The sequence below is a fragment of the Drosophila santomea genome, chromosome 3L, assembly GCF_016746245.2.
Source record: "Drosophila santomea strain STO CAGO 1482 chromosome 3L, Prin_Dsan_1.1, whole genome shotgun sequence".
Lineage (NCBI taxonomy): Eukaryota > Metazoa > Arthropoda > Insecta > Diptera > Drosophilidae > Drosophila > Drosophila santomea.
The window spans coordinates 13599410-13734160 of NC_053018.2; the positions used below are offsets into that span (position 1 = coordinate 13599410).

The window sequence follows — 134751 nt, forward strand, 5'->3', positions numbered from 1 at the left end:
CAAAACTCAAAGTGTTTTTTTAAGCCAAACAAAACGCATGTGAACTCTGCATAATTATGCGCAAAATATACTAAGTACACACACTGGCTATGCGTACATAGAACTGTGTATATATGCCGAATAAATATTTGCCTGTTCAAGAGCGAAATGTATGTTTTTGCTCAAGAATCCTTTGGGTTTCTTTGGGCCATGTATTTAATAATTGCAACCAGCACTTAGGGTAATTTATTTAATTTGGAACAGGAACGTTTAGCAAAGCCATTGACATTCGTTTTAGTTTTGCTAAATGCTATAAGAAACTACAGAAATATCAAATAACGAGCCAAGCACTGAATTTAATTTTTTAAGAATTGTTTTCTACATTTTTGTCGACTGTTTAAATTGCCAAGACAAACCCTGTTAATTTGCATGCCGCTTAGAAGCATTCCTTTGGCCATTATTAGCCCATCTGAGTTTTTTTTGGGACCACTCGTAGCCTTAACCTCATTTTCCACTCTTTTGACAGGTGCAGCCGACTTGGTTTGCTTTTTGTTCCGCTTCCCCATTTTCCCCAGCAAATTGTTCTTTTACTTTCTTACGGGTTTGATGCACTTTCTGCGGGGGGGGGGAAGGCGGTGGGGAAAAGCGAAGGGGCGTGGCGGGGCATAACGAGGAAAACTCGTATGACAAATAGCTTGCGGCTTTATACACAACGTTGAGAAGCTGTCATTGTCTAGATTCATGTTGCTTTTTTCTTTAGCTGCTTTTCCTTTCGTCTTTCCCCTTTCACATGTTGTTTTTCCAATGTTGCCAGCAGCTTTTCTTTGCTACCCCCACCTTCTGTTTTTCTTGTTCCATGTGTGGTTTCCTTCTCTTTTTTTTTCCTGTTTACACTAACTACTTGCTGTTGCTCGGGTTTGTTGTGGTTTGGGTCCTTCGTTTTCCATCCTGCGCCCTTGCGGCTGTTGCATTCATCCACCCTCCTCAAGGACACGCCAGTGCAGCTGGAAAGGATTCGCTCCGAGTGCCATTAAAATGCACCCAGGGCTGTTGATTGGCAAAGGAAAATCTAACATGTGGCTTACCCAAACTTTTACTGGTTTAAGAAATTGAAGAGCGGTTTACCACATTGTTTTAAAGTCCTGACACCTCCAGCATCACACCCAAAACATATGACCAATTCTGTTATCTAGCACACCAATACGGATCTGATTGATAAGACCTTTAAGGAAATGGAAACAAGAGCTTTATATTTATTATTTAATACGAAACATTGTGTCACTTTCACAGCAAATGTTCAATATGTTTTAATACAGCATGTACAGATTAGCTTCGTGTCAAGAAGCTTTGAAAATAATTTCAAATAATGCACCAGTTTTCAGACAGTCTTCACTTGGAAACTTAAAATATGTCAGAAGAAAATTATGCCTCTTGACAAGCAACAAAAACAGTTTCCACATTTTGGTTGGATTGGTTTGGGCTTTGTGATTTGATAGAACCGCCTGTCAATGGCAGGCGAACAAATTACATTAATTTGCAACGAGACCACAAAACAAGTTAGTCAATAGCCGGCCACGCCCCTTCTGCATTCCGCCTCCGAAAGATATGGCAGAAAGAACGAGCTCGAGTATGGAGCATGGAGCATCGAGGATGACGATGACGCATTGCGTATGCATATATCATGTGTATGACAGTGCCGCGTTTAAATAAATTCTGGCGAGCAAGCCAACATTTAAGAAATGCCTACCAAATGCAGCCGGATGCCCACAGAATGTGGAGCCTGTCAGCCAAATATATCCAAGTCAGTGACGACACAGCCAGGCCGGAGTTTTGGGCCAGTTGGCCAGCAAATGACAGCGTTGATGGACAGTTTTGTGCAATTGCATTGCATATGGTTAGGCGATGTGCCAGTGACAGCCACGCCCCCTTTAACCCAGGGGCGGGGACAGGGGCTCATCGCCATCATCAGCATCAGAGTCGCCGGAAACAGAAAAGGGGTGGGGGTCAGTGCGAAATCCGCTTCAAAATGATATGCAAATGCAGCTAACCAACGGGGGAAAAAATCTTGGCTGCAATTAAAAGCTAAATGCACTGGACGATAGCGTCACATTTCAGCGCACGAACCATTAACCCATTTATTTATTTATATATATTTAAGCACACATTTATAAGAACAGCATATGGATATGAAAATACCATATGCTTAATACCATGTGACTAGCATAATTTACGAAATAGTTATTTCTAATATTCATATGTAGAGCGATTAAATTAAAAGAAAATATAATAAATCTTGTAAATAGAATAATTAGATTAGATTACAAGAGAATTTTACAGCAATATGACATTTCAAAGTACAATGCTTCACTATACATTAAGAGTTTCTTAGTCAATAAAAACTCGATGAGTTTTCAATAAACGCACAACTTTCAACGTCTTCAGTGTGGCTCGGAAACTCATGCCACTTTGCTTTATCAGATTGCGGTTCCTGTCCCAGGACACTGAGCAGTAATGGGTTAATTAGCTGCGCTGCAGGAATTGCAGTGGCGAACGCAGAGGCAAAAACCGCGAGATATCAGACCAATTTAGTGTTATTGCAGTCGCATAACTCCAGAGATTGCCCACAGGACTCTGGATGGGAGCTGAAGGAGCAGTAGGAAGGAGCCGAAGGAGGCTGGTGGACCCAGAGCAACGAGCCCAGGACGCAGGACGCAGGACTCAAACAAAAGGCAAATGCGACAACGCCAACTGCACAATTAGCACTCGGAAACAACTCGGCTGGATGGGCAAAGAAGTTGGGGGAAATAATATTGTCGACGCAACGGAAATGTAACTGGGAATTATTTAATTTGCAAACTACAATGCCCAGAGCAATCCTGCGAGCTCCATTCCGCATCTCCCCACACCAACTTCATTGTTTTATGGCTTTGTTTGAGAAGGACGCCTTCTGCACTTCGGATTGCCATTGTCTATGCTACATAATTGTTATGATAACTGCCTCGCTTTACGGCTGCATCTGGGGAGTAACTTAAGTAAATGTCAGTGCTTTTAGTTCCGCACTGCATGTGCACTGCCACTTTGGCCCCGACCAAATGGCCAAAGAGCCAAAAAACAATCCCATCCCGCAATCTCAGACATCTCAAAGGCCGTAAATCGAGACTCTCTACCCACCTGAAGGCATTTATCAGATGCAGACAGCCGCCGTCCAGAAGACAAAAAAAATGGCATTGACTTTGCCGAAAAAGAGCGAAAAGCCACAAAAAAGAATATCGGTGTTCATTCAGGTGAGCTTTTGCTTTGTCTGCCGCCGTCTCGACTTGACATTTTTCAGAAAGCCCCAATGACAAGTTAATGAAAGTCTGGCGCGCTCTGAAACTCAGATCCTTTTAAGGGCCCAAAGTGCAGGAGCCCAAGATCGAGATGAAAATACTCTAAAAAGTGCATATATGTAGGTACATTACACACACCAATAATCCGTAATTAAATGTTATCAGCACATTGTATTTTCCTGTTTTAAAATATATTTTTTCTCATCATTAAAATATTTCTACCCCCATTTGGAGTCCATTCAACTTGGCTTACCTTTTCGAACTGTTCAACTGGCATAATGGGTTTTAGCATCATCATCATCGTCACCGTCATCGTGCTGCCAGCGTCTATTTTGCATAATTTCCCATTCCCGCAGTGGAAAGCAAGGCCAATGGCAATGTCAATGGCAAAATGAAAAGCCATTTACCGAAAAACACAGACATGCTAATTAATGTTAACGGAAATTGTAATTAGAATTGGTTTGTCAAGCTGTGGAAAGAGCGCAGCAGAATGCTTTCGCAGGGGTCTGGCTTAAAAGACTGGCTGGTGGAGACAACGTGGCACTGATATGATTATAACTTTTAGCCACAAATTCAACAAAACTTTGCGACTAAGTCGCCGCAGTCTCAGTCTCAGTCTCAGTCACCCGGTGCCATTCTACATTCTACACACATCCAGACATATGTTGTGGGGGCGGAAAAGTTCTCCGTGCATACGTCGTATAGTTTGTAATTTAGGAGGGCGGCGATGGCGCCGCGTTAAGCACACAAATCATTATGGCGGTGATACCAAAGCCGGTGGTTCACTTTTTAAAACAAGGGACCGCTAACCGAAACAGAAATCCAAAGCAAATGCAAAGGGGCGAAGGGCAGAGACAGCCAAATCCTTTTTAACGCCATAAATTAACTTCATTTCCGTGCCAGACGCAACACGACAGCCGGCAAACGTGTGTGGTGAGTTTTTGAATGGCAGGGGTATTCAAAGTGTGGGAGTGAATGATATGGGGTTCTGTAGAGTCTAGGATTTGGCAAACGAAACACATAAACACGATTAAAACGGATGAAAAACAAGGAAAACTTTCAGTGCTAAGCAGATATATAAGGAATATCGGTTTCCATTTGAAATTTACTCTCCTCAATAGAATAGCTTAGTTTAAACACAGAAGCTGTATCTTTTGCCACATAATGCAATATTCTACAAACATCCCCAATGATTAAACAGCTCAACGCTCAATCTTCAGCGAATTTATGCTAATACCCACTTCTTTCACAGTTGCAATCAATGGACTCGCCCGATGGCAAAATGAATTTTTCCTCTATCGTTTTGCAGCAACACTGCGTATGCGTAATATTTAGAGCGCCAAGCACGTAACTCATACACACAGGCTTAAAAAAGAGACACTGGTGCAAAGATGGAGCAAGTGGGTGAGCTGGGGAAATGGGGGAAATGCTTTCACACATATTTGCATGCTGTAAATGCGGCAATACACGCAAATACTCACACATGCAAAGGCGGGCAGACAGACACGCACACACCCACGCCCACATATTACGCAAATTCCATGCTCAATTTCAGATTTGACCAAACGGCATACCTGAGCAGCCTATTCCGAATACCTAGCCCCGCCCCCTTCCCGTCCCCTCGCCCCTCGCCGCAGAAATCAACTCTGCTTACGTGTCGCAATGATAAGGTGTATTTTGGATGCACAGTAAAAAAATCTCTCTTTGTCCCTTTAAATCTGAAAACTAAATTATCTATAAATAGAAAAAAAAACATTAAAGTATGGTATGTATTATATGCTTATTTTTAAATAGTAAATTATAAACTTTAATTTTGCTCTTAATTTCAAATAAAATCCCAAAAATGAAACCGGTACTTTAATATTTTTTCTAAGTGTACCAAATAAATCGAGCTAAGTGTACCACTGTTCAGAGTGCCGTCGGGTGCCCAAGCTGAGTTGTGTCTCGGGGGCCTAGCCCAAAGTTTCATTTCAAAGCAAATTATACTGATGACAACAACAGGATTCGGCAGCAGCAGGAGCAACATTGGCAATTGAGGACGTGCCAGAAGTTGACAACTCGCCTTGGCAGGGCGGCTGGGCGACACCTATTGGGAATATTTGGCATTTTTCTCGCAGCATACTTTTATGCATCGTTGATGAATTTTGAATGAATCGACTGATGAGGCGAACAGCAGAGATTCGCCTAATGAAATGGGTGTGCAGAGATTGAAAGGAGACGAGACTGGTTTGTCAAGAGAATAAGAACACCAAAAGATTACTCTTTGGCATAGTAATGTGTATATAATATAAACATAATCAAATTAAAAATGGGAGCTTAGATAAGCAAACCCATTAGTTGCGTTCTAAATATGTTTAATCATGTTAAATTCAAAAATATGTACATAGTGTTCAAGTTACATACCTACAATGAGCTAGAGCTCCACTCCAGATCCAGATACACGCACAGCTTGACTGCGGGGATTCAATAAGCCACTGCCGTTCTCAGCTTATCTGCAAACAGATTTCCCAGTTGCGAGTGATTTATGGCAGGCACATTTGAATTACTTCGCCTACTTCTCGGCGCACAGATCTGTGTCTTTGGGTAATTGTGCCTCCGGGCCAAATCATATATCATCGTGTAGTGGTCTTGCATATGCCAGTAGCAGTTTAAACAACTAGGCCTTGGCCTGATTTTGTCATTGACATATTGTACATATAGGCCACGCCTCGTGGCCACTAAGTTTATCCACGGAATGGATCAAGCAGCTCGCTGCCACTTGAGTGTCCCGCACACACATTCAAATCTATCATACTTGTGATAACATCAAGACCGCTGGCGATACATTTTCGATGTTATTCTGTTTGAAGAGGCAGTTGTCGAGATGACGCTAAAGCTAAATCAAATAAGAGAAGAACATTTTTACTAAAAATCGCACTCATATGTTTTCCATCAATCATACGTACTGTTGGCTGGCCAAGATGATAGAACGTCCTTCGTCTAGTGCACTAAAAGTTTTCCATTTTAAAACCAAATAGGTTGGAGTGTATTTAATAAAAACATGCTGCAAAAAATCACAAGCTTCGTTTTTGCATGTACAATTCGAATAATTAAAATAAACGTTTTCAAAGACAACAAACCACTGGGAAAACACTCGATTAAAAGACATCATCAATAAATTGCTTTTGCATTATAAACAATTCCAATATCCCCACGCACAAAAACGAATTGAATACATGCTGGGTGTATGTGTTCGTATGTGAAATGCAAAATTTGTATATATCTACATATATGGCATTATGGGTTAAAAGCTCGGGGCCTGTGGAGTTTAATGGTTTACACATATTGGTATGAAAGTGCTTTGGAGAGCTCTTTACGGCTCGCCGGCGCTCGGCTTTTTATGGGTCTGTCCAAAAGGCGTTGACGACCCCTTTGGACCCGGCCAGTTGGGTAATTCTTTTTGTTTTTGACAACTTTGAGGCTTCAGAGTTCGTTGGACAATGGACACACATGACCTAGCTGGAAACGCTTCTCAAAAATATTTAATCAGAAATTTTAAACAAATTAGCTTGCTAGTTATGTAAAGCAAACTTCTAACTAGTTACTCTGGATGTTTGGGGCTGTTCATTCCCATTGTCTTGCAACACAGCGTAAAGACATGAAGATAAAATAATTATTATATTTCAAAATGTATAACTTTTTAATGTGAGAATATAATTTTTCACCATCAACATGTTTTCTGTTGAATATATCTTGGGCAGTAGTGTCAGCCAAACCAAAGTGAGAGTAGCTACCCTTTGGGGCACTCTTTCGCCCGGAATCGTAAAAAAAGTGTTTACATTTCATTCATAAAATATCAATTACGGACATGTGTGACAGCTAAGCGAATGTGTGTTCGGGTATATGGGTTTGGTAAGTCAAATCGATATCATGCGAATACGTGAGGACATCAGAGTTCATTGCTGGAGCTTCGTCCTCGACTGGGTGACATTTAGGGCCAATATGGTGCACAACACGTTCCCTGATGGAAATTTAACGAGTTGCGCGACAACGGCTCTTGTAATGCATAGCAGCACAGCATAATCAGCTGCCATTTCTGGAGAGCATAAACAGCTCGTTGGGAGGTCGAATGCAAGCAATTGATTAAAATGTAATTCAATATGCTTAAATACATTTAATAAAATTTATAATATCTAGTAATATATATTGCATTAGAATTTCCGCTCTTTGCGGAAAATTGCTCTGAGCTTGTGCGAATAGCGTTGCCTTAATAGCATCGCTTCAACTTCAACTTAATTTAATGCAATATCCTCAAGCGAATAGAAAACCAAAATCAAGACCACGCCCATTCGCTTTAGCCCTGCGGCTTCTCCATTTAAGTAAATGCAGCCCACAGCGTTCGCATAACCAAGTAGCTCGGCAGGCTAGACCGCCCACCACCACCCACTAAACCACCCACTGAACCACCCACTGAACCACCCACTGAGCCACCCTGTTTAACATCCGATGGCCACACCTGCTGTCTGCAGTTTGCAGTTTGCTGGGTGCACTTTGCTGCCTACTTTGGGGCGCCACTCAATTATTTATGTGCCCCTGCAGTGCTGCCTTCCCATATGGGGGCGAACTTTTTCGCCATCTGTACACACACACAAAGATACACACACTCACACAGCAACACCACGAGGGCAACATGGAATGTCTTTAATGTTAATGACTCGAGTGCTGCAGAACTTTTGCAAACGCTTAAGGCGGCTTTGCGGCAAGACGACGATGCCGGAAACTTTCCCATTGTTCGGCTGGGAAATCTCAAATCTCTGGTGACAAGTTTCCGCTGCACACAACTTTTTATAATAGCATGCAGGCACTCATTAAAAACGCATTAGCTGTGCAATGTAAATCATTATTGTGCCATAAGTAGTAGCAGTAATATGCCACTACGTCTACCTTCCCTCGGAGGCCACAGTATCATCTGGCTGCAGCTATGTCATCTCATAATTGGATACATATATATAGCATCGAATATATGCGAGTATGTTCAACAATGTCAGGGGTCAAACGTATCAGTTAGCCTGCTGAATGACCCCCAGGTCGAAACACTCAGACAGATCACAGATGTCCTGTGTCCAGGACATACATTTAAATGGCACATTAGTAAGAGCTACTTAAATGAATATTGTATGAGAAACCTGATCTATGTAAATCATAATTTTCAAGTAAAAGCATTTGCTACGAAAACCTAAAAGTTCTCAGATAAGCAGACAAAATCTCGCCTTTAAAACCAGTTTCCTTTCTCCTTTCTCCGTGCCACTGAGAAATTCCTAGGATTCCATGCTGCGCATTTACAATGCATCAAGAGAAATGGCCATCGAAACCAGCAATTTTTCACAATCTCTTTTTTGCATATCTGCTTAACATGTTAATAACCCCACCTGGGGGGTAATGGCATCCGCATCCGCATCCCAAGGCAAGATGGGGAGACCACCACTCCATTCAGATGGTGGCAATAAATATTTTATAAAGGACAGACTATGGGACACGGCACATCCTCCACAGGTAGCGGGTAGCGAGCGTCGTAAAAAAGGGAACTTTGTAGAAAAGATTGCGCCGATGTGCTGAAAATTCCTTCCTTCCGTCTTGTCAACAACAGCTGAATAGGCCACACAATTGGCTGGCAGATGGCTAAGCGTCTGGCAAGGAACCAACAAAGTGGGCATGTCCTTTTGACCCAAACACCCCGAGCTCTTTTCCTTGTCGAAAAAGGAGCCAAACCCACACGGGCCTTTGGGATTTTCCAGTTTTTTATTCATTAGCATTTCGACGGGTCGGACAATTCGTGAATGGGAAATCCCCACATTAATATTAAATTCAGCTTGGCACTGCAAACGTTTCAAGCTAATTTGTTAGAGTGCGGAAAGTTTAACAAATTTAAATAGTAAGCCCCGGCAAATTAGTTTTAATACGGCCAGCAAACAAATCTAACCCAACGGCCTTAAGACCATTTCCGTTGTTGGCCCAATTTAACATGCATTCTATTTGTTGTTAGCCATTAGTTTTCGGTGTTGAGCCGGGCTTTAGGAATTTGTTTAAACATATTTCGGGCTTTTACTGAAATTTATAGCCTGATGTAAATGAAAATCTGTGCTAAAATGTTTTTAATTGCTTTCCGCTTGGAATAAATCGATAAAATAGTGATTTAATTTATGTGCGTTTAAGCCAATTTAAACTAATTTAGTCTCATTAGATTTGTCGTCTATTCCAAAAAGGAAAATTTGTAAATTGTGCAAATATATTCAACCTCCCATTTATTAAAAAAACAAACCAAAAATGCAATTATTTTAAGGAATGACTATTAAACAATGACTATTAAACTTAGTTGACATAAAATGCATAAAACAAAGTTGTGTAATTGGTTGAAATTTAATAATAACCGCAAACACAAACAACGACACCCCGGCGACCCGTAAAAAATTACCTATTGCCGCTTAGAGTCGCAAATAAGGAACCCCATTAACCATAACGCTTGGGCAATAAAAATAACAAGCCGCATCAAATTTTAAAGTAACGTTCAGTCGGGGAAAAAACCAAACAATATAATTGCGCTTCGGGCAGCGGTTGTCTAAGGCGTTCGCTTTTTATGGTCCATTGTTTGTACATTTGAGGGGAAGTGGGCAAGGCAATTTACTTGGGTCAAAAAGTTGTCGCCTGGGAAATTTGGTCGCAAAGTACGTGGGCAAAGCTCCCTTAGTCATATAGGTAAAGTCACGCGGATATGCTTGGACTTAATTAGTATCAGCTTTGAATTTCTCCTGATATCTTTAGTACATCAAATTGAAATGATTCCTACGCTGGTTGTTATAAATATATGGTATGTAGAGTAGAAAATGTTACAATAAATCCAAAAGCCAACATATAGAAAGCATTTATTCAAGGGTTGTCCTGGGATACGAAACAATTGTCTTAGCAACCACAGAACTTGTTGACTGCCAATCGAAAATCGTATAAACTATTTGCGGATACCAAAGTTTTATAAGCAAACAGGACCAATATGAATATAATATCCACAGTTTGGTGAGTTTTTAGCGAATAATCCCTAAAAATATGCTTACATCATGCTCTTCACAGTTGGTGCAACATTTGGGACAGGGACACCATCGTGAATGTGGGTCCCGATGTCCTGTGCCTGCGGAATGGCAACGCGATCAAGTTCGTCCACATGCAAACGAAGGCAGTTAGTTTTTTCAAGGCGGAAACGGTGTCCACGGGTCTAAGTATCAGTTGCTTTGCTGGCCACAACCGCTTTCCGCTCTTCGCCTTTGCCGAGGTCGTCCTGCGGCCCAATATCTATATATACCGCTATCCGGATATGGCCAAGTTCAGCTCAATTTCCCGTAGGTATACAGGATTAGGATTTTCTTTAATTACATTGTATATTTTCCTTAGCTCACATGGTAAGCTATACCGACATCCGTTTTTCGGAGCTGGATCTTCTGATCGCTGTGGGCGGCTATCCTGACTACTGCCTCTGCGTCTTCAACTACCGCACTGGAGCTTTGGTCCTGGAGCAATCCACCAATGTGCCCACAGTGGAACGCGGCATTGTGATCAGCTTCAACAGCCTGCCCAGCATCATTCAGTTGAACAAACGGGACATGGCCATCATTTGCTACGACATCTGCACCGTTGAAAAGGAGTCCTTCCTGTACAAAGTGGCCGAGGTGGAACTGGGCAAAAAGTTTCTGAGGTCCCTCAATCGATGCCTTTCCTTCGGCGAGGACAACACCCTGTATGCCACCAACGATTATGGCCATCTGCTGTCAGTGGATGTGGCCTGTTTCGCCCTAAGGCCACAATGGCAGCCCATATCCGAACCCGATTCCGAGGGCGATGTGGAAATTATGCCCCGCCCCCACGACCTTACCTATCACAAATCCGGATTCCTCATCTGGAACAGCTCGACCGCATATTATGTGAAGAAAAAGGCGGGTGTCTTCAAGGTAGGCCTCATTATATGCATTTTCCATATTAGAATCACAGGTCCTACTGCGTAATAGATCCATGATCATGATAGATGTGCATATATGTGTATTTACACAATTAGTTTTCCCTTGAACTCTTTAGTAATCACTTACCACTTTCTAACCCAGCTCGAGTGGGAGTATGATGGCCGTTTAAACGAGGTGGTCCGCTTCCTGAGCAACAACAACGGCGAAATCTACGCCGAGCGCCGCCCTGGAAACATTGACCAGGTGGTGGTGGACGCCGATGGGACGGTATCGCTGCAGAACGTGGTGCCCACGGGAAAACCGGTGATTACCTTTCGAGTGGTGCAGGGACTCAAGGACGAGTGCGTTTGCGTGTTGCACGACGAAGGAGTGGCCATGATGGACCTGGCCAAAGGTCACACCCTGTGCGAAGTGGCCGTTCCGGGAGCGACGACCATGTGCAACCATCGCACACTGGCCCTTGTGGTCGTTGGCACTTTGGATGCCAGCATCGTTTTGATCCACTTCGAGCGAGCAGGTTTGCCGCATGTGCTGTGCGATCTTAAGATGGAGACAGCGGCGGTGGTGGGCATAGAATTCAACGACAGCTGGGTGGTGTTCCAGGATCAGATGAAGATGCTGCACGTTGTGCAGGTGGACAACAGGCCGCACAAGTTAACGCATTACTTTGAGATGAATCCGCCGGAATTGGCTCAAGTTTTCATCCACACCTACCTGCTGGCCGACGGACCTCGCCTGATGGTCTTCATCAATCGGGATCATAGCATGAAGCGTCCTGGCTTCGCCACCGAGCTCTGGCTCTACAATTGGGGCAAGGACAAGCGTCTGCATAGGCGAGAGTACATCCTGCCGAAGGAATACGGCTTCTTCTGCGTCCAGCCGCCGGTAGGAAGATGGTCACTGATCGAGATCGTGGCCACTGAGTACAACAACTTGAACTTTGACCAGTTCGCGTTGAACGAGAAGGATGAACTGCAGTGGATCGCCTCCACCAAGTCGGGGCACTTTAGCTATATTCTCGGTGCTGGCATGACCAAGCACTTGGTCACCTGGAGTCTTGGCGGTATCCTGGTTCACTTCAAGCAGCACAAGCGGGCCAAGAAACCGTTTATGATCTGCCGATTTCTCAACCTGGGCATGCAAACGGAGTACATACTGCGGGTGAAGGAGTGCTTCAATTCAAAGTAACTAATATTTTATATTATTATTATTTCATTTATATGATTGATTTGCAGATACCTCATTATCCTGTTGGCCAACAAGAGCATGCGAGTAATGCGGCTGCCTTCCCTAGCGGACTTTGTTCGCGAAAACGTGGCCTTGAAATTGCCCACGGAGGAGGGCATTCCCTGTTTCATAGAGCAGATAACGCACAAGGTGCACATGTTTGTGCCACTGAGTCAGCGGCAGGAGGTCAAGGAGGAGTACACCAGGGCGGATTTGATGAAGCGCGATAAGCTGGTTGCCAGCATCAAGGACTTTGCCGCCAAGGTGACGGCGCTAATCGACTACGACATCTCAAAGACGGGCAAGACGCAGGGCATCTTCAAGAAGTTCTGCTTCCACTATCGCTGGCTGGATGCCCTCACGGAGGAGGCCCATAAGCTGTGTGCCCTGGAACGAGAATCGCTGGAACGGGCCATTGCAGATCAGTCAAGGATTCGCGACTGGATACTGCGCCTGGTCACCCGCGAGGCGGTGAGCATTAACTATCGTGTTCGCTCCATTTTCGCAGATGCCAACTTCGAGAGCTTCTCCGTGCGGAGGAAAGTGGAGATGTCAGAGTTTGATAAGTATCGATTCTACGACCTGGAGGACCACTTACGCGTCTCTCTGGGCTCACTGGAGGAGGAGGAGCAACCTGCTCCGGCTGCTAGCGGTCATGGTCCGCCTCCTGCCATCGAAGATGGTGAGGTGGGTGAGGAGGAGACCGTGGAAGTCGTCAAAGGATTGCGCGAGCTCAAGCCATTTGTGGTGGAGGGAACCAGCATCTACGAGCACATAATGGCACCTGTCTTTCAGTTGCAGGACAAGAACCTGGTGACCTCAAACCAGTTGTTCAACTATAACTGCAAAATCCGTTACTATCTGAACGATCCGCTCAAACAGGAGTTCAACAAACTCTTCCACGAGGCGCAGCAACTCAAGCAGGACACCATCGACAGCGTGGTGAACACCAACTTGGTGCTCACCAAAATCTATGACAATATGAACATTATGCTGCGTCTGCTCAATATGGATCAGTTCAAGCCACCTGAACTCACAGTTCCGTCGCTGGCGCAGGATGAGGTAATCAAGCGGATCATGGAGGTGGACGACTCCGAGGTGAAGGCAGTGAACCGGCGAAAGCCCAAGACCATCGACACTGGCGGCAAGAAGGGCAGACTGCTTCTGTGGAGCAAAGAGTTCTGGTCTCGCGCTCTCATAGTGATGATGGACGGGGTTCTGGAGAAACTGTGGGAGGAGGAGATCAAGAAGGACATACCGGAGCCGGAGTTCATGCAGAAGAAGGAGCCGCACGAGTTTAATCTCGAGGAGCAGAAGATATTCCGGGCCTACGAGGAGGCAGTTCGTCTGCTGGAACTGGACCGCCGTAAATACCTTCGAATCCTGCACGAGAACGAAGAGAAAACGTTGGCTCTCAAGGCTTCCCAGATTCTGAAGCTCAACCAGCGCGTAGCCGAACTGATGATCATGAAACTGAAGTATGACTTTGCCCTCAAACAGGGGCAAATACGCATGCTCACCCTCGAGAAGATCAATTTCGGAAGGGTTCAACTGCGAAAACGCTTCAGCATGTTCCGCAAGGACATCGACAAGTTGAACGACTATATGACGAGGTATGGCAACCTACTCGATTTCTACGACAAGGCTTTTCTCGATGTGAAAACGCGACTGGAGGCTCAACAGACCCGCGATCGAGCCGTCGAACGCCAGTTTCGCAGTCAGTTTTTACCTCTGGTCCCACATGCCACCCACGAGATGACAAAGCTCTTTAAGAAGCGACCCAAGCTTCCTGGCAAGATCTTTAACTCGGTACTCATCTGCATGGAGGCCTCGAACAAGCTGAGCGGAAAGCCCAGCCATCGTACTCCCTTTCCCCTGCCCGACGATGTCCAGGAGTTCCTCAACTATCTCACCGAGTTTGATCAACCAAAACAGTGTCCGCCGCAAGTGGATCCCAAGTCCTGGGACGCCTTCGTCAAGTTGCGTCGCCAGAAGACTGAGAGCGAGCTGCGACTGAAGGGCATTGGCTACCAGCTGCTGGACAGCCAAGCCCTCCTGGGTGTCCTCAACAAGGACCTCACGGCGCTCAAGGAGTCCAAGGTCCTGACTCAGCGTAATTCGGAAGAGAGCATCCAAGCATACGTAAGTGTTGTTGTAATACTAGATTTCAGAAAGTTCTGCACTCAAAACAAATGTGCTGCTCACAAAAACACAATTTTGTTTAATATACGTTAATTATTAAAAATTTGTTCACACTATATAACAACGAAAGCCAAATGTTGGCTTTTATATAGAAAAATATTACTGCATAATTTACAGCTTTTCAAAAATAATATAGTACGGCCCCTTTTAATCTGTTAAGTCTTTTCACATTATAAATAACGCTTCTGCTTAATCTCGCGAATACTTAAAATATTATATTTCTTGAAAAAAAATAAAAAAATTTCCCGCTTCAGCTAGAAAAGATGCGAAACATGACCATCCAGTTAACCCTCACAATGGGTCAAGTTGAGGTCTCGGTAATGGGCAAATTTACAAAGCTCTCCAACACAGTTCTCATGCATGTGGATGACATCAACGATGTGAATCGCCAGATTCAGGTAACGACTTTCAAACAGGGAAGTGATAATGATTTTGTGAATTAATAAATCCAAACAAATGCAGGAAGCTGGAAATAAGAAGATTAAAGCCATGCAAAGAGTGGCAGTATTTAGGCGTCAGGTCATCTTCAAGGAATGGGAACACAAGCTGTACAAGGCCAACATAGCGTACCTGAAATACATGCTGGATGCCATCGAGAAATGCAAAGTTTCCATGGAGTTTCTTAATATCCTTCGCAATTGGGAAAAGGTGAAGACAGAGCGACAGAAGTATATAGCCGGAGCTATCGAACGCGTGATTGAACAAAAGATATTGGTATTCAAGAAAAACATCGAGCGTGTGTAAGATATGTTTTTGAATTTTATAATCAATGAAAACTAAACTTTGGCCCACCGAAGCAACATTCAAATCGATGCGGTGAAAGCACAGACCCTGGAGATAAAGCGCAGCAGCCACGCCATTGATTTTAAAATCGAGCGTATCAAGGTGGACGTCACTTTCCAAAACACATTGCGAGATACGATGATGGAGGACAAGCGGGATCGGGAGCAGCGGGAGCGGTAAGATAGCCTCTTCACGGGAAGCTAAACTGTGTCACCGAACACTGAAATCTAAAATCTAAACACTGAAATCTAAAAGTTCATCGGAATCCGCTTAAGTTGACTTTTAAAAATAGGATGAAATGTATCTAAATAACTTGGGATGAACAATTGTTGTCTGCAGTAAAGAGAACTTTTACCACTATCCACATTTCGGGCTAGCATGTTGAAAGTGTAATGACTAGAATAATGTTTCTCCTTCCTCCGCAGAATGGCGCAGATTAAGGCCCATCGACAGCTCATGGAGAATGTCCGCCGCAACTACGCCCATGTGCTGGAACTGCAGACGATACTGGAGCTACTGCGTCTGCGAACCTACCCCACATTGGGGCCACCTCTGCCCCAGTGTCATCCGCCGGTGCCGGAGCACATCCTCAGTTCGGTGCCCTAGGAGAACTACAGCCGACAGCCAACCAACAGACCAGTCCGTGGGGCTAAGTTTTAGCCACTTGGCGAAATAGCAATTAAATATTTTCATTCCGCCAAATGAAAATTTATTAGTGGTTCTGGGTATCTGGTCAGGGTTCTCCGACTCTAGCTGCCACTTAATTGGGTTTGTTTGAGTCTGGGCAAATTAACAAAACGAGCCATAAAGCCGTGCACTTTGAACTCTGTTTGCTGTTTAGCTCGGTGCTCCCGCAACAAACTCCCATAGACTAACTACTCTTGGGGCTTTAGTTGGGGGAAACCCTTTATCATCGCACTTTACATTTTATTGTTGAGGTTTTAATGGATTACCCTTAGAAATAAGCTTCAAGCTGAAGCCAAGAAAGTTCATTTGTGATTATTACCGCTTATTCTGTTTTAATATCATAACAGCTTTTAAGTCACAATAACAAAAAGTGACTGTCTCTTAATATGATCGTAATCGTAATCGTTACTATTTTGCATATGCTAAAACCCGATTCTTCCGATTTACTCCGAGTAGTGAACCCTTATCAACATGACTTTAAAAATCAGAGAACTGTACTTTTTTACTGAATTATTATTTATTAACTTTGTATTTTTGAACGCTGCTTGTGTAGTGATAACAGTGTTCTAGAAAAACTATTGCCTTTTTTAAGACGAGTTTTCCATACTAAAACTACCGTTTTTAGTAGATGTTATCCAAGTTCTAGAAGAAACTCCATATTCTAAAAGAACTCTTTATGTTGTCCAATCGCATTTGAATTTCTTTAACTCATCTCGGCGTTGAAAATTTCCGGGTGTTTCGTTAATCTTTCTAAATATTAATTTTGCGCAATTACATAATTTCGAATGTAGGGCGCCTTATCAAGCATTTCAAGAAAAAAAACCTTATCACGTGCCACGTGCTGTGCAATGATAGCCGGTGAATAGCAAATGTTGAAAAGCACTTAATAAAGTACAACGTTACTCGTACAGTAAAAGGGTATACCATATTCGTGGAAAAGTATGTAACAGGTAGAAGGAAGCTTTTCCGACCATATGAAGTATATATTTTCTTGATTAGTATGTATAGCCGAGTCGATATGGCTGTTTGAACATGACTGTTTGTCCGTCCGTCCGCCTGTCCGTCTGTCTGTCTGATATTCCGGTAAATAAAGAGTATCTGATGGTCGGGGAACTCTGCTATAGCGTTTTATCTTGTTTTTAAATATATATATATATTTAAACTTCTACAAATTATGTCTGGCATAAATTCGTATACTTTGTTTACAATCAAGTTAGAAATATTTGGTATTTAATGGAAAACAAAATAAAAGTAGATAAACAAAAGGCCTTCAGAACAGCTTAGCTATGCAAACTATTGGAGTGATAAGCAAACGTACGTACATATATTCTAAAAATTGTAGAATTCAATTTTATACAGTGTTAATTCCCTACGTGGGAAATCGGCTCAGCCACATTTCAATATCAATAAACTTATTTCTTGTTGAAATTCAACAATATATTCCTAAATTATATATACAAATCATATATACGGTCAAAGTGCTAGAATACTAGGAATCGAGGATACGGACATAGCTTTGAAACCTGTAAAGATTAACTATTTGGCGGTTGCATGAAGCTGTTATCTTCTGTGACTAAACAAATGTAGGAATTCTTGAGCCAAGCGAACGCTCAGCTGTTAGACGAAGCAATCTCACCCAGCATGCAAAGGAAAAAAAAAACAAAAAAAAATATACACTCAGAAAACTGAAGAACGAATAATTTGAGAACGAACGTTCTTAAAAATGTACTGTGTCGTACTTAAAATTTTTAAGACAACCGTTCTTGGAATAAGTACTAGTTGTCCTCGAATTACACATTTCAAAAGCGATATTATTAATACTAATGGAAAACAAAGGTTTATCTTTTCTCATTTATGTATATTCCTTGATCATTTTATGCGGCCAATTTTAAAAGAATATACACAAAAAATATAAGAAGTTTAAACTAAAATTTATGGGATCGAAAAATCTTCAGCCATTCGACTTCTTACACTTGTTTATATCGATTACATTTCTGTGTTGTTGAAGAAACATATGTTTTTTCGATAATCGATTGCAACACGTCGCTCATTTAGTGTCAAAAAGTTCCTGGAGTAACAAGTACAAAATGAATTAAGTGAAATAATTGAAGAATAATGTGAAAATGGGCACGGTGTGCAGGGTAAGTAGAAATCTTTAAATAAAGTATGTAATATACATACATAACAAGAGAGAACGCTATAGTCGAGTTCCCCGACTATCTGATACCCGTTACTCAGCTAGTGGAAGGGAGAAGGAGAGTCTTAAACACAGTTTTTGGCGGTTTGTAGGTTTGTTGGCGCCCAGGCAGAAAGTTTTTTGGCAAATCGGTAGAAATTTACAAGACTAATACAAAAATGAAAAAATATCAAAACATTTTTCAAAAGTGTGGGCGTAGCAGCTTTGGGCGGTTTGTGGGCGTTATAGTGGGCGTGGCAGAAAGTTTTTTGGCAAATCGATAGAAATTTAGAAGACTAATACAAAAATGAAAAAATATCAAAACATTTTTCAAAAGTGTGGGCGTGGCAGCTTTGGGCGGTTTGTGGGCGTTAGAGTGGGCGTGGCAAAATTTTTTTTGACAAATCGATAGAAATTTACAACACCAATACAAAAATGAAAAAATATCAAAACATTTTTCAAAAGTGTGGGCGTGGCAGTTTTGGGCGGTTTGTGGGCGTTAGAGTGGGCGTGGCAGCATGATTCGACAAACTTGCGCTGCGTCTATGTCCCTGGAGTCTGTATGCTTAATCTCAACTTTCTAGCTTTTGTAGTTCCTGAGATCTCGACGTTCATACGGACAGACAGACGGACAGACGGACGGACAGACGGACAGACGGACAGACGGACAGACGGACGGACAGACGGACATGGCCAAATCGACTCGGCTATTGATCCTGATCAAGAATATATATACTTTATATGGTCGGAAACGCTTCCTTCTGCCTGTTACATACTTTTCAACGAATCTAGTATACCCTTTTACTCTACGAGTAACGGGTATAAAAAGTCGGTGGCCTATGCACGTGTTTGCATGCACGCATATGTATATGCGTATGCATGTATGTGTATAAAACTTTTGTGTTGCCAAATGTTACTTCTAAAAGAAATAAATCTATAAATTAATGTGTAATATTTACAGTTAAAAATTGACTTCTGCGAAATACGCCCAGAGAATGAGCATGCATTGGTTTTTAAATAGGACGACCTGAAGCGCAGTGTTTCCTTTTTACGATAGGAAGATTAAAAACCATCTCAGCAGGCAACAGCTTACCGAAGCACAGTCGGCAATAAATGAAGGTAATGTAACTAATAACAAAATTTCTATTTACTTATTGTTATATTTGTCTTTCTTCGTTTTTATAGATGCCCAGGAATCTATTTGTTATTTTGCTTGACAGCGCGTTTCGTTAAATATGTTTAGCTGTAAGAACTTTAAGAAAAGTGTAACAATTTAATTTTTAAGAAAAAAGTTATGGAAGTTTTTATGTATACATTTACTATATATAAAATAAGAATAACAAAACTTTTAAATTCGTGTAAATAAACAATAAATATGATTCGTTCTTAAAACAAAAGTGTTTGCTCTGAAAATAAAAATACTCATACTTCAGTTTTAAATGTGTACAACTTAAACCGTGAATTTATAATGCACATATTAAAATTTGACGAGTTTGGGTCAAGTATTTTTAATATTTATTTTAAGTATTTCCCATACTTAAAGCAGTACATTTATCGTACTTGGATCCAGAACGTTCGTTCTCAAATTCATAATTTCGGTCTCAAATTATTCGTTCTTGAATTTAAATTTTTGTCCTTGAATAAAAAAAATTCGAGTTTACCGTACTTTCGATGCGGTTCGTTCTTGATTTGATATCGAAAAGCGTTAATTTTTCCCTGAGTGTACTCTTATCACGGGTCAGCTCCGTAGCTCTAAGCGCTCGGCCTTCCCCTTCCTACTGCCGGGCAGTAGATAAGCCGGGCTCAAATTCGGGCGGCTGCGGCGCAAAACGAGGTGTTGTTATGAGTAGTTTGGCAGAGGTTCAATCAGTACTCAAGTCATCGTTCTCTAGTTCAGAGTTCCACAGTAGTTACAAAAAAAACCAAACTAAAATGGCCAAGATCGCACTTGCTCTCTTCCTGTTCGCCCTGTTCGCCGTAAGTTCATGCCCAATGTCCTGGAACGCAGAGGCAGGATTGTCAGGACTGACTACAATGTGGTACTTTGATTTCAGGTGGCTATGTCCGCTCGCGTCGCCCGTGAAGAGCCCGCTGCCGAAGTCGATCCTCTGGAGCAATTCAGAATTGAGATAAACAATGCCATCACCAAAATTAAGAACATGAACGGGGACAAAGTTAAGGTAACTATAAACTACAGCTGTTACTACAGCTTTCACTAAAACATAACAAAATAATTCGAGTTATAAATAATTTATCGGCATTCGTCTGACTTTAAATCGCAAAACTTTGCATCGTAATAGATTCTTAAACGTCAGGACGTGTCTAAAACGTATATTTCTTAAAATATTTACTAATTTACAACTTTTCTATCTGTGCAGGAGATCATTTCGGAGGGTATTGGTCACATTCAGGAAGGCTTGAACAAAGTGACCGAAGTAATCCAGCCGAAACCAACCTCCGCCTAAGACGTTGTTGGCTAGCCATATATCATTACATCGAAAACGACTCTAATAAATGTTTTGACTTCAACTTAAGTTGTTACATTTTAAATGAAGACTAAAACATGAAATTATAACGTTAATTGCTTTTAACACAAGAACATATATTTGGTATTTATTTCAAATGGTTTTTTTAAACCTTCTTTCATTATGTCTCAATTCCACTTGCGGGAACTACTATTTTCTATTCCCAATATAGGTTGAAATAGGGATTTTTAGAGTGGTCTTTTCAAGCCGTTTTTTAAGGCCACTTTAATTTGTTTTCTTACAAAATTCTAGAAAAATTTGCTTAACATTAAAATTATAAATTATACTATATATCTTATAATCATATTAATGGGTCACAAGAAGTGTATATAAAAATAAAGTAATATGATATTTTATTCGATTTCCACATAAGCTATTGACTCTATTTTTACTAATTTTTAATAATTTTACTCATTGCACACTCATTAAGTAAACAGAAATAAAAGTAGAATAAAAGTAACAGGAAGAAGAAAGCTTAAATAACTATTAAATTATTTATTTGACCAGGATCAAAGTCCTACTCCATCGAACACTTTAGAAAACTATCTTGATGTTTTCATTATATTCTGCTATTTGTCTTGTTAAATTTTATTATTATGCCATCACTTTCTGCAAGCTTATAAATGGGTATCTAATAAACTAGGAACACGACTATATCTTTCCCTCTTGTTTAATTACTAGACATTTTGTATGCTAAAAGGTGCTGTAATTGACATCGCTCCTCTGAGGCGAAAATGAACGAAATTCCAAAAATATTGCCGGGATTTGAGTTTCGTGAGAACGAATGGCTTTGAAACGGTGCATGTGTGAAATATTTGTCAGTTATTTTGCACACCTGTCTGAGCAGCAAACTCGAGGGAAGAAGGACGCAATGTCAGGACTTTCGAAGCCATGAAAAATGTATTGCCATTTGTACGGCATCGCATCTCGGGGAATCCCCTCAGATCGTCCAATCTAACTCCATCGCCGCGCACGATTGCATAATGCCGAAGTCGATTTTTGCTCCTTCCTAGGCATTCAGTATCGGGCTTTAAGCCAAATAAATATGGGTTGCACCAACGGAAGTTTGCAAAGGCGGATAATGCCAAATTGTTGCCTACACTCATTTTATAAATCCGTGTGTATCTCTGTGTGTGCGCATATCAACTGACATCTCTTGTCCCATTACTATGGCATTGTTGCGTGAAGTTTATAAATGTTTTCGTTTTTTTCTCTCTAAGGTTGTTTTATTCAAACTCTTCGGGGCTTACTCATCCATAAGAACTTTGATATTTTCGAGTGGAGAAAAGGTGAAAGGATTAAATATATTTTTCGTTTAGAGAAATAGTTAATTTAAACTTATTGCAAATCGCTTAACTCAACATTTATTAGCATTATAATAATAATGATAATCGCTTTGAAAACTTTTCGATTTTAATTAAAAATGTAGTAAATACTGCGACACAATCGCAAAGAAAGTGGTGCGGAATGAGTGGGTGTGCTGCGGAGTTAGAGGAGTGCAACCTAGTTGGAAAACTATCCTCCTCGGCGTTGCAGCAAACAGTTCCCAAAGCAACAATATGGTTGCGATGTCACGCAGTGCGTGCGCCAGTGTGAGTGCATTGTAATGCTAATTTAAATAACGATAAGCTCAGCAACAGCACCAGCTACAACTACAACTACCACTGCAACTGCAACTACCACTGCAACTCCGTCTACAACAGCGACAACAATGGCAACAATAATACGAAAACAATTTGGCATTCTGTGATTTTGTCATCCTTTCACGATTGTTGTTGTTAGTTTTCCACTGCCTTCCATTGGGGAAAAGTCCTTCTACTAGGAGCTTAGTTCAGTGAGTGCATAATTAAATGGCATAAAAAGTGTAATATATTTGTACTCTCAAACTTAAATTTGTTAAATTCTTGATAGATAAATATAAATGGTAGGTATAGAAATTAACTAGTAGATAAATATATAGATGAATAGAAAAAAGTTTGTTATTTTATATAGCATATATCATCTTATATGAGCTTTTAGCATAAACCAGGGTATTAAATCTGCTGCCAGAAAACGCAATTTCCTTGCACTCGTTTTTATTGTTGGGTGTGCAGCATCTGCAGTAAGCCAGACACCACATATATGTACACACATCTGGCCATATTAGCGTGGGAGCGGGAAAAACAAATAATAAAGCCACTTGCGCATAAAGAAGCGAAAACAACGGCGAAGGCAAAAGTTTCGCATGCTGCAGGACGCAGAACGCAGGACGAAGGGGGCAAAATGCAGAGGGGGCGGCATTATCCTTTCTATCACTTGTCACATTTCCGCATAATGGCGTCATTGCTGCCGCTGCCTGTTGCGAACAATGAATACATTTGTAATGTTAATGGAATGCAACGGCAACGGCAACGGCAACTGCAACTGCGAGGAAACCGAAACGAGAACAACGCCAACCATTTTCCGTCGCCCATTGGAGCTGTTGTCGCCCATATTTGTTTGCGTTTATCAGCCAGTTTCTGTGCGCCACAAAAAAATGTTGCAGGGGCATGCGGCTTTTCCAGCCCCGCCCACACGCACTCCGCCCGGGGCTGTGCCTCGTCGGAAAAATGCTGTTCGTGCGGTGTTCAAAGTTGACGGAAGTGCCAGAGTGATAACTTGAACGTATTACATAAGAAAATGAGGCGAATGATTTTACTTTGCATTAAAAAAAAAGTTTGTAGTTTGAATTTAAATAGAAGCTATAATTTGGTGCGTCAATACATTAAATAAAAAAATAAAACATACATCTAACAATCAGGCAAATTTAATTGTTATAAAATCAGGAAACTTATTTATATGAATGCCCAACAAACACTTGTTTCCTAACGATATAGTTTCATATTCAATAAGTTGCTTAGATATTGGTTGTTTTGGTATACATAATTTTCCAGATCAACCTAAACTTATTTTGTATCTGCTTTCTACTTATGTACATACTGCACGCGCTGGCAGCACTATGAGCACTTATTCAATATGCCTAGTGCAGTGCATCCGAGCATAATATAACGAACCATTTTTATTAGAAGTATAAACAGCAAAAAGCAAATGCATACACGCACACAGATGCACTTGCTCTCATGCATGAGACGCACACACACATGTATTCATAGCTGAATAGACGCCAGAGAACTGCAAGAGTGGCATTTTTTGCCACCCTGATCACACTCAACAATTTTGAGTGCGGGTGCCACTCACACCGGTTTTCGTGGGTACATACAAACACCCGGTCAAAATATTCGGGTGTCTGCAAACACCCTGGTGCCTGCGCACCCGAATCAATGCGGCACCCTACGTCGCGGGTACCGATCACACTTGCCACTCATAACGAAGGGTAGAGAAGGCAAACATGCAGAAAAAGGCAAGTGCCTTTTTCTCGGAAACACCCGGGTGTCTGGCAAAACACCCGGGTGTTTTGGTAAACACCCGGGTGTTTTGGTGAACACCCGGGTGTCTGGTAGACATTCGAGTGCCTGTGGTAGGTAACATACGAAAAAGAAAAGTACAGTAAGTACTGAAAAACGAAATATATTACGCCCAAAATCTGTAGATTTATGCATTCTTTTTACAGAAATTTCACCAACACGAAATAGACATTTCTTTTTTATATCTTATATTACTTGCTTTGTTAAAATTTTTAATATTTAATTCCCATATTTAATTTTGTATGTATAATTTTTCTTTTTAAAGTGATAAAAAAAAGCAATAGAAATAGAATTGTCTTAATTAAGTACAAATATTATTTAATAATATATATAATATATATATTATATTATTTAATAATACATAAGTTTGTTTTCTGTTAAGACATTAGATACATCAAAACGCAAAAACATGTGCACGACCTTTTCCTTGGGTATTTCCACTCACCCTAAATTTTTTGGACCGTGTCTCGCTTCCACCCATACAATTTTTATGCATACAGAAAAGTACCTGCGGCCGATCCTTGCTTGCGCGTCACCCACCCTAAACTTCTTTGCACAGCAGACACCCGGGTGTTTTTGTGCAAGTACAAAAAACACCCTGGTGGCAAAACACCCGGGTGTTTGTCATTGCTAAATTTAGGGTGTCTCCAAACACCCGGGTGCGGAGACTCCCGGTGTTTAGCGGGTACACTTAGGGTGCCGGTGGCTTGCTGCAGTTCTCTGATAGACGCACAATGTGGCAGCCACAATAAAGAAATAAAAGGCTCAGCAGCAGCAGCAACAGCAGCAACATAAGCCTCAGCGTCGTCGTTGTCGTAGCGACATCAACAAAAAGCACAAAAGCATTTGCATTGCAAATGCAACATAATGAACAACAACAACATGGCAGCTCACACAAACACACACACATAGTCACGCTGACAGACACATTTGCTTGCCACTTCTGTAGGATGTTGCTCCTTGCATGTTGCCCAGCAGCAACAGGAACGGCAACAGCAACAGCAGCAACAACATCGAAGTATTTGCCATGACAAGTATTTAAGTTCCTCTGCAGCTCCTTGGCAGGACTTTGTATGAATGCATACATACACATAATTTTTTGCATGCATTTCAATGCATTCAAAATACGAGTATAAAAGAAGAGAGAACGCTAAAGTCGATTTCCTCAACTATCTGATCCGTTACTCAGCCCAGAGCTTGCCACTGGTCCCATTAGATCCCGCCAGATCTTGTCAGAGCTCGCCACAGATCCGCACATACCCCAAACCCCGCACCCTAAAGCTTTTTGCCACGCCCACTCTGCATCCCGCTAACTAAACTACATTTTGGAGAAAGTTTTCATTTATTCTTAGTGTCATGCATTGTACATTACATTTTTGTATAATTCAAAACTTATATAACATAACAAAATTTCCTATCCACCTGTGCTCATAAAAGGAAAATGTAATTTTCTGCCATTTTTCGCAAATTTTGATGATCGTACCCCTTATCGAAAATGCCAAAATTTCGAAATTTGAATATCGAAAAAGTATGGATAGACGTAGTTAGCTTATTTGCAGCACAAAACAGTCTTTATTTTAGCTTTTATATTAGCCATTTTTGGCCAAGTTATGGCAAAAAAGCCCACAAACCCCGCACGCCACACCACGCACCCCGCACCAGGCATTCGATCATCATCAAAAATTGCAAAAAATGTAAAAACACAGTTCGATTGGAAATTTAATTACGAACTCAACGAGGTATGACATTCCATATTTGGAGATATATTTTGAATGTTCTGATCAAAATACTGATACTTATAATCACAAAAACAAAGAAAATCGATTTTCGGCTAAAATCCAAAATCATCATCAATTAATTGCAAAAAAAGTGAACAAAATATAATATTTTTTTGAAAACACAGTTTGATTGGAAATTTAATTACGAACTTAACGAGGCATAACATTCCATATTTGGAGATATATTTTATATGTTCTGAATAAAAAAACTGATATATACATATATATATTTATTTATTTGGCATATTTATATATATTTATTTAGGCACCCTGCCTAAGTCTCTGGAATCTGCTTGTTCAATACCTCAATTAAGTATATTTCAGCTATAAATATACTGGGAATATATAGTTTTAATGCTCCAAAACTGCATAACTGATCACTGGGTATGCGATGTGGCTTAGTGCTGAAACGTAAAGCTCCTTTACGATTTCCCACTCAGCGCCAGCCTTGGGCCATTGATTGCCTTTTGTGAAGGAAGGAGAAAACCACAACCTTTTGTCTCATCAAGTGAGTTAGTTGAGTTGGAGTCGCGGCTTACGGAGTGTCCTTTTGCATATTCATGTGTTCCGACAACGAAAATTGACGGCAACAGCTGCCTTAGCGGTAAGACTGCGGAATGCAGATGGCAGATGGTAGATGGTAGATGGCAGACGGCAGACACCCGTGGTGGCCAGGAAGTCCTCGATGACATCCTTGCGAGCACTCGACTGTGGCCGCGTTGATTTGCAGGCAGCCCCACAGCAATCCCGACGGTTCGTTTGCTTTGGCTGCCGTTTTGCATGAATATGCATGAGCAGTTGAGCAGTTACAAGCCATCAAAACATGCAACACACGCGCTGCGAAAAAACGCGGAAAAGCTACTGGAGATATCGTTTTTCAGCTAGGAACATAATCTATACGAAGTGCTGGCAGAAAATCACAAAAACCTCTTTGGCACTTTGGAATCGTAGCCAAGCACTAACATTTATAAAAGTTGGGGCTCAAATTTAATTGTGGCAATATATAAAATTGAGTTTGAAAATGTATTCTTTGATTTTTTTTAAATTTAGAGGTTCAGACGTGCCAGTCATAGCCACTTTTAGATTTCTTATGTTATAAAATTGTATTGTTAAGTGGAGTTCAATTTTTGTAAATATCATAATCTTTTTAAAAATATCATAAATTTGAACATAAAGATAAATCTCTAGTAAAAAGGTCTCTAGTCGAAACTGGCGGTATTCACTGTACACGAATTGCGGCAATATGGCGGATATAGCTTTAAAACTAAAAAGATGCGCCCGTGTTGCCTTCAGCTTGCCATGTGAAATTTAACCGCGTGACTAACGAGTATATCGTTAGAGCCAGATCCCGGCAAGCGGCTTGGCCAATGCCACCAGCAGCACAACGTGGCGTATACTTGATGTCCGCCTCTGTTGTTTGACGTGTTGAGTTTAATTGGAGCACTCCGCGACGATGGCGATGGCGATGACGACGACGATGATGATGATGATGATGATGACGTCGCTGGGTTCGGTTTGGCTGGTGGAAGCGTTGTCGCTTTTGATGTTGCAACCTGCCCCTGCCACGCCCACTCGCAGGCTGCACCGCCTCTCCATTTTCTGTGGCATTAATTCATGCAGTTTCAAAGCTGCCAGCGCAAGCAACACATATTCATTCAGTTGATTCTTTTTTGTTGCACCTCCCTTCGCGCACTCAAAAGGATATACACATTTCAGTGTTAGTTAGCGCCCAGACTATCCTTTTTTTTCATCATTAAAACGCGTGAACTTCATCAGGACGGGGAAGCGGCACTGCAAGTGAGCACTTTATTAAAATCTAAAGTTCATTGCAGAGTTTGATGGGCGTTGGCAGATAAAAGAGCTGATGGAAAAAAGCGGCGTTGGCAAGCACTTAACTTCCCACCTCACTTTAATGCAGATCAAGTTACTGGCAATCTGGAATGGTGATTTGGTGGGTAACAGTTTCGCTTTCCACCAATAGAACATTTTTGTTCAAAGACAGGGCATATTGAAATGTATGTAAATATTTTTGGCAATTGTGTTAGTTTTATAGCAAAAAGCTATTTCTAGTATCACATTTACTTCGGCAACAAAATATCAAGCTTTAAATCTCAATCGAAATTCAGCACAATCGAGAGCTGCATTTATTCTTTTAACATCCCTGATGCGCAAAACTCGTAAAAACCCCATAATACTTTTTCGAGCCATTACATCAAATCGTTTTAGAGTAAAAGCCCAGACGCAAATAATATTCATATTATTATGACAGCAAGGATTTTCATCTGTCTGCACAGAACAAATAAAAATATTGTATTTCAATTGTCAATTGAACTTAGTGCAGCCGACGAGAAAACCCCAGTAAAAATAAACGAAAATGTAATCAAATCATATGAAAAAGCCACGAAAGTTGAGTGCCCACCCCTCTAACGATACAAGATGGCTTCGATGGATGTCATCGGTTGCGTCGACGATTTGCAGTTTGAGGACCCATAAAGAGGAATTCGAAGCATACTTTTTGGGGCTGACGGATTTCCCAACTAAATATCCCCGTCCTATACACTCTGGCTGTTGCCGTTTGTGGCTTTTCAATGGTTATTGATTGTCTGGGTGTCATGTGTGTGTAATCCAAAACGGGCGTTGCCATGTAAGGCGGAACGGAAGCTTTTAAGACATTTGCCCTGGCCACCCCAACAGAGAAAAAAAGCAGGGGCTTGTTGAAAATGACGTTTTAATTCCAAGTAATTAAAAATTTATATGTAGCTTTGTTACTCGCACTTAACAGCCTTTGCTAGAATGAATGAAAGTACTAATACAAGATAATCAAATTACTTTTATTCTAAATATACAAACAAATCACTTTTAATTTTCTCTGTGTATGAATCATTTGAAATGTGAGAGCCTCGTGCTGAGCTCCTTGCCATTTGCATCACACACAACAAGAGGAAGAAAAATAAAAGGTTTTGCTCCTTACAGGCAAAATCAGAGCACATAAAAAAGTAAGACGCGTTTTCAAATATTCCAAACACAAAAGCGGCTTGGCAAATCCTCGAGAGCTAAGCAGCATATCACAAACGGCTCACCAAGAAAGCTTCCTGCAGGACACGGCTCTCCGTCTGACATTGCAATGGGAAAATAGGAAAAGCGGGATAGCAGGATAGCGAGAGGAATGGGAAAAGTGGGAAAATTGGAAAGTGGGAAAGTGGTAACTTGGAAACGTGGAGGGGGGTGGGTGGTGGCCAAACGTTGACAGTTGAACATGCTGGCGCTGAACGAAAACTTTGTCATAACTTTTGCCGAATTAAATTTTGCTAAAAGTCAGCGCAACGATTCATCTTTCTCGCTCATTGTTTCTGGCATTGATTGCACTTTTTGGAGGGGATGTCGGCAGATGCAGCACGGCTTTCACTTCGGCTTAAGTTGCAAAGATGTGCCTTTCTTTTGGGCTGATGCTGCAGAAACTTCGACGAGGACCAACTTATGTGCAGTAGTCGAACTTAAATAGACATCTCACATTGTATTTATGGCACAAAATGTTAGTTAACAATAGCTCCAATTACAGATTCTCTCTTTTGGAAGTCAATACTTTTCGTTCATCCAAAGATCTTTTTAAACGTGCGTATTAGTAGCAGAAGTTTTTAATTTGCTTACAGATTCTTCCCAATTTAAACAGTTATTTCCAAGATGTAAATCAAATTCCCTGTATTAATTAAACTGTTTAACAATTTTAAGTATTTAAGCCTTGATATGTCAGAACCTGCAAACCTTCCTTTATAATTTTCGCACTCAATCCCTTAAAGCTGTCTTGAACCGAAACCAATTAATTGCCCCAAATCTCAAATTGAAGTTAATGCCGTGATTTCTGGTTTGTCATTTAAATGCTGGCTCGAAATCCGATGCGTATCATGCGAGCCCGCATGTCAATCACTGAGATTGAGCGAATCTCCGGCCCCACTCCAAACGTGGATAATACGGGGGAGTTGAAGTTGAAGCTTTGGATCGGTGGTGGGTTTGATGGTGGTTTCTTTGTTGGATGCTAAGCAGCTGCACGTGACTCCCAAAGTGGTTGGCCACACCAACACCCCCACCCACACCCCCATATCCGTATCCGAATCTGTCGCCGCCTCTGTCTGCGTTTTGGTCTTTATCTTTACGGCTCGCATCACACACAATATACGGACAATATACGCCCGGTAACCCACTAGTGTTTGGTCCCTTCAGGTGAAAGTTTAGCACACTTAAAGTTGCCTCATTAGAGCCGAAGTGTTTGTCCACGGATATGGTACACAGAAAGAAATATTGTCAAAGGAACTGATTTAAATACATTTAATGAAGCAGCTCAAATAAAGTTTTTAAATAAAAGGTTTGAGAAAACCATTTCGTTATTTCTTGTAGAGAAATTCAGCTTAAGACACTTTTCTCTGTACATCTTTACATCTTTAGTAGCTGCAATTGCTTTGTGGGTGTGCGTGTCAATCGGTTTTTATGCTCCAAGTGGGTGAGAACACACAATCAAAGGTGTTGAGAATTAGCACAAGTTTAATGAAGTATCCATCCAGGGCCGTATCCTTCGCCTGCGATTATCTGGCATCGGTGGGTTTGGTTTCTGGCGCACTAAGTAGCTGCTAACCCAGCGAGGCACTTTTTCCCTCTTGCCTCCTAAGTAGATAATGCATTTCCTCAGCCAGAGAGGAAACAGCAATGCTGGAGCGACAACCCGCAGGACCAAAGGAACTGAGTCTGCGAAAGCAAAGGAAAGCAAAGGAGTCGCACGCACTCACAGTGACTGGCAGACAAACTCACTTAGGCACTCGGACTCCGCCAGACAATTGGCTGAGCAGGCGACAAAGGGAAAATACAAGGTTGAGATACTCACTCTTAATAAATCACTGAAAATGTGATGGGGCAATGCACAAAAGTTTATAATAAAATGTAATATTTTATATACTATGGTAGTTACGGTCAGCCAGTAAAATTAATTGTCAAAGCTATTTTTCATTTGTGCTTGGATAATTTTATAAGCCATGCTGATTGCCTTTATGTCTAGAAAGCAGAGCATATATGTACATACAACTAATAATTTGCATAGGTAAATCCAAGTAAAACATTTAAAACTTATCCCAATAAACTCATTCTTTCAAAGTCATTCAAGTTCGACCAATTTGTCGCCTGTCGGTATGTACACAGCAAGAACTGCAATACGCTTCGTTGCACAACCCATCCAGCAACAATAACGAAACACTTAATTCGTCGTCGTCTAGCGACGTCATCAGTAACATTCCTCAGCTCACCGACACCTTTCCTGCCCCGCCCCCTTGCCAAATCACCGCCCATTTAGACGCACACATACATACGTATCGTTGGCAACTGCACAGGCACCCGCAAGGTATGCTCTATAAAATTTTACTTAAAATGCCACAGCATTGCCATCACATCGCCGGTGCCACGCCCACACCCTCTCACTGCGAGTTGCTTAGCCGAAAGTTTTGTAACGAAAATTGCTGCAGACAGTTGGGAAAAGAATAAAAGATATGAGTGGGGATGCAATTTCGGAGGGGAATAAATTCGCAGAGAAGTTTATTCCTTTTAGAGTACCATTCGTCACATCCTTAGTAGTAGTAACAATTATCCCAGTGTTCTACAGCAGCCAATTCAGATCCAGCCTTCTTAATTTCTCAAAACTTCAATATATCATAGTTTTACTAAAAGCGAAACCATATCTTTAAGCTTAAGAGCTATAAAATGGCTAAATTGGCGACTCTAGAAGAAGTGGTCTAGTTTCCTTTTCTTTCTTCTCGCAGTTTGTTGCTGCCAGTGCACTTGACTTATAAGCTGCCATATATATTGGCTATGGAGGGGTAGAAGGGGCGGCGACACGCCCACAATACGTTCGCAATTTCACACACATACGTGAGGTAATTTTAAATTGTTTTGGGCAAGTTCCGATGGCACACTCCTTGTGATTTCGGCTCGCCCCGAAAGTATGCAACGATTTTTGTTTCAGCTTTCAGCAAACGAGCACAAACGTTTGTGTTTTTGTTCCCTTTACGCATTGGAGAGCAATGAGCGCAAATTAAGCGCATCTGGCGAAGTTGGAAAAGAGCAAGAAGCTGCAGCAGAAAAGATTCAAAATGGATGCCACTCACACATACACACACCCGCTACAGACACACATAACAGGGTCCTTTGTCGTCCTTTGTCGCCCTCGTAGTCGTCTGCTGTTACATCAGCTTGAAAATTAGTTGCTACTTATATGCTTCACTTAGTTTTTCTTAAGTAGCAGGGATCAACTCATATGTGTAAGTCTGCCAGCAGGTGTATGTCATTCTTGGAGATGAGAGCGTGAGGACCTTCAGAATGTTCCTCCAGGCGAAATGCTGCTATTTGGACATATAGTTCAGCTTTCTCATCTTAAAGACATTATATCCTTATATTTTTGCTATAATCTATATTTTGTTATTTATATATTTCATCAAACTTGATTTATTTTTTTTGTTTTTATTACTTTAAAAATCTTAGAAACGGCACCTTCAGTTGCATTTTTACTGCGATTTTTCACCTCTGGGCGCATCGCTATGAAGGAAATCCCCACTGACTTCTACCCTCTTTTCTCTACCGACTTGGGGATTATTTTCTTTCTCCAGCTGCATTTTGCACCCGAGCATTTTCTACTTAAGAGAGTCTGTCAACGTGATTGCATGTTAGCTCCTTTCTCCTTAAACTCCTGACTGCTGCAGAGGGTGGGGTGGAGGGGGATTTGTGGCTGGAGTTGCACTTAAGTTGCCAGCCAGTGTTGCAGTATCAACTTAAAGAGATTCTTTATAGGGATTTGTGATAAAAGAAGCTGCAGCTAAATAAAAAGACACTTTAATCAGTTTCTCTCTGTATATCAATTATAATTTTGCTTTGTCCTAATTGCTTAATTAAACAGACACATAAGCGAACGTGACGAATGCACTAGAATTTACCTCGACGCACTCGAATTGGAATATTGTTTGTTTGTCGCTCTTTAAGTTCATTAGTTTTGTGGCACGTCACTCGTTATGCTGTTTATTGAATTATGTGCAAAGCACGTAAACAGACAAATAAGTAAATGAATTTCTCCTCGAACCCCCAAGCCCATACACTTTGTCAAAAATGTGCTTTTCTGCTGCGCTATGGTTTATTAAGCATACGCCCCGTATGCCCCGGTTTATATGACGCACAAGCAAGCCTTTTATATGTAATTAAACCGCCGCATATGGAGACCGCTCCTCTTCCCCTTGGCTGCGCTTATTTTCAGTAAGTTTCGCCTTTGTTTTGTCATATTTGCATTATTCCAATTGCAGAATCACTTTGTCCTGTTTGTGTGAGCTTAATAATAGGTGTGCTTGGGTGCGTTTCGGCATCCCCCGAATTATCCTGGGGGCTTTTGACTGTGAGTTTAATCCAATTACATGGAGTTGCCACAACAGTTTTGGGCTGACGTGGGTGTGGTCCACTAATTACATTAGCTAATGAATTGAAATAGAATTAAATATTTATTATTTATTTGCTTAGATTTGCACTTTGTTGCAATTCATTTTCCTCATTGTTGCCTAAGCCGTGTAAATAATTGTTTAATGGCATTTCCCATTTATGGCTTACATTGAAACATTTTCGGTAATATTTATTTTATTTATTAGCCTTCGATTTTTTGGTGTCGGCCATTTTGTGGCCATTTAAATCGGTCTCATTTTGCGGTTGGCCATAGATGGCCGTTTGGTAATCGGCTATCAACTATAGATGTGCCTATATGCCAGTGTGTAAACGGAAATGGTAGCGATGTGTAATCAACAAGCTTTCCCACAAACCCAACGGCCTTAATGAGATTTAATAATGCGACTGAGTTCGAACTTAAATATTTTGTACTAAAATTAATCGGTTGGGCGTTAAACAAACCGCTTACATTATCCACTTTTAATCCTTTTCCTTGCATTACGTTTCATAGTGCTACTTTACATCCTATAAAATCCTCTTAACTAGTTATCAATTGGTAAACTGACTAAATGGCGGCCAGACACGAAACCCTTAGTCTAAACATACTATTTTCATTATTACTTTAACAAACCTAATATAGTTTCAGTTTAAGAATATTTTATACGATTTTAAACAAAACCCACCACTTGTACATTATTCAACGTTTATTGACTATTACTCACTTGTTAACTAATTGCCGGAATTAAAATATTTAAGCATGATACTCATAATACCAACATGCAGTTCTCATTTTCTTATTATTTGCTTATCCAATATGTGAATTGGCCTGAATCACGTTGTCCGCAACCACCGCAGCGTTTAAATTCCCTCCACTACATCGCACCACCCTTGATCACTTTGCAAAACCACACACACAACCGCCCACAGAGTCGACTTAAAGAGCAGAGTGGTTGGGACTGGGACTGGGATTGGGATCCAGGTCAACGGGTTTCGAAAGGGCGGAGAACCTTTCATCATTCAACATTCGCCATGTAATGACTTTGGTCAACAGAACTCATCAACGATATGTCAGCTTACCCTTGAACCGCCCAACCACCCCCCCCCGTCCGTACTCCTCCCTTTCCGCCCAAAATCCCCGGATCCGGGGGTTTTACTTGGGCAACGGGCTGCGGTCGCCGCTGAACGGGCGTACAAAGCACTTAACTCGTTAGCGGTTATCGCTATATTGGTAAGCCAACGGCAGCGCGAACAATAATTAAACAAGAGCAGGTGGCGAGCGACTTACACGACTTGTCAACCAAGATCAGGAGGCCAAAATCCAGGTTAAAGGCGAGCATTTGGTGTTGGCAATTTGCAAATGATTGGTTGATTGATTGATTGACCCGCTCGTTGGCAAGCCACAAATCTTAGTCAGCAATGCTTCGGCCATCGGGAACAGATTGTAGTTTCAATTAAGTGCAATTAATGCGATTAAAAGAAGTCTGCAGTTGGCTGATTAAGTACTAAGCCGACCGGATTCAATGCGAATCTGCCTGGCCAAAGGCTGGCAATTGGCCAGCAAGCTAGCTGGGCAAAAGGAAAAGTATAAATTATAAAAGATATCTGACTGCAATCGAGGCCAAATCATCGCCACCCTTAAGTGCATGTTTCGCAAGGGTAAATGAGTTAGGGGCGGCTGGCCTGCTAATAGACTCCACTTAATGGGATATTAAGCCACGATGCTGTGAGCAACATGAAAAACAACTAGCCAGATTGGGGGAAAAACTTGCCAGCCAATAGCACACATGACTCAACACACAAAATACTTGGCCAAAAAATGCTACAGCCCAGACTTCGAGGCCGGAATCGGAGGGACAAGAGTTAAGGCACCACGGACCACCAAGAGCACCAAGAGCACCAAGAGCACTAAGAGCACCAGCAGGAACAGGACAGAGGATGCGTAGCAGGCATCCCCGGAATAAAAATAACAAATATCCTCAGTTAATTGAAATTCCTTAACTTTCTCAATTAAACTTTCGTGCAATGCTCTCAACTTTTGTTTGGGGCCCGAGACGAGGGCGAGACTTGGCTCAGTCTTTCATTCACTCCCCGAAAAAAGTAAATTTCCCCCCTTTCGTGCAACGTGGCGTATGAGCAATGGCTGCAAAGACGAGCGGCGAACGTTGAACGTAGAACGTTGAACGTTGAACGTGGGCAACCTGTGGGCGTTTTTCGTCGCAACTTTATGAACTTTCCGCTGAAGAAGATAGTGTGCAACTTCTGTAAGACTATTTGAAGTATGTGCAAGTAGCGGCAACAACAATAACTGTCTGCTTAGTGCTGAAAAAAAGTGGATGCAGCAGCAAGAACAACATCAATAAACAAGCTAAGGATGTAGCAACCTGCAACAAACTTTTACTAGAGATGGCAACCTTGAACTCCAGCTGCAAATTATACTAGAATGTGTATATAAGGTTAGGCTATACTGAAATTTAAAAAGTCTAACTGTTATCTGCATTTACTTCTAAAACAAAGTTCATTTTGGGCGCAAATTAAACGATATATTTTTGTAGTTAGTTTGTTAGCTAGTTATGTAGCTTATCTTGTTTGTTTTACAGGAGTATGTACTTCTGATCGATTTAATACTAAATTCAAACTTCTTAAAAGCTGGCTCACGAACCCATCACCATGTACCAGTGGCAAACTCCAGACAAGGTCTTCAGGGTGCTCAGACCCCCTCGTTATTGTTGCTGTTCGCTTTTTCTGTCCCCTTTTTGGGCCTTAGTTTATAAAAAATGCACAAAGCTTGGCCGTGTTAAGAACTCCCCCGCCGCCCCACTCGAATGAGCTCCGGTCGAAAGTGGCTGCCTTACGACGTCTATGGCTCATTCTTATCAACTTTTGGCCGTGCTTATAACTTTTGCCAGGAGGCTGAAGCAGGGAGTCAGCAGGCAGAAGGACTTTGCTAGTTGCACGCGACAGAGGCGAGTCCTGGCAGCCAGAATCCCACCCACCCGGGCAACTTCAGCTAACAACAATAATTGTTAATAATGTTTATGAAAAGTTGCCCCGCATCGCTGGTATCCGCCATCGCTTTCTTCGGCTCCTTGTTGCCACTTTGGCCACAGTTTGGCATATCTTTTGGTTTTGTTCTGCCGACTGCCGCTGGTCGAGAAATTGGCCTGAACGGCGGCCAGGAGTCCGGGCACTTGCTTAAGTTTAATGATATTTGTTTATTTATGGCCAGTTATTGTCAAGTTAGTGCACAAAGCAGATTGCTTCGAGGCCACTTTGCTTGAGCTGCGGCACAAAGGAGCCGGAATTCTATGGGTCATCAAATAAAATGTAGGGGTCTCCTCTTCCCATCGCCGGGCAGAATGCTGTCGGATCAGGGACCATCTATCAACGCACATTGAGGTAGATCAAATGCTCAAGGAACTGACGCACTGCCTCCAGGTTGCTGCCTGCTCAAAGGAAGTGTGTCCTGCACTTCAATTTAAACCGTAAGCCAGCTCTCAGCTCAGCCGGACAAAGTGGCAGTGGACTACCGGATGGGTGGTAGACTTCACCTTTGTCACAGCATTTGACATGACTGCCCCACTCCCACCTCCACTCCGCACTTTCACAGCATCCGCAGCAAATACTTGGGACAATATCTGCCAGCTGACGCGAGTTTCCGCTTTACACTTGAGAAAACGGGGTGCTGCATATAAATAAAGAGAAAAATAAACTATTTCCAAAACAAATATAACATAATAAATAGGGTTACTTACACTTAAGCTACATTTACAATGAAAAACCTGAATTAAAGCGTTTATTAAAGTTCTAAGTAGATGCTCCTTTATCTTAACAATCTTTCTGCTGAAACCCAAATTATAACTTAAAACTACAAACGGAAATTTTAATGCAGCATTCTGCAGAGCATAAAAGAGCCCCGAAAAAGCAGCTATGAAGGATAACTGACGAATGAAAGGGAACGGCAGGACACCCAAAGACTGTTGCTTGAGCTGGGTGCCAAGTGTTCAATATATCAATCAAAGGTGTTGAAAATAAATGAAAAATGTGTCGAAAGTTTATCATTGGCAGAGGGAGGGGGTCGACCAGCGGATTTTCCATTTTCTGCCATTTTCCAAGGGCAACGACGACGACGACGACGACGGGTGTAGAACAAATGGTGCGTAAAAATAAAGTGGCATGGCCAGGGTGGTGGTGTCTCACACAGGACATGGCAACTTTTTCCAAATCGATTAAGCTGCGACAACTTACCTGCTCCAAGGAGCACTCCTCTGGCTTTCCCTCTCTACTACTCTCTCCGCCTGCTCACTGGCTCACCGAATTTGCCTCGTCCTTCGAAAATGCTTAAAGGTTATCGTTTGAAAAGTGAAAAGGAATTTTCTAACTCTGCTCCTTATTTTGCTTCTGCCGACTGACTGGCTTTGGACTTGGTCCAAATGCTCCCACAAGGCCAACCACAAAAACGAGGCCCTGGGAGCGATGCATTCTACCTTATGCAGTCGGCAACTATTTTCGGAGAATCTGTCGAAAATTGTTCACTTTTGCCCACTGGCAATAAGCCCCAGAACACAAATAAGTGGAGGTGGAAAAGGAAAAACCATTTGGCAGTCAAGCCTGGGTCTGAAGTTTGAAAGTAACCAGCAAAGGAATAATATTTGGCCCCTTAAAGCTGAAGCTGGAATGCCCTTTAGAAAAGGGCGAGCTTAGGTCAAGATCTGCATTTTATTAACCGATTTTATTATTGATGTTTGTAAAAGACATCACAAACAAATATCAATTTAATGTGCAACATTTTCCAATTTATTTTTGCGTTCGACAATTTATTGGTTACTATGCAATCCTTTATTCACAAGACACAAAATAAAATAAGATATAAGATATATGTATAAGAAGATATATATATATTTATAAAAAGCCTGCAAAAAGCTATTTTGTGTTTTTAAATTTTATATAAATATATTTTATTAAGTTGGTTTATATAACTATTATTATTTAAGTTTTGTAATAATCGTGTTAAACAATTTGAAAGAAAAACCAGTTTGAACAAAATAAGTTTCTGAAAATGGGAAAAATTTACTTTTTAACTGCTTTTCAATGTTGAAACCTTTTTTCCAAGAGGGAGATTGTATCCAAAATCGTGCACATTCAAAGTTCTAGAACTCTCCATCAAATAGAGGCCACAAAAAAGGCAGGAGCAACATTAAGCAGCGGTAAGTTATTGGCAAAAGTGTAGCACAAATTTCTGCTGACTGCTGCCAGTAGCAGGCCAAAACCCCTCACCCACACTCCCCCACTCACCCCTTTTCGGCACACTTGCTGGCTTAAACGCCCCACTTCACTTAACTTTCTGCCGATGCTGTTTCCCTTTTTCCTGTTGCCGCTCAGTGCTTTTAGCGTAGAAATTCTCCAGTGTTTTGCTTTTGGTCAAGTATGATTGGAATTTTATATGGCCAAAAGGTTCGAAGTTCGAACTTCGAGCTTCGACAAACGACGACGACGATGCCGTCAAAATGGCCAACACGTAAGTATGTTTCATTGAGCCAGAGCAGCGGGTGGTGTTTGACTTTTAGTTTGGTCATTGGGTAGTGAGCTCTTTGGCTCTGCGGCTTTTGCAGAGCAAAGCAAATTGTTACCGACTGCTTTCTGGCATTATTATTAATTTATGTACCGATCAAAATCAATAAACTAGTCACGTTTGTGGCACCCCCAAAACTGGCCAATTCAATCCCATCCCATCGGCGATCGGAAATGAGCAGCTAGCGAAAATATCCATTCGCAATTTGTTGCCGCCGATTAATGAAGACCAAAACGGCGAATGAAGCGAAATCGAGCGAAAGAAATCGGCTAATTTATGTACACTTATCAAAATGGCGCTAATTGAAAATTAGCCTGTTATCGTGCAATTATCAGGATGCGTCCCTTCTGCACATGTGACTCCATTGGCAATTCAGTGGCGTTCTTCTCCTACGCTGCTCATCAGCTCATCAGCTCATCGAGGGGAAATTCAATTTCCATAGCCGATAGATAAGCCAAAGTCGGATGCTGCGCCCTCTGCCATGGGCTTATATATTTTGATTTGTGCGAACAGAGATTTCCGAGCGGCCCCCCAACTGCCTCGCAGATAAACGTGGCTAAATTAAGAGGCACCCTTCTCCAGATCTCGACGCAGTTAATAGACCATGGCCACGTTAAATTTATGGCCAATAAGCGAGGGCTCCAAACTGCGGCTAGAGGCACGGAGCGTGGATTGTTTTCATAATGGTGGGGCGATGATGCTGCAATTGCCCCAACAATGCTGAAAGGACTTAACAGATTGTCGGCGATGATATGGTTTTTAATGGGAAATCGAATGGAGCATAGAGTACTCTGTGCGTTCACTAAGTGGTGTATCATTTATGGAACTTTTATAAATATCTAGCCATTATTCCAGTGCTTGAAACAGAAAAGCAAATTTTAAGAATATTTTATTTATCTTCTACGGTGACTATATTTTCAAACGTTTCTTTTCCATAAGTCTAAGTTTATGTACTTATTTTTTTAAATCATTTAAAAAACATTTTGTTGCAATAAGATTTAATATTTTCTGTCTCAACTTATCACATAATCTTTATAATGGAAATTCTACACCACAAAGATGTGTTATCTGCTCGTGTTTTTCCCACTTTTGAGCACCGAATTCTACATCCTAGATGTTTTAGGATAACCCTGCTAGTTATCCCACCCACCTTCTTATCCATATCGTTATCTGAAAACGTATTCCATAGAATGTGGGTGAATGCGTGTCCGCTCGTGTTTACACGGCCTATTTCACTCCTCTTGGCCAGAATGCCGACAAATTGGACAACTTAAAGAGCTCATCAAATTAACTACATGCATCTGCGGAACTTTTGGCCATTTTCACTTGCTCTACATATTTATTATTATCTTTTTTTTTTGCTATCCGGGTGTTTGTGTGCTTTGTTCCTCTTCTCAATTTCATTTTGTCAGTTTTTGTTGGTCCTTCCTTCTGTGTTATCCTTGCTGACATGACATGAACTGTAGTTTATTTATTATTTCTCTGTGCCTCATTCTTCTTCTGGCTTCTTTTCATTTTATTTATATCCTTGACGCATGCAAACATGTTTGTATGTGTGTTTGCGAATCGGGTCATACACTCACTCACACACACACACACACACACACACACTTATTTGTATGTCCTGTAGTTTATTGTCAATTGTTTGTGGCATTTATTTCGCAATTGTTTTCCTTTATTTTGTCACTTTATTTGCTCTGCCGGTGCCTCTGTGCCAGCTTTTGTTCATTTATTTATTTATTTGATTAGTTTTTATTGCATGACAATTTTTCGTACACATCATACAAACTGCTTCTCTTTCCTTCGCTTCATTTTTTTTTTGTTTTTGCAAATACTCGAATGCAGATATTTCGAACGCCTATTGCAACAAAGAGAAGGAATACCAATTGCAATCCAATTTAAAGATATTATATTTATGCTTGCAAGGCATTTCATTAAAAAGGTAAAACATCATAAGAAGGGTTTCAGTTAAAGTATTTAATACTTGTCCAATGAAAATTTAAAATGATGATAAAATAAAGGAACTACCAAACTTTTTTAAGCCTACTTTATTGGCAGTTCTGGGCATGGGGAATTAGAATTATTACTAAGAGAGCTTATAGAAAACCATTGGTGTTTAAACTACACATCCTTTTGACCCATTTGCTGTGCGAATAATTCATTCATCGTTTGACCATCACTTAACCATTTCAAAGTCAGTTGCCGGCAAGGACTCCATCATATGGTCTGCACAAACACAATAAAGGTCCTTCCGCAAGGATCTCCAACTATTTACCCCATTTGGCTGCAATGGGATTGCATTACTTTGACTGCAGCATGGTGCAGAGGTGGTCAATGTTTGGGGTTCGGGGTTAGGGGTCCACAAGCGGAACTCTGGCTGTCAGGACAGCCATCAGTCCGATGTTATTTGGTCGCCCAGTTGACTCCTCGCCCCAGAGTCGATTGAATTGCCATGCGGCACGTGCAACACGAATGGAGTCCCTGCAATCGTCCTGCGCATACAAAAAGGAGGCCTTCGCCCAGCCCGCTAAAAGCTGATGATGATTGGGAACAGCAAAGGGTGGCCGCTACACTGAGTGAAAAAATCAATACGCTTAAAATTAGGAATATGAAAGCATTGTATATTTGACCGAATTTAAAAAGTGTTTGGTTTTAGTAAAAATTGGTAGTCTACCATTATAATCATTATATCATATATCATAATCATAAATTGGAGAGCATGGGTTTTGTTAAAAACCAAACAATGAAAATACATTACTATAATAATTTTCATTTTAAACCCCTTTAAATTTTTATATGGATATTTTTTTCGGCGTGTAGGAAGCGGCTCTAAAAGGTGGAGATGGTCGCAGCTTCAACGCGTGGCTTCAACTCAATTATCAAACTTTTGGCTGCCAATCCTGGAACTCGCGGCAAGGACCACCTGCCAATGGATCCCGAATCTCCACACTCCACACTCCGGACTCCCACTCCGCACAGACAGACTGAAACAGACGTGTGGGTTCGAAACAAACGGAAATGGATTTTTGATTGAGTGCACAATAATATGTGAAATGCATTTTACAGACCGAAACAAGAGCCATATAGTACACAAAATGAAACAATACAACTCAGTGAGTGGAGTTTAGTCGTGTGTGTTATTTATTATATTTTTGCATGAACAAAAAACAGATTCGCCCACCTCCAAAAATAGAGCATTTTAATTTGGAGCGAAAAGTTGCAATTTATTTGCTAGTCCGTCCATCATGAAAGTCCATTTATTTCATTACAAAGTGCATAGGTTTTCACTCCGCAGGATATTCTTCTGTCTGATGGCTCCTTTTGGCCAACCACTTTATGGCGTATTTTTGGCCAATTTATTGGCCTTATGGCTAACAAAGTGCAAACACAATGACGATGGAAAATTATTGCGTCGTTCATTCGATTGGGGACTATGAAAAAAGTTCTCCCCACTCTGACTTGACTTTTTCTGCATTTATAATTGGAAAATTACAAAGGGCGGATCGTAAAAGGAGTTTTGCTGAGTGGTTAGACATAAAAGCCACAAAACAGTTAAGAATAATTAAGCGATGTCCTTTTAGTGAACATATAAAATATGTAATTTGCCTAAGTGGAAAGATAAAAACGATTGCCCTTAAAACTATGGTAATTGCAGATATTTTAAAACTTGATTTGTTCATATGTCAACTTAAACCTAATTTCGTGAGCTTTAGCAAAAAAAAATGTATTTGCCAAAATGGTTATTTATTCGCCCTGCTTAACCAAGAGTAAATTCATTCCGAGACAGTTGGCCAAGAAGAAATCGTTGCCAATTTCGACCAACCATTTCCCTATGGCCAACTTCTGTAGCCAACTTCTCGGGGCAATCGCCGCAGATCGATGTCTGGCACTGGCTGACTGAATCTCGGTCTAGAGTCTAGACGTCGTCTAATGACAAACGCAAACGCAAACCGCAAGAGATGAAGGACATTGAAGGAAACGTTATGCAAGGCAGTCGGAACCCGGAGCCAAGTCAAATGGAAATGCCGTGACTCCCCGTCTGGCAGCTAGATAAATAAACTGAACTTTAAATGGATGCAGCGACCCATCGATGACTTTCCAATGGTCCTGGCTAATTCCGGCTGAACACACTTGAAACACAAATTGCAAAGAGAAGTTTTACATTTTCACAACAATGTGAGCAATTTAAAAATCGCATCCAATCAAACATATACAAAAGAACAACACAGCATTTATTTCTCAATATGTGTATTGTAAAAAATAATATATTTATCAAAGAACACGTTAAATTGTTATATTTTTCTTTGACATTTTTACTTTTTCCATATCAATTCCATTTGTGGTGTAATATTTGAAATATTTCTTTATACTTTTAACGTGAAAAACAGAACGGATTGTGGGCCGTTTTAATTTATTTATTTTATATTTAATTTTCCAGAATGGACTAATTTCTTCATGAGCGAGTCTAAGACTTATTTTTCTTTGTGTAGAAAAGATGGAGCAGCAGAGAGATATGAGGGCCCTTACAACTTCTGTTGGGCACTGAGGCGAAAGAATATCTCTCGAATCGAAAATCATAAAATGCAAGCAAGATAAACCGAAAAAGTGGCGCATCATCATTATTTATTCGATATTCCCCCTACCCCCCGCCAACTTGACCACCTTCGACAAGAGACTCAATCAATGACGACATCGGCTTTTAAGTTTGTAGGGCCAAGAGATGGCAGAGCCAAATTTGCATAGCTAGAAGAAAAGAGAAAAGTGGAGCCAGACTATTGAGAAATTAATATGCAAATTTCTGCCGGTAGAACTTCGCATTGTTCCCATTCAAGTGAAATTTCTCAAACCAAAAATGTTGCCTTCTCCGCTATAAAATAGAAATGCCAAACCAAATGCGGTTTCAGTATTATTATTAAACACGAAATATGAAGACAACTTGGAGCTTTTGTTGCGGAGGTGCGTTCTGTGCGGAAATAGTGCTATACGTTGTGGGTTAGGTTATAAGCAGTGTGAAAGTAACTTTGTGAAATGAAAATGATGCAAGGGCAGCTCTTGTCTCCAGGAAAACCAAGTGTTAGCTAGAAATTTCTAGGGGGACAGGGTCGTCTTCTTGCCGCTTTCCATAGAATGTGCTTCCAGAACTATCCATGATGTTGGAAGGATGTTCCACGAAGGATATGCGGGTATCCCCTGCTGAGTTTGGCTGGAAAAATCGCCACAAAACCCAGAGGATCTGGGCGAACGGCGCTAAGTTGGCTGCCATAATTGAGGATTAGGCCGGGTGCGCGGATCTCTGGCTAGTCATAAAGCCATAAACGAGACGGGGAAATTCCCGGCGACCCAGATCGCTTAGAAAAACCGAATGAAAAGCCTGTTAACGGTTTTCCGTTTACGACATGCAAACGCGTGACTGGCACCCGCTAATTACCTGGACCATATCTACCTGGGCGAAGGATCTACCTGCCCACAGGATCCTTTAAAAGGATCTTACTCCCACATCGGGGCATCATTCACTCCTGACACTCACAACTAACAACACACCATGGTAGACCAGCTCAAGCATAGCCGCAAATCAGAGAAATCCAGTCGCAAGTCGGGAAAGAGGCACTCCGACAAACCGCACAAGGTCAAGACCCACGATCCGCTCAAGAAACAGAAGAAGCGAGCTCTGAAGAAGCTCCGTCGCAAGTCCACCAACGTGAATTTCCCGTACCAGCTCTTCCTGTACCGCCAGGAACTAAAGCGGGCCAGCGCCGACTTCTCCTATCTACGCCTCTCCAAGGCCAAGATAGTGCTAACCTCCCAGCTGATCGCCAAGAAGATGGGCAGCTGCAATCCCAATTGCAGCGTGGACGAGCTCAAGGAACTCAGCCGCGAGGTGCAGTTCCAGAAGCGCCTCTGCCATCAAGTGGAGCGACTGCAGCAGTTCCGGCAGCTTGGACTCACCGAGATGATTCTCAACGGCAAGAAGACGACGCTGTAACCTGTGGGATTATCAAGGAGCAAGCAGGATTGGGAGGGCTGTTAGGCTGGGATTGGGCATTATTATAAGTTAGTCGGTAGTGTTTAGGCTGTAATATTTTATCAAATAAAATATCACAAGGAAATTGCATAAAATATATTTTTTTTATTTAAACGATGGGGAAATACTTTTCCTAATTGCTTAAAATAAAATGTAATAATAGTAGACTTTTAATAAACTTATTAATTTAAATGAGTTGTCCTTTAGTTTTGCTCCTCTGTGCGATTGTGTGCTCTGGTCAGAATGTAACAAAATCAAACGACAGCCAGGAGATTATCAGAGTGAAGGTCTTGCCGCAGTTCACCTCATCAGATCCCTCAAATGGTTCCTCCAGCTCCTCGACCGCCACACCCACTACCACAACTCCCAATCCAAAAGGCAATCCGACAGCCAAGTCTGCAATAAAAGCGCAGGAAATCGAGGAGGAGGACGATGACTTCCACAACGATCGTCTTCCCGCCTTATCAGAGGATGAGTACAACAACCTGAGTGAGGACGCCAATCCGCTGCACTTCCTCAAGCAACAGCCCCTGGATCTTGAGAATGAGGAGGTGAGCACCAAAGAACTCCTTTAGAAAGCTAAATTTAACCACTGTCAAAAACCTATTTATACCTATAATGGTTGTATGGAAATTTTACTTTTCTACATCGGGTGTAGAAAGCTATATTTCTGAAATTAATTATAAATGCTTGCTTTTATTTTCTTCCGCAGGTGTCACCAAAACCTGAAGAAACAGAGCTGGTATGACGTTAAATTTATAGTTTATTAGTCAAATATTCAAAGTACTAACACACTTTTGCAATGGTTTTAAAAGTAACTGAATCATATATTCCACTTCCTTTTGAATTCCTCACACGTACACATTTTATGATTGTACTCCAGTACTCAAATTAGTTTTCTTGTTTCTATATTCTTAGACCCAGCAGAAGCCAGAATCTCAAACGGAGAGTGAGCCGGATTCGCAAGTGGTGGCTTCCCAATCCGCCGGTTCACCCATCTACATAACTATTCCAATCTATATCAGCACGGGTGGTAAGCTGCCCATTACGTTGACCATTGGAGATCAGGAATTGTCACTAAAAAAGACCAGCGGATCTGGATCCAGCAGGAGAAAGCCCTCCACCAAATCACCAAACTCATTCTTCAATCGCCTGCTGCAGCAGATTGAGCCTCCCAAGAGACGAACCACCAATCGCCATCGCAGCCAGCTCAGGAATCACGTATATGCGGTGAAGGACAACAAGGGAAAGGATGGCATGATTCTCAAGAATTTTCTGTTCAACCCAATGCAATAGACATTTTCAAACAGAGATTATGGCATACAATTTATAGTTAGCAATAAATAAATGACAATAAATAGCTGAGGAATGATGTGTTGATCCTAATTTCTAGACTAGACAGCATTGCTGAGAGGAGCTGAAGTCGAAGGGGTGGACTCCACCACCTTCATTGGTTCCACGGCCAGAGGCTCCTTCTCGGAAACGACAGCAGGGATCTCCACTTCCGGGACCTTCTCCGCGTTCTCACCCTCCGGCTTCTTGTTGTCCTCGATTGTGGTTTCCGTTTCGGGAATGACTGTAGTGGGAGTTTCCTCCTCATCATCGTCATCGCCAATCACCTCCTCAATGGCCTGTTGGATGAAGTGCTCGAACTGCTGGAAGTACTGCAGGGCATTGTTGGCCACCTGGGCGGTGGGCAGATCGGTGGTGACCTTCTTCAGGGCATCCCGAATGAGCACGAGCACGGGCTTTCGTGTTGGACCCGCCTCAGTGGTGGCACCCACCTTCTGACCCTCGTTGGGAGTTTCGGTGGCAACCTCCTCCGCAGTCTCCTCAGTGGTGTCCGCCTCACGACGTCTCCGGATCAGCGAGTCATCGTCGTCGTCGTCCTCTTCGTCATCGTCATCCTCGCTGGTTTCCTCCTCCACCTTTTGAGCCTCGTCCTCCTCCTCATCGTCGTCCTTCTCCTCACTGCTATCGGCACTGGAGTTCACAACCTGAGGATCCTGTTTGGAGACGGCTAACTCCTCAGTAGTTTGGACTTCCGTCTCTGCCAATGGGGCTGCACTAACCGAGCAGGTCAATACGAAAAGAGCGGCTGCAATTGGAAGCAGACAGAAAGATTAGCTAAGAGCCAGAGAAACCTAGCGATTAGCTTAGCTCACCGAGGGCCAGGTAAATGGGTCTAACCATTGTGGTAATCCTTTGCTTCCAGCTGGCTTCGTAGTGGACTTTTGCAGTTTTGCGGTCTTTATGAGCAAATCCAGCACACTGCTTTCGCTTTTTATAGCCCCTCCAAAAATGAAAGTAAATGCGAGCAAACAAGGCGATCCCAAAACGCTCCGCTCTCTGCGAGATCTGAGCCCGGTCTTTGGTCTTTGGGTTTCTGGTCTCTGGAGCGGGCTACCAGAGCGTTGTCCAGTCGCTTTTACTGCACCCAAGACCAAGCTCTCTATCTTGGGTTTCTTTCCTCCCACCTCGGATCCCATCTCATTTGGTTTCTTTCTTTCTTTTCGCTGAGCCTCTTTTGTTTACCCGGTGGCTTACACAAAACCCCAAAGAAACTGAAATCATTTATTAAAATTTTCGGTCTTTCTGCTTTCTGGTGACTTCTTTCATAAATCTGTAAATTTGACGTCTATGGTCTCGGTGCTGCTTCGATCTGTTTGTCTGAGAGATTAACGCCTTTTGGCAACTCAGTCCGTAGTCTTCAGCTGATATGCAAAACTGCTTACAAGATCACTTAGTTCCCCTGTTTTTTTGGGTTTCGGTCAAAGCCCCAATTATGTAATTGGACACGACTTGATCGCCCCCAACTAATGCATCACAGATCGGATCGGTTAACTTTCTAATGCTAATGGGAAATTTAAAAACTTTTCCATGGAACTGCGCATTCAAAATCAAAAAGAAGTGATCACGAGCTGGATGAGTCATCAAAGTGATGGTGGTAATAATAAATGCAATTATGGATGGCTCTATGGCTTGATTAACTGATTATAACGGATACATGATCATTAGAGAGCGGTGGTGATAAGTACAAAATATATTATGGTATAAATTTAAATAGGAAAGATTTATGATCACGAATCGTCACTCTAAGAGAATGTAAGCTGCAAAATATGTATGATCACAGAAGCGCATTTTCAGTTGAGCTCGCTCTAATTAAGATCACAAACGCTGTCCATGGAGGTGATCACTTACGCAGATCAAAGATCAACGGAGATCGGCGGAATAACAGAATGACAACGCTTGATTGGACGTGGATTTCCTGCGAGCGAGTGCAGCTGGCGGCGATCGCGGTCAGAAGAACCTCATAAAATAACAACCAGATCACCGAACCTTTCCAGATTGACCCAATTTCGGAGAACCGGCTCCAGAAGCTGCCGGGCTTGGAAGGCTGGGCGTCGAATGGAGGGCATCGAAGGTGTTAAAAACACACACAACCAGTTCCAGATCCGAGCCATTCTAGATGGCTATCGCTGGAAAGGGTACGACCACAACCACATGAGTTTGCATAAAATTTCACCAAATACAATATACACCAAATAAGTTGGCGTACTTTCGTTCGTTTCGCTCGGACATCGAGATATCGCGAAGTGTAAACAAATCCCGAGCTCTTTTTCAGAGCTGCAATGGGTAGAAAACCGGTAAGCCCCTAAAGAATTCCCCGCCGAGTGGCTAAGACTGGTACTTAAGCACCGCTCGCCAGAAGATGCGATCAGTTGTTGTGGAGTTGAGCAGCTGACCAGATCAACATGAGGCCATACCAAGTAGTTTGCATCGTAGGTAAGTCATCGTACCCATATCGAAGCTGACCAGTTCTGGAACTATGTACCATAATTAACTGGTATCCATCCCAACCCATTTTCCTCTTAGCTGTGGCAGCTCTGCTGCTTTTGGAGGCGACTCCCGCGGATGCGAGGCGGCGCAAGCACAAGGGTTCCGATCACCACTATGAAAAGTCCGATCCCCATAAGACCAAGACGAAGACCAAGTGGTCCAGCTCCACGGATCTGGCCGGAAGCACCCAAGTATCCACCGAAGAGCACGGCTACTATGTGAAGCGCACCTATGCCGCGCCCGGTGAGATTGACGCCGCACAGAAGCGTCTAAGTCCGCCCTATTTGGCCATTCCCATCGCCTGGTTCAGCTGTGAGTCGGGCCAGAAGAACTGCCAGACCTCCAATTCCGCGGCTATCAACAGTGCCGCCCAGTCCTTGAGCGAGGGCTATCTGTGCGACGATGATTGCCACGACCTCTATGAGCCCATCTGCGGCAGGACCTCCTCAGAGGTCGCTGTCTTCTACAACAAGTGCAAGCTGGGTGTGGCCAAGTGCCGATCCCACGGACTTTGGACGGACTTTGCCTACTCCGAGTGCCAAGAGAAGTATCCGCAGGAAACTTCCTATGCCGACAAGAAGTTCCGGGCATCACCTTATTTCCGGGACGCGGCCATCGTGGAGCAATTGAAGCTAGAGGAGGAGAAGCGTAAGCAGGAGGAGGAGCAACACAAACTGGAGAAGGAACAACACAAAATGGAGAAGGAGCAGAAAAAGAAGGAGAAGTCTGAGAAGAAGAAGAACGAGAAGGACAGCAGTGAAAGCAGCGAAGAGAAGGATGACCAAAAGGAGAACAAGCCGAAGGATCCTCTTTCCCTGCTTTCACAGAAACCAGTGGAATCTCCCCAGAAGCCAGTGCCAGTTCCGGTTCAAGTGGCCATCCCAAAACCAGTTTCCGCTTTGGAGCCTGCCAAGACGACCGAGGACATCGCTCTGCCCCCTATGCCACTGAAGGACACTCCCACGCCCAAACCTCTGGAGATCGCGCCCCTTCACCAGCAGACTCAACCCAAGGCCAAGGACAATGATAGGCTGAAGTACCAAGTAGCTTAGATAGAATTGGCGATACAAATCTCACCTAATTATAGTATTTATTTTATTTATTACAACCAATAAAATTCAAAATAATTCTAAACTTTTCTGTTCGAAACACAAAATGGGTTCATTTAATTAGGGTCAATATGTTTTGTAGCTAAAACGTGTCTTGAACTACCGTTTTTGATGGCCTCGTTTAATGGCAGCCCGTCAAGTTCTTTTTGGGCTGCGGATTGGCTTTCTATATTACCATAAAAGGCCTCATAAAACATCTGATTAGCACTTTTAGATATTCTATATGGGATCGAAACGCACCTTAATTTTTCACAAAGTCGGTAACATTGGTGTATCATTACCAAAGTTTGTCTTTTTAGTTGCTAGGACTAACGAGGTCGTTAAACTTAATTATGTGTATTCATGTTAGACTTAAATAGTTTCCAACTTGCGAAGTTACATAAATTTTTGATCCTTTGAGCATTTAATTACTAAAATATGTGCAGTGTTCAGTTGTACTTTCATAGCTATATCTATTGTATAGATTCCTGTAGCACTCAATTATAAATCAGAGTAATTTTAGAAGCAAAACAAAAGGTTTTACACATTTAAAAAAGGGGAACGAATAAAAGTTGTATCTAACAATCGAGGGGAAACTTATTCTAGACAATTCTTTAAGATCTTCAATAGTAACGGGTATAGCAACTCCAACTTTATATCTCTTTTAATCAGATAATGTATCAAACTTTCTTAGAGACAAAATCACCTTTTCGTAATTAAATTGAGAAGAGTTCTGAGGTGATGCAGTTGCATTGAATCAAGTGCATTGACCCCCAAAACAAGTTCTATAAACTGATTGATATCAGAAGCTTGAAAGGGCCATCCACCCATTGCCAGGCACTAAACCTAAAAACTAATTGGGCGTGGGATGGACAATGCAACAGGTTGCTGTTGGGCTGCCTATAAAAGCAGCGGGATTTGTGTCACTTACCACAGAAGTTGAGCAACTGCAATGGGAGCCACAAGTGTCGGAGTTCTAGTCTGGAAGATTCAGCTACTGATCCTGCTGAGTGGAGGTGAGCATATTCTCAAAGATTTGGCACGTGATAATATGTTTTCCTTTCCTAGTTCTGCTCGCCATTCAAGCTGCTCCTGCCGAGGTAACCGAAGGAGTGACCCATCCACCACCTGCGCAGTTGCAAACGGAGTCTCGATCCCGTAAGGACGAGGACCTGGACTTGGAAGAAGACCTGGACGGACGTAATGCCTATATCAACAATCAGTTTGTGCCCAGCGAACCGGCGGAAGTCCTGGAGGATGAGCAGAATACGCCGCTCTACGAGATCCTTCAGAAGCAGATGGAGCAAGTGCTGGCCTCGTCGGCTCCCAATGACCCTGTCTACGAGCAGCACCGCGAGAAGCAGGATCGCCGCGACCAGAAGCCACCACACCAGCCACCGTACTTCTCCGGCGGGGATCGAGATGGTGAACTACAGGACGACTACGAGGACGAGGAGGATCAGACGGATCAGGGCTATCCGGCGGACCCCGAGAAACCGGACGCCGTCTCAGGTGCCCCCGATGACGAGGACCCAGGCTACCAGGCACCTTCATTGAGCTTTCCAAGCAGCACCACTCGCAAGCCGTACAGGCGACGCAGCACAACCACATTTCAGCCACGAACCACCAGGACCAGAACCTCTGCACAGCCCAGAACCACAGCAAGACCACTGAACCAAACCGGCACCACGGAGCAATCATCAACTGTGACCACCACCACTCCTCGGCCCAAGATTAGTTCCGGCACCCATTCCAAGACAACTCCTCAACCGGGCAACAGCACGCCTAGTGACCCGCAGGTTTACCAGCACAAGCGTCGCATCATCTTCAAGACCATCTCAACGGGCTCCCAGTTCGTCAACTCGCCCATCGGAGACCTTATGATCAAGTTCTCCATCGGATTCGCCAAGCCTATCACTCCGGGTGGCGCCACCAGCACTACGAGCCCACCAAGTTCCTCCAGCGAGGCTTTACGTGCTCTCTCCCAAAACTTGATTCGAAACTTTGAACTTCAGAAACTAAGAAGAGCGAACAAAGTTCAAAAATATTAAAGATACATTATGTAAAAAGTACTGTCATTCCAATTCTATTCACTTTTGAGTTTACTAACAAGAATTCATTTGAAGATTGAGACCAGTAGTAGCTAGATTTCGTACGAAGTATATTTTAAGAGCACTTAGTTTTCCAATTTTAGTAAAGTTCAAATATTTTGAATAGTATTATAAATAGTATTGCTATTTCGCAGGCATATTTACAAATTTCAATAGATATTTCAATTGTTTGTGCCATGAGCAAAACATTTGCATAATCGATATGGAGCGAGGTCTGCTAAAATTATTCCAGCGAGAAGCAATCATTGATCACCAAATTGTTGAAAGCAACTTGCGATGACGCCATAAGAAAATACATAACCAAATCAGAAAATTTTGTCCGTCACGTACGAGAATTTTGAGACAATGACAATGTGGATCTCCACATGCATGGTCCGTGTTTAATAAAATTTATACACACAATGGAAGTGAACAGTCGCGGTAACAAAAAATTCATAATCCGTAGAGGAACATGGCTAGCTATCTTAGTGTAAATATAATCTATCTGCCTTGGCTATTCGCTGGCCAATCGTTGCTCTTATCGAGACTCTAATGTCGGTTAGTTCGCTTGGCGATATGTAAGCTTCACAAAAATATATATGGAGGGTATTCACTGGCGTTATGAAATGATAAATGCCTAACAATGGTTTACACCTGCCTACTGGGCCCTATGAACATGGATTGATGCTAAACATGGCTTTTGATCTTCTGAGGCCGCCTTTGAAATGCTGAATGCGCAATCAGCGCACGGGCCAGAATCTCTGGGCCAGCAGGGGAATGGTGACGCCGGTGACGATGCTGGAAATCAGGTTGACACTATGGTTGTCCAGAATGCGCAGTCCGCTCACGTGGCGCACTCCCTTGCCAGGTGTATCCACAATCTTGCCTTCCTCATTGATGCCGGAGAACTGCAGCACACCACCCAGCACAGAGTCCAAGAGGGAACCGAAAAGTCCAGCGATGCCACCAAAGGCGATGATGGGCCACTGTGGTGGGCTAACCAGCAGCATTTTGGCCTCCACAGTGTAGCGTACGGTGACAAAGTAGCAAAAGCCGACGAGCAGACCGCCCAGCAAACTCACCACGACGCCGGGCAGCGAAACCCCACCATTGGTACCGCGCGGCACCCGCCGCCAAGTGATGATAGACACCGGATCACGTTGCGATAGCACAGAACCCAGTTCACTGGACCAGGTGTCGCCGTTGCAGCAGGCAAACGCACTCATCACGGCCACACCCAGCCAGCTGGATCGGTATTCCCGGGCGAAGTCCACCGCCCGCTCTCCACTGCCGCAGTCCAGCAGATAGAGCAGCGCCAGCTGTGCGGCCATGCCTCCGTTGCAGAGCACCTGTATCCAGTTGCGTTGGCCCTCGCCGTCGCGAAAATCGCTCTCAAAGCGGCGTTTCATGTGCGACCGGAACTTGGTGGCCCGCGAGGAGCTGAAAAAGAACACCACCAGGCTGGCGAAGAACGGATGGCTGGCGATGGAGAGGATGAAGGCCACCAGAATGCCCAGCGCAGCTCCAGATCGGTTGACGCTCCTCCGGCGCAGAGCCACCGTCATCAGGGCCAAGGGCGCCATGGTGGAGAAGAGCCAGCGCACTGGCGGAATCACCCGGGACTCTGTTGGATAACCTTTCGGCATTAGTTGACCCCAGGTAACGTTCGCATGGAGATCCGTATCGCTCACCCTCAAAGTCACTGGTCCAGAACTTCGACAGCGCCACATTGCCCAGCCACATGAACAGCGAGAGCGGCACGGAGAGTCCGCAGAAGAGCACCGGCATCCAGTCACGCATCTCGACGGCTCCAGTATACGACTTTCCTGGGCGCTGTTTATCGCCACTTTCTCCGGCGGATTTTGTTTATTTTATTGGGGCAGTGGGGCCGTTGGACAAGTGTTTGAAAATGCCAAATGTGTGTCACAGGTGCCGGAAACCTGGCTATTGGTTCACCAAAGACTCAAACCATCACTTTTTTATTGACGTTAAATTTAAAATATAATTACTGAGAAATTGTGTTTCTGTATTTTAAGTTGTTTATTACTTTTATTCATATTTATTTTATAAATTCTCAGTATTTGAAATATTCTTTAGATAATTTAATGAATTCCAAAAATGCAAATAAAGTTAATGGAATATAATTTAAAATAAACTTATTAATAAATAGATAATTCCCCAAAAAATTTTTTAAATTACAAAAAATAAAATGCAGTGATATATTCACAATTGTTTAATAGCTTTTTGTAAAATACGCCGTACTGCATAGCGGACATGAAATAACTTAACAGAATTGCGATCAAGAATCGCTATCAATTATGATCCGAATATGAATTATACTACGTTTATTGGTATCTTAGGGAGCTAAGAAGGCTATAATGTGTATATGCCCTCCAATCGCCGCACACGCTCATCGATCAGGGCCAACAGTTTGGTGATCTCGTCCAGCCGCGCGGAACAGGAGCACAAATCCGACCCAGACTCGATGGACACGTCCAGTACCTGCGGAAGGTTCGGCTGGTTATGTTCGCTACTGAACGTGTTGGTTAAAAGAAGCGAGGGCTTGGGGTATGCGGCTTGAAGTCCATGCCGTGACTGAGCACCTTCTCCGGCTGAGTCGAGTGTTTACTATCGAGCACCTGAAAGTTCTCCTCCGAGAGCTGATAGGCCAGCGATTGGCGCGGATCAATGCGGATGCTGAGATCATTGGACTTGGAGGTCGCACTGCCTACGCTCTGTTTCGAGGAGACGCCACTGGTTTCGCAACCGGAGGAAGCCAAGGCAGACTTGGCCTCAAACTGTGAAGCATCGTAGGTGTGTAGATTCGACTGCCAGACCAAGAGCTGCAAGTGAAACCGAAATCAAGGAGTAAGACCAACAACAATCACGAAACAGAAACTCACCTGACGATCACTGCCACCGGTGGCAAACTTGTCGCCATCGCGACTGAATGCCACCGCATTGACCGCATCAGTGTGGCCCGTTAAAGTGTAGATGGGCCTGCCCTCCAGCAGGTCCAGGATGCGGATGGTGCGGTCGTCGCTGCCGGAGAGCAGGAAGTGTCCGCTGGGATGGAAGGCCACGTCGTTGACCGGCGCCGAGTGCACCACATACAGCTGCAACAGCTGGCTGCCGGCTACGTCGAAGATCTTGATGCGGTTGCAGCCGAGGGCGACGGCCAACATGTTGCCCCAAGGATGCCAGGCCAGTTGGCGTGGAGCGGCTCGTTCCTCGGTGAAGGTGCGCACGCACTCACCACTGTCCACATCGTAGATCCTCACCGACTTGTCATCGCTGGCGGTGGCCACCAGTTTGCCATTGGGACTGAACTTGGCGCTGCGAACCCAGTTGTTTTGCTGCGCAAACGAGGATACAAACTGCCTCCTGGCAACGCGCCATATCTTCGCCGACTTGTCATCGGAGGCAGTGAGCATTAAGTGACCGGTGGAGTCGAAGTCCACGCTGCGCACCGCCTTGCTGTGGGCCACAAACTCCCCGGAAACGCCGCGTAACTTGGGCTCCCAGATCTTCACGGTGCGGTCGTGTCCGGCGGAGGCCACCAGGTTGCCCTTTGGCGACCAGGCCACTCCGTTCACCGCCGCCGAGTGGGAGGCAAAGCGAATGCAGCGGGCCGCCTGGCTCAGGTTCCACAGGATCACCGTTGAGTCCGTGGACGAGGTGGCGATCTGGTTGCCATCCGGACCAAAACGCAGCTGCGTGATGCCGCCCGAGTGGCCTGTGAAGTGGCGCTCCAGCGCCGGATCGCTGAACAGTCCCTGCATCTCGTTTTTAATTACTATTTCTTTTCTCACGATTTGTGATATGAATTTTCAACAAAAACTGGGTTGCTTTGCCGCTTGAGTTTAAAATGAGAAAATTGCGTCGTCGATGTTTGGATGCGTTATTTGAAAGTATCGGTTATCGGTTTTTAAATCGCGTTGGCCCAGTGTGACTGTATTTCGATTACAGTGATATACCGAATAGCTCGACAAATATACTGAATGACAGCTTCAAAAGCGCCATCTATTATTGATGAATGTATACTGCGTTACAACGTAAGTTTACAGTAAATTTACATTTTATTACACCAACTTTTCAAATGCATTTACACCATTAAAAAAAAAATTTTAAAGAATACTGCGTTTTGAAATATTACAATTTCTGAAAGTGTTTCTAGATTAATTTATCTGGCTTGAGCTATTTCATACATTTTAATAAAATAATAAGTTAATAAGTTTAAACACTTTTAAACGAGAATCTATTCTTGTTTTTATACTAACAAAACATCGGATGATACTAAAATAAAATAGAAAATCCTTATTAGTATCGATTTGTAATTTATGATTTGATTTTCTTACATGCCAGATTTTTTTACTAATCTTGTTTTTATACTAACAAAACTTCTGATGATACAAAAATAAAATAGATAATCCTTATTAGTATCGATTTGTAATTTACGATTTGATTTTCTTACATACCAGGTTTGTCTACTATTATGTAAACAAATCAAAAATCATGTTTATGTGTAAGTTGCCAAGGACCTTTTAGAACAGTGATTTCCGCAACAGGTTGCTGATGGGATCTCGTCACTTCTAGGTGATCCTCGAACACATGTCACCCGTGAGGAGCAGCAGATGTATTAGACCCGGAGTGGTGCTGTCCCTACCTGTGCTGTCATTATCCTTTCTGGTGAGCGTCGAACTCTGGGCTAGTTCATTCAACTTCAACCTGCTGCCGTTCAGCAAACTTCTCTAATGATCCTCCGCTGCATTTTGGCCAAGTTCAATGGCTCCTTTGCTGCTCTTGCTGCTGTTGCTGCTGCTATCTCTATCGCCTAATTATGCGTTGGCCAGCATGTCGAGCGGGCAATGGACCCCGGTGAAGGTCTAAAAACTGACATCAAATTAAACAACGAAATGTGACAGCCACTGTGCAACTGTGCAACTGTGAAAGTGCAACGGCCAAAGGAGCGGACTACAAACGAAACCACCGACCCAATCGAGAACTGCAAACTGCTAACTGCGCTCGAACTTTGAGAAATTAGTGTGACAAGCACACGATTTCCACCTGTAGCATGCTACTCGTAACTCGTAACTGTTCTTTGCCAAAATGCAGTTAGGACCGATACCCATACCCATACCCATACCCATATTGCAACCCCTGGCCATGTTTTTATTCCCGCAGATCGCATAGACAAAAGGTCGTTGTCTTTTGTCCCTTCCCTGAGGGGAGCCACTCCAATTCACTCCACTCCACTCCAATCGAACTCTGGCGAGGGTTCAACAAACTGCTTTTTATCAACAAACTGTTGCACTTTCAAATAAACTAAGCTAATGTGCCAGGGGGGAAAAGTCGCCAGAACCTCAAGTCGAGCCAAAATCCTCGGCCCAATAATGAAGAAGGTGCCGATTTCTTGAGACACTCGAGTGCCAAATGCTCTTCTCAAGATATTTATATTGGCTTATTTTTATTGGTTAAAAAATCATCATTTTACATGTGAAGTATTTAACTTACCTTTAAGAGCTAAATATATGCTCTTCAATCATCAATATGCATATTGCAGTTTCAGCTATCAATACATTATAAATCCGTTCTTATTATTATAAACTTTAAATATTTGTTAGCCTTCTATATAAACAAATAATTTACATGTAACCTGCATATCATCTCAACCAATTCACATTTTTTACTAAACTAGTTAGTAATTTTGCACTTAATAAAAAAACTAACTTTGCCAAATAACACATGTAACCCTTTGGCAGAGTAATAATAAAAGCCGCTCAGCAAAAGTCCTGGATGCGTGGCATGTGGCTTGTGCCACAAACGAGCCGCAGGATCGAACTGTGCCTAAGAACCGGGATCCGAATCGGGATCGGGATCGGGATCGGGAATGGGAATCGGTACTTGGAAAGCAGCCAGACCCCAGAGGCACCAATCAAGCAGCGGACCCTCGTGCCAGGGCTTCTCGAAGCCCTCGCTTTGGCTCGTGTCATCTGTTGAATTATAAAATATGGCAAGGAATTAATTTGGCCAGCCCCTGCTGTCCTGGCCGCCAGAATCTGGCACAGCAGCAGTCGCAGCAGCAGCAGCAGCAGCAGCAGAAGGACCAAAGCGGCAGCAGGATAACGATCCTCGCCGATTCGAATCATCTACCGCTATGCGCAGTGCTCTGTTTTGCTCTGCTCTTATCTGCCGAGCACCTGTCGCCCTGAATCCGAGTATGAACTCAAGCCCAAAACAAGAACGCAAACACAGACTCGAATTCGAATCCCGGTGATCTGGAGAACAAAACGAAAGGTGCGCTTAAATTCTTATAATGACTCGGCTTGCTCGCGTTTTCAACCTGCTGATCCTGTGATCCTCACAACCTCAGATCTCTGGCTCCTCCTCATCCCTGAATGTTGCATCTTTGGCCGCAATTTGTTGGCCATTGTTTGTCTGCCGCCGCCATCGGCGTCTGCCTCAAAATCTGTCTATAATCTGTGTCTTCTTCGGGTCTTCTTCAGAGTCGAAAAAACACCTTGAGATCGATGCGATGTCTCCCGCCCCTCTGTCCCTTTGACTTTGCACCTTTACACTCGAAATCCGTACCCAATTTGGTGTTTAGATTTTGTCGTTTTAATTGCTGGGGCTTTACCCTTTGTTTGTGTATTGAATTAACCATTTTTGTTGTGGCCCTCGTCTTCGCAACCCTTTGCTTAGCCCAGCGGATTGGTCATTGTCTTGCCACCGCCTTCTTGCCAATTAAGCTCTGCGAATAGATTTCACAATTCGCCTTGTCAGCCAGGGGTTGATTTGCATATTTGACTTGGATTTGTCCTCTGCACTCAAATCGAAACAGCTTAAGATTTTCCCGGGGAATTGTCGGTAGGTTGCCGACTAATCTTCCACCTGCAGACTTTAGTCGCTGACACGGCACTCTGTTGGCTTCCGATTTGGCCAGCGAACTTGGCCAGGCTGCAGCAGTATGCGTTCTCTTGGCCACGTCTGATTAGGCACTGGTCAATGAAATCTCTACCTGGGAAAGGGAAATGAGCCATGTCGAGTTCTATGGGTTTTAAGGATTAGTAATGTCCTTTTCGTATCACAATGCATCTTGAATGGTGTTAACCTCACTTACGAGTATGTTTGTGCTAAATTTCTTGCTTGCCTAATTAGGAGTTAATATTATTTATCTGATTTATTTTAGCCAAGTGTATTAATAAGTTTTTGTAGGATCCCGAGCAGCTTTAAGTGTTTGGAAGTAAAAATGGAATTTTCCTTTTCTTCGTGATAGACAGTCTACTAGATGAACACATCCTGCCCCTTCTCCAACTAGAACTAATCGAAATATGACTAGTGTAATGACATTAAAAGGACTTAAAGACCCAATGGATTTTTAATACTCTTACGACAGCATGTGCAGCAGTCACCTGTCCTTGAGAGTCCATTAAAAACGAATAAACCCATTTCCCAACAGGATTTGATTCGTCTAACAATCAATTTGAAGCAGCACACTCAGCCAGGTGACAATGCTCAATCAAACAAAAGTGAAGCAATCATAACTTATCAGTTTCAAAGGGAAAATCGTGGAGGGGACAAAGTCGCAGACGAAACGAAGACGAAGAGCGAGCCGGCGGCCTGTTGAAATTGGGTCACTTTTGGCCTGGCCAACAAGCGAACAAGCCAACGAGCCAAGAAGCCGACAATTCGATCGTTGTAATATCGATCGAGCGTGACAGGTGCAGCGGCGCACTTACGACTGTTGTTGCACCTTCGCTTGTGGATTTTAAGCGACAGCTTGTGGCACAAAAAGGCAATCGGCAGCGACTCCCCTGAGGGCCAAGATTAGATGCAGATCTCTCAGTCGCCCATCTCCGATGTTTTTGCGGTCTGTCCGTCTGGGGGAGAGATTTTTACGACTGTTGCATCTTTTGGCTTCTGCTGATATGTTTCTGCACTGAAAACATAATTAGATTTAACTCCAAAACATATAAATCTACTTTCTGAATAAAATATTCCGGCTTTGATTTAAACTGATATCATTAATATATTTAACTAAATGTTAAAGATATATCACTTCTTGGTATTTCTTTCAGCATTTACCAATTTTAGTGGAACTGATGTTCTATCTGAGATTTTTTTCTGAGTGCTGCCGATTTTGCTGGTGTCGTGTGGCCCATGTCAACTGGTTGCAGGTCGCCGTTGTAATTTGCCTCCTGGCATATGGCTTTTTGCCGCAAACCGGCTTTGAGCACGCGTCTCGTCTGGGCCTGGCTCAATAATTATGCGACAGGTTCCAGGATTCCGCCAGCAGGAGCAGAATGAGCAGCAGGAGGAGCAGAATGAGCAGGAGCGGCAGCAGGTGCTCAATGCCGCTGGAGGGAATCGGGAATCAGCGCCAGGCTGCTTACAACGAAAGGACATAAACATAAATGAGCCGATGTAATGTTGAGCCGATGCTGCTGCCCCTGCTGCTCCTGCTGCCCCTGTTCCTCCTCATGATCCTCCTCCTGCTGCTCCTTTTTCGACTCCTTCCGTCTCCCTCTATCTGTGTATTACAGGTGCCTTTTCGATCGCATCCCCTCCGAATTTTAATTGTGAGCCCGGCTCTCGACTTCACCTGCAACACACAACTGACCTAAGACATCTTTTTTGCCCTTGCTCTTGGCCGGGCTCTTCACCTTTTTTCTCATTCTTCCCTTTTTTTTTTAGCTGCAACTATTATTTTTATTAATAGCCAAAGTCAAAAGTCACCTGCCCGGCACCAAAAGAGGCCTAAAGAACTAGGGGTAGCCGGAAAACGGAACCGCTTGAGATGATGATGCGCGGTGGGAAGGGGACAGGAAAGGAAAGGACACGAATTAGTTGCGGGTCCTACAACTTCTTTAGACCATTCCGACCACTTCTAAGATCAATTTCCTCTTCACAATTTTTCCCCCTCACTCGACGCGATAGCGGGTTTTCCATTCTGCATTGTCTGCGTTGGTTTTGGGGTTGCAGCTTTTCAGTCTTTTGATAGCCACACTTTTTCCATAGCTCTCTCCTTTGTTTCCATGGGGGCTTGCCCGACTGTTGAATAAATTCCAAACGGCATGACAAATTATGTGGGCTCAGGTGTTATGCGGAAAAGGGGTTAATAAACCGAGAGTCAGCGCTGCGGAGAAACTCCAGCATATGGCTGCGACCTATCTGTATCTGTATCTGTGAATGTATCTTATCGAGTGTGCATTTTGAAGTGCAAACTAATACTGTGGGTATGCTTTTTGGAACAGTTTCTTATGCTTCAAAATATTTGATTAAATATATACAAGACATTATGCAAAAGGAATATACCCTCAAATAAAGCCAGTACAATCATTTTGGTACTAGGGATTTACCATTACTGTTTCTTAAATTGAGCTGAGTATCTTCAATTACCATACTTCAATGAAGCCAATATTGCAAAACTAATTCGGTAAAACATCCGACCTTGAGCTCATTAATCCACCTGGCCAAATGCCAATTCAGTAGTATGATGATCAGCTCCAGTTGCATCTACATTCTTTGACTTTTGATCGCCACTTTGTCGGCACTTGGCGTAAAGTCCTTGAACTGCATTTTTCCGCGGCAACAATTGAACTGCATATTTCTCTCTCCCCTGCCAGGTTTTCTTTTCTTATCGTTTTTTTTTTCGTTCAATATTTTGTCAATTTCGATCAATTTGTGGCGTGCCAAAGTCAAAGAAGCCCAAGAACCAGAAGCGGCGATCGAGTTTTGCTGCAGAAAGTGGCCCCAAATGAAATCCTGCGGATGCGGCTCGCTGATTTCGTCGATTTCTGATTGCCAACTGCCGATGAATGGCGATAATGAGGGAAGTCGGTGATTTGTAAACTGCCAAACTTCATTTCGGGCGTTTTAAAGTGCCGCAAAATGCATTCGGACATTTCGATTACCGAAAATTGCGATCAGCAGTCCTCAATGACCATTGCTCCATTGCTCCATTGCTCCATGCCCTCGATCCTCGATCCCCGCACAGCCCCATTTCTCACTTTATTTCGTCAGCAATTAGTTCGAACTTCGAACACTTATTGGCGTTTTCCCCAAGGATCGGGCATGCAAGTGGGGCGGGATGTTGAGGGGGATGTACCTGCTGTAACGCGGCGACTTACAAAGGGCATTCCCCAAATGCCACTTTGGGCACAGATCAAAGATCACCGCGTCACCCGAAACAGGAGCAACTTATTCCCCATCAATTGAGTACGTGCAAGAATTCATCTATAAAATCAGGTTTGCCAACAAGCCCCCGAAAAAATATTTGGAGCGCTTTGGACAATTTGTATCAAAATGTGGTGCTTCAAAGGAGGAGGCTGTGTCCTTGATACCATGGAATTTCTCAGCTGTTCAAGGGGTTGATCGCAATAATGAGATATTTAACCCACCCATTGTAGAAACTTTTCTTAATTAATTTAATCTACAACAAATGTCTACGTATTATAATATATTATATATTTGCTTGAGAATATGGTATAAAGTCTTCACTTCTTATCCCTGCGTATGCATTATCATCAAGATATCCAAGATGTTTCATCCGCCATGATTTCTCCTTCATAAAAGAATCCCTTCAAAAGAAACATGTATTTCGTTTGTTCTCTTTTAGCTTTCAACTTTATTTTCCAAAAATCATATACGTTGCTAATAAATATAATTACAATAATTCATTGGGTATATTACAAAATAAGAGTAAACTAAAAAATTCGCATAGATCGTATAAATAAAAGTGGGTGATGCAAACAGCAAAATAAACTTAAATAAATTAGGAAACTAAATTTAGACAAGTGGTCGCCAAGTGGTAGTTCATTTGTTTGAGGTTGTTCTTTGGTACGTTTAGCTGCCAATTTTGGGTTAAGTTCAAACCAAATCAATAAGGGTTAATGCAATAAATTAGATTAGTCATTAAGCTACGGTTTAACGGCTATAAGAAAAGTCTTGTTTGGAATAACTATGTACACACTTAGGGCAGTATCTTAGCTAAGGGGTTTTAACAATAGTCCTTACGATTAGGTAAATCTTTGCGAAGGCCTAAACAAAACAAACTTTGGCTTCATAGCAACGACTTAGACTTAGGGCCAACTGTGATCTGCTCCTCCTCCTCCATCATCATCATCACCATCATCATCATCATCATCATCTGGTTTTGAGTGTGTGTCTCTCGTCCTGCTTAGCTACTTAATACTGGGATCTCCCGGCTCAGAGATTGCCTAGCCTCGGTCAGCAGCTGCTGCTGCTCACCTCCATCTTCAGGGGCTTGAGCTCCTCCACCGGAGGTGCCTCCTCGTGGCGACTCTCCCGATGCCGGCGCAGATCCACCTTCCGCTGGAAGGACTGATCGCAGAGGTGGCAGCCAAAGGGTTTGTAGCCCGTGTGCTTTCGCATGTGCGTGATCAGGTTGGAGCTCTGGCTGAAGGCCTTCAGGCAGACGGTGCACTTGTGGGGCTTCTCGCCTGGAATCGCAGGGAAATCGATAAACACAATTAGTTAAATGCCGCTTCAAAGTTTATTAATTGTGGCCGCAAGCGACGGCGACGGCAGCTTTACAGCAATTAGACAAATTGAAAGGCGATAGCGATCTGTGTGCTCAAGGGTGGGTGCTCTGTTTGCACTGCCTTCTGGCACATTTGTCCAGGAGCAGCTTTTACTATCCCCAAAGGACTAGCTCTGATTTCAACTTACCGGTGTGTATGTAGGTGTGCTTCTTCATGTCCGACTTCTGGTGGAACCGCTTGCCACAATATTGGCAGGGATATGGCCGCGTATCGCTGTGGATGAGCAGATGTGTGGACAGGGTGGACGAACGCTTGAAGCTCTTGCCACACTGTTTGCACTGAAAGAAACACACACGGACAATGGAAAAAAACATTATTAATACCACATTTAACAAGAGTCACGATTATGGGAACCCAGAATACCCCATGTTTGTACAGCTTGGGCCAAACGCCGAAAGCAGCCAAATAGTCAAAAAATCAGAAAAGAATTTATATATAAATTCGCCGCTTTTGTGTGTCTGAGCCAAATTCGCAGTGGCCACATGAATTAAACTAGATTTGTGCTCAAATATTTGTTAGACGGGTTGACGGATGACGACAAGGGAAAACCCGAAGCCAAACTTGGTTAGCCCACATCCAGGGAATATATATATGTATGTATAATCTAGAACTCTGGCATTTCTCAGTGGCTGAAACAGCTAGGCAAATATTGTTTAGGGGGCTGTCTATCTCGGCCCAATGCTAAATCTCAAGTGAAACACTTTCCAGGGAGCTTTAGCTTTAGCTATACATTGTTGTATATATCGCATTGTATATTTGTGGGCCAAACACAGCTGGTATCCATGGTGGATCGATCGCGGATTGGACGAATCCAGATCCCAGTTCCCAGTTCCAGTGGCTGTAACATCTTCGGTTGTCAGATTAAATGTTTGAACAGTTTGCCAGTTGCAGCAACGTTGCAAGTAACCAAACATTGACATAACACAACTCAAATCGTCGGCCTACGTGGGCGACATTTATTAAACACGAAAACATGAAAACATGGAAAAAACGAAAAGTAAAACAGAAATGGGTGAAATGCTGATGTGAGACAATTTTTTTTTTTTTTTTTTTTTGGTCTCGACGCGTAATTGTAAATTGACACAAGTGTCTGTTTTTCGAACATTTCTTTCTTATTGATTTTAATGTTTTCATATTTTTGTTGAGCCTTGTTTTTGGGATTTTCTATTTGCGCATTGCATTCGAGTGGACCATATCCACTACACTCATTGCCTAGACTCAGACCCAATTAGTTGCTCTATTGTTAAGCTGCGCTCCCGTGTCTGAGCCACAATGTCAATTTGCTTAGCTCCGACAACGAAACGGAAGTTGGCAAAGCTCAAAAGGCAAAAAAATGGAAAAAAAAAGCGCAGGGGAACATAAAATGAGCTAAGGAGAAACCCCAAAGTCTGAGTCAGCCGGGTGGGCCTCCAGTGGAGAACAGATGTAAAGCACGAATTACAGAAAAAATGCGACTTTATAAAACAGCATAAACAGCACAAACAGCTGAGAAACAGTGACTGCGCCTGCGCGAAGGACTCTGGCAACTGTCTTTCTCGGCTTTTTGACCATATGTCCAATATGTCGGTACTGAAGCCCGAAAACCTATCGCATTTCACTGACCCTTTAATGTGTGAAAAAAAATGGAAAAAAATAAAAAATATAAGGACTCGCGGCGGGTGTTGATGGATATAAACGCAATATGACATCGGGGTAGGCATAAGGCACAAGGGTAAGTCGTCTCAAATTCCTGAGGGTCGTGTGCCCCTTTTGCCTCTGCACAATCCAACAATCCAATATCGAAATGACAATTATGATTGTAATTTGTACATAAATCTTCGGGGGGGTCGAAATACTCCCTACGCACTGGCGCTAATCAAAATTATTTGATTAACTAATTGCGTGATTTCGATGGGACTTAATTGAATTTCCATGGAGCTCTATCGGCTTGGCTTGCAGTACCAACTTTATGACAGTATTTGCTGTGCCACTTTTCCAAATTGAAAGTGGTATTGGTGGGGTATTTTGGCTCGGTGACAATTAAAACCTTCGAGGACAAAATATGAAACAATTAACACAAGGGAATTGCCGAGGACACGCAACCTTATGCAATGATACTATTAGAACTTAGTTTGTGTTTGGTTTGGGTTATAGATCGTGGTCCTTCAGGACACGTGATAAGCCCATTAAAGAGGGACGAAGCTCAGAGATTTTCAAGCGATTTGCCCTCGATTTCCTCTTCATACTATATTTCCCCCAGACTACGGCGTTTATCCTGTTTGAGACTGCTTACCTGGAAATTCCTGCCGCTGCGCTTCTCCTCGTTTTCACCTTGGTAAGAGGACGAGGAGGACGAACGACGCGCAACATCTGTGGCCGTCGAGTCAGGATGTTGCTGCTGATGCTGATGCTGATGTTGCTGCGACTGCTGCTGCTGCTGGTGATGCAACTGTTGTTGCTGCTGATGCTGCTGCGGCTGTTGGTGTTGATTACGCATGTAGCCGAACTCGGCGGCTGCCACCAAATTCATTAAAGCCGCTGCCGAACGGTTATCCTGCTGCTGCTCGTCCTTGATGCGATGCTGCTGCTGCTGCTTCTGCTGCTGATGCTGCTGCGGCTGATCGCTCTTCAGCTTCAAGTGCTGGGTGAGCAGCTCCAGGTTGTTGCCCGTCAATCCGGCCATGAATGCGCTGCGATGGGCATACAACTGCTGCTGGGCCACCTCGAACTCGAGATCCTGGACGGCAGTCGAGGCGGGAGCGGACAGCGAGGAGATCGGTGATTGCAGCGAGGATATGGAAGCTGTCCTGCGCTCATACTTGAACTTTCGCACAATGGGGTCCACCTGGTGCTCCTCATCATCGCCCTGCTCCTCCATCTTCAGGCCGTACTGCTCCCGCCTCGCCGATCTCTCGCACATGGAAGCCGGTGACCAGATGATGTTACCCTGCGATCTCTGGCGCTGTTGCTGTGGTGTACTGGAACTCTTCAGATTCACCGCCCTCAGTGGAGGCGGGGTCACGTTCAGGGAGGTCATCGGATGCAGTGGCTCCACTTCGCTGCTGGAGCTGCTCCGGCTGCTGTTGTTGCTGCTGCTGTGATACTGTTCCCGGTTGCAATCATCCGATGTGATGCGTTCCTTGGTGCTCAGATTCAGTGGCATATCCTCATCCTGCTCCTGATAGTCCTGCTTGCTGTTCTCATTGTTATTGTTCAACTGGAGCTCATGCTCCTTCTCGGGCGTCAAGGCAAAGTCACGATCCCGCTGACCCAGGACCACGGAGGCGGGTGATTTGGGTGTCATGGGGGTCAGTGGAGTACCCAGAGCCGTGGCCGAGGACAACAGGAATTGGGGCCACAGCAGGGCACTCGAGTAGAGCAGCGGGTTGTACAGAAAGGGCAGATCTACGGTGGGAAATGCAAATGGAACGGATCAGTTTGATGGCAGGGATGAGGTGACAAAAGTATCCTCAAAATCCTCTTATTGTTAAGAACTTCAGAAAAATTAGGGTACGTTCTTTTCCTTTTGACTAAGTATAACTAGATAGCTCAAACTGAAATAGTAGAATTTTTTCGGATTTTAAGAAACTGAATCTAATCCGCGTGATCCTTTGATCATTTAAATAATTTAAGTCCTTGCTACAGGCTAAACCTTTTCTGATTTCCTGCGCATCCCGATCGGAAACTCACCTCTTCCATTGAGTTTCTGTGCCGCTGCGGAGGCTATCACCGTGTTGAAGGCGGAGGCCCGCTGCATCCACTGCTTGTCCAGAGCTGCTCCATGGCAGCCCAATCCCGCGGGACTCGGCTGCTGGGAGTGCGGCGATGGCGGCGGCGATAGGTGATTCATTTTGATTTTTGGTTCTTTACTGTTTGGAATCTCACTGGGCTGATTTGTCTATGGGATGTTACAGTCTTTTGATGGGATTTAACTCAGCTGTGTTCACTGCACAAATCTCACTTTCTTGGCGTACTGATCTTGGATTCGAACGGATCTTGGTTGGTTGGTTTTAGTTCAGTGCGGGTTTCTTAACTCACTGGAGACGAACACGTCCGTATCGCTCGGTGCTTCGCACCTGACTGAATCTTTGGTCGATGGCTCAGTTCTAAATTGAGCCAACGGTGAAGCGACTTGGCCCGAAAAAAAAAGGTACAAATCGAGCTCTCTTTCTTTTTTCTGTGGGACTCTGCGACTGTGGAACACTGTGGCACTGTGTGAGTGCGGCAGCAAGCCGAATCAAAACGGGCCCTCGGTGTATTGGTGTTGACTCTTTGGTGGTGGCTCTCGAGAGCCCTGCCACTGTATTGGTATTGGTGTTGCTGCTCGTGTTCGTGTTCGTGTTGCCAACTCTGGTTTTTCACCTTTGGCAGCAGTTGGCGGCAGTTGCAGTTGCAGTCCTCCAGTGCAGCGTTCCATGTTGTAAGGGTCAAGACGCACAGTTAGGATACCGAGTTACCCCAACCCCAACCCCCTGCGATCGTGTCCTCTTAGCCCATCTACTACTGGTTTTCCTCAGCTCGCAGTACGCAGCACGCGTTTCCCTACTAATTGGTATGCAGTTAAAGTTTGGCGGGCGTTTGTTATCCTTTTCCGGCTGCCCTGTAACTGTTACAATTGCTCTTGCTCTTTCTGTTGCTGCCACACCAACTGTTGTTGCTCTTGGCTTGGGAATATCGGGATCGGTACTTTGGCCCGGGGAGGGGGAAGTGAGAGGAAGAGCGGGCCAACAATCGGCAGAGGATTTCACTACCGATCGATGGAGGGGGAAGGGGAAAGGACGAGGGCGGGATGGGGCGGGGTAGCATACAAATATTTAGGTGGATGAATCCAAGGATCTAACATCTGTCGTGGCCACTCTGCATGTTCGTAGATAATGTTTGGATTGCCTTTAGATTTGACCAAGATTATAAATGGATTCCTAATTTTTAATGCGATGGAAATTAATTTTTGTATTCATTTTTAAAACGATGTTTCGGGTGAAGTAACTAAGAAACTAATATCTACTATATTTATTTATTTTTTGAGCACTTTTCAATAAGGTAAACTATTTTAAGACACAATCTGAAATTTAATCTTTAAACTGAAAATTGCATCCATAAAAAGTCATAACTTTTTAGAAGATTGACATAATCGTACGTCATAACTAATGCAAAATAATGAATCGCCTTTAATTAAAATGTTCTAGGATTTTTTTTCAATTATTTCAAGATGTTGTTAACCTTACAATACAATAAATGATAACATATTATAGATTGTTATTTAGAACCCTTTTACACAAATCTTGTGATGACGGTTTTTTTTCAATGGCTATCAAAATATAAGTATTTCCCTTTTAAAAACAATTTTAAAACCAAGTTTGCTTTGGTTATGGAACATTTACTTTCCATTTTCAAAAACATTCTTGTTGTGGTGCTCATTCTCAATTTTGAAGCTCGTCATATTTTTGAATGGTATTTAAATGAATTAAAAACACAGGATTCTTTTCTTAGTCAATGGTTTATTTCGCCATTCAGAACCATTACAAAACTGTAAGCAATAAAGTCCCCATCTTGGCGTTGGATCGCAGCTATTAAACCACTCAGATAGGACGAGTGAGCACCTGCCACTTTCTCCCTCTACCGCTCGGTGCACCTTTTTCCGAGCTTATCCTTTATGTGAGCTCGAGGTCCTCCTCCTCAGTTGGTCCTTCGCCACGCTTGGCCACCTCGTCTTGGCCGTCTTGGCCGCCTCAATTCCAGTTTATCTATCTATCCTTGGCGCGGGCCACACCTGCCTAGAAAACGAGCCAAGAAGAAGTGGCGGGCGCACACTTACACTTCCACTTCCACATGCACTTCCACATTCAACGATCCTTTTCCTTGTCAGCAATTTTAATGCCCGTCCCCTAGTTTTTGGCGCAATTTCCTCCTTGGCAGGACATGTGCAGAGTTGAGGCGACACCGAAATTCCATCGCACTCGTGGCCGCCACGGGTGCCGCCGATCTAGCGAAGCGGTACGAGGCACGCGGCCTCAAAGCGGGCCAAAATGGGGGAACTCTGGCTCATACCGCTTCTACCACTTCCACCGCGATGAGGGCTGGCCTGGCCAAGTCAAGTTGGTGGCATCGTTGCGCTTGGCGGCGTTTCCATGCACTCTGTTTATCTGGAGAACTGAGGGCGCGTGCTCATCCCCTGCCGCTTTGTAACGGATTCGCCGTATGCCGCTCACACATCTATCATTGCTTGATATGCGCTACACTTAGAGAAACATTTTTCTTAAATTACAATATGCCTTTGAAAAGAATCCATTACGTTTTAAGTGCAACTAGGGATTGAAAAGGTGTGAATAAACTGAGAAGTTAATTGAGAAACCTACATTTTGTAAACCTATGTGTGGATAATTGTAACTAAAACATTTAATAATTTGAAGGTATTTAGTTTTTAAAGTGGATTATTGTAACTACAACATTAAATAATTTGATGGTATTACGTTTTCTAAGTACCATTAAATGTGAACTAAAGGCAATGCAAAAATCTACTATTTCAAAAATTCAAAGACATTAGTATATGACATTGAAGTAGCAGAGGGGAAAACTCAACTTTTACGTATACGTAATATTGCAAAATTGAAAGTTCGTTTTTGAATAGTTTTAATATTATAACATTTTCAAAAAATATATATTTTCTTGTGTCACGTCTGTTACCAAAACTCTTGAATGAATTTTGGAACACTCTTTAATATTTTTCCTAGTGCAAGGCAATGCATCACAAGTTCGAGAGTCGTAAACAATTTCCATTCTCTGTTTTTCATGTCGGGCGACATTTTATTTACGACACCCTGCGTTTGAGCAAATCCCACACTCTGCCGCTCCTGCCGCTCGAAAAACTCAGAAACTCGGTAACTCGGAAATGCCTTTGCACTTGGCTCGTGGCTCTCGACCCGCCGCTCGCTGATTGGCCAACGGAACGCCGAGAGGGCGGGTAACACCTACACGGAACGGGTTTGCCCTTGTGTGTGTGAGCCAGCTCGTGGCGAGGTGAGTTTCTGCTTCTGGCCAACTTCGGAGCTGTGTGGGCTGTGTGGACCGTTAGATGGAAGTTGGATTGGCTGAATGGAAACCCCATGATGAATGGTCGATTTGGCTTGGTGAATGGTTGTGTAGAGTGCCATAACAACTTTGATCTACGATTGCCGAGCTTATGCGATTAAAAGATTTTTAGTTAGCGTTAGTTCTAACAAATTATACTAAGAATTTATTTTCTCGTCATTAAATCCATAAATCCATCAGAAAAGTGATTTGTGTTTAGAAAAACTTTATTAATTCATTCTGAAAACAATAAACATGATTAATTTCTCTCTTTTAAAAACCCACTTTTAATTGCAGTACTACAACGCATTTTGTCAATATACAATATGTTAGGTATTTTATTCTCTTTATCCATATGGAAAATGCAGTTTTTAAAAGCAAACTATATTAAATGCTTAATGCTGATGAAAAATGTAATGTATTTGCTTTATTTTGTATCTTTGTTCAGTTTAACCCAATGTTTTCCATTCAACTTCCTATACAAAGTTTCAATCTCTAAGTGAGTTTTATAAACACTGATATACTTACAATGAAAATTCTTAACAAATTGAAAATAACTTACTGAGATTCCTTTCTTCCCTGTCCCCCAGTTCGGCGATCTCTACTGATTTATCGCACTATCTGCCGACATCGTTTAAAGCACCAAGAGACCATTTAAGTATTCTCTATTTGTCTCACAGTGGGTGCTGCTGGCCGGCTGGAAAATGCCTTGCAACAAATCAGGCGGAAATCTGTAATAAATTTATTATTATGTAGCCTGGCCATGTGGATTATAATTGTCTTGGCAACAAATGGGGGCCAAAACGATGCTCACAGCGAGGCGACAGTGGCCATGGCCACCGACTTGCCACTGGCTACTGGTTATGAGCACGACCAGGAGAGGACCAGGAGGAGTCCCTGGGCCGCTGTCGCTGTCGCCGGTTCATATCGTGCAGATTGTTGGCAATTATTAAAATGATAATTGCACAAATCTGGCTATCAATTGACGACCATCGAAGACCTTAGACCAGCCGCGAATGCAACGGCCAAAACGAGCGAAAGCCGCGCACAGAAGCTAAAAAACCCCAGTGCCCAGTGCAGACGCATGCGCAGATGCAGTCGGCAGTCGGCAGTCAGCGGGCTCCCATTTCCCAGTTTCTCCCAGTTACCAGCACTCCGCATCCCGAACACCCGCTCCCAATCCTCCAGTTCGCCAGTTGGTTACTCCAGCTCTCTTGGCCTGGCTCCTAGCTCCTGCCTCTTATCATGCGGCGTTGGCGCGCTGTGCAGCTTTTCGCCAGCGTTGACAATTTGGTATTAATTTAAGACAACAGCGGCAACCACAACAGCCACTCGACCAGGCCCAGACAGTTGGCCACTTGGGCCGCAGTTACAGCCACAGCAACAGCCACATCCACATCCACATCCACAGCCACAAAACAAAAGACGGACATTTACATGCTGCCAACGAGGCTAACAATGAAATCTGCGTAGTTCGTTTTGGCCCCCCAAAAGGAGGGGTCGCAATCTGCCAGCTTAGTCAGCCCAAAATGTGGCCAGAGCTGAGCAGTGCATGGAAATAAATTAATAAAAAATATAAAATACATTATTATATTTATAAGAAGAGTATGTAGTTTTAAAAAATATTATCCCCTTCTTCGCAGTTAGATAATATTTGCTTACTACATTTTTAGCTAAAAGAGCATTCGCTTTTTGTGGCAACTTAATAATTAAATTAAAGCATAAATATACTTCAAAATTCTTAAAAATTCTTTTTTAAGGTCCAACAATTTAAAACTTGGCCCCACTGAACCAACAGTGCTGTGCTTTGCTTTGCTTTGCTTAGTTTTCCTTTGTTTTGGCCAACTTAGTCTGCGCACAATTATAAAACAAAATTGATAAAATTATTGCAGTTGACCGTGGTTGTTGTAGTTGGCTCTCTTCTGGCCAAAGGAGCCTCGATGGGCGATTAGCCCAAAGCCAAAAGGTTGCCGTTGCCGTTGCCAGTGCCATTGCGATGGCCCCAACTGACCATTGCGTCGAGTTGGGGGCGAACCCGACCCCCTTTCGCATGATGAAAATCAGCGAGTGCCGCAGGGAAAACCGAACTGGAAACGTATGGTAATGCGGGAGACCTGGTACTGGATGGTAGGTGGCCAAATGAAATTTATTTCAATTTCATATGATATTAATTGCTAATGGGCTTAAGATTGAATTCCAATGGCCTTATTGGTGGCCTTATTTGGTGGCCGAGTGGCGGAGGCCAAACAAATCGGGCCAGCAGCGACTTCTCACTCGCCGACTATGTTGGGGGCTTGTTAGGATTGTGTTTTTGGAACCCCCCTTCGAGGAGCTGGCGCCAGCACAACTATTTTGGGCTACAAATAAGGCACCGACATGGGGTCTCGCCCGCACAAATCTCTGACAGTTGAACGCCGTTTGTCGTTACTCGTTTGTCGTAATTAGCAGCCAAATGGTTAACTTACGTTGCGATACCTTTTCCCTTCTCGTCCTGCTCGGGAACTGCAAGGGGATTGGGCTGTTTTGACCATTTGTGGCCGCACTGTGCGAAAGTTCAGAAGAACTGACTTTCGAAATGCAAGCGGCAACCCACACGCTGACACAATTAAGCCAAACACATGTCGTCCCCGGCGGAGATAAGCCATTTATTAACTTTTCACAAGACCTCCAAATGATGCCATAATCTCCGCTTTCGGTTAGACATATGGGATATCTGCAGCGCCGCGAGATGCAAACAGATAGAACGGAAGGAGAATCGCTTGGCTTCCTGCAGAAGGCGGGATGCCCTCAATGGGAACTTCAGAAGCAGAAATAAAATATAATTCAATGCAGCTAGATAGCACTACAAACCAATTATAAGGTGTAAATGTGCCATATATACCAGTTAGGCAAAGAAACTATTACTGACCTAAAAGTTGACCTGTATCAAAAACTATATCCTAAATAATCGTACCTCGTAAAACCCATTTCAGTAGCTAATAAATCAAGTTAGGTGGCTCAAATTGAATATGGAACATAGATTTCATGGCATTGGTCATCCGACTTGATGAAGCTGTAATGCCCCCAGTAAAGTCGGCAATTTACTGCTGCTAACTGCGGCTACTGTTTCGCTTGGGGACCTCCAACGAGCGCCGCTTGACAAGATCCCAGGCAGCAAACAAACCCAAAGGAGCTGAAGCTCGGCCAACAATTGAACTGCAATAAAACAATTTACCCAAAATAGCGCTCGGCCCAAGAGCAATCTGCTGGTTAAGCTGCCATCAGACTCTCATGGCACTGAGCAAAAGCGGGGCATAGAACTTGTTTTATCAGCTATGATGGAAAAAAGATAAAGTAACTGATGTGTTACAATAGAAATTGCATAGTTTTAGTGAAATTTATACGAATATTTAAGGTAAAGAGAAAAACAAAGTTCTTTATACTTAGAGGTTTAATGCTTGATTTTAATGATGATCATGAAATTATATATTATTTCTTTGTTTTTGATATAGTAATATTGTATTATTTAAGATAAGTCATTAAGATATGTATCTTCTTCTTTATAATAATACTATTTAATTTTCACGTTGTCTATATGCTTTCCTACTTTTCAAATATGTTGCCTTTATTTCCGCAGATGACATCCTCAGTATTAGTTTTATGCTTACTACACAATTGTTTCCAGTGCACGATTGGCGCTGCTGCTGGACTCTGGGCAACATTTATCATTGAAATGTGGCGTGCGGCTTCTACGCAGTCGCAGCAGCAGCCGAGGATGCTTTGCGGCACCAAAACGAGCTCCCGAAACTCTCTTTTGACTTTGGCGGTTGCTTTGCATGCATGCCGTGTGGCAGGGCCGAAAGGGGCGCAACGCGGCGGGGGGCGTGGCAGTTGGCCGATAAACTAGTGGCCGCAGTCAGTCGCGTAAGTCAGGCAGTCGAATGGCTATGGGCGCAGGAAAATCAATTCATTGGCCCTGAACAGATTTCCCTTATCTGCGCCAGCCTCAAGCTCTTTCATCTCTCGACTGGTCGTTCGGTTGGTCGGCTTATTTGCATATGTTTTGGTACTTGAGAGCCTTTGGTACTTGCGTATGTGGCTGCCACAAAGGCCCTCATAATTGCTTGATTTAGCGACCCATTCAAGGCGAAAAGTCGGCGCCAGCCGCATCTCAGTAACCTGGCTTCCTCCAGGCTGTCCCCCGGTGTAAATTGTCGTCCGCGAATGCTACGTGTGGTGCTGGCATTACACTAGCCAAAAATAATGACCAAGAATGGGAAAGCTATGGGAAAACACAATAAAATAGGATTCAATTAAGTAACTTAGACTTTCTGCAGGCACCTCTTTTGCTTGCTGAGATGTACTTAGATACTTAGATACCTACTTATTATAACTATGTATATTTAGTTCTTCATAAACCAATGACACCTTTCCCAAAAATACAAAACAGGTACTTTGAGTTTTTCATGTCATCTAATTCAATATTATGTGTTCTTAAGGACTCCTCTATCCATTTTGTATATCCTTTATTTTTGTACTAATTGAATAGTACAGCTTACTTAACTCGTGTTTTTAATCTCGGTGCAGATTCTTATTGTGCTTTTTTTCGGAGTGGTAGTGGGTGTCTTGTCGCTTAAATTGCCAAGCAATTCATAAGTGTCAACGCGTCTCATATGAACGATGGTAACCAACTTTTGCAAGGGGGAGATGCTGGAGAAGATTTATGAGTTTGCTCGGCTTTCCAAATCGCCTATGTCGCAAATAGAAAAGGCTTAGAAGTTCAAGTCCAGATAATCCTTTAATAGGCGCAAAAAATCAAGTTAAACATCCAATAAAGTAGGTGTTTTTGTTTGAAACAATTGATCAGAAAAGCATCCCTCAGTTTATCTAAGCATTCACACATTAAACTTTATTACTCCAGACTTGTATAGCTTATTTTCGAAGTACAAATCGAAGCACACATCGGGTATCCCTGCAGTAAAGAGGTTTGTTTTTCCAAAACAAAAACCTCCCCGATCTTGTCTTCAAGCTTTTTTTTACTACTTGTCCATCCTGTTGATTTCCAACTGTTCTCGTCTCGGCATAAGATCAAAATATTTGCATAAGCAGCGGCCCGAATTACAGTTTAAGCCAGAAAACTCAACGGCAGAGAGCAGAGGGCCAAAACAGCAGAGGTGAGCAGCGTCATGTGCTCGCTGCAGATACAGATACAAAGATACACAGATACAGATACAAATACACCGAACCTGAGGACTTAAAACCCAACGAAGTCGACGACGACAGCAGGCACGCGCCCCGATCCCGAATCCAAAAGCCGAAAGGCGATTCAGGAACTCAGGTACAAGGTAGGCAGCTCTAAGGGAAGGCAAAAAAAAAGAAAGAAAACCAAAATGAGCAACAGTCAGGGAAAAAACGAAAAAGGACCCAGAAATGTGCAACTGTTGGGCGATCGTCATACGATCGGTCGGGTGAATAACCCGCAGAGGTTCCTTGTGGAGAATCTCGATCTAGTGGAGCTTAGTTTATAATTTTCGACAGGAAAAAGCTGCTGCTGCTTCGGCTGCTTGGGAGATGGAAGATCTTATCGTATCTAATATCTGTGCGCGGGTTCGATCAAATTACAGTTCCGGTCAAGATTGAGCATTTGGTTCCGCTTTTTGTTTCGGGGATGAAGACAATGCAGCAGGGGCAACCGTTAACCTTAAGTTAATGATTTGCCCAATGCCTTTGGTTGCTGGCTGCTGCCTGCGCTTCAAGTGCAGCATATGGCATTTTTACTCCTCTTGCTGCGGCTTCAGCACAACTGACGCAGGATACGCAGGATACCCGGCCTACCTACGATCGGAGTTTCGGATCGGCTCACTTCCTATCCTCCACATGGGCCGCCAATCTGCCCATACATATCCCGCTCCCTTCTCACTCGAATATGTAAAAAGATCAATCAAATATCGTGTATTCCCTCGTCGAGTTCGATTCTCCCTAGGTGGAATTCCACGAGTATCTAGATGCCCACTTGACTTGGGTCTTTTTTAGGCATTTATACCGTGTAATCATAGGGAATGGGGCGCCCAGGGTATCGGTGGAGTATGCTGGTTATAGGAAGGCTATGAGGAGAGTGATAAGGATTTATAACAACTTTGTAATTCGAAAATGTTTGAAACTTTATATAACATGTTTTAAGTTGATTAGCTAGTTGAAGGATATTTCTTCATAGTTCCGTACTTAGATCCTGTTTTCTAGGTCATCTCCTAGTCCTGTGCCCCCACTGCCGAAACTCCTTTACTTTTTTCCGGTTGCTTAGCTGGCACATTTTTTCCCCGACTGCCGCTGCTGTTGTGCACCTGCTTTTTGAGAACAGGACGCGCGTCTTTTGACCGCAATCGTTGCCAGGACTGGCCTGGAAAGCAAAACCAAATAGCGCTCTTACAAGCCAGGTCGCAACAATGTTTAGCCTGACGCGCTTACATCGCAGGGGATCGCACTTACGGCTTTTGAGAACGCGACGAATTATCCTGCAGAGCGTGTGCCAAAAAACCAAAAAAAAAAAACAGAAAAACAAGAAACCGCAGCCCGTTGCTTTACACAAATCGCAAAGCCAAAACGAATCCGAGCCCCACTCGCTTCGTCCTGGGACGAAACCACTTTCGTTTATTTTAATTTGGCTTGCGGTCAAGGGGATTGAGGCTCTAGGGGATTGGGGATGGGCAATCGGGATTGGGGACTGGGGAATTGGCAGCCAGCCTGCTGCAATCTGACAAGAGCCTGCTGCATTTAATAACTGTTTTCGTTTTTGCCGCTGTTTTCCTATGCCCTGCAAAGAGAAGCCACCAGCTAAAACAGAGGGTCTATGCATCGGATCATTTTGAATATCTTTATATTATCCCAATTTATCTTTCATGACTTGTCCTTAAAAAACATTCTTTGAATGTTTAAGAGATCTAAAACGATTTTTAATCTTCAAAATCGTTCATTTTAACTTATTAAACTTATTACTACTGATTTAAAAATCTATAACTGAGATCCTCTAAAAGCTCACACTTGCATTTAAGTCCAAGAGTAATGCGGATAACTTGTGTAGTTCTCGATCAACAACTTTTCATTTAATCAAATACAGGCTATGAACAAAAGGGTACCCATAAGTCAGCTTAAAAGTAGGCGACTCCTGGTGTTTTTTTATATCCCGACTCGTCTGCCCGTGCCTGCAAGTCGGAGCCCCCGAGTGCTCACGACCTGGACGTGGACGTGGTATAGGAGTCTATAGCGATCCCGTTTTGCGGTGCACGTGCCACAATTTGCAGCTTGCCACGAGATGTTCACCGGTCGTTCCAGCTCTTATCTCGCAAAACAACGCGCCTCGGACTTAATTAATTTTTATTTATGTTAACGAGGACTTTGCTTTTAGGTAAATCAAAGTATAGGGTTCAGATGCAGATCCTTTTCCAGCTGAACTCAAGCTGAACTTTTTTTTTGTTTTTGTATGCTTAAAAGGACGCTGAAGGAGTTATATTCACTGGTGATAAAAGTCTAACTAATTTACTGAAAAACATAAGAATATTGGATGAGATCTGCTAGATCTGAAAATATATACCTGGTCATATAAAATTAGTTGTTGATTTGTATATATTGCTATTATAATATTTTAGGTCAGTTGCTAACTAATTGTTTATTGATAATTAATTGTTATTGGATTAGAAAATAATATTTAAAAATCGTCATTTATATACATACAATATTCACCATAACAATATTTTTGAAAAAATCAACAAAGAAAAAAAAAACTATACAAACAATTTTTTTTTTTTTTTTCTTTCCCTTTAATCTAAAAATTCTTAATTCAGACCTGTAAAGTCACTTTATTCTGTAAAACCTTACATACATCTTACATAATTTTCAACGTTGGCAGCGACCTCTAGTGTTGGTTTCAATCTTACCAAGTTTAAAAGTAGAGGTCTCCTATTACGTTCTGTATGTTCGATCCTCATGTGAAGATTCTGCTTGCAAATTTTAATGTTTTTAAAATATGTGGCTGACAAACAACTGATTTCAGAATTTAGCAAACCTTTTAATAAGTTATATGAATGCTAAAATCTAGAGCTACATATATAGCACTTGGCTGCTTATTTATATTTATCAAACGCATGTTTTCCTTTGCAGGCAGTCTTATCACAGGCTATTCATAGTTACTCCAAGTGCTTTTATTCCATATAGGGCCGGACATCATGCTCCATGCGAGCGGCCTCAGATTCCGCACCCACGGCGCAGGCTAGTAGTGAGTTGACCGTCTGCTCCTCGCCCGCCTTGTAGACGTATCCATTAGCCTTGTCAATGTGATTGCGCAAGCGGAGCATGCTGTCCGTGCTAAAGACGTCCAGCAGTTGGAATGAGACGAGGGCGTAGTCCTCCACCATGGAGCAGATGGCTGCATTCAGTTTGTGGTACTTGCGCATGGCGGGATCGTCGTCCAGTTTGTCCAGCAGATACTTGAGGTCCAGGACGTCCGTATAAAAGTCCACATTGAAGTGCAACTTGGTCTCGTGTTTCTTTAGCAGATCGGCCTTGGAAAGCACATTTACGTGGGGTAGACTCATCCGCAACATGGTGTTCAAAGCCATCAGCAAAGTGGCAATGAATTTGGCGGGCTCCGAGCAGTAGTGCGAATCTATTAGGTTAACGGTGACCAGGCTATATCTTTCACGCTCCAAGCGCTCGAAAACCCGGGCCATGGCGGTGTGATGGGTATATAGCTCAATCTGCCCGGGACAGTCAAACAGAAAGTAGTTGTGGGTGGCGCCCAGTTTGCGCAGTGCCGGCAACAGCCAATCCTCTAGATGATCGGCCAGATACTCGGCGCAGTGCATCAGAGCTCCATTTGGTCCCAGCTTCAGGTGCTCCATGCAATCCTCCACAGTGATTAGCTCCATCACACTGAGCACCGGTTCGTAGGACATGTTTTCGTTGGCTGGATCCAGGTTCACCACGCCCACCTGACGGCCCAGTTCGCGATAGAACTTAAGCGCCTCGGCGCAATATGTGGTTTTCCCAGAACCAGGAGGTCCTATGATCAGCTGTCCATAACGTGGGTTCTCCACGGTCGCCTGCGTAGGAAATCTTTGCATCATTCTTGCGAAATATGAAAAACATAAACAATGGTAGAGGTGGGGCACTATAGATAACGATTAATTTATTTGGCGCCATTTATCGAACTTTCGATATTTTTGTTTGTTTAAGAACCTCAAGAATTAAAATGTTATAAAATAAAATCGTACGTTTGGTTTCTCTAATACAGATACTTTTATTGTAACACACAGAACACAACATTTGTAATGGAATGTTAACAGTATAAAAAAAAAAATTCTTCATCTAGTTCAATTCGCAGTTAGAGATGGGTAAGCGATGTAACCCTGGCAATAAAACATCGATGACGACGAAGAGCCAACATCGATCTTTGTCCACCACTATAAGTCGGCAAACTTGAGTTTGGTGTTTTCATTTATCCGCGGAATTTCGCACTAATAAGTAAACGCTTCAGGAACACCGAGAAATCACCACAATGGCTCAACCCCAACCACCGGCGTACGAAAACAGTGAGTTGGAATCCCACAGACATAAACCGCAGTCATGAATCCGATCCGAATGCGAATGTGACTCGTCGAGAAGGGGATGAGTCAACAGGCGAAAAACGGTAAAAGCAGAAAGCAATCGCCGGAAGCGCCGTGATTATGCCCATAAATGGGCATTGCTGCATATGAAAGACCTTTGTAAGCAGTTGAGGGGGCGGGGGAAGAGCAGTTGGAGCGACCCCATTCCCCGTTCGCTCCCCAAAAACGAAGCCGCACCCTAATTTTCACCCACTCCAATTTCGCCGGTCTTATCTTACTCGCAGTCGCAGTCGCGCATTTCTAATCGAAATAATGGCTTAATTGCAGAAAACATCTACGCAACTCTGCCGCGCACCCAACGCGGCCAACCCATCGTATTGGGTGCCGATCCCAAGGGCAAGAACTTCCTGTACACCAATGGAAACTCTGTGATCATCCGGAACATCGAGGTAAGCTGATATACGCTGCAGCCTGCTGCTCCGCTCCTGCCATAAATCCATGGCATTTTCATCCAAATGGTGTTTTATTTTTGGACAGGCTGCAGTTTCGGTTGCCAGTTTGTGTGTGCTTTCTGGCTTTCGGGCAGCTGTTCTATATTTATTTATATATATATGTACATACATATTTACGTACATAAGGCGCAAAACACAGATTCTCATTCCACAGGCCAACCGGCAAAATCACCCATACCCATACCACACAGACTGGCACACAGATGAGTTTCTTGTTTGCCGCCTACGCATCATCATTATGATGTTTTCATCTGGTCAAAGTGATTCTGCATAGCAGCTATGTGATTGCCTATTGAATCTGTACAAATTCAAAATATTCCCGTATCTTTGTCTTTTGTCCCACATTTGATAATCCACAATAACGTATTTTGAGAAAGATAAGTAAATAAAGGCAACACAGATAACAAATTCAAAGAACACATATATTAAGGATCCCAAAACCATTTACCATTAATTTGTTGTAATTTGCTAAAAGTGTCTCTAAAATATGTATGTATGCTTTTCCCTTTCTTCTGCACCATAGAATCCAGCCATCGCCGATGTATACACGGAGCACTCGTGTGCAGTGAACGTGGCCAAGTACTCGCCCAGCGGATTCTACATTGCATCTGGCGGTAAGTCTCGCCCAGCAATTTCACACTTGGAGCACCCGGCTTGGGGCAACAGAGCATAAAAATCGTGACCACCATGAGTCACGCCATGGCCAATGATTAGCATTTCCCTATTTGGAGCGGTTTCTTTATCTTATCTGCGGTTTCGATTCGAGCAATGTTATTTATTTGCCTTTCTACTTCTTTCACCAGACGCCTCCGGCAAGATTCGCATTTGGGACACAGTCAACAAAGAGCACCTGCTTAAGAATGAGTTCCAGCCCATTGCAGGACCAATCAAGGACATTAGCTGGTCGCCAGACAACCAGCGCATTGTGGCTGTCGGCGAGGGACGCGAGCGTTTCGGCCATGTCTTTATGTCTGAAACCGGCACCTCTGTGGGCGAGATCAGCGGCCAGTCCAAGTCAATCAACTCGGCGGACTTCCGGCCAGCCAGGCCATTCCGCATTGTTACGGGTGAGTTAACATAAGTGCCATAAGTCCCGAAGTGCTATAAACTTACACCCACACTTGTTATTACAGGCAGCGAAGACAATACTATCGCCGTGTTCGAAGGACCCCCGTTCAAGTTCAAGATGACCAAGCAGGATCACTCCCGCTTCGTCCAGGCTGTTCGCTATTCGCCCGATGGCAAGTTCTTCGCCTCGGCCGGATTTGATGGCAAAGTCTTCCTGTACGATGGCACCAGCTCTGAATTGGTGGGTGAATTTGGCTCTCCTGCCCACAAGGGCGGCGTTTACGCATTGGCCTGGAAACCAGACAGCACCCAACTGCTGACCTGCTCTGGCGACAAGACCTGTCGTCTTTGGACAGTGGAGTCGCGCGAGCTGGTTAGCGAGTTTGTGATGGGCACCACTGTGGACGACCAGCAGGTGTCCTGCCTGTGGCAAGGAGATAACCTGATCACCGTCTCGCTCTCGGGCGTGATCACCTACCTCAATGTGGCGGATCCCTCAAAGCCGCTGCGTGTGGTGAAGGGCCACAACAAGCCCATCACCGTGCTGGGACTGAGCGATGACCGCAGCACCATCTACACGGGCAGCCACGATGGCGTGGTGACCAACTGGAATTCAGGCAGCGGCACCAACGATCGCATCACGGGCACTGGACACGGAAACCAGATCAACGGCATTGCCGCCTGGGGTGACTTTGTCTATACCTGTGGCATCGACGACAGCCTTCGCCAGTTCAGCGTGGAAGGCAACTCCTACACGGACTATGTGGTCAAGCTTAACTGCCAGCCTCGTGGCTTGGCTATTTTGCGTAACGAGAACATTATTGCAATCGCCTGCATCAAGGAGTTGACTCTTGTGCAGGACCAGAAGAAGATCTTCTCGCTGCCCATCAAGTACGAGGCCAGCTCGATTGCCGTTAATGCGGACACCTTAGAGGTGGCTGTGGGAGGTGATGACCAAAAGTTGCACATCTACACCCTGAAGGGCGGAGTATTGGAGCCCAAGGTGGAACTGGATCACTTGGGAGCTGTCACGGATGTTTCGTACTCCCCGGACTTGAAGTATCTGGTGGCTTGCGATGCCCATCGCAAGGTGGTGCTCTACTCAGTGGAGGAGTACAAGGTATTAACGAAACATGAATGTCTATTTTCATTCCATTACTAATTGAATGTATTTTTATAGCCCGCACACAACAAGGAGTGGGGCTTCCACAGTGCTCGCGTAAATACGGTGGCCTGGTCGCCCAACTCGCTGCTGGTGGCTAGTGGATCGTTGGACACTTCTATCATTATCTGGTCCCTGGCCAACCCGGCCAAACATACTATTATCAAGAGTAAGTATTTAAGAAAGATAATTAGTCTAATTTTCGATGTCTTACCTATGCTTTCTATGCACTCCAGATGCCCATCCGCAGTCGCAAATCACTCGGCTAGTCTGGCTGGATAATAACACTGTGATCTCCACCGGACAGGATTGCAACACCAAGGTGTGGCACGTGGAAAGCATCTAAATGCCCCAGCCGTGAAGCATATTTTAATACTTATCCAGGGAGAGCAGCCAGCAGCGCCCTGGCTTCATTTCATTTAAGTGCAACAGTTTACATTTAGCTATTTATGTCTTCTACCCCGCCCCCCGCACACCTCATGTCATGTCTTTAATTTTAAGCCAAAAGTGTTTGCTAATCATCATATCATGGATATCCAACTATTTTGCCCCACTATCATTTGCGTCTGTGTTTTTCAAACAAGTTTTTATACTACTGCAACTACGAACTACGAAAGGAAACACAAAGATATGTAAAGTACGCCAGCGTACATAAATTATTGTATTATGAAATGAAATATACTAGTTTTTGCATAGCTCGCCGTTTTCTTTCTCCACTTGATTGCGATCGGGAATCAGCTAAACACGCACAGTTTCATTGGCTTCTTAAACATTTATTCCGTTGAAAATTGTGTTTTTTGGTTTTGGTAGGTCTTCACCCTGTCTTTTTGTGTGCAAGTGTGTGTGCGTGTTCAGGTGTATAATTACAATATTTATAAAAACTTGGCTTAGATTACTAGAATGTGTGTGGACGTGTGCTTGTGAGAGAGCGTGAAAGCGAAAGGATTGTGTTTGTAACTTGCAGTTTGAGAGCCTCGGAGGTTGCTAAAGTTTCAGAAAAAAAAATAAACGTAAATTGTGCTAAACGTAAGTACATAAATTAAGATAGCTAGAAAGGCGCTCGTGTGCAGAAGACGAAAAACGAATTGCGCTAATTATCACAGCCGGGTCTAAGACGTTGGTTTCGGTGGGACTAAAAGTTGGCATATTCCTGTTGGGCACTTCATGGGTGGTTGGTGGAAGCTGGACCCTCTGACATAGTCAAAAAATCCGATCAAACTTAGTGGACTCGATTGGGGTAGATGTAGAAACCCTTTTTTGTTTCAAAAAGCAAAGCTTACATTTAAGATGGTTTCGCAAGTGGTTTTAAAATGAATTGAGTTTCATTTAGGCTTGCTGATTCAATTTTTTCCTAAAACCTTAGAATATACTTTAAAATTGAAGCAGATTCCTCTACTTTTGATCGGTATTGCAGTTGAGGTCAGGCGTCAGTCCTTTCTTCCACTCACTCATTAGTGCCCAACAATATGCATGTGCTTGGGTGGGCGTACTCCTGGTGTCTGTGTGCGTGTTTGTGTGGTGAATTGAACAAATCAAAAATATTCAAAAACATTATCCTCAGATGGTTGTCGTCGCCGACGTCTCCACACCTGTCGCCTCTCCATTGCTCGCCGCCGGAGGCTCCCGCTCACTTTTAATGCCAGGTGGCGCCTCATGGGCCAAGTCCAGCGATGGCTGGCCAGAAGCTGGCGAGGATTCGGCCACTGCTACGGCTGCTGCAGCAGCCGCCATCTGAAATTGATTGGGCAGGAAGAGGTACGGATTCCTTGCCTCCTGACCCGAACATCCAATTGTGGTCGCTGGAGCTGGACCCACATCGCCACTGGTTACCGTGTGACTGGCGGTCATGGACATGGGTGTAGAAGTGGGCACCGAGGTCGCTGCCAGCTTTGAGACCCTCTTCCGGCGAGCCTCGTTTTCACATGGCGATGGCGCCCCAGGATGTCGGTAGCTAACGTGCTTGCGCAGGGCATCCTTGCTGCGGGACACATGGGAGCAGACATTGCAGGCATACCTGATGTTATAAAAAAGTTATAAAGAAAAAAGCTTACTTGACGTTCTAAAGGTGACTCCCATTGTTTTATAAGCAATAAGAACTAGTCCACTTACCGCACATTCTGATGGGTTTCGAGGTGGACGCGCAGGTTGTATTGGTTGCTCAGCTGCTTGTGGCAGATGAAACAGGTGGCATAGAGCTTCGAGTTGGACGGCGGCTTGATGGGTGCGGTGGCCAGCGACTTGTCGCGGTCGGCGCTCAGCGAGAGCAGATTGGGCTCCGACTTGGCGCTGACCAGCGCCATTCCGCCGGCGGCCGCTGCCGCTGCCGCTGCTGCTGCTGCCGCTTCCCGCTGGTACTGCTCGATGTGGAGCTGCAGCTTGGCATGATCCTCGGCCGAGATGTAGGGCGATGGTCCTGGTTGTGGGTGGTGGTGCATTTGTGCCGCCTGCTGGGCGGCCGTTGGCGTGACTGCTGCACTGTAGAGTGGTGGCTTGCTACTGTAGAGTTGACCTTGGCCGAGGGCGCTGGGGTAACTGGCCGAGGAGCACTTGACCACCGGCAACTGGGGCGAAAAGTGGGCCATGGTCGGTGGAGCGAGAGTTACTGGCGAAGTGGCCACAATGGGATTTGGTATGGAGCACTCCTGCGGCGACTTGCTGCTGCTGCTGTTGGTCGTCGATGAGAATTTGGGATTCTTTGCAAGGCTCTTCTCCAGTCGCCTGAGCTCCTTCGGCGGACTGTCGCCCTTCAGCCTCTTGGAGCCAAAGCAATCCGCCTCCAGCTGATCCTCCTGCATGCCGCTCTGGTAGAGCTGGCACTGCTGCTGGTACTTGGCCAACAGCTCAGTGGTCTTGTTGAGCGCCGTCTGCGAGAAGTTGAGTGGTTGGGGCAGCAGACTCGGGTAGAACTGCAGCGACTTGAAGAGATTCTCCAGGGGCGTGGTGCCCATTCCACTGGAGCTCACCGATCCCAGTTTGTTGGCCAGGAGAGGGGTGTTCAATGCGGCACTGGGCAGCTGGGGCAGAGGGAGGGGTTGGCTGGGAGTGGGCGTGTGGGAGGGCGTGAGGGTGGGGGTGGGCGTGGGAGAGGGGGTGCTGGGACGTTCAAACTCAGAGGACTTCTCGTTCGCCGTATCCATGAGGGAGCCACCTCCACTTCTCGCCGTTTTTGGTAGCTGCTTGGATTTATGAAATCATCAAGAAAGTTTTAGATAAAAATTAAGAGTGACAATGATTTTAACAAAAAGTATGTACATATTATATTCTATATAATTGTACTTAAATATTTATATTATTTTAAATGTTTATATTTTAAAGAATCAGCTTAAAGAACAACTGATAAGTTATCTAACTAGATATTGCACTTGAGGTATACTCACATTGTTGTTCTGGACATCGGCCAGTCCCTTGATGCCCAGTGTCTCGGCCAGGCTGAGCAGCATCGGAATCTGCTCCTCATAGACATTCACCTCGCCGGAGTACATGAAGGTGAGCAGAGAGACGATGGCGCCGAAGCTGGCGCCGGGTATGATGATGACTGGGTGGTTACTGGCCTCCAGAGCCCGGAAGATGTCCATAAAAAAGCTGCTGCAGGCACTCAGAACCACGCGATGGGCCTTCAGCTGGCGTCCCTCGGCCGAAATGGTAACATCCGTCAGATGGGATTGGTCCAGCAGAATGGGCAGGGTGCTCAGCAGACTGGTCTGGAAGGGATCAGAGGGAATGGGGATGGGTATGTGAAAGTCAGTGCTCATAAGTGGGTCACACGATCATAAAAATACAATTTCCTGGGCCCCGGGATGCTCTGTCTGTGGTGGAACTGGGGACAGGGGTTGGCTGCAGCTGCTTTCCAACTTTTCGATTTACGCTCTGTGGAAATTCTTTGGATTTTGGCAATTGCACGAATCTGTTCATTTATGTGACACACACACTCAACACACCCCTCCGCACTGCTCTTTGTCCATTTGGCTGTTTCCATTTTTGCTATTTTGGACAGCTAGTTTCACCGCCGCCCCGCTTTCACCACAGTTCACCCTTTGGGTCGAAAAACAAAAATTGTCACTATATGAAAATGCGGAAAACTATGTGTGAATCTGTACGTACACGGGGATGTGTTTGGATAGATGGATCCTATATATAGATGGGGCGACATTTTGCTGTTGGCCTGCTCGCTTCACTGAACGATGTCCAGTCCGTTTTAATGGGTCTTACTTATCAGGTAATATCCATAGTCATAGAACTTAATTTAGATCTGGAGGATCTCACCTGATGGTTGTGCCATCGCAGGCAGAACTGCTGTTGGCTGTCATTGTGCTGCAGCTGCTGATCAAAATGATGATGCTGCGTTTGTCTGGCATTAGTGCTATTTACATGTTCCATAATTCATCTGGGTTTGGATCACATGGACCTGCTGCAACGGGAGGAGGGGTTAAATGCAATTAGTGAATGTGCAAGATGTCGGATGTCGGAGAGGTAAACAAATTCAAATCGCCTTGTCCCAGCCCACTTGGCATCTTTGTTTTCGTTTCTCATAATTTGTTTGTTTGCATTTCGGTTTGTTTATTTATTGAGCGTTTTGTCACACACACTTTTCGTGTCTGCTCTTCTTGGCCGCCTTGAAGAGCGTCTGCACCACGAGGCGTATACGTATTATACGTATATCATAGCAGTTGGCTTATTACTCATACGCCCCGTTACGCGTTACGGGGAGGGTTGTCATTGGGGACCGGGAAAACGGCATAATTTGATTTAATGACAGCCTGATCCATCTTTAGATGGCTGCCTGCTCCTCCAAGGTATCCGGGTATTGTCGAGTGCTCGCTCCTCTGTTTTGATGACCAAGTCAACGGGCCGATTTACTCGGCCGTTTCGGTGAGTGCCCAGTTGACGAATCGGAATTACAATAAAGTGACACACACAGAGACGCACAGACACGGCCAGTGTTATTTGTGTTCTTTGCTGGCAATTAAACGAAATTTATTTAAATAAAATAAGTTTTCCTTGGCTGGCCTGGCCTGGGCGATCTGATCGCAGTGCCGCTGTGGGTTTCTGGGTACACTATAAATTTGGCAATTTCCATTGTTCGGATAGCATGTGATGCACTGGGCGGGCGGGAGGTTCACACTTTTGTCCGAGGGCTATTTATAAGAAGCTAGTCCAAGGAAGCTGGGGTGGGTATATCGGTATGTGGGGGATTTTTTTTTTTTGGGGATTTCTCGGTCTATGCTGCTGCTGCAGCTGCCGCCAATGCTGCTGCTGCACCGCCGACCATTGGAGGCCCCCCAAAAAACCAATGCAAATCCGCAGCGAAGTGACAAGTCCGAGTCTTTTGGTTTTCTTTGCACTTTAGCGCTAGCCCAGCGTGCAATTGTTGGACGACGGAATTTTCTTCATTCCATTATGTGTGCACATGGGACTGAGAATCGCATCTAAGCATTTCTCTATTGAGAGACGATGGATGGTGGAGGTTGCCTTGCTTTGCCTTGCCTGATGTGGTACAATGGATGCCTGGCTATGGGATTGAGGGATGGGCAGGGGGGTTGGGGATTGGGGACTGGGGGTTGGGGACTCGAGATGGAGGGTCGGAGGAGGAGCGGCGCGGCCTTTTTGGCGCTCGTTCACACAAGAAAGTGTTGTCGTGACAGTCAGGCAGCCTTCTTTTCCGTAACTCTTTGGTATTTCGCTCAGTTTTTACTTGATTTTCCGAAATTAGTTTTTCAGCCTTTCAGCTCGCCACCTCCTTCTCCTTCTCCTGCGCCGTCCTCTGGCTGTTGTTTTAAATAGCCATCCAAAAAATAAAGATCTGTGCTAAACGCTCTCCCCATGCTGTCTATTTTGATTTGTTGTCCAAGTGCCTGCCTTTTGTCATCCATGGCAATTCATTCCAAAGCACCTCGCAATCGTTTTCATTTCGATTTGGATTTGGCTTTGGGCTTTGCTTCACTTCGAAGCTATTCCGTTGATGCGTAATATTTTACACATAATCACTCATACGCCTCGTTGCGAATGCTGAGGGAGGTGGATAGCAAAATAAAATCATGCTTAAGCCTTCGCTGCGGTGGCTTTGTTATTGTTTTTCAACTTTCATTTGTTCCATGAAATGTGGCGCACATAAATTTGATGTCAACGCTGCTTTTTTTTTGTCCGAGAGGTATTTGAATTTCAATATAGAATTCGCACGATCAGCGCTCTATATGTGGCTGTGAATCACGCATAATCCAGTGGCCCAGCATATCTGCCCCTGGGGAAGTCTAATAATAGAGCACTATGTCTAACCCTTATGGCCGAGGATCTCGAATCGACTTCTTTTATGCTAATGGGATGCTTGTGGCGATGCTCGATCTTCACATATAAAATGTTCCCCTCAACTCATGTTTTATGTAGTGTTTTTTATGACACGCATTTATTTATCTATCTTTCGCATTGAAGATCCCCTTTTGATCTCTCAACGACATTACACAATTTACTTGAATAAGTTAATCACTCGGTTCTATGTGTTTTCACTGGGCTCTCGTTAGAGGAATCCTTCACATTCTTGTTTAATTTTATTTATTTGCTTTTTCACACATATTTTGCTAATGCCATTTCATTTTCCCCGCGTCCATTACGAATTTTCCCTTTTCGCGTTTTTCGCGACGGGACAAGCGTGCACCTTTGTTAACCGTTTGCTGCTCGCATCTGAAATGAAAAAATCCGAAAATGTTTCAATTCTTTCGGTTTAGTTGGAGATTTTCTATTTTTCGAATGTCCATCTCTTGACAATTTTCCTCTATCTCGTGTTGCTGTTGTTGCTACTGCTGCTGCTGCTGCTGTTGCTGCTGTTGGTGTTGCTGTTGGCCCAAATGTTGTTGCTGCTGCTGCTGCTGATGCTGCCATTTGTTTAGCGGATTCGAAATTGGCTCTCAGCATGTCGGGCAGATCCGTTTGTCGCCCGATTCCATGTTCTTTAATTAATGAGCTGGCCGCCTCGGGGCAGCGAAGAGAAATCTCAGCGGTTTTGTACTCGCGATCAGTGTAAGTCTTTTGGCCAAAAATTAATTGGCTGCCCCGCAGTTAGTTAATCAAAACATTTGCCAGTGGCAAATCATCATGAGGGCAGCATCATCATCATAATAATCAGGAACTGCGACCACTCCGCCTCTAGACACAATTGACACGACTGGCCGACAGGCGGAGGAATTTGTTGCTGCTGCGGTTGCTGCTGCAACTGCGGTTGCTGCTGTTGCGGGATCGTGTGCATTATTAATTTGCAATAAAATGTGGAAGCGGCGACAGCAGTTGCCGCCGTTCGAAAATTGCCCGCCGAAAATAAATGCATATACCTGCGCGTTGGATTTGTGAATTATGCCTGACAAATACAAATGGAACCGCCAGATGGAGACGCCGTTGGCCATTGGGCACCCAGCACCTTCATTATGCACTTTTCAATTCATTAAAATGCCACAAATACTTATTTATTATTGTCATCTGTGCGCACCTCGATTTGGGTTAGCTGCCACGTAGCTTGGAGGCTGTAAATAGCCCAATGTGTATATAAGCCCTTCACTCAAGGATTATTCCTTACGTAAAATGAAAAGCTAAATGTCACAATACCTCTAAGCAATATCTAGTTGACTAACCACAAAAACAAGAACAAAAACCAAATGTTTATAGAAAATTATTTATTTATTTTTGATCAATTTCAAAACTTAAGCATCTTATGAATGAACCTCTAAATAGAAATCTAGTAGTTATAACTAAAGCACTGAGCCTCGCTGATCGGCTTGCATTGCTTTGTGGGAAAGTCCCAGCCATATTTGTAAGGACACCTCACAATGGTCAGATAGCCGGTGAGGCATCTGTAGTAGTACTCGCACCGCTGGGGATGAGGATGGTCACCGTCTCCGGATGCGTCGCAGTGCGGCCTTCCCTGAGCTGGTGAGGAAGGCTTTGGAGACGGAGAGGATGGCTTAGGAGAAGTAGTAGGTGGCGTAGTCACTGCAGGAAATGATTCTGAAGGGGGTGTTGCAGGATCAGCTTGAAAAGTGGAAGAATCCGCAGATCCGGTAGAGGCATTTGTTGGCACAGGAGTGGTGCCATCGATCCCATCCTGCTCCTCACCAGTGGCCTGCTTGTCGGGCAGCTCCTCGGTCAGGACTGAATCGGAGTTCCTTAGGCACACACCCTCATCATCGAAGGCACACTCCTGGGTGCGATCGTCAAAGTAGGTGGACTCGGGGCAGCTGTCTCGGAAGGAGTCGTCTCCATTGCAATAGATGTACGAAGCGCAATCCTCGATGGCCATGACAAAGGTATCCAAGGGAGCATTCGCGCACTGCGGGAACACTTCGGCTTCAATTGAAGTTAGGAATCCTGTCAGGATCAGCAGACTGAGCCAAGGTACTTGAAGTGGCATGGTGGTATTCAGTTGGTTCACTTTATTAATGGAGATGAGTTCTGGCGTTCCCTTTTTATGCCAATTTTTCGAGCTTGACTGCGAAACTCTTATCGTTGCTTTTGTAGTTGATATCTTACCAAATAACATGTTGCCAATTTTTATCTTTCTACCAAAAATTATGTCAGGGTCGACCAATGACCTTGTTGCTATGATAAATCAGTAACAAGGTAAATAATTTCAGGCATTTGACAGCTAACAACTGACTTCTCACGCTCTTGCCAAATGCGGTACTTTTTCTTATAAGTTACCATACTTAGCTTAATAATTAGGGAAATTTAAATACAAATAATGCCTTGACATATTAAGAATATTAAAATATTAAATTATTATCACTTTTTTAATTGCGTTGATGGAAAAACTCCTACTGGTAATATCCTTCCCAAGCAATATTGATTTAAGCTATGCTTTTATTTTTGTTGACAATTTTTGATAAGCGATTGTTCCAAATTGTGACTCCTGTTTCAAATACACATTCGCCAGCGATAGCCTGCTGAGGTCGTAGTCCACCACATCCAGTTGCTGCTCCAATTGTCTCTTGAGGTTCCGGACTCGCAATGTGCCCATGGAAAGCGGCAAACGGTTGTATTCGGCAATCAATTGGTTTTGCCGCCTACGGGCGTTCTCCAAAAGCAGCATTCTCTGCTCACTGGTGAGCAGGATGGGCTGGGACTCCTCACGTGACTCCGCCTGAGAATTCTCCGGTGATTGGATCTCCGCTTCTTGACGCTGCTCATCTACAATTGATAGCTGTGCACAGGACTCCTGTGAGTGTACACTTAGGACATCCTCCGGGTTCACATCCACCACCTCGGGAATCTCCATTTGGCGTACTCTTGGGGAACTCGTCTTGATGGAATGTGAACTGAGAGATGCCTCAACATCCTGCTTTCGGTTGGTGGGGAAACAGTTGTCCAGGTAATTCAAGCCGCCGGGCAAGATGCCGAACGCGTTAGCTAACGGCCGGTGCAATGTGTACTGCCCCGGCTGGTAGCCATCATCGCGTTGTTCCGGCATTTTGCCCAGCTCGAAGTTGGACGTAGTGCGTCGCAGCCGTTGTCTTTCGCCCAGGAACTGTCCACCCCTGCCGTCCGCTGGATCATCGCCCTCGCTACGGGACTGCAAGTGGTGCTGGGTCTTATCCGAGCACTTAAGCAGGGCGGCACTGAGAAACCGCTCGTCGCTGATGTCCTCGGTTTGGATCTGTTTCTCGGACAGCTTCCGTTGACTGGGAACTACTTTAGCCCCCGTTCCGCCACTCAAGCCACGCTGGGTGGCGGCCAAAAGAAACCTTACTGGGCCGCAGCATCTGGCCTTTGAGGCGGCGGTGGGCATCTGGTAGTTTGGAGACCCCTGGCTCACCATCATCCGATTCTCGCGGAGAAAGTTGCGCGATGTGCCCATCGAGGCTCGTTTCATGGCCACAAGAGTCGATCAAAACAGGAGATGAAAAAAAAAAAAACAAATATAAAAACGAAGAGCGTGGGTTATTGTTTCGGGAGCTACAAAATTAAGTATACTGAAAAATGCCGCTCGATATTATATATGAAGCTATGAAGCTTTAGGCAAAACGGGATCTGATCTATTTCATGAATAGAGAGAGTACAAACTCCTTAGATGAAAACCAAACATTAAAAATCCATAAAAAATCGAATCAATTGATTTCATCGATTTAGATTCGACAAGTCATTAATACTAGTTGAGAACGCACAGATAGATTTTTACTGTCTATTACATGATCTAAGTACCGAATCCAAAATCTATTAATGTTTAAGTAGTTTTCTTATAGTTAACTTATTTTCTTTAAAAGATCGCCATCTGGCGACACACTTTAGCCCTAGTCCAACTATTTTTTTATGTTTATAAATATGTGGGAATTTAGTGGACTCTTGGAAATATTTCTCAATAATTTCTGTTCAACAAAAACTGGATTTCTTTTTGACGCACAGTCATAGATTTTATGAGCGATTGGCACATCGCGGCAATGAAAAAATAACTGTAGCATGCTTCATGAATTATTTTTAAAATATAAAAATGTATGAAAATGGTTTTTATAAATTTTGATTGATTTATATAAGTGCCGTAAGAAATGCTTTAAATCATATTTTCCCATCTTTATTCGAGGTTCAAAGTATATGCCGGCGGGGGAACTTCGTCCTTTGGAATTTCTTCGCGCGTGATACCCCTTCTTTGTGAGGGCATGTGTACTGCTATAGGGTATGGAGGTGGACTTCCTGAATCTGCTGTTTCCGGGCGTCGATCAATTCTTGCTGGCGACCAGTTGTCTGCGAAATTCCCAATCCGACCGAGGGCGATCTTGCAGCCTTCGAGTTGTTGCACCGCATAATAAATAAGTGTCCCAGGAAAATGGTAACCATTATTATGGACAATATTTTCATTTCGAATTTCACTTGTTGGATTTCTGTGCCGCATTTCAAATCGCAAGAATTATTGGTATCCTTTAAACTTTCAATTAATTTGTAATAATCCACTTTTAGCTCTTCTAATTCATCTTTAAGAGTGTTTTTTACGAGTTCAATGTCCTGTATTTTATTACATATGTTCCATGAACATATATAATATTTGCTTTCTGCCAGGACATGCAAGTTCCATATAATAGCCGCGCACAACAAAAAACGAACTGATCTCAGCATTTTAAGAGTTTACAACCTTTAGAGTTGAGAGATTGTGAATTACTAATTTTGCTTTGCTTTGCTTTGCTGAGCGACCTACAATTTTATTGTTTCTGATAAGAGTTTTATATTGTTTAAAGATTATTTTATACCCATTAAGCATAAAAAACATGTGCATAATGTTATGACGTCACTTAGTATTAATATTAATAATAATAGTACCAAATTTGCTTTACTTGTAATTTCTTAGCTATATTTTTAAAACATTTCTTTTGGGGAACGTGAATGGGAGTTTCCTACATTAAACATTATGTAATGCAATAGTTTGTTGTTTAACGCAGGGGTTTAAAATTTGTTTACTTTTCTCATTTTTGTATTTATACATATTCCAGTAACCCAAAATCACATAAAAATTCTGGAGCATATCATGTTACTTTAGCTGATCGAATGCCTGGCGAAGCATTTGATTGCACAGAGCGGCAAAGGGATTTATTTCGACTAGCTGCAACGAGAACCGTATTAGATGAAATTTATTCGGTTATAAGTATCTACATAACCTGTTCCCTGGCGAATTTACTGCCCAACTGGGCTGCTGCTTCGAAGTCGGCACGAGCCGCCTCTAAGTTATCCAGTTTACGATAGAGGACCCCTCGCTGACAGTGGGCGTGGCACTTGGTGCGGGTCTGCTGATCAGTGGCCAGCTCCAGGGCTCGGTTTAGGTCATCAAGGGCCTCTATGAAAGGGAATTCAAGGGAATGTGTAAAATCACATTTTTTTTGCATTGTTTTACTTACCCTCATCGCGTTTGGCAAGGCGCAAAGTTTGTGCCCTGTTATTTAGCACCGAAGACCTCTGGGCCAAATTTAATGACTGTTCAAATAGATCCAGGGCTTCATCAAGCTGCCCACTTTCGGATAAGGCAATGCCTCTTAGCTCCAGTTCCCTGGAAGCTTTGATGGCTTGGGTGTCCGGCTCCACATCCTTGAGGTCAGACTCAGCAGGAATTAGGTTATTTGTCTGTAGGCTGCTGAGCTCGAGGGGATTGAAAATGGAATCGAGCACCTGTTGATCATGGAGACTTAACTTTAGGTTGGCCTGAGGCATGTTACGATGTGGTTTACTTTATTGGTGCGATCAAACTGAGTTGAAAAATACAAAATAGTTGCGGGGCCACTAAATGCAAATGAGGGAGCCCAACCTGTTTAGTCAGAGAGAGAGAGACACATATTCAAAACAAGATACATTGATATAGTCTTGTTTATAACTTGGAATATCTACTACTCAAGATCAAAACAATTAAATCTACTGGAATAGTTTCTTGGCTGATTTAAATTAACTTTTCAATTGTGTTTTATTTCAATTAATTTCCTAATTATACAATATGTCGTGAATAATAAATGTATGATGTATTTATTCGGCGACTTTAAAAGAAAGACATCTTGTAAATAAATAATAAGAAATTCTTCAAAATGGTTCTATATGGATTTTAAAATAAAACGATTTTATCTTTTAAAAGTATTCATTAGTAAATATTACTAAGTTTAAATTTACTTTCATCTTAACGCTGTCATCATAGACTTGAAAGGTCTCACTGACTATCCTATAGTTATTGTTATACCCGTTACTCGTAGAGTAAAAGGGTATACTAGATTCGTTGAAAAGTATGTAACAGGCAGAAGGAAGCGTTTCCGACCATATAAAGTATATATATTCTTGATCAGGATCAATAGCCGAGTCGATCTGGCCATGTCCGTCTGTCCGTCCGTCTGTCTGTCCGTCTGTCCGTCTGTCCGTCTGTCTGTCTGTCCGTCCGTATGAACGCTGTGATCTCAGGAACTACAAAAGCTAGAAAGTTGAGATTAAGCATACAGACTCCAGAGACATAGACGCAGCGCAAGTTTATTGATTCATGCTGCCACGCCCACTCTAACGCCCACAAACCGCCCAAATCTGCCACGCCCACACTTTTGAAAAATGTTTTGATATTTTTTCATTTTTGTATTAGTCTTGTAAATTTCTATCGATTTGCAAAAAAACTTTTTGCCACGCCCACTCTAACGCCCACAAACCGCCCAAATCTGCCACGCCCACACTTTTGAAAAATGTTTTGATATTTTTTCATTTTTGTATTGGTCTTGTAAATTTCTATCGATTTGCCAAAAAACTTTTTGCCACGCCCACTCTAACGCCCTCAAACCGCCCAAAGCTGCTACGCCCACACTTTTGAAAAATGTTTTGATATTTTTTCATTTTTGTATTAGTCTTGTAAATTTCTATCTATTTGCCAAAAAACTTTTTGCCACGCCCACTCTTACGCCCACAAACCGCCAAAAACTGTCAGTGTTAAAGACTCTCCTTTGCACTTCCACTAGCTGAGTAACGGGTATCAGATAGTCGGGGAACTCGACTATAGCGTTCTCTCTTGTTTTCTTATAATTATCTTATGATTGATCTTATTTTTAATGGCGTAAATATTATTTTCTTTAAAAGGTCGCCGGCCATCTGGCAAAATATTTTAGCACTAGGATAACTCTTTTTTATGTTTCTCAATAATTTCTGTTCAACAACAACTGGATTTTTTTTTGAAGCACAGTCATAGATTTTATGAGCGATTGGCACATCGCGGCAATGAAAAAATAACTGTAGAATGCTTCATGATTTATTTATAAAATATAAAAATGTAAGAAAATGGTTTTCATAAATTTTGATTGATTTATCCAAGTGCCGACAGAAATGTTTCAAACGCACCGCAACTTTAAACCAATATTTTCCCATCTTTATTCGAAGTTCAAAGTACGATCTGGGTATATGCCGGCGGGGGAACTTCGTCCTCTGGAATTTCTTCGCGCGTGATACCCCTTCTTTGTGAGGGCATGTGTACTGCTATAGGGTATGGAGGTGGACTTCCTGAATCTGCTGTTTCCGGGCGTCGCCTTTCGATCAATTCTTGCTGGCGACCAGTTGTCTGCGAAATTCCCAATCCGACCGAGGGCGATCTTGCAGCCTTCGAGTTGTTGCACCGCATAATAAATAAGAGTCCCAGGAAAATGGTAACCATTATTATGGACAATATTTTCATTTCGAATTTCACTTGTTGGATTTCTGAATTATTGGTATCCTTTAAACTTTCAATTAATTTGTAATAATCCACTTTTAGCTCTTCTAATTCATCTTTAACAGTGTTTTTTACGAGTTCAATGTCCTGTATTTTATTACATATGTCCCATGAACATATATAATATTTGCTTTCTGCCAGGACATGCAAGTTCCATATAATAGCCGCGCACAACAAAAAACGAACTGATCTCAGCATTTTAAGAGTTTACAACCTTTAGAGTTGAGAGATTGTGAATTACTAATTTTGCTTTGCTTTGCTTTGCTGAGCGACCTACAATTTTATTGTTTCTGATAAGAGTTTTATATTGTTTAAAGATTATTTTATACCCATTAAGCATAAAAAACATGTGCATAATGTTATGACGTCACTTAGTATTAATATTAATAATAATAGTACCAAATTTGCTTTACTTGTAATTTCTTAGCTATATTTTTAAAACATTTCTTTTGGGGAACGTGAATGGGAGTTTCCTACATTAAACATTATGTAATGCAATAGTTTGTTGTTTAACGCAGGGGTTTAAAATTTGTTTACTTTTCTCATTTTTGTATTTATACATATTCCAGTAACCCAAAATCACATAAAAATTCTGGAGCATATCATGTTACTTTAGCTGATCGAATGCCTGGCGAAGCATTTGATTGCACAGAGCGGCAAAGGGATTTATTTCCACTAGCTGCAACGAGAACCGTATTAGATGAAATTTATTCGGTTATAAGTATCTACATAACCTGTTCCCTGGCGAATTTACTGCCCAACTGGGCTGCTGCTTCGAAGTCGGCACGAGCCGCCTCTAAGTTATCCAGTTTACGATAGAGGACCCCTCGCTGACAGTGGGCGTGGCACTTGGTGCGGGTCTGCTGATCAGTGGCCAGCTCCAGGGCTCGGTTTAGGTCATCAAGGGCCTCTATGAAAGGGAATTCAAGGGAATGTGTAAAATCAAATTTTTTTGCATTGTTTTACTTACCCTCATCGCGTTTGGCAAGGCGCAAAGTTTGTGCCCTGTTATTTAGCACCGAAGACCTCTGGGCCAAATTTAATGACTGTTCAAATAGATCCAGGGCTTCATCAAGCTGCCCACTTTCGGATAAGGCAATGCCTCTTAGCTCCAGTTCCCTGGAAGCTTTGATGGCTTGGGTGTCCGGCTCCACATCCTTGAGGTCAGACTCAGCAGGAATTAGGTTATTTGTCTGTAGGCTGCTGAGCTCGAGGGGATTGAAAATGGAATCGAGCACCTGTTGATCATGGAGACTTAACTTTAGGTTGGCCTGAGGCATGTTACGATGTGGTTTACTTTATTGGTGCGATCAAACTGAGTTGAAAAATACAAAATAGTTGCGGGGCCACTAAATGCAAATGAGGGAGCCCAACCTGTTTAGTCAGAGAGAGAGAGACACATATTCAAAACAAGATACATTGATATAGTCTTGTTTATAACTTGGAATATCTACTACTCAAGATCAAAACAATTAAATCTACTGGAATAGTTTCTTGGCTGATTTAAATTAACTTTTCAATTGTGTTTTATTTCAATTAATTTCCTAATTATACAATATGTCGTGAATAATAAATGTATGATGTATTTATTCGGCGACTTTAAAAGAAAGACATCTTATAAATAAATAATAAGAAATTCTTCAAAATGGTTCTATATGGATTTTAAAAGAAATAAAACGATTTTATCTTTTAAAAGTATTCATTAGTAAATATTACTAAGTTTAAATTTACTTTCATCTTAACGCTGTCATCATAGACTTGAAAGGTCTCACTGACTATCCTATAGTTATTGTTTTCTTATAATTATCTTATGATTGATCTTATTCTTAATGGCGTAAATATTATTTTCTTTAAAAGGTCGCCGGCCATCTGGCAAAATATTTTAGCACTAGGATAACTCTTTTTTATGTTTCTCAATAATTTCTGTTCAACAACAACTGGATTTTTTTTTGAAGCACAGTCATAGATTTTATGAGCGATTGGCACATCGCGGCAATGAAAAAATAACTGTAGAATGCTTCATGATTTATTTATAAAATATAAAAATGTAAGAAAATGGTTTTCATAAATTTTGATTGATTTATCCAAGTGCCGACAGAAATGTTTCAAACGCACCGCAACTTTAAACCAATATTTTCCCATCTTTATTCGAAGTTCAAAGTACGATCTGGGTATATGCCGGCGGGGGAACTTCATCCTCTGGAATTTCTTCGCGCGTGATACCCCTTCTTTGTGAGGGCATGTGTACTGCTATAGGGTATGGAGGTGGACTTCCTGAATCTGCTGTTTCCGGGCGTCGCCTTTCGATCAATTCTTGCTGGCGACCAGTTCTCTGCGAAATTCCCAATCCTACCGAGGGCGATCTTGCAGCATTCGATTTGCAGCGCCATATAAAATAGATGACAAGTATGTAGATGGTAACCCATATTGTGAACAGTACTAGCATTTGGGAATTCACTTCCATGATTTCTGTGCCACAAAGCCATTCGCAAGAAAAATTTGTATTCTTTAATTGGTTAACATTATTTTTTTGTTCGTTTAATTCCTTTCGAAGAGACGTTATGTTATATCGACTTGAAGGTTGTTGTGTATGTGTGCATATTAGAAACGACGCGTTCTGCTTTAGGGTGAGACAACAACTGACTTTTTTATTTTGCTTTGCTGATCAGGAATGATTTTTGGTATACTAGGGTTAGTGTTGTATAACGTAGATATTAAGAGGATAAGTAGAGTAATTTCAACAGAGTGGTGAGATGTATATTTGAATTAACATATATAACACATCTCTCCCCTTAATTTAATGGCATTTTTTTGTTAGTATGGCGCTTCCTGAAGTTCGTGGTCTGATAGCGGTTGACTTCTTGGCGTGTCCGAGAGCTTCTACGAATCGGAATACCTGAACGGCGAGGCTGAGGATTCTTCTGAACGTTGGGCTGTGACTCTTCAGAAACTCGGCTTGGCTGAACATCCTGTGACGGTTCGGATATCGGATCTTCTTGTTGTGTAGCCGCTGACTGAGCTTCCAGCTGAGTTGTGGGCTGATTTGGGAGATCAGGTGCCCACCAATATGTAGTGTTTTCTTCCTTAGAATCCTTGATGGCATCTGGACCAAATCTTGGCTTGATTTGATTGATGTGACGCTTGATGACACCTGTTTTGGTACGAAGGATGAATAGCATATGTCCTACAGGCCGGTCGATGACAGCTTCTATCCACTTTTCCCCTCTTGCGTAGTTTCGAGCAAATACTTTCTGGCTTGGAAAATACTTCGTAGATGCTAGTGGCTTACTATCAGATTTCTTCTCTAATAGTTGGCTTAAAATAGTGCGAACTGGGCGACCGTGTAGAAGTTCTGCTGGAGATTTACCTTCTGCATTTGGTGTAAAACGATACGAACTTAAATATTTCGTAACGGCTGCTCTGACAGATAACCCATCTCTGATATTTTTGCCCACTGCTGTTTTGAATGATTGTACGAATCGCTCAGCAAGACCATTTGATGCTGGATGAAATGGTGCAGTGGTGATGTGGTTTATTCCAAAGTTCTTGCAAAATACCTTGAAACTTTCTGCTGTTAGCTGGGGACCATTATCGCTAACTAAGGTTTTCGGATAACCTTCGATGGCAAATATTGTTGTGAGTGCTGAAATAGTATTTTCTGTTGTGGTGGACGACATTTGCGTTATAAATGGGAACTGAGAGTAAGCGTCAACGCAAATTAACCACATTGAATTAAAAATCGGACCCGCAAAGTCGATATGTATTCTTTCCCAGGCGGATGTAGTGTTTGGCCAGCTAAAAAACTCTTTTGCAGGAGCTGGATTAGCCACTTTGCAGATGTTACAATCTTTTGCTAATTGGTTGATATCCTCGTCGATCCCTGGCCACCACACATGTTGACGTGCTAGTTGTTTCATACGTACGATTCCCCAATGACCATCGTGTAGGAAATTAAGAATCGTTTTACGTAGCTTGCTTGGAATAATAACTCGGTTTACTTCAGAATGAAGGCAAAGAAGGCTGCTGTTGAACGTGAGGGCAAATCTTCGGTTAAAATATGGCATTAATTCTCTTTCTACCTGTTCAGGCCAGCCATTGTAAACGTATTTATAAACTTCCTTTAGAATATAATCGTGTTCAATGTTTCGCTTGACTACATCGACATTTATCGGGCAAGATACTTCGACTATGTTATAGCATGCCTCCTCCTGATCAAATTTATCATCAGAGTTGACTGGAAGACGTGAGAGTGCGTCTGCATTTCCATGTGCGGTTGTCGAACGATATTTTATATCGTACTGATAGGCCATCAGAATTATAGCCCAGCGCTGGAGTCGGTTTGAAGTCATCGTTGGTAGATGCTTGCTTGGTGAAAATATCGTAACTAAAGGCTTATGATCAGTGATTAGGATAAATTTTCTACCGTATAGATACTGATGAAACTTTTGTACTCCAAATATAATAGAAAGTGCTTCCTTTTCTATTTGGCTGTACCTGACTTGGTGCACATCTAGAGTTTTAGATGCAAAAGCGATTGGCTTTTCTCTGTTACCCGGATGCAGGTGTGACAACACGACTCCTATACCGAATGAAGAAGCGTCGGTAGCTAAAACGAGCGGAAGGTCCTCGTTAAAATGTACTAGCTCTGTAGCGTTTAAAATATGTGTTTTAAGTGCTGTGAATGCCCGTTGCTGGTCTGTTCCAAACTTGAATAGTGTGTTTTTTCTGCGCAGCTGATTCAGCGGAGCTGCTACTTGTGAATAATTTGGGATAAAATTGCAATAATAGTTTACTTTACCCATAAACGCATCTAACTGTTGTAGATTAGTGGGCGGCTTCAATTCCTTGACAGCTTCTAGTCCTGAGGTATCCGGAAGGATGCCCTTACTGCTCACTCTTCTCCCCAAATATTCGATTTCTTCTTTGAGGAAGAAACATTTTTCTTTCTTACATTTTATACCATTCTCTTGTAGAATACCTAAAATTCTTTCAAGGCGAGCAAGGTGTTGCTCAGTCGTAGGCGCTGAGATAATTATGTCGTCGAGGTAATTCCCACAACCTTCTATGCCATTTAGAAGTTGCTCGAGATACCGTTGGAATATAGCTGGAGCGCTGGCTATTCCATACGGTAAACGTTGGTACTGGAAAAGTCCTAACGGCGTGTTGACAACCATAATTTTCTTCGTTGCATCATCTAGTTCCATTTGTAGGTATGCGTCCTTCAGATCGATTTTGGAAAAATGTTTTCCATGGCGAATGGCATGAAATAGAGTTTCTCGCGTTGGCAATGGGTATTGCTCGATGTCCAATTGGGAATTGACACCTTGTTTAAAGTCGCCACAAATACGTAGTGCTCCACCCGGCTTGGGTGCTAGTACTATCGGAGATGCCCAATTGCTGAATTTAATGGGTTTCCAAATACCTGCATTTGTGAGACGCTGCGCTTCCTCTTTAAATTTGTCCATTTGTGCAAACGGAATCTGTCGGCTTTTGTAGAATTTTGGAACCGAATTTGGCTTTAAGTATATGCTTGCCTTAAAGTTTTTTATAGTTCCGATAGCAGGTTCAAATACTTCCTTATATTTGGTGCAAAGGTCAGTCATTTGAGACAGCTGTGCTTCGCTTACATTTGAAATTTGCTGAATTTCGAAATTGAATGTTTTGAACAAATCCAAACCAAAAAGATTGTTTGAATTTTCCACGTTTGCCACGATGATCGTTACGTTTGCTGATTTGTTGCCACACTTTGCCTCAGTGTGCAGTTCACCCAAAACTGGAATTTCGCTTTGGCCAAACGCATGCAAAATACGAATACATTTTGCTAATTTAGGGCTGCCAACTTGGCGGTATGTTTGCAAATTCATCACCGACACAGTTGCACCTGAATCCATTTGAAACGGAACGATTGTATTTAGAATTTGAACATCAATCATGGTTTTATTGATTTCAAACCTAGCTAATTTTTCCACAGTGTATACCGTTTGGATAGTATCGGTGTTTTTGTTTTGGTTCTTTTTGTCACTATTTTCCATCTTCATTTTGCACTGTTTTGACATGCATACAACAGCTATGTGTCCCTTTCTTCCACATGTATGGCAAATGGCATCACGAAATTTACATTTTTCGCGCATGTGTGAGTTTCCACAGCCGGAGCAAGATTTGAGCGCGATCTTGCCTCCTTTTCCATCCCCACTGTTACGGTGTTTGTGATTGTTTTTGTGTACGTAAACTGCGTTCATGTCTACTGATTTCTTGTCACTTTCCTTGATAACAGCTACTGTTTTCATTGTTGCCTCGTATGTTTCGGCAATAGAAATTACATCTTCTAGCGATGGCTGAAGCTTTTGCAAAGCTGCTGTGCGAATTGCGTCGTATGGCGTATGCACTATTATTTGATCGCGGATCATCTCATTTACATAGTTTAATGTACACCCTTCTGATTGGCATACAAATTGGCATTCGCGAGCTATGCCACGTAGATCAGCTACCCACTCCTTGTGTGTTTGTGAGTCCCGCATTTGCCGTTTGAAAAATTCATAACGAGCAGCGACAACATGCCGTTTTTGCTTGAAGTGCTCCGTTAACTTTTCGGTGATTTGTACATATGTGTGTGTGTTCGGATTTTCACTCCCGAATAGATTTTTCACTAGTTCGAAAACATGTGTACCTACCCAAGAAAGAAAATAGGCTTTTTTCTTCTCTTCGGCTAGAACTGAGTACGCTTTAAAATGTTGCGTTAGCTGTTGTAAATACGTCTCCCAATTTTGGCTATCCTTACTAAAACTTGGGAACGGCGGACACACAACGATTTGTTCTCCTGCTACGGGAAAGTTACGTTCCCGTTCAAGAAATGCTTGCATCCATTGTTGTTGCTGCTGAAGTAATTGTTGCTGTTGAGCCAACAACTCTTGTAAATTACTTTGATTCTCCATTGTTTTTTCGTTCGATCTCTTGCAATAGACTACCGACACGAATTTCTGTTTTTTTTACTCGTCGCCAATAATTGTTGTGTATGTGTGCATATTAGAAACGACGCGTTCTGCTTTAGGGTGAGACAACAACTGACTTTTTTATTTTGCTTTGCTGATCAGGAATGATTTTTGGTATACTAGGGTTAGTGTTGTATAACGTAGATATTAAGAGGATAAGTAGAGTAATTTCAACAGAGTGGTGAGATGTATATTTGAATTAACATATATAACAAAGGTGATGTAATTTTAATGAATTATATGGTTCCGAATTTAAACATCCAGTGCAATTGTATTCTGCAAGGACATGCGTGTTCCATATAATAGCCGCGTACAACAAAAAACTTACTGATTTCAGCATTTTAAGAGTTAAGAACCTTATTAGTTGAGAGATTGTGAAATACTAATTTTGAATTTTGTGGTATTCTATACCCGTTATTCGTAAAGTGTAAGGGTATACTAGATTCGTTGAAAAGTATGTAAGACAGAAGGAAGAGTTTCCGACCATAGAAAGTATATATATTCTTGATCAGGATCAATAGCCGAGTTGTTCTGGCCTAGTCCGTCTGTCTGTCCGTCCACATGAACGTCGAGATCTTAGGAACTATAAAAACTAGAAGGATGATATTAAGCATACAGACTCCAGAGACATAGACGCATCCCAAGTTTGTTGACCCATGGGGCCACGCCCACTCTTTTGCCCACAAACCGCACAAAACCACCACCCCACATTTTTGAAAAATGTCTTGATTCACATTTTTGTTAGTCTTGAAAATTTCTCTCGATTTCAAAAAAATGTTTTTTTCACGCCCACTCTTAGGTCCACAAACCACCAAAAACGGTCAGTGTTGAAATTTCTCCTTCGTACTTCCATTAGCTATGTAACGGGTATCAGATAGTCGGGGAACATAATGTCTAGCTTCACTGACCGACGCAGAATTCTTTTCAGACTTTAAAACGCTTATTTTTTGGCACCAAAAAGCAAAAAATTAGGGGAAGCATGGACATTTTTTGATAGCCTAATAATAAGAAAGAACCAGTTCCTCGACTATCAGATATCCCTTAGCTTACAAGACACGTCTGTCTGTGTTTAGAAAAAGACCAGCTAGATATCTTGTCATCGCGTGACGAGGCTTATTCCATTAAGCGTGAATTGTTAGTGGAATAATACAACATAAAATTACATTTACGATATTTTATTTAATATATGTCATATTTTACTTAATATATTGCACTCTCTTTTCGTATTTTGTAAGAGGACTGGGCCTTTGATTGGTTAATTTGTTACTTAACTGCCTACGAATACTGCTGCTTGAATTCTTTAATGACTGTATCAGCTATTTCTACATCTTTTCTCGTTGCATTGGCTTGTCGTGTTCGGTAGCTAATGGTTTAACATACTTTAATCTCGCGGTCACTATAGCTTATGATTTCTTGATCTCTTGAGCATATCACAGAACAAAAATGACAGTAGAATATGACATGTTTGGGTGTCTGGTGTGGAAGAGTTGTGGGTACAAGTACAAGTCATAGAAAGTGTAAAAATATTGTTCGGAGCTTAAAAGTAAATATTTGTGTATGCGTATATGTATGTTTATTTGATATATATATATATATATATATATATTATATTAATGTATATCTATGCCGTGTAAATGTTCATATAAACTGTGATATAGTTCTTTTAGAAAAATACTGAGCAAAAGTACTTGGCATTGTGCATTAAGGGGTTGGTTGTCAAGGATCAGGGTTCGCGAACTTCAACTGAGGCTCAATTCCTCGACAGCCTATACGAGAATCTTATCATACGACGGCGGCGGAGATTCATCCAACGGAAGTTGTTTGCCCATCGTCGCCGGCGTCTGTTCCGGCAGCAGTATGGCTATATGATAGGGTGGCGGGCCGGCTGTAGCCGCCGTCCCGCCCACTGTTGTCACCTGTCGCTCCTCCAGATACCGTCCCTCACTCATCTCCAGCAGACAGCCGGCGGACTGTGCCGCTCCGGCTCCCGCCAACGAGGAGTTGACACCGCGGGTGTGGCAAACCGCTGCTCGGCCATTCGAGCGACTGGAATTCGAGAAGAGGCCTTTCGGGATGCGGCACAGGCTGATCAGGCAGGCGGCCAGGAAGAAGGCCGAGAAGACGCAGAAGATCAGCACCTCCAGCCCAGTGCCCTGGTGGTCGAAGTAGAACTTTGTTCCTGCCACAAAAACGGAGGCCAGCACCAGCGAGGCACACATGCCGCACTTCAGGTGGCTGGGCAATAGTTGCGAGTCCGCGTGCTGCAGCAATGCATGATGGTGCTGCTGCTGCAACTGATTGCTGTGCATTGTGGCAGGTGCAGCAGCCACTGCTGCCGCTGGACTGGCGACACTTGCTGTGTCTGCTGCCGTTGTTGTTGCTGCCGTTGCTGCCGCTGGCGTCGAGTGTCGCATATTGTTGCTGGAATTGTGGCGACGGGGCGTGGCATAGGCGGTGGCTTGTCTCTGGTTGTTGCTGCCGCTGGTCGAGTGATTGCTGCTGTGCTGGTGATGGGCGGTGTGGTGGTACACGCTGTAGGCATCATCACTGGAATGAGGTAGTTCGTTAGTTAGACAGGTTAATCCTTTCTTGAAAGGATGTTTTCAGGTGCCATCTGCCGTGGGGCTACACCACAAACCCGAGCTACTCACGCATAGACATTGCCCGAGTATTGCTGCTGTTGCTGCTGCTGCTGATGTGCATCGAAGTGTCGCACGGGCACAGCCATGTTGCCGAATTGCGGATGGTGATAGCTGTAGTGTTGCTGCTGCTGATGCTGATGTTGCTGCTGTTGATGCAGGTGTGGCTGCTGCTGATGCTGGTGCAACAGCTGCTGCTGCGCCCTTGGCTGATAGCGCGTGTTGCCATGGTGATTGTAGTGCGATCCTCGTGCCACGAGCGGAACGATGGTTCCACTGCCGGTGAGGACTGCTGCCGAGGAGGCTATACCGCTGGCGTGGTTATTGTTGCTGGCAGTTGTTGTTGTGCCGGTGGCAGTCAAGTTGTTGTTGTTGCTGGTGCCACCGCTGCTGGAATGTTGCTGCTGCTGGGCGTGCAGGGAGTTGTTGTTGCCATATGACGACTGCGACTGCGACTGGCGACTTGTGCCGGGCTGGTGCATGTCGTACGGCGTCTGCGGCAGAGATCGATGCACCGGAGGCATTGACTGGCCGGTGCTGTTGCTGCAGCTGGTGGACTTGGTCCTTCGTGGCGGATGGCCGTAGCTGAGACCGCTGCCAGCGTGCGACAAGGAGGCCGCCACACGAGACCGTCCAAATCCGCACTGCTGGGATCGCTTGTCAATCCAGAAATGCATCGCGAAGACGGAAAATGTAAGTTGGGTTATCTAAAAGGATGGAAAATATTAGTAACAATCTTTGTACAAGTAGTGTCTAAATTATCAGCGTAAGAATAACATTTGCAATATAGTCACGGTACTAAAGTTATTGTTCAAATATTTAAATTATTACTACGAGTTTTAATTAAGAAGACTTTAATATACATATGTATGTACTTAAAAGTTACCAATATTATTAAAAGCTGTCCTTCTAATGCTTCAATAAAAAAATGGCTTTAACTTTGAGTTAAGAAAAGGACTTTTCATGGTTAAAGAACATTGTTTCATTTCAACAAATCTAGCGTACGCATTTTTAGAGTGCAGACAGACAGACAGACAGTCGGCATTAAGTGCTGCAAACTTATTCGAAGTTCAAGCTGTGTGTTTAGTATGGGGTAGAATCCTTGACTAGACAAAGCGCATCTGACTCATTTGGCTTTGTGTCTGCCAGACGGAAGGGAGTCACTCCACGTTCCCGGACTCGGTCTCTTCCTCCGTTCCTTTATTGCTGTTGCAAAAAGCTAAAACAGGAAACGTGCGCATCCCATTTCACGAGGCTGCCTCTCTCACCCGCGAGGAAACCCCATCCAGGACCTGCCTTGGCATTTCCTCTTTGTGCTTCCCTGTTCGAAGGTGCAACAAGGAACAAAGGTTGCCGTTGACTGCCATTGCCTGGTCAAGGAACCCGCCCGAAAAATAAAACATTCATTGAACGCTTTCACTTCCCGTGTCATTGGCACCCAGCCGCATCCAAAACATCCCAAAACACCAACACGGCCACAAGGACCTCAGCGCGCCAAAACGCACAGACAGATTTGGATGATGGTGTGGGTGTTAGTGTGGGTGAGAGTGTGGATGTGAGGTGTTTGGAAAGGACATGGCCAGTTGGCAGTGGTGTTTATAGGGGGGCAAGAAGTTGTTTATTTATTGTTTCTAGTTGTTTATTTAACAGTATTTGATTCAATTACTTGCACGTACATAGCTACAGAGGGTTGTAGATAAACTTGTAAACTTCCGATCGAAACAAAGTTAATTAAAATATTCCCTAAAACAACCCCTTGATTTAGGAACACCTTTGTTGCCAGAAAAGCAAAGTTGAACAGGCTCCGGGTTCACGAACTATTCAAAGATGCATTATGACACGTACTTTCTCTCCGCTCTCGAAAGTGTTTTGGTAGAGAAAGAAGCCCCCGATCCCATTGTGCCTGGTGTTTGCATTCTTGGTTCTTAACTCGCTTAGCTGTTCGTTGAACTGTCCCTCTGGACTGGCTTTTTGTGTGTGGTCTCTGTGGTGTTAGCCAATCAGGGATGACGGCGGGAAAAATAATGAATTTTAAATTATCCCACAGACAATTTGCCGTGTCGCGTAAACAATCGAGTACACATACGCACCGAGTACCGAGCATCCAGCACTGAGCATCGAGCACCGTGACCACAGGCCATAAAAGTCAACCGCACAATAAAATAACTTTTATTTTGGGAACTTTCCTGTTCCACTTGGCAGCTAGGTTCAAAGTTCAATGCCTGTCAACATCTTCAAGAGCAGAATTACACAACGCAATGCCATAGAGAGCTGAGTGCGAATAAATAAATACTCGAGCACGGGCGAGGACAATAAAATAAACATATTTAAAAGAGACATTTTGACAACCTTTTGATAGGTTCATTTCGTTTCCATTTCTCGGCTGGCGCCACTCGGATTTCGGTTTGTGCGTTTGGCCACCACCATTTCCATTCCCACATCCCGCTGGTGGGTTCAATGCTTTGTGCTCCTGCCACCCCGATTACAACCATTTAGTTTGCTTACCATTCGGGGCAGAGTTCAGCTCGATTTGCCTCGATGCTGGTCAAGATTTGTGCGGAACTGGATGGATCCCGGTCGGGCATTGACATTGCCCAATGAGTTATTGCCCTTGCTAGATAATCATAAAAGTAATTTCTGGTCTACCAGCATAAAAAAGGCAAGTGAATCTGCCCTCGAAGAACGCCCATTCAATTAGCTTTAACAAAACACTATGCATACATATATGAATCACTATCTCAACAGCCACCTTATAATAATTCTATTATCAGCCTCGCCTTTTCCCCTCGCTGAGCGTGAATGCCATCAACAATGGCAAACTGCCCGATCATTGGGCCTCCTTGAAACACTCCCCATAAAAATCACACAAATAGATACAATAACACTATCCGATTTTATTCAAGCAACCTGTTTTATTTTTGGCCCTACGTCTGTTTAGGTCGCTGAAGTTGGCCTCTTTGCCGCGCTTGTTTCAACTGTTTCCGTTGAAACAGAAGGCCCCCGGTTCGATCCCGGGCGGAAACAGGTGAAATACTTTTTTGCATCTTAAATTTAATTATTACTTTTTGAAGGCTTCAAACTAATGGTTAAATTCCTCTTTTGAAGCTATTAGTAAATATGAAATGTGAATAACTCTATTGTGTTTTAATTGAAATGCATGCATTCATATGTACATGTTTCGTTTATTATTGCTAGTTCTTTAGTGTTCGCTTTATATTTCACTTGGAATCTTGAAATTTCTGTAGCACAAATTTAAAAAAGAAGCAACTTCTTAAAAAAAACCGAATTTGGTATATGGTATAATGGAATATATTAGTGGAAGTATATGCTCAAACTGAATCCTTTTACTTAAATGTTGATATCAACCAAATATGTTTACCTTTATAGAGGTTGCCTGGTAATATGGCATGGCTACTGCAGTATTTATTGTTAAAACTCATATTTTTACATAAGCAGGAAGAAAAAAAAGTATTCAACCTGTTTCCGCCCGGGATCGAACCGGGGGCCTTCTGCGTGTTAGGCAGATGTGATAACCGCTACACCACGGAAACAGTTGTGTTGAGGTCGTCCAAAGTGGCTCTTCTCACTCGCAGAAGGCTTTCGGTTGGACAAAGTGCCAGTAAATTGAATCAAAGCGGAAATCTAAACTAATCTAAAGTTGATCCACATGTGATTAAAAGTAAAGGCGAAAACATGAGCTAGGGACTTAAAGCACTTGGGTTATTGTACAATATGTATAGTGCCTATTATTATATTGTTTTTTCTTTCATAGTTAAAATTTTTTGATTTTAAAACCTAATATTAATATTAATGAACGCTTTATTAGCCTTTATTTAATAATCATTCTTTCATATATTAAGAGTTTGGAATGAATTCCGCGCAAATGAGACGCTGGCATAGCCAACGAAATGTTTATTAAACAAAATTCCTCGGTTATTGAGGAAATTCATGGGAAAAAGAGCTATCCCAACACAGCGACCATTGCATAAATGAAATGCCAGACATTTATCCTCACCTCCAGCGGATAAAATGTACATTTATGCGTCACTCGGAAAAGATGCCAAAACAAAGCACAAAATGTAAACTTTAAAGTAGGAACCAAACTTATTTCCTCCCATTTCTTTTTTCACACACTTATGCTCACCTCCGCTGGATAAAATCTATGCGTCATTGGACCAAGATGCCAAAACAAAATGCAAACTGTTATCTTTAAAGCAGAAACAAATCCCCCGTGCTGTTTAAACACCCCGTTTTGGCCATTTTACTCTCACTCGTATGGTTTGTTTTTGCCATTAACCTTTGCCGTTCGCTCTTTTCGTTGGCGGGAAGTGAATTTTGTTCTTATTCGAGTGACTTTTTCAGGATTTTACGGGTGGCTGAATGAGTGACCGTCGGTCCTTTTGTCAGTCTGTCTGTCTGTCGGGCTGTCTGTCGTGCCAACAAAAGGCACTAGGAAGGAATAAAGTCTCCCTGCCCACTTGATGGCGTACACGCTGCGTATGAGCAATGCGCTGACTGCATGTGATACTGTCTGCGAGTGTGCAGATGTGGGTTGTTTTCAAGTGCATCACTCTGCTTTTTACCTGCAATATTTTCTCGGACTCTCGTTCGCCCAAAAACGTGGTGTTTCTTTCAGCTTTTCAATGCCTCTGCCTATTGGCACGTTGCTGTCACGTTTCTCGCATTTATTGCACACATATTGTTGTTTCTGGCACTGGTTTTTCCAAGCTATTTTGTAGTTGCTGCAGCAGAGTCCTTGAACGCTCAACTGACCCGACACGACAAACACACAAATGACACACACACACGCAAGCTGGCTTGGCAAATAAATATCCTTCTTGCGAACAACTCGTCGCACGAAGGACTCATGCGACTTGCAACTTTGTATTCACTTTAATTCAATTCAATACAATTGAATTCAATTCAAAAAATCAGCCACCAATGACTCGCGCTCGAATAATTGTATTTTGCCAACCTTGCGGCCCGAGACGCAGGTGGGCGGTGGGTGGTGGGTGGCTGTAAGGTTGTGTGTTGGACGATGGACGATGGGTGGTGCCGCAGATTCGCCTGCGATTCGAACGGCGCAAGGACTCGCAGCCAACTGAATGTGTGAATGCAGCTGGGCCAGCGTCGCGCTCGTTTTCACTTTCATGAGTTTCGCAGAGCGCTCTTTCACTCCCCACCACCCCCAAACGGGTGGTTTTCCTTTTCTTGTTGGCATCAGACAGCGTTTTGTTTTTGCTTTCTGTATATGTGGCCGTGCCACTTGGTGGGCAAGCGGGTGGTTGGCGTTTGCCATCGGAAGAGCATGAATGGGGGCTCTGTGGAGCACTCTTTCTCTCTTTTTTGAAAAATAAACACAGTGGCTGCACCGCACATGCGCCTTGTAGAAAACACCATTGTGAACGGACCGTTCAATTCAAATTGTAACGTAAAATTTATTATTAAACCGATCTATTTTGTTTTACTACCAAGTACCCATTTTGTTCATTACTTATAGTACTACTGGTACTTCCATGGGTAGATAAGGCTATCAAAAAGCTTGTTTAATATACCCATTTACCTTTACTAAAAATGTTATGAGTTCTTAAAAAATACATTTCTTCCCCACTTTTGAAGATAAAAGCCACATTTCAAATGTTGATTTGATTTTTAAATTCACAAATGGGCACTTCACTTCATAGTGAATCGAAAATCAAAAGCAAGGGGCAACAGGTTGTATTTATTTATTTTCCCAAGCTCAGTTAGACACCAACGAATTCCGGCATGCGGCACTCGTCAACTTTGGGATCGAAGTAAAGACCCGGAGTGCAGTCCAGTGTGACTCCGCGTCCCTCGACGCAATAGTAGTATGCATCTCGGCGGGATTTGTGAGGGAAAAAGTGAGTTCCCATTAGGGGACACTTAATGTCAGCACGACGCAAAGGGGTTCGGGAATATGGCAGAATATTCCTGGCTGCAGCATTAATCTGGAAATATTAAGAAATAAATAAGAAGCTCAAGTTAAAAAACTCTTTGAACAGATACTTCCATGCACAAAAGCCGTCAACTTGAAAATATATAATTAAAGAAGTAAATCAATTTTTCCCTACTCACCGTACAGTTAACATTCTCAACAAAGTCGCAGCACTTGCAGCTGGGATTGTAGGCCAAGCCAGGAGCACACTCCTGTTCCCACGGATGGCCATTGGAGCAGACGAAGTACTTGCTGCAGGAGGCCTTGCTGCCCAGGTAGATGATGTCCTCTGGCTGGAAGGTGGCGGAGCAGTCATTGGCCACACAGTCCACGTACTCGGGGAAGTCGCAGCGATCCGTCTCGTTGTTGTACTGGAGTCCATCGTGGCATTGGCGTAGCACAGGTTTTCCATAGTAGCAGAGCACGTACTTGGTACAGGTGTTGTCGTAGCAGAAGCTGCTCAATCGGTACGACTCACAGGTGGGCAGGCACTGTACCTTCTCCATGTAGGTGCACACCTGGAGAACAGGATCGTATCCTAGCTCACATGGCTTGGTTAGATCGCAAATCTGTGAATTATTATTTGCCAAATCCATGCAGCTGCCTACTTCCTTTATTGTGTTGTCTAAAAAAGCACTCAATGTTTAGTTTACGAACTGTTGCTTTTAAATCATATATATGTATATAAAACTAACTTTCACACTCGATATATTTTGAGCAGTTTCCAACGTAGGGCAAATAAACTCCATCCGCCACATTGCCGCAGACATTTATCTGGGTGTTGTTGTACATATCGTAAACATTCTTATCCTGGACAACCAAGTCCTCACCATCGTCGTCTGGACTGGGGGCCACCACAAGATCTTCGTCGGCCTGGCTCTGATGAACCATCAAAATGATCAATAGTAGAGGCCTGTTTAATAGCCACTTCACTTTTAAAAATTCCGGATTATTAGGTAATGAATTAAAGGTAGTCCCATTGCTGAGCAACTTACTCCTGGATAGTTTGAACTGTGTATCAAAACTGTTCGCTATCAGCGCGGAAAATATTCATTTTATATCAACTCTCTTTCGTGGTATAATGAGTTTTTTGGCAACTTACACTTATCAATGCGGTTATTTCGGCACACGACTTCTCTATTGGAAAACTACGCCATTATTTCTGCAAACATTTCGACTTTCAATTTGTCACCACCAAACATCGCGATAACAACCGAATTCGAATTGCTATAAATAGTCTGGTTCTCAGAACTCGTGGATATCAATGAAAAGTGTTTTCATTTCTTTTCACGTTTAGTTTTTTATCGCTTGGCTGCACGAGTTTAATCTCTAAATTTATTACTGCGCAATTGCGATTAGAATATTACAAAATACAAGCTTTTCATAGAATAATTAATTCCATTTGGATTTGAATCCGTCCTGTAAGCAAAATTTAAGTAAAAGTTCAAAATATATTTCCTGCTAAATCTACAACTTTCTACTTGAAAGCTTAACAATTTGATCTTCAAACTAATAGGGCCTCCTATCCAAATATACCGAACACCTGTAACAATTACATCGGATCTTGGGCGATCCTTGGTAGATGAACTGTGACTCATCACTACACGTGTTTGCTAATGACTGACTAGGTAAATGTTCTTGAATATTGGCTCTTGTACTCCGAACTTATCTCCGACCGCCGAATTTGAATGAGGAAGAACGATCCAATTACCACATGGAAACATGCATCCACATCTGATAAGGTTTGCAATTCGCAGGGAATCAAAACAAAGCGGAGATTAAATGGCAAGTGGGTTTGCCTATAAATGGAGGGGTTTTTCGAGGTAAGACGATAGTAACCTCGGGGACCCAACCTTGAATAGTGAGTATAAGTCGCAGTTATGGAACCGAAATGAGCTAACTTGGTTTATTTACCAAAGTGATGAATCGCCTGACCCTTCTGGCACTGGTTGCCCTGATTGGAAGCTGTAGCGCTGCGGATGGGGATATCAATGTCTGCTCCAATGTGGTCAGCAATCTCTTTGTGCCCCAGGTGGGCAACTGCAGCAAGTACTACCTGTGCATGAGTAAGTTACCAACAACAACAGTGGATATCTAGTTCACCGCATTACCCTGATCCCTCCCTTCCCAGATGAGGTGGCTGTGCCCCGTGAATGCCCTGAGGGCTACTTCTTCGATGCAAGGGATCAGGAATGTGTGCCACTGATGGAGGTGACCTGTATTGGATCCTGTAAGAACCGTGGTCTGTCATCCTTCTGCTACGATCGCACCTGCACCAAGTACGTTCTCTGCTTCGACGGCACTCCGGTGATCCGCCAGTGCTCCGATGGACTCCAGTACAATGCGCTGACCGATCGCTGTGACTATCCGCAATACGTCGACTGCGTGGACAACCTGTGCAGCCGGAATAACAACCCGGATGACATCGTTTACATTGCCAGCAAGGCTCGCTGTGACAAGTACTACATTTGCATGGACGGTCTTCCTCAGGTTCAGAACTGCACAAGTGGTCTGCAGTACAATCCAAGCACCCAGAGCTGCGACTTCCCCTCGAAGGTCAACTGCACGGTGGGTGTTTTCGGTATCTTAACTTTCCAGTGAGCTACATTAAAACTTTGAATTCCTTTCAGGTGGAGAGCCTTCAGCGGAATATCCTACCCTTCGCCAGAGCTCCCCCACGCAGTGCCGACATCGAGTGTCCTTCGGAGGGCGCCCACTTCATTGCCCACCAGAAGCGTCAGGATGCGTACTACTACTGCCTGAATGGTCGTGGAGTCACCTTGGACTGCACACCCGGTCTGGTTTTCGATGCCAAGCGCGGGGAGTGCCGGGAACCAAGCTTCGTGGGCTTCTAGTTACTCGAAATAAAGATCCAGTTCGATTTCAACCAACCTAATATTTTCATTACTCTGCATTACTCTTAAAAGAGTCCATATTCGGATTAATATTTCGAATGTTCTGATCAAAATCCTCATATTTATAGTCGCAAAAAACAAAAAAAACTGTTTTCGGCCAATATTCAAATTACATCATCAAAAATTACAAAAAAATTGAAAAAAATTCAATTTTTTTTGAAAACACAGTTCGATTGGAAATTTAATTACGAACTCAAGAGGTACGCCATTCCATATTCGGACCAATATTTTTAATGTTCTGAGAAAAATACTCATATTTATGGTCGCAGAAAACAAAAAAACGATTTACGGCCAATATTCAAAAATCATCATCAAAAATTGCAAAAAATGTGAAAAAAATTTAATTTTTTTTTTTAAAACATTGGAAATTAATTACGAACTCAACAAGATATGACATTCCGTATTTGGACCAATATTTCAAATGTTCAGATCAAAATACTGATTTTTATAGTCGCAAAAAACAGAAAATCGATTTTCGGCCAATATACAAAATTCATCATCAAAAATTACAAAAAATTTAATAAAAGAAAAATCGTTGACAAAGTGGGGTAAAGTTACAAGCCCACATTATGGGGTTCGCGGCACTCCTGAACCTTGGGATCGTACCAGAGACCCGGCGAACAATCCAGAACCAAACCATGTCCCTCCACGCAGTAGTAATAGGCATCCTGTCGAGTCTCGTGGACATAGAAATGGACTCCGGTTGGGGGGCAGATTCCTGCAGTAGTGCGAGGTGCAAGCACCAGGTGCTGCCGCACTTTTCTTTGGTCAGCTGGGATCTAAAAGGTAAAGGGTTTATTCTACTATGCCTCTTAAAAGTGTACTGTTATTTCTGCATCACCTGGCAGTCCGATTTCGATGGAATATCGCAGCAATCGCACTTGGTGCTGAAGTGGAGGCCAGCGGTACAGGTTTGCTCCCTGGGAATTCCGTTGCCGCAGAGAAAGTACTTTTCGCAGGATACCTTGCTGGGCACATAGCGCAGATGATACGCATTGGAGTAGATAGAGCACTCGGACTCCACGCAATCCACATTTTGGGGGAAATCACAGCGATCTGTTGCAGAGTTGTACTGAAGGCCATCCTGGCACTGCCGTAGAACAGGTTTGCCGTAGTAGCACAGCACGTACCTCGTACAGGTTCTCTGGTAACTGAAGGTGCTGAAATGGAAGTCCTCGCAGGTGGGCAAGCAATCAGCATCGCCGGGATTCACACAGCTCTGGGTATTCGCATTGAACTCGTAGGGAAACTCGCATTGCAGTTCTATGGCTTCACCAGCTAAAGAATAAACATTTTCTAATGAAGATTCCAAAATACTAAGATGGATAGGCTCCCAACTCACAGCGACAGAGGTAGTACCTATTGCAGTCACCCACAAAGGGTAGAAACACATTATCCGCCACATTCCCGCAGAGACTTAGATTGCCGGTAATCAGACCATTTTCCACTCCGGAAGAAGTTGAAGTAGTTGTAGTTGAATCCGTTTCTACGGTGCTATCTGTTGTTCCAGAGCCCTCCCAGTCGTTGGTACCTGCTCCAAGAACTCCACACATTAGGCAGATAAAATACCATATTACTGCAAAACAGAAACATTATAATATTGATGTATTCCTACTCAAGACTCACACACCTCCACTCATTGTCTGCTTTTTATTCAACTGAATCTTTTCTCTCGTGAAAATGTACCTTTATAAGGTTCAAGCCTCAGATTATCTTATCACTATATTGATGTACACATTGCAAACAACTGGCAAATGAATTGGTGGGAAAGACTACGACTCTTGAAGTTCTAAATTTGGATCAGTATTTTCAACTAAATCTTCATTCATTTGATTTACATTTACACAGTGGTTCGATCCTACATATCTATTATATATTATTATACGATTATTTTTATATCTATTATTATATAAAATGATTTTAACTTTCTTTAAACTTTTTTTTAGCATCTTCTGCTACACTGCTTAAAACAAATATTTCATTATTTTTAAACATTTTTATAAAACCTCCTAAAATTTCTCCTTTGTAGACTTTCAAATTGCTGTGGAAAAGCGTGTCGGCTGGTTCTGAAAATTCTACATACACACGAAAACGTTTCAAAACATTTTCGTATTCGGCACTTCGTTTCAGTGGAAACTTGGGCATCTCTCTGTGCACAGCTCATCGCTCGGAGGATCGAACATATTTAAAAAGTACAATTTTCGCTTATATTATATTTTGTGTATTGTGGTGTAAATTTTCATAAGTGCACTTGTTAGTTTTGTCTTCAAGAATGCCAAGATGACTGACACTATTCTAACTGAAAAACAATTCAACAAAGAGCCATTTATTTATAGACAGTGCCTTGCGGTGGGCCTTTGTTTGTATTGAGAAAATAATCAACGTGCACGATATACATAACACCAATTCAATTATTCCCTCTTCTCCGCAGGAACCTAGAAAATGGTCAACGAACTGAATAGGCCCCAAAATGGGGACAATGCCGCCTTAAGCGAGGTAAGCTGGAGTCTTCCGGAAATTCCAAGACCATTCTTATTTAAACATCTTTAGAATATAAATAAAATATAAATACGTACCGTGACACATTCCTTTTAGACAACAAAGTGAGTCACGCCTATAAGCCTAAAGTCTCTAGATGTTTCAGTTAAAATGAAATTCGAGTAGCCAGCATCTTCTATACCCGTAAACTAAATAATAGAAATTTTAATACATATGTACATATATTCATTTTTGTATAATCTATGAATTATGAATGACCAAATGTTTCATAATTTTTCCAAACCTATTATTTTTTTATTTCTTAAGCGCCTAGCTGCTTCCAACAGACAGCTGCAGGAGATGCAGGAGGAGCACCGCCAGTTGCTCGAGGAGATGGAGACACTGCGCCTGCGAGCCGCTGAGCTGACCCTTCTGAATGCGCAGCGCCGACAAGTGCGGGAAACCACCGAGGAGGTGGAGGAGCATTACCAGGTTGAATCTTCAGCGGAGACGGCATCAGTTGCCTCATCCTCCAGTCCGCCGGCAGACTCCACCAACCAGGAAGAGGCACCATCTGGCGAGGAAGAGGGCGACGCGGACAAGGAGGAGCAAGCCAGTTATCTGCAGGCAAAGCTGAACGAGATTGCCAACCTGAAAGCGCAGTTTAAGCGCGTGCAAAACATGGTGGACACCACCAAGATGATTGAGCAGCACATGTCCTCCAGGCAAACGGTGCAGGTGCAGAGCACCACCTCCGTCCAGACCAGCAGGCAGACCACCTCCTCCGAGGTTCGAGTGGCCAGTGAAGAGTCCGTGGAGAGTGCCCAAGCAGAGAACCCATCAACGTCGTCCACTCCTCCCGACAACGCAGAGCTCCTGAATTCCATGCTCAACATGTTCACGGACTTCACCAGTGATCTGCGTGGCCAAGCGGAGGGTCTGCGGGCGGAGCGGGATCGGATTAGGGCCCTCAAGGAGGACATCATCCAGCGCAAGCAGGGCAAATAGGCACATAGTCATAGAATGTGTATTATCCAAGGAACATATTATAAATAGTCTCCAAATAAATACTTATCCCTAAAAGATATTAAGTTGTGCGTGATTATTATATACACCACAGGCATTTATTTTTCTATTTTATAAATATACATTTTAATTTTAATATAAATTAATAAAATATTTATTTTTAATAGAAGAGAATTTAAAAATGTAATTTCAAAAATGCCGCTTGCCAGTGTGACCGCACCTCGGCAGGCTGTTAGTTAGCTGCCAGCCCTGGCACGGAACAGCTGTCAGAGTGCGCAAAGCAAAAAACAAAGTGGGAGTACGAAAAAGAGGATTTTTTTCATTTTTATAGCGTCGTTTTTTGTACGCAAATATATATATTTTCTAATGGCGCCGCCGCCCAAGGTAGCTGTGGACCAAGGCAGCGCCAGCGCCAGTGCCCGCAGCAACGGCAGCAGCAACAACAACGCGGTGGGCGGGGCAACCGGTGCGGTGCCTAAACAACAAACGCCCGTAAACGGAGCATCCACGGCCGGATCCAGTGCATCCGCGACATCTAGCCGGTCGGCGCGCTCTCGGCGGCAGCAGGAGCACCTGGGCGAACCGGACCTGGACCTTGTGGAGCCCCTGCAGCGGGAGACGCTGAAAACTCTGAACGTGAGTTAGGCGTCCGGTTGCCATGGCAAATCCTCTAGAAGAGCAGACAACCAAGATCTTTGTCTTCTTTGATTTATAAATACACTTTGCACTCATCATGGCCTGCGGAAATTCTTTATCCGCTGGCTCAGTAGCGAAAGCGAACGCAACCACTGCGGACAACGAATTTCGATCGGCCAGAGCAGCGCCCTTACCTCTGAATATATATATATATCTGAAATAGATATATATATAGACCTAAAATCAGCAAAATTACCGCCATCCTCTTGCTGGTCTTCCTGCTAATCTTCATTTACTGTTGCCTAAAGGATCTCCTCCAGCGAGCACGCATCACCAACTCCAAGAATCGATCGCCGGCGGAGCAGCAGCTATCTAGCAAGGATTCCAGGTCGCTTGCACAGCAGCAACAGCAGCGCGAGGCACTGCGTCAATTGGCCGCCGACCACGGCAACTACGATTCAGCAGGTAATGGTCCTGAAACCGTTAAGGAATACACATCCCATTGAGCAATTTCCAATATCCGCACCTGGCCAAGTGATCGGCCTGGCCCACACAAAGATCGGTGCGCCAGTTCATGTTCTAAAAATAGGATGCGCACGAAAATAAACGCCCACTGAGATGATGTAGTTCGCAGCGCAGTATCTAGCAATGGACCTAAACATCCATACTGATCTTTGGCTACTTTCCATTACAGAGCAACTGCAGGAACAGCAGCAGCGCTATCGATTCCCCGTCCGTCCGGTCCAGAGGGTTCAGCACCAGCCATCCTCGTCATCAAATAGCACAGGCGCCCCCTCATCTTCGTCGGCTTTGCTGCGATTGCGTCAATCGACGCCCCCGAATGCCACAGTAGGTGTGGTCATCCCGAACGCAACTACCAGCAACGGAAACGGCAACTTGAGTGGCACCGAGGAGCAGACCCCGCCACTGACCCCCGCTGGACTGCAACAACTCGTTCACCGACTCCTTGGTGTGCACCATTTGGCTCCCAGAACCGAAGGTGCTCGCTCGCAAGTTGACGTGTTGCGTGCCCTGCTTGGGTTAGACGAGAACCTGAATAGCAGACAGCAACCGAGTGTAAAGGTTCAAGAGGTGAGTTTGAAAACTTCGTATAAGAGATGATAAATTAAATTAACATATTACCTTTCTTTTATGTCATATTATATGCTGTACTTAATCTTCAACTAAAACTAAATTCCTTTTAATTATTTTCCCAGACGAACAACATGGTGCACGAAATCAACCCAGGTTCGGAACAGGGTGAGGGCATCGTCAATTCGACCAGCCTGGAGGATGTCGCATTAAGCGAGGTTGGTTGATTAATAAATCTAAAAGTCTGTCTTTCATAACCCAAACCCTTTGCCCCCAGATGAGCGACAATCGAGCCCAGTCCATCCAGTCCCTGCACAGCGTCATGGAAACGCCCACGCCCGATACCACGCCCAGCTTCGATGAGTTGCAGCAGCGTTTGGAGGCCTCCAATAGGAACATGCAGCACCTGCACGACGAGCAGGCGAAGCTGTTACACATCCAGAACTTGGCCAAGTCTCACCTTAACGAAATGGAACAGCTGCGGCAGCACGCTGATCGCTTGCCCCACAATGCCAATGGGGGAGAGGCCCCTAAATACGAGTCCGTGCAGCAGGTGCAGAACGACATGGCGTCGCTGGTGGGGCGCATGAAGAATCTCACCGCCTTTATCCACAACCAGAACGAACTGAGCTCGGTGCTTGGCGATGATGGCCCCGAGATCCTGGCCGAGCAGCAAGCTCTGCAGGAGAAACTGGAATCACTGCGCACCCAACGTGAGGATATGCGCAACCTGGTGGACGAACTAAACAGCATCAATCGTACGGCCAGGGAGACGGCTAGGACCATCAAAGAGGAGACTCCCACGCCTCCTCCAAAGCCAGCACCTGCACCAGAGCCTCCCAAGGAGCGTGTTGTTCCAGTGGAGTATCAGAGAAACGTACCCATCATACGCCAGGAGGCGGCCAATGCGGCTCAACGGGCACTTCACGCACAGGCAATGATCAACCAGAAGACGGCAGATATAGAAGCACTCAAGGCTCAGATGGCCAGACTTAAGGGAATGCTGCACACTGTTAGCCAGATCGAGGAGAGTACCCCCAGTATGGGCTCCACCTTGGAGCGGCGAAGTGAAGAAAGGACCAGCGTGGAACGCGAATTGCCTGCTGAGATTGCCCAACGCGTTTTTGCTCTGAACGATGTTACGTCCGAGCTGCGAGCGGAAGCAGCCAGCTTGCAGAAGGAGCGCGACCGTATCCTCGCCCTGAAGGCAGAGATCGAACGCCGCAAGCAGCAGGCGGCAGCTGCCGTACAAATGGGCGAGGATGCACTCAAAAGAAATAGTCTTACCCCGACTCCCACCCCCATGAGGCAGCAACAGATGACCGAGGAAGAGGATCCATCTGAGGTGGAAACTTCTCTTCAGGCCACGCCGACCAAGGAACAACTGCGCGATGAACTGCGCTTGCAGTGCGAGCGCCTGCGCAAGGAGTACGAGCAGAAGCAGCGGGAACTGGAGCAGCGCTACGTAGCCAGCAACAACACCACATCGGAGGCGGATGACGAGGGAAACGACGACACTGACAGCGATAAGTACTTTGCTAACGTACGCACCGCTTCCTCAGCGACACTGAAGAGGGCTGCATCCGCCAGCACAGTGGTGGAGCAACGACGCGGTCAGCAGCCCAACGTTCCCCCACAGCAAGCTCCGCTGCCGCCTGCTCCTCCGTCCACGCTAAACGAAGATGATCTGAACGTAACACTTGATACGCTATCCCTGGGTAATGACAGCCTACCCTCCAGCAGCAATAGATCGCAGTACATGCCGCCCCCCATGCAACCAGTGCCTGGAATATGGGGTAAGTATTGGATACAAAGGCGACAATTACATTTCTTTACTAATAAGATGTATGTATGCCCTTAGCATCACACAACTCTGGAAGTTCGTGGCATGGACAGCAGCCCGTTTATGGTCAGGCGAGCTCCAGCGCCGGCACAGAGTTTAAGCAGCCACCAGCAGCTCCACAGGTTGGCTCCTCAAATGGCTCCGGATCGAACGCCTCTACCGACGCAGTGTTGTTGCAGCAGTTCATGCAGACACAGCAAATGCTTATCAACTCAGTGTGCCAGTGCAACCAGACACTCTGGCATCAGCAGCGTGAGATTGACAACCTCAACCACCAGCTGCATACGGTAAGAGAATCTTGGAGATTTCGGCTTTATCAATGACTAAATTAAGTGTCTTATCACAGCTCCAGGATCGCTTCAATGTTGTTGCATGCCAAGATCACAGCTTTGGCTTGCGCTCGGAGTCAGTGCCGCCTCCGGTGGGTCCTGGAATGGGTCAGATGCCAAACAATTTGTGCCTGGGAAGCAGTCGAGCTCAGTCTGAGCAGCTATTTAACTTTGGTGCCCACCAGAGCGCCTTTAGTAACTACCAGCGTAGCTGTCATCGCACCGGGGCAGAATCGCATCATCATCAACAGCAGCAGCACCAGGCACAGCCGTTCCTCAACAATGCTGCTCCCCCGCCACCGCCGACGCATTTCAACAACGAGACACCCCTGTCGCCGCCTACTTACCGCTCAAGTCCAGGCCCCATCTTCATGAACCACCACAACAACACGATCCATCAGAACAACTCGAATCTGCGAACCCAGAACCAGCATGCCAACAACCTGCACTCGTTGCCCGAGGGAGCAGCTGGGGGAGGAGCACCTGGTGGCGGTATCACGCTGAACAACCAAGTGCCACCCGGAAACCGAGCCAACAACTACTGGGACAACTTCCGCAGGTAAAGCTTTATAACTTTGGTGATGGATTTTTTAATGGTTGTTTAATGGAAAAGGGTCAGAAGCAATAAAAATTGAATAAAACTATTGTAAAGAGTTCATTTTCAATTCTGTGCACCGGTAAGTGCAACAAACGTTGCAGAATAGTGTTCCATTAACAGAGTTGAAAGTGACTAACCCAAGATTAACCCCAAGTACTAACAAAGTTTTGCAAGTCTGACGAATTTCAATTCCCAAAAACGATCAGTTTGACATTAAGAACGAGGTCTATTCAAATTCAAAGGATATATAAAATACAAAAACTAGATTATGCTTGATTATTTGCTACCCGCTTGCATTAACCCATTAATATCTGTGCGCTTTTCCAGCCATTCGCGCCAGAATCTCTTATCAAATAAAAGCAACGAAGAGCTGAACGTGGACCACCAGCAGTACCGCCGACAACGGGCACGTCCCAGCTACTTTCAGCCGCCCCAGTTGCTTCCGCCCACTACACGAGGTGGTTTGACACACCAGCAGCCGCGTCGTCACTTTTTCGAGGCGCCACTAACCGCTTTGCATGGCAGCAGCCCCAATGGCAGCAATAATCTCAACAACAGCGGCAGCTCGGGCAGAAAACGGGACTGGCGCGATGATACAGCTCACATTCGCGACCACGACGATGAGGATATGGACGAGGTGGAGGAGAACCATGACAACGTCATATTTGGCTCCGGTCGACGTCGCAATCGTCGCCGTCCTCAACTTTCCACGCTGCGGGATGAGGAGCCCGAGCAGGCTAGTTCCTCGAATCTCAACATGAACGTAAACTATGGCAACAGTCCGCTGTATCAGCGCAACAAAGTGCCAGCAAAGCCCACCACTTCGACTGTGTCGCTGACTCCTTTGCAGCAGCGACACCTTCGATTCGACTTCGAGCTTCCAGCTCATTACATGGACTACATCGAGTTACCCCAGATCACTCCAGTGGACACTACTCCTACCATCGGCCAAGAAGTGCCACCCGCGGACGAGTCGAATGCCATGGAGCACACCGAGGAAACGGCCTCCGAGGAACTGAATCGAAATCTGCTGGTTAACGCTCTGAAGAACGACAAGTTCACCACAAAGTTTTATGAATCTATTAAGGAGGACGTCTACCGCCGGCTGGAGACACTCTTCGAGCAGCAGCAGCAGCAACAGCAACAAAATCAGCAGCTGCAGCAGCCACAGGAACCACACGGCCTGCGGAAAGCTCTCAACCAGGAGGAGAACGAGCCCACAGCCGACGTGGAGGCCACCGAGAGTCGCAGTGAGACGCCGCTGGAGGTTATGCGTCAACAGCTAGACAACGATCGGCCCGAGGACGAAAAGGGAACTCCAGTGAAGCAGCCAAGTGTGGTCAATGCACAGAACGGACAGCACCTGGACGTGGAAATGGAGGACAGTGCTTCTGCTGTTTCCTCTTCTCTTAGGACCGAGAACGAAGAGGTAAGAAAGGTTTTCGTGCACTGGTTCGATTAACTCATCTTTGCGTTTTCCTCACCAGCAAATGCTCGAGGGGAAAGTAGAACATGCCTCTGTATCGGGATCGGGATCGGCACCAGGGACCAGCATGGAACTGGCACCGGACCATGAACTGATCGAGTACATTATCAAACGCATTCGCAACCAGACGCACAACAACACCGTCATCAATGACTCCCTACTGGCAGAGGTGTCAAAGCTGACGGCCACTGCTGCCCAAAATTCGACCGCCAGCTCGCCGCTCATTTCGCCCAAGCGCATTTATGCCAAGATCAAAAAGATGGACATGCCACGACAGCGTGACGAGTTTCTGCTTTGGTACCGTTCCTATTTGGAGCAGCTGTTTGTAGTGGAACAGCCGCAGGACAGCTGCAAGGCCAAGTCGAAGGTGCCACCCACTGTTGCCAGTTCGACCAAGCAGAAGAACCAACGGGTGCGCGAGCAGTCGCAATCCCAGTCGCAGGACTCCAATAACGATGCAGACCTGGCCGAGGCGGACCAAAAGAATGTCTCCTCGTCGGGAACGGGTGACCTGGAGTGCGAGAACAACGAAAATCCCGGCGAGGAAGCAGATGGTCAGGCTGCAGCGGAGCCTTCGGGCGCAGAAAAGCAGGACGTCAGTCTAGAATAGGCTACAGAATAACCCAACAATGCAAACATTCCTAATTTAACCAGTCATCATCTATACGGATATTTCACACTTCATTTACGAATTTCGCAAAAGGCAAATCTTTTATGGTCGTGTCCTTATACATAGTTCACAATTCATTTTGGCTATCAGTTTTTTATTTAACTTTAAATTATGTAACAATAATATATATAAATACACTGAAAACAAGAACAGTTTGAATTTACTTATTAATTCCTGAGAAGACATTCTTTTTGGGATTTTACTAATCCTTCCTTGCGGAAGTCATCTGCTCCAGCATTCGGTAGTAGCAGTAGCGGCTATCGTAGTCCAGGTCGTACCAGAAATTTACCGCGATGCACTTGTGGCTTTGGGACACATGGTGAAACCAGTAGTTGGGCAGGTACAGGATGTCTCCGGCGTGAACGCGTACTTTCAGGGGCTTGGCACGGGCGTACTCCGGATATTTGGCCAGGTCGGGTGCCAGGGGATCAATGCTGACCCATTCCGTGAACTGATCGTTGCCGTCCTCATCCCTCAAGGGTTCAATGTAGAACTGACCACTCTCTGAGGTCTTGTAAACGCCTGTAGGGTAAATTCCTCGGGGCACACAGCTAAGCTGGTGCGGCGGGATGAGGACGAAGTCCTTGTAACCGGATATCACGCAGTACAGGTTCTCGTAGGGATCCTTGTGCATGGAGGTCACAGCGCGCTCGTCGCCCAGCCAAAAGTTGACGGCATCGGGCGGTTTGTTAAAGGACTGCTGGGCAAAGTCGAGATCAGTGACCCGCAGATCAGCAGCCAGTTCCGGTAGGTCCACACTGAGGTTGGAGTTCTGCTTCTGTATGTAGTGGACAGCACCTGCGGGATCATCCAGGCGACGGACCAGCTCTGACAGCTTCATTTTCGTCTCCAGCGGCAGAACAAAGAACTCCTGTCCCTTTTGAGAGGCCAAGCCATCGGCGTAGCCGTTCGGCGTGATTGCCACATCCACGCTCCTGTCCCCGAGAGCCTCAATCAGGGACTCGGGCGTCCATTTCCCAATTGCGGGCCAATCGAGTGCCTTGCGTATGACCACCGGCTGGTTTTTGGAGTAGAAGTCGCGACAAAACTCCAGGGCAGTCGGAATCCTGTCCAGCTCCACTACGCTGCTCCCGATGCACAGCTCCTCTGCTTCCTGGAGCAGAACATCCAGAGCCCTTTCGACTTGGGACATGCCGGTAAACAACAAGCACTAACGCATTTCCCGCTAGGGTGGACCTTATCAGTGGAGTGCAAAAAGGTGTTCTGCTTTTCACTAAATGTTAAATCAGTGCTGCAGATACATTAATTAGTTGTGTTATTGATTTTGCATTATTAGCTTATTTTACATTAAGTTGTTTAAAAATATAATGCAAATAAAATATAAATAATGAACTTTTATTTATTAAATTAGTAAAGGTCACTAACCCATTCAATAATAATCTGATTGAAAAAACTAAAGAACTGAAAATATATCAGTTTACATTTAAGCAAAAGAAATTATGATTTAAAGAATACGTTAATGCAAATTTTAATTAAAGCAAAGGTTTTTGCGTATATAATTTTGTACTTTCAAGTGGAATGGAAATCATTGTTAATGATCATTTAAAATGTAGTGGTATATCAGTGGTATTTCCCAAAACTGAAATGGTACTAAGTTCCATGGTATTTATTCCCCAGCCGCATGGTATTTTCTAGCGCCTTCGGTGCGGTCCCACTAGACGCGAGTGTGTTTGCGAGTGCGGGAGTTTCAAGACGCGCGCGAAGCTGCGGACAGTCTGATTGGAAGTGGAGCGAACTGGAAGGCAAACAAGACGACGCGTGTCGAGTGTTTGCAATAGAAACAAATTGTTTTCGAATACGAACAGTGCTGTGCTGTGCTGTGCTGTGCTATTTGTTTTGTGAAATACAATTGATCGCGGTCACCACATACCACCATCGGCGTCACCTCTTTTGCATGCCCGACATCTCCGCGGATGCGAATTTCGGCTGGCGCGATTTGAGCAACAGGTGGCGGACGACGGACGGGCGGATGAACGGGTGGATACACGGATAAATGGATAAATGGACAAATGGATCGTGTCGATGGGCGGCGGGATTTGGCGAAATTTGGTGCTGATAGACTGGCATAGGCCCGGCATTATTATTGGTGGCCAAAAGGGGTCAGGCGGTGTGCGCGTAAAGAAATTGAATTGACTTTGGTGGCCAGCAGCAACAGCACCAGCACCGGCGGCGGTCCGAAATCGAAATCTGTGTCGCAAATGTGGCACTAATAAATTATCGCACATTCGCGCGCCGCACCGCGAGTGCTTCATTAATGCGGGAATCGCGAATGACGGAGAATATCTAGTTTTGCAGCGGCACTGCGTTTGTTTCATTTTGCCAGGAACGTGACCAAAATTACCAAGTGCCGCGTGGATTCACTCGATCTACCGAGCCATAGGTCTGCATAGACCAAACAATTAGATTTGGTAGCCACGCTTCGCGGAGCTGGGCGCAAAGAAAAAAGAACGCCAACTCCGTGGCCTATAAATATCGGTCTTCGGAATTACTAAATCCAATTGCAGTCCAATTAGCAGGCGAGCGCCAATGAAGCGGCTGTGAAATAGAAATAGTAAGTACGACGCTCTTTTTCAAGCAAACACTTTACCAAGCCGAAGCTTAGATGCCCTATCAATTACAAGAAGTTTCATATTTTTATACTGTTAAGTGCCTTTTAGACCATATATGTATTACGAAATATAACTTAATTAACTTATAACTTAATTAATTAATTATAAATAAAACAATACGGATAAAATTAGCTAAAGTAGTGAAAATATCGATATATATTGGAAAAATAGTTATTAAGGAACAGACTTTTAAAATTATGCTTAATAAGCACAAATAAAATAGCAAGTGCCAATCAGAACTGCGACTCCCAACACACAGCTCCAATCAGAGGAATTTTCAAATCTTATCTGCTTGAATATAAACCATAGTGATTGATAGAACTTTATGTTGATAGCTCCTTAACTGATATAGTGTGTATAGACACTTCCGGAGAAAGTCTCCCTGCAATGCATTACAAACCGCACAGCAAAGCGCATATACCGCACATAAGAGTGTTGAAATCAACAAACGCCAACAGTGCGTATGACAGTTCTTACGCAATTAAAATGCCATCACTGGCTGTAAGATTTACATAAATTCGGCCTGCGAAAACTAAAAACTGATAAGCGTCATAAAAACCATGGGGCAGCAACAACAATTGGATTTTGGTGTGTGAACCGAAACCCGAAAGTCAAAAAGCCAGTTGGAAACAATGCCAAACTCGCAGAGAGCACTGCATTTTTCCACAATTTATTTAAATTTCGCACAGTTGTTGCTTGGTTGCATGTCAAGCCCCGAAATGAGTCAGTCGCGTGGCGCTGCACTCGCAGTTGCACTCGCACTCGCACTTGCATTCGCTGCATGCCAGCGCGTACTTCTTTGTGGCGACAGAGGCTGCGCCGTCATAAGCACTGTCAAATTGCGATCGCCCGAGTGGGTGGGGCGCCGAAGGGGGGCCTGGGGCGGGCGGTGGGGGCGTCATTGGCCCACTGCTGCTGCTGCTGCTGCTACTGCTGCCGCTGCTGCAGTCGCGCTTTTCTCTTGCACCTCGCTGCCCCGCCGTCACTGACCACACTCAACACCAAATCGACAGTGGCCTCTGGGCACAGTCGGGGACGAAAATGTAGCACTCACTGCACGAAAATCAATCTCTACACATGGGAATTAAGTGCATGGCATTTAAATAGCTTACAAGAGTATGATAGAAAAAAGATAGTAAATACGAAGTAGTGGGAATTCGCTTTAAGCTAAAGGTATTTCTTACACCACTTAAAAATTTTTGTATTCATAAATACAATCACTCAAATAATTCAAACCTCCCTTAAATTAAATTAAAGCTTTATTTTTATTATTTTAATCTCTAACACGTTATCAATATAGAACTCTTTCTACAAAATTTCAGACCAAAATCTTATCTCAGTCATTTTCCTAAACAGTTCGGTTTAATTGTGTTTTGGAAGTAAGCTGCAAACACACCTGATATACCAGGTCATCTAAACTCGCTTCCTAATTATTGGAGACTTTGGGGAATATGTGTTACTTAAATAATTTCTGCATAAAAGTAGACCGATTATTAATAGTTTAGTTGCTATTATTTTGCGCTCTATGTACGTCTTAGCTGTCTGTCTAGCAAGTTGAGTGCTTTGCGTGTGGCTTTTTGGAATTGCATTCGGCAAACGCAAAATGATGGATGATTGATGCTCGTGGCCAGAATGCGCATTAGTCGCGGATTAGACGGCCTTTAGGCGGCGCCCAAACTTGGCGGTTTTTGCACATTATTATTTTATTTTTGGCCCGTGTGGCTGGCTATACGGACAGCCACGTTATCAGCCACGTCACCGACGCTCACGCACTTAAATTTAAATAGTTAAGCACCCCCAATATATATAAAACTAATACTGCTGATTAGCGGCGAAACGGGGCCAAGAGATTATGCATGCTGTTGAGGATGTCCCTCGACGGAACGCAAATTACCCGCAAAATTGCTCCTTCATTTATTTACATACATATATATACATCCCTAAGTACATATATAGGGATTTTAGACCGCATTACCAGCACTCGGTACCTGCATGTCATTCGCACCTTTGACGGTGGCGGTGTCATGGAAATTTAATTAAGCCTTTATGCAGATGGCTTTTCAATCGCTTGCTACAACTTTGCCCCTTTGTTGGACAAACGCCCGCTTATCATTTGAAAGGCAGCTCCAAATGTAAAACACCCGGGGGCGTGGCAGCAGGTGGGCGGTTGCCCGACATATGTTACACTCAGCTTTTTGCGCTTATCAACAAGAATGGGCCACCCGGTTGAGCTGGCGACAAAGAGCCTCACCCACAGTTGGCACACTTTTTTGGGAGGGCTTGCTTCTACTCCAGTCATATGGAAAATGATTGCAGGGGCGGTGGTGGGGGGTATGGACGAGGGTTTCCCTCGGGTCGCAGTTGGTGAGCCGTTCAAATGGCATCCCATAAAAGCGTTGTACAGAAATTAACATAGCCATAAAGAGGCGAATTTCGCCAGGGGCCAGCAGAGGCAGCACCTTAACAACACGCGTGTTGGGTTCCGCCCCTCCCCAAAAACAGGGACTTTAATTGATAAACTGAGGGCAGCTGGGGAGCCGAAAGATTCCTTATCAATTCCAACTTCCCGAATTCAAACGCATTCCTGGCCTCATTAACATTACCATTAGAAAGGCAGGCGAACAAGGAAAAAACAGAAATAGCGGCTCAAAGCGAAACAAAGTGAAATGAAAACGAAATTGTTGCGACTTAATTTCTGCTACACATTGTGTAATGGCTATATTTTATGCTTGCAATGTTCTCGATGGCGGGAGTTGTGGAAAAACCACAGAAACATACATTTTATTGCTGGGAGTCGACTCAGAAATACCCTGTACAAAGCATGGTTTTTTTAAAAGAGCAACAAATTGTAGACCCCATTTTATATTTTATATTTAAAGTCTAAAAATCTATCGTTTTTTTAAGTTTGAATAATAATTTCAAATTGGCCAAATCGATTTAACTTATTGCTTTTATCAAAGTTGGAGTTTTAAAAGTTGGCTCCAACTAAGCATTACTAAGAAAGTAAATAGTACAACTATATTGCATACGCGATATACCCCTGTTCTCTCTAATCACCCAGTGAAAAAGCAATGGGCATTTAGTAGGGCTTGTGGTATGCTGAGGTTGGTCACATGGTGACCCACCTCCAGACCCATTATTGGATCCTGTGGAGCTGTGTGGTTGCTGGGGCGGGTGCTTCTATTTTATGGCCTGACATTTAATGCTCAGCCAGCGAATCCGAAACCAAGACCAAAACTGAGATTTCCAGCAGTCCGTTCTGAGGCCAAGTGCAGGCAAATGAAGGAGAAGAGGAGCTGAACAACCGGCGCTATGGGTTTAATGCCCGCTTAACCCACTTCGGCTGACAAATGTGCAACTTTAAATCTTCTCCCCAAAACGCTTGCAAATAAATCACGCGACTTGCGACAGAGGAGGAGTTGACTGCTCATCTTCTCATCCGTGTACGAGAATCTAACGCTAATGAAACCCCAATTAGCGCTGCAAAAACTTGTGCATATTTTTAGGCGCTCGCTATCGCGAAAGTTGAGCCCTCTTATCTGCCGGCAATGGATCATCATCAAGCGTAATTGGCTAATTGTCTGATATCCACGAGTGATGGGTCATAAAGGCAGCGGCTGGGCGCTATGTTTCGAAATGAAGTGACCACGAGTTGGATCTTTCTTTGGCCTTTGAGCGAAATGGAATCCGTGCGAAGGCTACGTGCGGGGGTTGCTTGAGAGGATTGGCCCAGTAAACTTGCACCGGGCACGCAGCAAATTGGTTTCGCCACAAACTTCGGTTCCGGTTCAAGGAAGTGGCACTAGCAGCCGGCAGTCCGGGGTTGTTCCTAACATTCGTTGTACACATTCCCCGAAAGATAAACTTAAGTACAGCGCATTTAAATGCAATTTGTGACAGTTTTCCTTTAGCGCGACTTTCAACTGACACGCACACAGCAGGGTGCGATTTTTCTGGGTGGCGGGTGCTTTTTGGGCTGCTACCCACTGCATTTGGAGGAGCAATGCGGGGGTGACCAGCCAGTGTGGATAAAGTTAAGGCATGCCGTCGCACAAAGGAATTTTCCTATAATATTGCACGGAAATATGCGCAACAACTTCCATTCCGGAGATGGGCCACGGGTCACGACACGCTATCGTTGTGGCTACTAACTTGCTAAAATATTTAAAACAAATTAATTAACTTTCCTGGTAGCTTAAGCGCTGGGGATTTTAAATATTTGTGGAATATTCTTCACGTTGTATATAAGTTGCTTGAGGTAGCGTTTTAGATATATTAAGACAAAAATTAAGGGCAGTGCTTACTTAATAACCAAATCCAAAATTCCCATTTGCGCTAATTTGGTTTTTACCAAACCTATTTTTATTACCATGGTATTCCCCTGGCTTTAACCAAATCCATTAAATAATAAGATTTATCTGAAGTTATCACGAAGCTCACGCACTCCCCACTGAGCTCTCCTTCAATGGCATAAATCTGCCTCGATTCGGATATATAAGCAAATCCTTGAAGCATACTCAAAGGAGCCGATTGCCGATAAACTTTTCTTTCTCCATACGTTGACTGGATCGTCACTTCAGACAACATCTGGCATATGGAAAGGGGGAAACTTGTGAACTCCGCCTATCTGTGCTCCTTCAAACGTTAAGGGAAATGAGATAAGGACGAGGACGAGGACAAGGATGGCGTTCCTTGCCAAGTGAAGGACGTGCGTCAAAACTTTGAAAGGCAAGACCTTTTAAATTGATTTTAAAATAATGAATGAGCCCAGCGCCTGACGCACATCAATTTTGGCACTTGCTCATCGCCATATGCCTCCTCTTTCAACCATCATTGCAGCAATGACTAATGACAAAGTTGCTCCTTTGTTTCCTTTATTCGTTTGGCTTTTTTATTGGATCCGCTGCTCACAGGAAGCTTATGAAGTAGGCTCCACGGGAGAAGGGTGACGACTGTCGAGTCTCCAGGAAATAGATGCCCGAGGCATGCTGCTCATCCCCTTTTTGGCCCATTTTGTGGGTGGACCAGCGGCAGCTGGAGGCGCTTAAAGACTCCACTGTACCACAGCGGGCACTCACAAAGTCATTCTCCGGCGACCACATCTCGGCGAGCAGCTCGAAGGCTCTCTCGTGCGAACAGGAGTCCGTGGAGCAGCCAGGCTGTGTTTGTCCTCCATTGGGATAGTAGTCCACATGACCCAGTTGCTCCCAAGTGCCCAGTCCTCCGGAATTTGTGTGCACCACCTCCACAAACTCAGCATCAGCCTGGGATAGCTTGTGGTCAAGTTCTTCGCCGGAGGAAGGATCAAGGGCTGTAATCTGCGACAACTGACGACCCAGTTCTTGCTGCACCTTGGCAGCCACTCCACCTGCCAAGTGGACGCCCTCCGCGAAACCCACGACCAGAATGCGATCGAGTGGCACATCGAATTGATTGTTAAGAACGATCACCAAGCTGGCCACGCTGTCGATTATCTCTGTTTCATCACTGGCCTCGGATAGATCCACACTGAATATATTGCTGTCCTGCTGCTGAAGTCGGGCGGAAACCACGGCGGAGATCTCCGGCGAGGAAATGTTGCCAAGCCAGCGGGGAATGGCCAAGCTAACGAGCAAAGGTTACTTATGGAGAAATACTTAGATAAATTGATGACTCACACTGCTGGATCGGCGGCATAGAAGGAGCTCCTTACCAGAGCCTCCACCTTCGCCTCAACTTGCTGTGGATTTTCCTGGACGCGGCGTGTGCTTAGGAAAAATCCCGTCTCTCCATAGACTGCAAATGGTCAATGTTTTTCTTTAGCTTCTTGAGTACATTTATTTACTGACTTACTCACCCACTGCTATTGTGAGGGTCAATAACAAAGTTAGTTGTACGCCGGTCTGCATTCTAAATGTAACTAAAATGAATTGAGAGGCATTCGTCTGCGGCATTCTTTAAAAGCTCGATAAGATTACGATTAGGAGTCTCATTTTATGACATTTGATAAGCGATCAATGGTCATCAACGATCGCTGATCGATTGTTCAACTCTAGCTGCAAAACTCAAAACACTTTGCCTCTGATTTTCACACGTTCCTCGAATTCGAATTTCGTTTGTATTTCTCTCACGCTCAAATTGTTGTTTATGGCTCTGGTAGATTGTCAAATTAATCAGCGGCAGCGGAGCTGCACAGCAAG

At 43.7% G+C, this 134751-nt stretch overlaps 26 protein-coding genes, 1 long non-coding RNA gene and 1 other non-coding gene across 35 annotated transcripts in view; 12 read left to right on the forward strand and 16 right to left on the reverse strand.

Annotated features, from left to right (window-relative positions):
• The first annotated feature begins 9891 nt into the window (after window positions 1-9891).
• LOC120449581 lies at window positions 9892-16526 on the forward strand. Its single transcript, XM_039632136.2, has 10 exons — window positions 9892-10152; window positions 10217-10355; window positions 10410-10675; window positions 10728-11281; window positions 11432-12474; window positions 12526-14659; window positions 14974-15117; window positions 15182-15459; window positions 15517-15678; window positions 15928-16526. The coding sequence occupies exons 2-10, from the start codon at window positions 10333-10335 to the stop codon at window positions 16106-16108; spliced, it is 4785 nt and encodes a 1594-aa protein (XP_039488070.1). The 5' UTR covers window positions 9892-10152; window positions 10217-10332; the 3' UTR covers window positions 16109-16526.
• A 1618-nt stretch (window positions 16527-18144) lies between these two features.
• LOC120449165 lies at window positions 18145-19609 on the forward strand. The gene is made up of 3 exons (XR_005616182.1): window positions 18145-18330; window positions 19327-19484; window positions 19551-19609. It is a non-coding gene; the product is annotated as an uncharacterized LOC120449165 (long non-coding RNA).
• A 578-nt stretch (window positions 19610-20187) lies between these two features.
• Window positions 20188-20964, forward strand: LOC120449982 (neuropeptide-like 2). Its single transcript, XM_039632691.2, has 3 exons — window positions 20188-20342; window positions 20420-20545; window positions 20744-20964. The coding sequence occupies exons 1-3, from the start codon at window positions 20208-20210 to the stop codon at window positions 20828-20830; spliced, it is 348 nt and encodes a 115-aa protein (XP_039488625.1). The 5' UTR covers window positions 20188-20207; the 3' UTR covers window positions 20831-20964.
• A 23014-nt stretch (window positions 20965-43978) lies between these two features.
• On the forward strand, window positions 43979-46522 carry LOC120448311. Its single transcript, XM_039630257.1, has 4 exons — window positions 43979-44091; window positions 45365-45708; window positions 45870-45899; window positions 46076-46522. The coding sequence occupies exons 1-4, from the start codon at window positions 44061-44063 to the stop codon at window positions 46451-46453; spliced, it is 783 nt and encodes a 260-aa protein (XP_039486191.1). The 5' UTR covers window positions 43979-44060; the 3' UTR covers window positions 46454-46522.
• On the forward strand, window positions 44634-45226 carry LOC120450066. Its single transcript, XM_039632838.2, has one exon. The coding sequence runs from the start codon at window positions 44678-44680 to the stop codon at window positions 45116-45118; it is 441 nt and encodes a 146-aa protein (XP_039488772.1). The 5' UTR covers window positions 44634-44677; the 3' UTR covers window positions 45119-45226.
• Window positions 46523-46528: 6 nt separating the features above from the next.
• Window positions 46529-47375, reverse strand: LOC120450065 (ribosome biogenesis protein ERB1). The gene is made up of 2 exons (XM_039632837.1): window positions 47323-47375; window positions 46529-47255 (listed from the first exon to the last, which is right to left on the reverse strand). The coding sequence occupies exons 1-2, from the start codon at window positions 47348-47350 to the stop codon at window positions 46552-46554; spliced, it is 732 nt and encodes a 243-aa protein (XP_039488771.1). The 5' UTR covers window positions 47351-47375; the 3' UTR covers window positions 46529-46551.
• A 1518-nt stretch (window positions 47376-48893) lies between these two features.
• On the forward strand, window positions 48894-50101 carry LOC120448698. Its single transcript, XM_039630853.1, has 2 exons — window positions 48894-48943; window positions 49034-50101. Exons 1-2 carry the CDS (start codon window positions 48913-48915, stop codon window positions 50047-50049), a joined length of 1047 nt encoding a protein of 348 aa, XP_039486787.1. The 5' UTR covers window positions 48894-48912; the 3' UTR covers window positions 50050-50101.
• A 936-nt stretch (window positions 50102-51037) lies between these two features.
• Window positions 51038-52184, forward strand: LOC120449453. The gene is made up of 2 exons (XM_039631925.2): window positions 51038-51101; window positions 51154-52184. The coding sequence occupies exons 1-2, from the start codon at window positions 51038-51040 to the stop codon at window positions 52134-52136; spliced, it is 1047 nt and encodes a 348-aa protein (XP_039487859.1). The 3' UTR covers window positions 52137-52184.
• Window positions 52185-52523: 339 nt separating this feature from the next.
• LOC120449454 (transmembrane protein 19) lies at window positions 52524-54095 on the reverse strand. Its single transcript, XM_039631926.2, has 2 exons — window positions 53867-54095; window positions 52524-53799 (listed from the first exon to the last, which is right to left on the reverse strand). Exons 1-2 carry the CDS (start codon window positions 53973-53975, stop codon window positions 52916-52918), a joined length of 993 nt encoding a protein of 330 aa, XP_039487860.1. The 5' UTR covers window positions 53976-54095; the 3' UTR covers window positions 52524-52915.
• A 290-nt stretch (window positions 54096-54385) lies between these two features.
• LOC120449669 (POC1 centriolar protein homolog) lies at window positions 54386-56118 on the reverse strand. 2 transcript variants are annotated; one of them, XM_039632269.2, is made up of 3 exons: window positions 55079-56118; window positions 54815-55018; window positions 54386-54677 (listed from the first exon to the last, which is right to left on the reverse strand). In XM_039632269.2, exons 1-3 carry the CDS (start codon window positions 55955-55957, stop codon window positions 54549-54551), a joined length of 1212 nt encoding a protein of 403 aa, XP_039488203.1. In that variant the 5' UTR covers window positions 55958-56118; the 3' UTR covers window positions 54386-54548. The 2 variants fall into 2 exon arrangements, with proteins under 2 accessions (XP_039488203.1, XP_039488202.1); XM_039632268.2 differs by having other exon boundaries at window positions 54386-55018; window positions 55079-56111.
• A 6753-nt stretch (window positions 56119-62871) lies between these two features.
• LOC120448443 (zinc finger protein sens) lies at window positions 62872-67775 on the reverse strand. Its single transcript, XM_039630457.1, has 4 exons — window positions 67409-67775; window positions 66012-67123; window positions 63867-64017; window positions 62872-63637 (listed from the first exon to the last, which is right to left on the reverse strand). Exons 1-4 carry the CDS (start codon window positions 67566-67568, stop codon window positions 63405-63407), a joined length of 1656 nt encoding a protein of 551 aa, XP_039486391.1. The 5' UTR covers window positions 67569-67775; the 3' UTR covers window positions 62872-63404.
• Window positions 67776-78598: 10823 nt separating this feature from the next.
• Window positions 78599-79912, reverse strand: LOC120449925 (GPN-loop GTPase 2). Its single transcript, XM_039632618.2, has one exon. It carries the CDS (start codon window positions 79882-79884, stop codon window positions 78961-78963), a length of 924 nt encoding a protein of 307 aa, XP_039488552.1. The 5' UTR covers window positions 79885-79912; the 3' UTR covers window positions 78599-78960.
• Window positions 79913-80191: 279 nt separating this feature from the next.
• On the forward strand, window positions 80192-83801 carry LOC120448205 (actin-interacting protein 1). Its single transcript, XM_039630076.1, has 7 exons — window positions 80192-80349; window positions 80692-80813; window positions 81400-81490; window positions 81680-81943; window positions 82010-83064; window positions 83125-83275; window positions 83343-83801. The coding sequence occupies exons 1-7, from the start codon at window positions 80316-80318 to the stop codon at window positions 83450-83452; spliced, it is 1827 nt and encodes a 608-aa protein (XP_039486010.1). The 5' UTR covers window positions 80192-80315; the 3' UTR covers window positions 83453-83801.
• A 57-nt stretch (window positions 83802-83858) lies between these two features.
• On the reverse strand, window positions 83859-90234 carry LOC120448204 (protein bric-a-brac 2). Of its 4 annotated transcripts, none has more exons than XM_039630072.2 (5): window positions 89756-90234; window positions 87370-87511; window positions 86484-86807; window positions 85216-86282; window positions 83859-85120 (listed from the first exon to the last, which is right to left on the reverse strand). In XM_039630072.2, exons 2-5 carry the CDS (start codon window positions 87481-87483, stop codon window positions 84664-84666), a joined length of 1962 nt encoding a protein of 653 aa, XP_039486006.1. In that variant the 5' UTR covers window positions 87484-87511; window positions 89756-90234; the 3' UTR covers window positions 83859-84663. The 4 variants fall into 4 exon arrangements, with proteins under 4 accessions (XP_039486006.1, XP_039486007.1, XP_039486008.1 ...); XM_039630073.2 differs by having other exon boundaries at window positions 87370-87514; XM_039630074.2 differs by lacking the exon at window positions 89756-90234 and adding an exon at window positions 89571-89708 and having other exon boundaries at window positions 87370-87514.
• Window positions 90235-90826: 592 nt separating this feature from the next.
• On the reverse strand, window positions 90827-91886 carry LOC120448408. Its single transcript, XM_039630405.1, has one exon. The coding sequence runs from the start codon at window positions 91625-91627 to the stop codon at window positions 90827-90829; it is 801 nt and encodes a 266-aa protein (XP_039486339.1). The 5' UTR covers window positions 91628-91886.
• A 43-nt stretch (window positions 91887-91929) lies between these two features.
• On the reverse strand, window positions 91930-93066 carry LOC120448407. Its single transcript, XM_039630404.2, has one exon. It carries the CDS (start codon window positions 92954-92956, stop codon window positions 91940-91942), a length of 1017 nt encoding a protein of 338 aa, XP_039486338.1. The 5' UTR covers window positions 92957-93066; the 3' UTR covers window positions 91930-91939.
• Window positions 93067-94237: 1171 nt separating this feature from the next.
• On the reverse strand, window positions 94238-95320 carry LOC120448411 (tetratricopeptide repeat protein 36 homolog). The gene is made up of 3 exons (XM_039630407.1): window positions 94965-95320; window positions 94728-94903; window positions 94238-94672 (listed from the first exon to the last, which is right to left on the reverse strand). Exons 1-3 carry the CDS (start codon window positions 95272-95274, stop codon window positions 94601-94603), a joined length of 558 nt encoding a protein of 185 aa, XP_039486341.1. The 5' UTR covers window positions 95275-95320; the 3' UTR covers window positions 94238-94600.
• Window positions 95321-96813: 1493 nt separating this feature from the next.
• On the reverse strand, window positions 96814-98612 carry LOC120448410 (tetratricopeptide repeat protein 36 homolog). Its single transcript, XM_039630406.2, has 3 exons — window positions 98256-98612; window positions 98020-98195; window positions 96814-97964 (listed from the first exon to the last, which is right to left on the reverse strand). The coding sequence occupies exons 1-3, from the start codon at window positions 98563-98565 to the stop codon at window positions 97893-97895; spliced, it is 558 nt and encodes a 185-aa protein (XP_039486340.1). The 5' UTR covers window positions 98566-98612; the 3' UTR covers window positions 96814-97892.
• A 6856-nt stretch (window positions 98613-105468) lies between these two features.
• LOC120450073 (GATA zinc finger domain-containing protein 10) lies at window positions 105469-112001 on the reverse strand. Its single transcript, XM_039632858.1, has 3 exons — window positions 111497-112001; window positions 106926-107620; window positions 105469-106821 (listed from the first exon to the last, which is right to left on the reverse strand). The coding sequence occupies exons 2-3, from the start codon at window positions 107588-107590 to the stop codon at window positions 106041-106043; spliced, it is 1446 nt and encodes a 481-aa protein (XP_039488792.1). The 5' UTR covers window positions 107591-107620; window positions 111497-112001; the 3' UTR covers window positions 105469-106040.
• Trnav-aac lies at window positions 110392-110464 on the reverse strand. Its single transcript has one exon. It is a non-coding gene; the product is annotated as a tRNA-Val (tRNA).
• A 656-nt stretch (window positions 112002-112657) lies between the features above and the next one.
• Window positions 112658-114059, reverse strand: LOC120449500 (protein obstructor-E). Its single transcript, XM_039632000.1, has 5 exons — window positions 113972-114059; window positions 113865-113900; window positions 113565-113801; window positions 113010-113494; window positions 112658-112882 (listed from the first exon to the last, which is right to left on the reverse strand). Coding segments are annotated over exons 2-5 (948 nt in total). The 5' UTR covers window positions 113866-113900; window positions 113972-114059.
• A 101-nt stretch (window positions 114060-114160) lies between these two features.
• LOC120449503 (protein obstructor-E) lies at window positions 114161-115756 on the forward strand. 2 transcript variants are annotated; one of them, XM_039632003.1, is made up of 6 exons: window positions 114161-114290; window positions 114386-114497; window positions 114627-114730; window positions 114789-114935; window positions 115001-115437; window positions 115500-115756. In XM_039632003.1, coding segments are annotated over exons 3-6 (810 nt in total). In that variant the 5' UTR covers window positions 114161-114290; window positions 114386-114497; window positions 114627-114729; the 3' UTR covers window positions 115725-115756. The 2 variants fall into 2 exon arrangements, with proteins under 2 accessions (XP_039487937.1, XP_039487938.1); XM_039632004.1 differs by having other exon boundaries at window positions 114166-114290; window positions 114358-114497.
• Window positions 115757-116272: 516 nt separating this feature from the next.
• On the reverse strand, window positions 116273-117652 carry LOC120449502 (probable chitinase 10). Of its 2 annotated transcripts, XM_039632001.1 has the most exons (4): window positions 117415-117652; window positions 117127-117360; window positions 116626-117062; window positions 116278-116563 (listed from the first exon to the last, which is right to left on the reverse strand). In XM_039632001.1, exons 1-4 carry the CDS (start codon window positions 117422-117424, stop codon window positions 116339-116341), a joined length of 906 nt encoding a protein of 301 aa, XP_039487935.1. In that variant the 5' UTR covers window positions 117425-117652; the 3' UTR covers window positions 116278-116338. The 2 variants fall into 2 exon arrangements, with proteins under 2 accessions (XP_039487936.1, XP_039487935.1); XM_039632002.2 differs by lacking the exon at window positions 117415-117652 and having other exon boundaries at window positions 116273-116563; window positions 117144-117338.
• Window positions 117653-117828: 176 nt separating this feature from the next.
• LOC120449504 lies at window positions 117829-119353 on the forward strand. The gene is made up of 3 exons (XM_039632005.1): window positions 117829-117976; window positions 118216-118280; window positions 118590-119353. The coding sequence occupies exons 2-3, from the start codon at window positions 118227-118229 to the stop codon at window positions 119268-119270; spliced, it is 735 nt and encodes a 244-aa protein (XP_039487939.1). The 5' UTR covers window positions 117829-117976; window positions 118216-118226; the 3' UTR covers window positions 119271-119353.
• Window positions 119354-119557: 204 nt separating this feature from the next.
• LOC120447730 lies at window positions 119558-126043 on the forward strand. Its single transcript, XM_039629274.1, has 9 exons — window positions 119558-119924; window positions 120233-120389; window positions 120619-121016; window positions 121142-121234; window positions 121294-122812; window positions 122878-123146; window positions 123206-123747; window positions 124114-125215; window positions 125274-126043. The coding sequence occupies exons 1-9, from the start codon at window positions 119655-119657 to the stop codon at window positions 125880-125882; spliced, it is 4959 nt and encodes a 1652-aa protein (XP_039485208.1). The 5' UTR covers window positions 119558-119654; the 3' UTR covers window positions 125883-126043.
• On the reverse strand, window positions 126020-127126 carry LOC120447731 (bifunctional peptidase and (3S)-lysyl hydroxylase Jmjd7). The gene has a single exon (XM_039629275.2). It carries the CDS (start codon window positions 127093-127095, stop codon window positions 126145-126147), a length of 951 nt encoding a protein of 316 aa, XP_039485209.1. The 5' UTR covers window positions 127096-127126; the 3' UTR covers window positions 126020-126144.
• A 511-nt stretch (window positions 127127-127637) lies between these two features.
• The window catches only part of LOC120448118 (speract receptor), a 16162-nt gene continuing 9048 nt past the window's right edge, over window positions 127638-134751 (forward strand). For both annotated transcript variants that reach the window (XM_039629924.2, XM_039629925.2), the window contains exon 1: window positions 127638-128514. The gene's annotated coding sequence lies outside the window, so the exon portion shown is untranslated. The remainder of the gene's footprint in view (window positions 128515-134751) is intronic.
• Window positions 133413-134546, reverse strand: LOC120448121 (pancreatic lipase-related protein 3). Its single transcript, XM_039629930.1, has 3 exons — window positions 134409-134546; window positions 134230-134347; window positions 133413-134176 (listed from the first exon to the last, which is right to left on the reverse strand). The coding sequence occupies exons 1-3, from the start codon at window positions 134503-134505 to the stop codon at window positions 133480-133482; spliced, it is 912 nt and encodes a 303-aa protein (XP_039485864.1). The 5' UTR covers window positions 134506-134546; the 3' UTR covers window positions 133413-133479.

Bases quoted from the DNA above. Each gene is read 5' to 3' on its own strand.
- LOC120448443 (XM_039630457.1), bottom strand. From the start codon at position 67,568: ATGAATCACCTATCGCCGCCGCCATCGCCGCACTCCCAGCAGCCGAGT. The intron at 67,124-67,408 runs GTGAGTTTCCGA...TTCCCACCGTAG, and splicing joins ACAGAAACTCAATGGAAGAG to ATCTGCCCTTTCTGTACAAC. The intron at 63,638-63,866 runs GTAAGTTGAAAT...CTGCGATTCCAG, and splicing joins GCACACCTACATACACACCG to GCGAGAAGCCCCACAAGTGC.
- LOC120450073 (XM_039632858.1), bottom strand. From the start codon at position 107,590: ATGCATTTCTGGATTGACAAGCGATCCCAGCAGTGCGGATTTGGACGG. The intron at 106,822-106,925 runs GTGAGTAGCTCG...ACCTCATTCCAG, and splicing joins TACTCGGGCAATGTCTATGC to TGATGATGCCTACAGCGTGT.
- LOC120448204 (XM_039630072.2), bottom strand. From the start codon at position 87,483: ATGGAACATGTAAATAGCACTAATGCCAGACAAACGCAGCATCATCAT. The intron at 86,808-87,369 runs GTGAGATCCTCC...GATCCCTTCCAG, and splicing joins TGCGATGGCACAACCATCAG to ACCAGTCTGCTGAGCACCCT. The intron at 86,283-86,483 runs GTGAGTATACCT...CATAAATCCAAG, and splicing joins CCGATGTCCAGAACAACAAT to CAGCTACCAAAAACGGCGAG.
- LOC120447731 (XM_039629275.2), bottom strand. From the start codon at position 127,095: ATGTCCCAAGTCGAAAGGGCTCTGGATGTTCTGCTCCAGGAAGCAGAG.
- LOC120448411 (XM_039630407.1), bottom strand. From the start codon at position 95,274: ATGCCTCAGGCCAACCTAAAGTTAAGTCTCCATGATCAACAGGTGCTC. The intron at 94,904-94,964 runs GTAAGTAAAACA...TCCCTTTCATAG, and splicing joins CCTTGCCAAACGCGATGAGG to AGGCCCTTGATGACCTAAAC. The intron at 94,673-94,727 runs GTTATGTAGATA...TTCTCGTTGCAG, and splicing joins GTAAATTCGCCAGGGAACAG to CTAGTCGAAATAAATCCCTT.
- LOC120449500 (XM_039632000.1), bottom strand. The intron at 113,495-113,564 runs GTTAGTTTTATA...GTGCTTTTTTAG, and splicing joins AAAATATATCGAGTGTGAAA to ACAACACAATAAAGGAAGTA. The intron at 112,883-113,009 runs GTGAGTAGGGAA...TAATATTTCCAG, and splicing joins TTGAGAATGTTAACTGTACG to ATTAATGCTGCAGCCAGGAA.
- LOC120449454 (XM_039631926.2), bottom strand. From the start codon at position 53,975: ATGCGTGACTGGATGCCGGTGCTCTTCTGCGGACTCTCCGTGCCGCTC. The intron at 53,800-53,866 runs GTGAGCGATACG...GTTATCCAACAG, and splicing joins CTGGACCAGTGACTTTGAGG to AGTCCCGGGTGATTCCGCCA.
- LOC120449503 (XM_039632003.1), top strand. The intron at 114,936-115,000 runs GTAAGTTACCAA...CTCCCTTCCCAG, and splicing joins CAAGTACTACCTGTGCATGA to ATGAGGTGGCTGTGCCCCGT. The intron at 115,438-115,499 runs GTGGGTGTTTTC...AATTCCTTTCAG, and splicing joins CCTCGAAGGTCAACTGCACG to GTGGAGAGCCTTCAGCGGAA.
- LOC120449669 (XM_039632269.2), bottom strand. From the start codon at position 55,957: ATGCAGGGACTGTTCAGCGATCCGGCGCTGGAGCGCCACTTCACAGGC. The intron at 55,019-55,078 runs GTGAGTTTCTGT...TTTCACTTGCAG, and splicing joins CCGGTGGCAGTGATCGTCAG to CTCTTGGTCTGGCAGTCGAA. The intron at 54,678-54,814 runs GTGCTCGATAGT...AACCTTCCGCAG, and splicing joins TCTCGGAGGAGAACTTTCAG to GTACTGGACGTGTCCATCGA.
- LOC120449453 (XM_039631925.2), top strand. From the start codon at position 51,038: ATGGGAGCCACAAGTGTCGGAGTTCTAGTCTGGAAGATTCAGCTACTG. The intron at 51,102-51,153 runs GTGAGCATATTC...TTCCTTTCCTAG, and splicing joins ACTGATCCTGCTGAGTGGAG to TTCTGCTCGCCATTCAAGCT.
- LOC120449504 (XM_039632005.1), top strand. From the start codon at position 118,227: ATGGTCAACGAACTGAATAGGCCCCAAAATGGGGACAATGCCGCCTTA. The intron at 118,281-118,589 runs GTAAGCTGGAGT...TTATTTCTTAAG, and splicing joins ACAATGCCGCCTTAAGCGAG to CGCCTAGCTGCTTCCAACAG.
- LOC120448205 (XM_039630076.1), top strand. From the start codon at position 80,316: ATGGCTCAACCCCAACCACCGGCGTACGAAAACA. The intron at 81,491-81,679 runs GTAAGTCTCGCC...TTCTTTCACCAG, and splicing joins ATTCTACATTGCATCTGGCG to ACGCCTCCGGCAAGATTCGC. The intron at 81,944-82,009 runs GTGAGTTAACAT...TTGTTATTACAG, and splicing joins GCCATTCCGCATTGTTACGG to GCAGCGAAGACAATACTATC.
- LOC120449502 (XM_039632001.1), bottom strand. The intron at 117,063-117,126 runs GTGAGTTGGGAG...TTTATTCTTTAG, and splicing joins TAGGTACTACCTCTGTCGCT to CTGGTGAAGCCATAGAACTG. The intron at 116,564-116,625 runs GTGATGCAGAAA...TTTACCTTTTAG, and splicing joins CATCGAAATCGGACTGCCAG to ATCCCAGCTGACCAAAGAAA.
- LOC120448410 (XM_039630406.2), bottom strand. From the start codon at position 98,565: ATGCCTCAGGCCAACCTAAAGTTAAGTCTCCATGATCAACAGGTGCTC. The intron at 98,196-98,255 runs GTAAGTAAAACA...TCCCTTTCATAG, and splicing joins CCTTGCCAAACGCGATGAGG to AGGCCCTTGATGACCTAAAC. The intron at 97,965-98,019 runs GTTATGTAGATA...TTCTCGTTGCAG, and splicing joins GTAAATTCGCCAGGGAACAG to CTAGTGGAAATAAATCCCTT.
- LOC120450066 (XM_039632838.2), top strand. From the start codon at position 44,678: ATGGTAGACCAGCTCAAGCATAGCCGCAAATCAGAGAAATCCAGTCGC.
- LOC120448121 (XM_039629930.1), bottom strand. From the start codon at position 134,505: ATGCCGCAGACGAATGCCTCTCAATTCATTTTAGTTACATTTAGAATG. The intron at 134,348-134,408 runs GTGAGTAAGTCA...GACCATTTGCAG, and splicing joins GACCCTCACAATAGCAGTGG to TCTATGGAGAGACGGGATTT. The intron at 134,177-134,229 runs GTGAGTCATCAA...TTTGCTCGTTAG, and splicing joins TATGCCGCCGATCCAGCAGT to CTTGGCCATTCCCCGCTGGC.
- LOC120449982 (XM_039632691.2), top strand. From the start codon at position 20,208: ATGAGTAGTTTGGCAGAGGTTCAATCAGTACTCAAGTCATCGTTCTCT. The intron at 20,343-20,419 runs GTAAGTTCATGC...CTTTGATTTCAG, and splicing joins TCCTGTTCGCCCTGTTCGCC to GTGGCTATGTCCGCTCGCGT. The intron at 20,546-20,743 runs GTAACTATAAAC...CTATCTGTGCAG, and splicing joins TGAACGGGGACAAAGTTAAG to GAGATCATTTCGGAGGGTAT.
- LOC120448311 (XM_039630257.1), top strand. From the start codon at position 44,061: ATGAAGACAACTTGGAGCTTTTGTTGCGGAG. The intron at 45,709-45,869 runs GTGAGCACCAAA...TTTCTTCCGCAG, and splicing joins TGGATCTTGAGAATGAGGAG to GTGTCACCAAAACCTGAAGA. The intron at 45,900-46,075 runs GTATGACGTTAA...CTATATTCTTAG, and splicing joins AACCTGAAGAAACAGAGCTG to ACCCAGCAGAAGCCAGAATC.
- LOC120448407 (XM_039630404.2), bottom strand. From the start codon at position 92,956: ATGAAACGAGCCTCGATGGGCACATCGCGCAACTTTCTCCGCGAGAAT.
- LOC120447730 (XM_039629274.1), top strand. From the start codon at position 119,655: ATGGCGCCGCCGCCCAAGGTAGCTGTGGACCAAGGCAGCGCCAGCGCC. The intron at 123,748-124,113 runs GTAAAGCTTTAT...GCGCTTTTCCAG, and splicing joins TACTGGGACAACTTCCGCAG to CCATTCGCGCCAGAATCTCT. The intron at 125,216-125,273 runs GTAAGAAAGGTT...TTTCCTCACCAG, and splicing joins TTAGGACCGAGAACGAAGAG to CAAATGCTCGAGGGGAAAGT.
- LOC120449581 (XM_039632136.2), top strand. From the start codon at position 10,333: ATGAATATAATATCCACAGTTTG. The intron at 10,676-10,727 runs GTAGGTATACAG...TATTTTCCTTAG, and splicing joins CAAGTTCAGCTCAATTTCCC to CTCACATGGTAAGCTATACC. The intron at 15,460-15,516 runs GTAAGATATGTT...GGCCCACCGAAG, and splicing joins AAGAAAAACATCGAGCGTGT to CAACATTCAAATCGATGCGG.
- LOC120450065 (XM_039632837.1), bottom strand. From the start codon at position 47,350: ATGGTTAGACCCATTTACCTGGCCCTCG. The intron at 47,256-47,322 runs GTGAGCTAAGCT...TTCCAATTGCAG, and splicing joins ACCCATTTACCTGGCCCTCG to CCGCTCTTTTCGTATTGACC.
- LOC120448408 (XM_039630405.1), bottom strand. From the start codon at position 91,627: ATGTTATTTGGTAAGATATCAACTACAAAAGCAACGATAAGAGTTTCG.
- LOC120448698 (XM_039630853.1), top strand. From the start codon at position 48,913: ATGAGGCCATACCAAGTAGTTTGCATCGTAG. The intron at 48,944-49,033 runs GTAAGTCATCGT...TTTTCCTCTTAG, and splicing joins CCAAGTAGTTTGCATCGTAG to CTGTGGCAGCTCTGCTGCTT.
- LOC120449925 (XM_039632618.2), bottom strand. From the start codon at position 79,884: ATGATGCAAAGATTTCCTACGCAGGCGACCGTGGAGAACCCACGTTAT.